This window comes from Melanostigma gelatinosum (genome assembly GCF_949748355.1).
Source record: "Melanostigma gelatinosum genome assembly, chromosome: 7".
Lineage (NCBI taxonomy): Eukaryota > Metazoa > Chordata > Actinopteri > Perciformes > Zoarcidae > Melanostigma > Melanostigma gelatinosum.
This window is the reverse complement of record NC_136640.1, coordinates 4,297,061-4,425,633: the sequence shown is the minus strand read 5'-3', so window position 1 is coordinate 4,425,633 and position 128,573 is coordinate 4,297,061. Positions and strand designations below refer to the sequence as shown.

At 43.9% G+C, this 128,573-nt stretch overlaps 10 protein-coding genes across 12 annotated transcripts; 6 read left to right on the top strand and 4 right to left on the bottom strand.

Annotated features, from left to right (window-relative positions):
* Positions 1-6,770: 6,770 nt before the first annotated feature.
* gjd1b (gap junction protein delta 1b) lies at positions 6,771-14,356 on the top strand (the record flags this gene model as incomplete). The annotated part of the gene is made up of 2 exons (XM_079271545.1): positions 6,771-6,790; positions 13,507-14,356. 2 exons carry the CDS (start codon positions 6,771-6,773, stop codon positions 14,354-14,356), a joined length of 870 nt encoding a protein of 289 aa, XP_079127671.1.
* A 20,321-nt stretch (positions 14,357-34,677) lies between these two features.
* On the top strand, positions 34,678-37,918 carry dmac2 (distal membrane arm assembly component 2). Its single transcript, XM_079272077.1, has 6 exons — positions 34,678-34,705; positions 34,963-35,153; positions 35,756-35,836; positions 36,602-36,741; positions 36,915-37,077; positions 37,155-37,918. Exons 1-6 carry the CDS (start codon positions 34,688-34,690, stop codon positions 37,324-37,326), a joined length of 765 nt encoding a protein of 254 aa, XP_079128203.1. The 5' UTR covers positions 34,678-34,687; the 3' UTR covers positions 37,327-37,918.
* Positions 37,919-38,411: 493 nt separating this feature from the next.
* sirt2 (sirtuin 2 (silent mating type information regulation 2, homolog) 2) lies at positions 38,412-44,677 on the top strand. Its single transcript, XM_079271355.1, has 16 exons — positions 38,412-38,549; positions 38,694-38,746; positions 38,959-39,007; positions 39,265-39,375; positions 39,500-39,541; positions 39,634-39,740; positions 40,118-40,174; positions 40,295-40,363; positions 40,447-40,576; positions 40,658-40,717; positions 40,842-40,897; positions 40,996-41,072; positions 41,300-41,351; positions 41,468-41,535; positions 42,082-42,148; positions 43,515-44,677. The coding sequence occupies exons 1-16, from the start codon at positions 38,534-38,536 to the stop codon at positions 43,641-43,643; spliced, it is 1,143 nt and encodes a 380-aa protein (XP_079127481.1). The 5' UTR covers positions 38,412-38,533; the 3' UTR covers positions 43,644-44,677.
* Positions 44,678-45,567: 890 nt separating this feature from the next.
* rinl (Ras and Rab interactor-like) lies at positions 45,568-54,532 on the top strand. Of its 2 annotated transcripts, none has more exons than XM_079271689.1 (10): positions 45,568-45,780; positions 48,718-48,829; positions 49,387-49,459; positions 49,653-49,741; positions 49,841-49,923; positions 50,288-50,501; positions 50,933-51,637; positions 51,748-52,065; positions 52,150-52,281; positions 52,512-54,532. In XM_079271689.1, the coding sequence occupies exons 1-10, from the start codon at positions 45,601-45,603 to the stop codon at positions 52,961-52,963; spliced, it is 2,358 nt and encodes a 785-aa protein (XP_079127815.1). In that variant the 5' UTR covers positions 45,568-45,600; the 3' UTR covers positions 52,964-54,532. The 2 variants fall into 2 exon arrangements, with proteins under 2 accessions (XP_079127815.1, XP_079127816.1); XM_079271690.1 differs by having other exon boundaries at positions 52,558-52,732.
* A 6,637-nt stretch (positions 54,533-61,169) lies between these two features.
* meis3 (myeloid ecotropic viral integration site 3) lies at positions 61,170-78,467 on the bottom strand (the record flags this gene model as incomplete). Its single annotated transcript, XM_079271342.1, has 13 exons — positions 78,428-78,467; positions 77,906-77,999; positions 66,407-66,546; positions 65,858-66,032; positions 65,714-65,764; positions 65,577-65,627; positions 65,241-65,390; positions 64,969-65,077; positions 64,574-64,719; positions 63,894-63,970; positions 62,918-62,976; positions 62,719-62,802; positions 61,170-61,369 (listed from the first exon to the last, which is right to left on the bottom strand). Exons 2-13 carry the CDS (start codon positions 77,915-77,917, stop codon positions 61,170-61,172), a joined length of 1,254 nt encoding a protein of 417 aa, XP_079127468.1. The 5' UTR covers positions 77,918-77,999; positions 78,428-78,467.
* Positions 78,468-86,125: 7,658 nt separating this feature from the next.
* Positions 86,126-92,835, bottom strand: prss16 (serine protease 16; the record flags this gene model as incomplete). Its single annotated transcript, XM_079271544.1, has 13 exons — positions 86,126-86,255; positions 86,348-86,502; positions 87,319-87,498; positions 87,673-87,814; positions 88,024-88,188; positions 89,266-89,382; positions 89,473-89,520; positions 89,958-90,035; positions 90,134-90,257; positions 90,484-90,613; positions 90,969-91,068; positions 91,945-92,087; positions 92,775-92,835. 13 exons carry the CDS (start codon positions 92,833-92,835, stop codon positions 86,184-86,186), a joined length of 1,515 nt encoding a protein of 504 aa, XP_079127670.1. The 3' UTR covers positions 86,126-86,183.
* Positions 92,836-95,740: 2,905 nt separating this feature from the next.
* Positions 95,741-100,813, bottom strand: itm2ca (integral membrane protein 2Ca). Its single transcript, XM_079272501.1, has 6 exons — positions 100,423-100,813; positions 98,738-98,881; positions 98,300-98,488; positions 97,154-97,264; positions 96,731-96,881; positions 95,741-96,563 (listed from the first exon to the last, which is right to left on the bottom strand). Exons 1-6 carry the CDS (start codon positions 100,513-100,515, stop codon positions 96,472-96,474), a joined length of 780 nt encoding a protein of 259 aa, XP_079128627.1. The 5' UTR covers positions 100,516-100,813; the 3' UTR covers positions 95,741-96,471.
* Positions 100,814-103,008: 2,195 nt separating this feature from the next.
* On the bottom strand, positions 103,009-110,088 carry cab39 (calcium binding protein 39). 2 transcript variants are annotated; one of them, XM_079271489.1, is made up of 9 exons: positions 109,895-110,088; positions 107,267-107,422; positions 106,986-107,150; positions 106,297-106,415; positions 105,958-106,126; positions 105,543-105,602; positions 104,950-105,015; positions 104,279-104,422; positions 103,009-103,823 (listed from the first exon to the last, which is right to left on the bottom strand). In XM_079271489.1, the coding sequence occupies exons 2-9, from the start codon at positions 107,378-107,380 to the stop codon at positions 103,635-103,637; spliced, it is 1,026 nt and encodes a 341-aa protein (XP_079127615.1). In that variant the 5' UTR covers positions 107,381-107,422; positions 109,895-110,088; the 3' UTR covers positions 103,009-103,634. The 2 variants fall into 2 exon arrangements, with proteins under 2 accessions (XP_079127615.1, XP_079127616.1); XM_079271490.1 differs by lacking the exon at positions 109,895-110,088 and adding an exon at positions 108,912-108,985.
* Positions 110,089-112,534: 2,446 nt separating this feature from the next.
* On the top strand, positions 112,535-113,981 carry her8.2 (hairy-related 8.2; the record flags this gene model as incomplete). Its single annotated transcript, XM_079271297.1, has 4 exons — positions 112,535-112,657; positions 112,803-112,898; positions 113,006-113,084; positions 113,653-113,981. The coding sequence occupies exons 1-4, from the start codon at positions 112,595-112,597 to the stop codon at positions 113,979-113,981; spliced, it is 567 nt and encodes a 188-aa protein (XP_079127423.1). The 5' UTR covers positions 112,535-112,594.
* A 3,675-nt stretch (positions 113,982-117,656) lies between these two features.
* On the top strand, positions 117,657-120,877 carry her13 (hairy-related 13). Its single transcript, XM_079272008.1, has 4 exons — positions 117,657-118,029; positions 118,311-118,397; positions 118,539-118,620; positions 119,299-120,877. Exons 1-4 carry the CDS (start codon positions 117,943-117,945, stop codon positions 119,751-119,753), a joined length of 711 nt encoding a protein of 236 aa, XP_079128134.1. The 5' UTR covers positions 117,657-117,942; the 3' UTR covers positions 119,754-120,877.
* The last annotated feature ends 7,696 nt before the right edge of the window (positions 120,878-128,573 follow it).

The window sequence follows — 128,573 nt, the reverse complement described above, 5'->3', positions numbered from 1 at the left end:
ATACATGAGTCACACACACATTAGGGGGGGGTATTACACTTGTTGTTTGTGTGTAAGATTACAAGCGGCTGTGGAGATCCCCTTCTACGGTCAGGGTTTGTGCGTGCGTGTGCATAAATACTCCTCTGTGTGCTTTGTGGGGGCTTTCCGTCCCGTCTGTGTGTTCACCTGCTACCTGTGATTAATTCCTGCCATTACGGGTAGTGTGGCGGGTGCAAATTGACTTCGGCCAATCTGATGGACTGCCGTTCTCCGGCGCCTTGATGGACCGTGATGAAGCGCTCTCTACCTAACTACTGTCAACACAGCACCGTGGTCCCGCTCCCGTAGGCTACAGCCCCACACGTGAGCTGCCATTGGTCAGGGTGGGACCGCTAAACATGCAGGTGCATCCCCTCCCACCGCCACGTTGGACATTGATCTCCAATAATGGATTAGGAAGTGGAGCTGGTAGAAGACAGACAGGGCTTTAGGCTTTGAATCATGACGACAGACTGGATGTAGTCACAGTGACGTCACCTATTGGTTTGTAGACTGCCGGTTTGGAGCCTTGAGTTTGGCATTTTTTGCCGTCGCCATCTTGTTTTGTTTTGCAACCAGAAATGACACGAGACGGGGGAGCTGAGTACAACTGAATGCTGAGTAAGACTTTTATGCAACCAAAAATGTTACAATTCACTTTATGAACTGAAGACACACTGTGAAAGATTTCAAATTCTAAGATGAAAACTCAGACAACTCCCAGACGGGACAAGGCCGTGTTAGCGACCTGTCAATCAAAGGCAGCCACACATACCCTGTTTTATGGTCTGTGTGACTCTAAATGGACCATAATGTACTAAATGAACATCATGCTGTATTGAAGAAGACTTGAAACTAGAGATTGAGACATAAACTCATGTTTACAATGTTTACTGAGGGACTAAATCAAGAGAGAAGTAGAGTCATTTTCTCATAGACTTCTATACAATCTGGGTCAGTCAAGAGAATCCAAGTCTGGCTTCAGACAACTGAGTTGTAAGCACAAAAAAGTGTTAGAAGACATACAGAGTCAACTTCCTGACCTGTTTCAAGTGGCTGTGATTGTTGGAATGTCTGTTTTGGATCTGGCAGTTGTTACAAAAATTGTCGGATGTCACCCCCTCTCCAATTCCACTGTGGGAAAGGCGGTTTCAGACGCCGTCAGAATCCCCAGAGAGGGTGTTAAAAAAGGACTTACAGAAGGCCAAGCGAGACCTCCGACATCTATTCACTCCGTTGCTCCTCGTCTCTGCTTTCACGCTTCCTCTTCCATATGTAATGACCCGGGATGCTGGCGGCTGTAATGTCAGCGCCTTCTCCGTGCTGCCATAAGAAACCAGAGATTAAAATGACCATGTATTCCATAGGGAGATTGTGACTGGGAGGAAGATGCATGGAATTCCTGCTGCATCTTGGAATTTTTCTTTGTGCAAATATACAGCATCGTCCCGCTGATGAAACCTCGGTACATGGACGTTTATCTCGTGAAATAATCATAATGTCAAAGATGAGATCGTAATTGAAGATGATTCCTCAAGTGAGCATTAGAGTTCATGTCAGCGCTGATAGTGGGATTGATTTACTCCAGCTGTGCTGCTGGAGATATACACACATCCTGGAAAGGAGCCCGGCAGCAGGGAAGAGCTTCTCGCAGCCTTTTCATGACTGGAGTACTACAACCAGCCTCCGCAGGGACCGCCGGAGATGCACAGTTGTAGCTGCGGGAGCAAAAGAGGGAGCAACTGCGCGTAATTATGCAGCTTGTGTTCTCATTTCTTTCTGCTTACACTTCATACACACTTCCCCCCCCCCCATCTTCTCTCAGCTGCTTATACTCTTTTCTCCTGATCCTCACAGTCCGCACAGGTCAGGGGTGACGAGGTGTAATCGACTCATTGCGTGTGTATGCGTGCGTTCATCAGCCACTACGTCGGAAGATAAAACTCCATCATCATCCCGGGTTAGCGGAACTGGAAGACAATAACACGGATGACGATAGAGAAGAGAGAGGGATGAATGGATAAAGATAGAGCGATTAGGGCAGGCGAGGGGGTCCGAATTCAGGCGGGTTTCACCTTGAAGGGCCTCTGGGAGAAACCGTCTGTGGCAGGGTGACTCAGGAAGGCTTACAGGTTTAGCGTTAGCGCCTCGCTGGAGGACAGAGACAGTCAGCGTAAGAACTGGTGGGGTAGGTTAACCCGGACATTACCTCACACGCACAAACACACGAGAGCAAACCTGCAGAATATTTAGCCACCTGCATGAGTCATCTACTCTCGTGTTCCTTTGTGATGCATGTTTAAATTGTCATCAATATAGAATTGGAACAGACACCTTGGAATGATTGTTCTGTTGCCTTTACTTTTTTTAGTTTTCGTCAAGTGGAAATGGAGTTGAAAGCAGTGAATCCAGTTTGAAAGCTCGCCGGTGCATTCGCAGACCTGTGATCAGTTGTGACATCCAAGGGAGGGAAAATCTCCCGCCAAGATCTACAGCACGCTGTCAGAAAATCAATACTTGAATACTCTTCAAATGAAAAGCATGTCCGCGTTCGCGTCTGCATTACCACACGATGACAAGCGATGCGATGAATTATTTATCTTAAGTTTTACATTTCTGCAAGATGATTCTCTCTAGTCACTCTCTGGTAATACAGTTTGTCTTCGGATACATCTTCTTTGATCAACATCAACATGACAGGACGGTAAAACACCCAACTTCACATTAGACTCTGGACTTGTAACTGTCACCCTAAAATAACAACAGAACCAAAAGCACTTTGAGGCAAGCGGACATGAATAAGTAACCCACGCATGAACAGTAACGATCGTCTCTGAATCGTCTGTACAGAGCGGAGCAAAAACTGGTTTAATGACAAACAAATGTAAAGCGAAAGCGGCTGCGCTCACTCGTATGTTCTGTAACGTCGGACTCTCTTATGCAGTCAGATGCAAACAAAACTACATAAAATATGAGGGATACAATGAAGACAAATAGCCAACTTTGATCTTTGTTTAGTACGAAGCTGCGCTGCGGCGTTTGACGTCTTTCTCCGCCGGGTCTATATTTGTGTGAGCTGTGAGATCATTGTCTTATTTATAAAACCTGCTTTCATCACTCATGACTAACAGCATTTCAATGTCGGCATCATAAAGTTGACATTCTCGTTTTGCTGTGATTGTCTGCTGACGTTCTGATAAAATCTTCTTTGTGGATAAAACCTTCTCACTTTCTCTCACTCAATCTCTCTGTTTGAAGATGAAAAGGACTTCTTACATTGATTTATCCTCCTTATCCTCCCCCGCCTCAACTCCCATCATCGGTCCCAACCACACACTTTTCTGTGTTCTCCAACAAGTTGAGACTGCGGTACATTCATCTCTTTTGTGTGTGTGTGTGTGTGTGTGTGTGTGAGACGACTTCCTCAGCGGCAGTATCAGCCTGTGCACAGTGTGATTGACTCAACATGAGTAAAAGAAAATCGTGAGTGCACAGAGTCGCACCTTGCTGAAGCACACACCGTCTCCGCCAACACCAACATGCTAAAAGGAGACATCTGATTCACTGCCTCCTCACAGGGGTCTACACACCCACACACACACATACGCACACACGCACACACCCTCACACTCACACACACACACACACACACACACACACACACACACACACACACACACACACACACACACAGTCTTAACCAGATGGTCATCCAAACATGTGCGTAAGCAGTCATTACTCAGGGGCAGAAACATAAACATATAGATGAGCTTTCTCACACACACACACACACACACACATTCTGCCAGCGCTGTCACAGTACTCGTCTTTGCATATGAGCACCAGATAGAGTGTGACAATGCATTCACACCTCACCACACACACACACACACACATGATCCCATTCACAGATTGTCCAATTAAGCAGTGAGTTCAAGCTGCGGTGAGTGCGTTTGACTCTCGGCAATATGCTGCATTCACACAGCCCTCTGAGCCAATTATGAACAAGCTAGTTGGTGGACAGACGCATACATGAACGACCTGTAGAGTGACAGCAGCACGCAGGACTAGCACTGGTGTTTACTGGAGGAAGCTGTACCTCCCATCACACATCACCAGTGTCACATTATGATGGCTTCTTGTCATATTAGATGATGGCGCCTCACATAAAAATACTAAACATCTACTGTATTTAGTCCAGAATATACAAATGAGATGTAATGTGATGATAGTACAATAGTGGACAGTTATTATTATGAGTGAACGTTAGAGGTGCTGGTAGGTGGATCTCGAAACCCATCGGCTGTCTTTCTATCAACAATTTAGACTCTGGGTGCAAGGGCCAATATTTCAGGGGTTCTGATGTGATATCCGGGCCAAGACTTCCTCTTCTGAGCGCATGGTCATTGTTAACAGTCAATAAACAATAAACCGTCCTCCACAATGCCGGCCGTGATTCACGAGTATGAACGAAGCTTTAAGCCTTTGTTGCTGCCCTCACGGACTGTTTACCTGTGTGCAACCAAAGCCTGCTCAAACGTGATCAAACTCATAATAAGCAGGAAACGAGATGTTCAGACGTGGAAAATAAGAATTAAGATGTGTCATTTAAATGGTCACTTCTTCTGTGCAGTTATTTCCCATTGGAGCCGAATGATGCATTATAAGTCTGATTTTAAACAGGCCGGTCAGGACTTGGTGTGCTCATTAATTCATGGGTTGGGATACTTACCCTCACTGTACTTATAAACCCAATTTCATCAAACATCTAATCAGAAAACACATTAAATCCACACGTCAATGCACCTCAGAAGATCCAATCATCCATCACGGCAACACAAGAATCTTCTACCAACCCTAAAGCAGAAATGAAAGAAAATGAGATGTGATGTTTACTGTCATCTAAAGCTCTAAATAGAAAAGCAAGAAATGAATACTTCCAGCTGCAAATTGAATGTCTGATACCCACTCTCGGATCAGAAATACTCAGATCTTTTACTGAATACCACAGTGTACAAATATACAGTTACAAGTCCCCCATTCACAACCTTACCTAAAAGTACATCAGTAGTCGCGTCAAAACAAACTAAAAAGTAAAAGTACTCGTTGTGCAGAATGGCCCCTTTCAGAATATTATAATTAGTGATAAATTAACGTGTGAATGACTGATGTACTTTATATTCTGCCGGCTAGCTTAATCCCTAATAATACACCATCATTTATCAGTTTATTCATATTTTGTATTAATAATCTCAATCTGCAAAGTAACTCAAGAAAAGTACGAGTACCTCAAAATTGTACTGAAGTACTTGAGTGACATTCCCCCGCGGCCCACTCTGGATACTAGGTGCAGAAATGTAATTTGAGTATTTTTCAGTCATATTTCTTAGCGGTTTCTGCTGGAGGCAGCATTGTACATCAAAAACACAGTAATGATATGTATACGAGTGTGTTTTGTCGATGGAGTGTGTGTTTGGGATGTTCCCTGCTCAGCCATGTGCTGTCTGTCTGCTTGTGTGTCATGGAGGCTCCCTGCATGTGCCAGAGCTGCTGGTTGGAGTTGGAGTTTTGGCACGGGAGAGTCGCGGTGGGCGGGGAGTTGGCATCGACGCGGCGGCCCTAGCTCGGGATTGTCCAACACCCACCGTTTTAATCCGGATTACGCCCATCATTTCTCTCCCTTTCTCTCTTTCTGTATTTCCATCCATTGACCCCCCCCCCCTCTCCCACCCACGCATTCGCTCCCTTCCTCTCCCCCTGCTGCTCTTTCTCCCGCTCACGCCTCACCCCTCCATCACAACCTGCCCAAAAAAAAACAACCCCCCAATGCTCACTGGCTCTTCTGTTGCCATGGTGAACACTCGTGTCGCTTCTTTTTTTTTTCTCGCTTCTGCCGATGATCTGTCCTCAACGATCACTCAGAGTGGGGTTCTTTTTTCTTTCAGCAAGTCTATTTTTAATGCCAGGGCTCCAATTTTAAACTCTTACTTTTATCGCCTTGTCCGTTGCCAAGGTAACTGCCACAGCTGGTATCGCCATGGAGACCCTTTGCGTACACGCCACACTTTGTGTACCGGTGCTCCAGAAACACTCAACCTCCCCGGGGATCAATCAAAAATGTCCTTTTATAGTCATGAGCCAGGGTAGATTGGTATTACTGTGTGTGTGTGTGTGTGTGTGTGTGTGTGTGTGTGTGTGTGTGTGTGTGTGTGCACATGCATGTTTGAGACCATGTGTTAAATTTGAATTATTGTCGGCCTCTGTAGGACAATGATCGTCATCAATTTATCTCCAGAGCCCGTCAGTTCACATTCATCACCACGCTACTTAAATGTGTGTGTGTGTGTGTGTGTGTGTGTGTGTGTGTGTGTGTGTGTGTGTGTGTGTGTGTGTGTGTGTGTGTGTGTGTGAGTGAGACATGCATGGAGGGACACAAAGAGATGGATAGATAAGTGTACAGTATTAAAATATGCTATTATTAGATTTCTATTTTAGGAGTTTACAGAACCAGGATGACACACAGAGACGATAGAAGAGTAGTCTGTCACCAACTACTTGTCATTGGAACAGAAGTACACAGTACATACAGGCTGTTTATCTGTGTACTTCTATTCAGTATGTAAGGAAACATTCTATTTACAAGGCAATTAATAGATGAATAATCCTAAAAGGTAACAACTAATATCTAGCTGAGGCTTAGTCCAGTGTTTTCCAACCTCTGGGTCAGGCCCCTTCCAGAGGGTCACAAGATGAATCTGAGGGGTCGAAGGTGATTAAAGGGTGAAACTGCTTTCAACACACAGCCATCAGGAACCAAACAACTACACATCTAGGCTTATCCTGTTATTTTATCAAAAAACACTAACCAGTGACCAAAGCATAAAAGGCATAAAAAACTGAATTTGAGGAGTAGAAATATTAAGTAGCATGAAATGTATATACTCAAATAAAGTACTCGAGTAAACGGACTTAGTGTCGCAACGTATTCTCATACAATGGTTCATAGGAAATCTTATGAAGTGTGTGTGTGTCTGATTAAAATGTGTGTGTGCACATGTGCATGGAGAGGTGTCCTTAGTGATTTCCTTCTCTGATTCTCTGTATTCCTGGTAAATCTGTGCATATTTGTTGTTTTATTGGTCTGAGTGCATCAGTCACTGCCTCTAAATGTTTGTTCGGTGGGATGAAGGTCTGTCATCAGCCCCCTCTCTCTCCTTCTGTCATTGGCCTGAAGCACTGCAACCCTCTGAGTGTGTGTGTGTGTGTGTGTGTGTGTGTGTGTGTGTGTGTGTGTGTGTGTGTGTGTGTGTGTGTGTGTGTGTGTGTGTGTGTGTGTGTGTGTGTGTGTGTGTGTGTGTGTGTGTGTGTGTGGGTGTCTCCTGTGTGAGGTCGGATACAGCTCGGTGCCAAACGACCCGCCGTGAACCACGAGCTATTGATAAACCGCGGCAAATGAACACAGAGACAGAGGGACGGAGCGAGAGAGCATGACATGTCCGTCCGCATTTGATGTGACAGGATGAGATTTGTCACAGCTGCTGGCGCGCTGTGTTTGGGTTACCACCTGGCATCCTCAAGACACACAAGAGAGACACAATGCCAAAAACATTGTGAGGTGGAAGTAAACAAAGATGGAGGGACTCAGGGGGGATTTTCCCAAACCGCTGCTGACACTGATGATCAAAAACATCGCTGCAAATCCCAAATCTCAACTTCACGTTGTGTGGGCAGCAGTACTGAGCATCAAGCAAGCTGATTGGTTGATTCAACTCCCGTCAGGAGGCGGGTTCAAAACAAAGATTAAAAAAGAAAAACTGATTTAAACGTATTGCATGCAGGTATAGAAGAAACACATTCGCCGGTTTTATAGTTCAGGAAATAGGCTCATTTATTTCTTATCAGGAGTTTGATGAGAAGCTCAATCTCATATCTTGAACCTGGAGCCAGGGGACCGTTAGCTTAGCTTAGCACAAAGATTGGAAGCAAGGGGAAACTGTGAGCTACATAACTTAGCGGTTTCCCCATGCTTCCTGTCTTTATGCTAAGCTAATCCATCTCCTGACTCCAGCTTCATATTTAACAGTCTGAACCAAAAGACAGCAAACTTGTTTTTGTCCTTTCAACCAAGTCTCTTTTCAGAATAAAAGCCCAAGGCCAGTATTTCGTATTTTTGTGTCGGTTAGCGTCACGTCCTCAGTGTTTAAAGGCCTTTTCCATTTGACATTTTCTAAGTTTTATATCTCATCATGTTCTGCTCTTGCATGCTAACTAACTATAAGTTTACAGTTATTGTTTGATTATACGAGTATGACCAAAGTCAGGAGCTACAAAAATGTACTTCAAATATCAATCACTTGGGAGACCAACAGTCAGTTTAACACAAATTTGAGCTAGAAATCAATTTTGAGACCATGCATCCATGCTTTAAGAAAATTCTTAACATTGTTTCTTCTTCACGGCTTTTGAACAACAGTTGTTTTTTTTGTTTTTTTTCTCTTGAAATGGGGCCAATATGTTCTGGTTTTCCTCTCGGCCTCTTCTAAAAGCGTCTCCTTCGCTGCATCCTCGTTTCCTTCCCCCTTGCTGGCGTCATTTGTTGTGAACCCTTAAAGCAGGGCTCTCAAACTCATTTTCACTCCGGGCCACATCAGCATCACGGTCGCCCACAAAGGGCCGGTTGTAAATGTCACCACTCGTAACATATTGTAAAATAACTGTCTGCATTCACAGTTTAAAGTAGTCTTCAATGTACTCACAATACATTTCCATGTTAAATGTACAGCAACCAGCCAAAGAGCTGCTTCTATGAATGTTTAAGTATCTCATAATTTTGACTTTCAATCTCAGAATTTTGACTTTCTATCTAGAATTATGACTTTCTATCATAGCTATGACTTTCTATCTCATAACTTCGACTTTCTATCTCATAATTTCGACTATGGGGATATTTTTATTATCAAGTCTAATTAAAAAAAAAGAAAAGGTTTTAACTTTTTTTTTTTTTTTTGCTGGCGGATTCCCGGGCCACATAAAATGACCTAGCGGGCCGAAGTCGGCCCGCGGGCCGGGAGTTTGAGACCCCTGCCTTAAAGTAAACAAGTAACCGAGCTCCTCGCGGCACCTATAAGCCGTGCTCTGACTGGTCAGAAACATGCTGTTCTGTAGTTGACTTAGCTTCTACTCGGCACACTTCATCTCCTTTCGGGTTTTTTTTCTGCCTCTCGCCTGTTGCCGTGGTAACCAGCAGAGGGGATATTGAAGGGAGGGAGGAGAGAGGAGAGCAAAGAAAAAGAAAAAAGGGGGGGGGGGGTTGTGTCGGGGTTTCTGGGTAAAAGAACCTCGGCTGCTCTTCCTCCATCCTTCTCTTCCCCCCCCCCTCTTATCTTTTCATCTCCGCCGAACTCTCCAAAAACCTCGCGCTCCTTATCGATCCCCTGGCCAATGATTTTCCGCCTCCTCTTCCTCATTATCCTCCAACAGTTTTGCCTCCTTTGTCCACAATTTCCTGAATGTTGTGCTTCTCTACTCAACCGTTGTCCCTGCTTACGATCACGTCCCAGTGAAGAGCAACACACTGTGTTCTTTGCAGTGGACACCACACTAAAAAGTGCCTCACAACAAGTGTGTACATTTTTCATTCGCCTTTGCCTCACTAAGCCCTAAAACTTCAGCTCTACTGAGCAACACGCAAACTCCCGCCTCACCACTACTTCTATTTATATGCAGCTCACCCTCTCCACTCGCCGTGTAAATAGCGTTGAAGGTTTCATTAGAAGAGGCTGACATTAAACATAAAGGAAGATCTTCAATAATATCGAGGGAGCCGCACTGTGAATGGCAATTCAGTTTCTCTGGAAGTTGAATAATGCAGACCGCTGGAGCAGCAACACTATTTCTGTGTGTGCGCATGCACACGTGGAGGAGGGGTGGTGGTGGTGGCGGCACTATTTCTCCTGTCAGATGCGCAAAATGATTATTTTTCACACCACTGCACACGTTTAATTTTTGACAATTAACCCTTACGTCGGCAATAAGAGCTTTGAAAATGGAAAAGCGCCCCCTCAGTGCAAGATATCGGCGTCAGACAATGAGGAGAGAAAGAGAAAGACAGGACAGCAATTGCTGGAGGAGAAGAGGCGTTTTTTGGACTTGTGTTGGCACAATGTTTCTGCATAATCACCAGCGCCTGTGTGATAACACAGGCAACATATTAGTCGAAGGCAACAACAAACACTGTCTGCCGCCAGTGTGCCGAGATGTGTGACATGTGCATGTTTGATGCAAATGTTGATTTGTTGTTTATTTTTAGATGAATCGATGAAACTGAGGACACATTTTTAATGATCCCATAAAAAATTGGAGAGTCCTCAAATTGCCTGTTTTGTTCAAACAGTCCAAAGTATTCAATTTTCAATGACATAAAACACACCTTTACAGGACTTTGTTTTGAAAGGCGTCATCTGACTGTTTGTAGAGAATGGAGGCTCTTCATATAAAAACAACTACAGACACAATCTGGAGATTATTCCTGAGAGAGAGATTATTCCTGAGAGAGAGAGAGAGAGAGAGAGAGAGAGAGAGAGAGAGAGAGAGAGAGAGAGAGAGAGAGAGAGAGAGAGAGAGAGAGAGAGGCCACAACAGGAGCCCTGGGACTACAAATGAAAGAAAGAAAAAACAGAAGGCTGCTTTAGCGAGGAGAGAAAAGCAGGTGGGGGTTGCTGTGTTGCGTACGATAATCTAAAGCTATTCGATGGCATTAACATGAAAAAAAACCAACGAATGCAAGAATCCTCCCTTGGCCCAGCCACAGATTACAGCTGTGGGTTCGCGTGTGGAAGCTATTATATAATTCATTCTCTATGATGAGATTTTCCTCCATTGCTGGTTCTCCTTTCTCGCGTTCTGTCCCGGCACTGGCAGGTTTCTCTTTTAATTTAAGGCGGAGATGTCCGAGCCACACGGGGTCTTTATTTTTTATTTTTTGGGTGACTTTATAATCTTTTTATCCCTGCCTGGATCTAATTCATCTCAAACAGCGATTTGAAGTCTTCTTTCAGTACTTCAGTTTCAAACAGCCTCTCCACTCTGCTGTTTTGTTGTATGCATGCGAGTGTGCACGTGTGTGGCCATACAGAATTAAATACAGATTTAAAGTGATGCATCAGCCCCTTCTATCTGTTATTTATCTGTTACACTGATGGTTTTCTGTCTTTTACGTATTCTGCATCTGTTGCACTCACACAAATGCAGCCTGGTCACACAAAGAATCTACGCAAATGATACAAATTACTCTTCCAGGGAAACGTATTTTCTCCCCCGATTACGTTTGCTTTTGCCGTATCACAAATACATTTGCAAACACCGTCATAGTCTGCATAAGTGAACACAGGGATGTCAGGAAGGATGGATGGGTCAAATAAACAGGACTTTCACCCAGGAAACCGCTGTTTGTGTCCCCGTGTGAAACCAAAAGTCTCACGTGCATAACTTAATAATGTAACTGACATACGTATTTTAACCCAAACCCTGATGTATACTGACTAAACCTAACCAAGTGGTTTTGTTACCTAAATATAACAGTCATTTTCCTGCTTTGTTGTTAAGTTATGGGGCAAATCACAACGTTAAACACGTGTTTAAAGCTGCGACCGTAATCTGGGTTCCCTCGAAACGTAGTTGTGTAGTTTAGTTGAATGGGAATGTCATTTTGTAGGAGGAGGGTTGAAAAATGTCTTTTTTCGACAGCAACATGTAAAATCGGTGGGGCAACGATGGTGGGAAATTGATGTCTGAAAGGCGCTTATAGTAAGTTTGCTGTGAAGCTTTATCTCTTTCAATTTAAACGCTTTGTTCTGCACATTGACATTTACTCAGGAATTAGTGGCTCTTCAGGCAGCATGTTGTACTGCCCATCAGCACTGCCTCCAAAGCCATTTTTATATGCCACCATCTATTGACCTGTATGCACGTATATAATGATATATATAAATGGTAGTGATTAGCGAGAGTTGATCTTGCTGCAGGCAGAACTCATATCTGAGGGATTGAACTACAATGCAGCGATCAATCAACGGATTAGAAACGATGTCCGGGGCTTTTCTTCAGTCTGCGGCCTTGGTCCGGACTTTAGTCACAGATTACAAACAGCCAACTGCCTCCTGTCTAAAGTGCTTGCTTGGTCTCAGATCTGAAAACTAAATGAGGGGCTGAGTTGAGTAAGAGAAGAACAAAGACAGAGGGACGTCTGCAAGAAAGCTAGGGAACAGAACAAGAGTGCAGGAAGGAATAGAAACCTGTAGTCCGCCCACTGTCAGTGTCCAACATCATGAAGCACACACACACACACACACACACACACACACACACACACACACACACACGCACACACGTGAAGTCGACAGGATATGCCAAGTCAGCGCATCTAAACACACGGTAGAATAGACACGCGTTAAAGTGCACACACGCACACGGAGAGAATTGAAGTGAAACCAACTTCGGCAACAGTTCTCTCAATGTCTCACCACACTGAAATATCACCTAATCTGCAAACAAGGTTCACCTCGGTGTCACCTGCTGCAGAGAGAGAGAGAAGGCTACCTGTGCTGTTATAACGTCAACAGCTGTGAGATCACTCCGCATAATCGCGTGTGTGTGTGCGTGTGTGTGTGTGTGTGTGTGTGGAAACTGTAACAGCTCCAATTTAAGTGAGTCTACGTCAAGGTTGCCACAGTAACTTTGCCGAACTACGCAAATAGACACTAACATTATACAATATCCCACATATTTTTTACCTGTATACACCCTCACATAACACACACGCACACACACACACACACACACACACACACACACACACTGTTCTTCTTCTGGAGTATTTACTCTGGTTCTCATCAGGAGAAACAGTGACTTAACACTAAGACAATGTCCTTCCCCATCATCAGCACATTATTTTGTCCTTCCTCTGCCTCTGCGCCTCCTCTCCCATGTCTCTTTTCTAATTAAGGAGTTCAACGTCGTTCATGAAGCTCACTGCTGTGATTTCATTCTCTAATCCCCTCCTCTCAACCTCCAGTCTGACTTGAGCATGAAACACGCATGCTTTATGTCACAACAGCTCTCTGATGTGCTCTCTATTTTCTCTGTACTGTAACTCTTCTTTTAAAAAAGGTGTCACCGGGCCTTCAGGGTTTTGCTTTTAAAAACTAATAATAGAGCAGAATATTTTTACACACAGACAGTTTTAACGCTGCACTTTGTTTTATTGTCTATTTGTACTCTTTTCAAAGCTGATTATGCAAACTTTCTTCTGTTCATTTAAACTCCTCTTTTACCGGCTCACTTCTCTGTTATTCGTCCTTCTTGCTTTCTCACTCTTTGGTACTCGGTATCTGTAGAGGTCTGAGGACATCTCGTCCTTCCTGACACAGTAAATCGCTGTGCGTCTCTGGCTATTAACCCCATTTGATCTCTCTCTTTCTCCTCTAGGATCCTGCTAACAGTAGTGGTGATCTTCCGTATCCTGATCGTGGCCATCGTTGGTGAGACCGTTTACGAGGACGAGCAGACCATGTTCGTCTGCAACACCCTGCAGCCCGGCTGCAACCAGGCCTGCTACGACAAGGCCTTCCCCATTTCCCACATCCGCTACTGGGTCTTCCAGATCATACTGGTGTGCACACCCAGCCTCTGCTTCATCACCTACTCCGTCCACCAGTCGGCCAAGCAGAAAGACCGGCGCTACTCCTTCCTCTATCCCATCATGGAGCGGGACTACGGGGGAAGGGACGGGGCACGAAAGATCCGCAACATCAATGGAATCCTGGTTCAGCACGGCGGCGATGGCGGCAGAGGGAAGGAAGAACCGGACTGCCTGGAGGTGAAGGAGATCCCCAACGCCCCACGGGGCCTCACCCATGGGAAGAGCTCCAAGGTTCGCCGGCAAGAAGGGATCTCCCGCTTTTACATCATTCAGGTGGTGTTCAGGAACGCACTGGAGATTGGCTTCCTGGCGGGCCAATACTTCCTGTACGGCTTTAGTGTGCCTGGGATTGTCGAGTGTGACCGCTACCCATGTCTGAAGGAGGTGGAGTGCTACGTGTCCCGCCCCACGGAAAAAACGGTGTTCCTGGTGTTCATGTTCGCGGTGAGCGGCATCTGCGTGGTGCTCAACCTGGCGGAGCTCAACCATCTGGGCTGGCGCAAGATCAAGGCCGCCATCAGAGGCGTGCAGGCCCGCAGGAAGTCCATCTGCGAGATCAGGAAGAAGGATGTGGCGCATCTGTCCCAGCCGCCCAACCTGGGACGCACGCAGTCCAGCGAATCGGCCTACGTCTGATGACGAGGAGAAGAAAAAAAGGAGGCGGAGTGGGGTGAATTTGCAAGAGAGACAATGACTTGATTATGATTTTAATAGAATGAAGATGGTGTGGAGATGACCCCTCCTCTGCGATGAGATGAATGAAACAGAATGTAAAAAGACAAAACCTCCGGCTCTTCGGCTTAGAGAGTCAAGAAGGAGGAGGGGAAGAGGAAAACTAAAAAGCCTAGAGAGGACAAAAAGTTCTGTTCTGCAAATGAACATGATGAACACATTTTAGAGACACTCCAACTGCCATTTTATACTTTTCTTTTCTCTTTTTGTAAACTAATTACCTTCTCCTCTGCCCCTCATTTCTTTCAAAGCGGGGAATTAAATCCTCAAGGGGCTGGAGAGGGATTGAGAGGATGAGACGACGGGAGAGGAGAACGGATGAGAGGCTGTTTTATATTCTTTGGGGATATTGGGAGATGACGGCAGCGTTTGATGCATCCCATGGTGCTTTTATTCTGGACTTTGTCAGCCTCGGTGAAAAAGGGAGGACTAGTTATAGGGGATGGGAGAAGGACGATGAGTAACAACGTCATTAAAAGAGGAAGGGAAGAACTGTCAAAGCCACGTCGGACGCTCGAGAACGAAGGCGAGTTTATGAGAGAGAGAGAGAGGTGTGAAAACATGGGATGTACCCAAAGAGGGAGAGAAGAGAGTTCTTATTTCGCTTCCTTTCCTCGCCGGAGACTCGTGGTAGAAGGAGCTGCTCCTGATCAGTGTCAGCCTCGCCTCTGCTGGAACATCGTCACGAGCCAAAACCAAGAGAAAGAGACTGACGATGTTTATGTTTTGTCTCTTGGCAAAAGATGATTTTAACACAAACACAGCGAGTACCATAAACACTTTTTTCTTCTTCTCTCCTCTCTGTGCTCCGCGGTTGGCAGCTATATAGACCCCGGGCGCTTTTGACGACAGTAATGACTCTCGCTTTGGAGAGGAACTAATGAACAAAATGGACAAGCAGCGTGTAAAAGTCTCTCCTGAGGCACAAACCAAACTTCCCTCCTCTCCGGCATTCCAGTGTGCTGAGAGGTCGAAGGAGTGACAGAAAGAGAGGAGAGAAGGGGAAGAAGGAGCTCGTAGAGGAGTGGAACACATCACTTTATTACAACTTGAAACTAATTTTATAAAAATATATCACCATGAGTTATTGTTGTTATTTTCAGATGGTGCCATTCTTGAGATATTTAATTATTGTTGAAAAGTTACATAGAGTATATCATGGTAATATTATTTATCCATTTAGAATATATCCAAATTGATTTATTTATCTTTGCTTTCTTTTGGGTTGGTTGGAACATCATGTTGATGTTTTTTTTCCAAATGTGTCAACGGTCTGTCTTTTTTTCCATTTCTGTTTCGTTTAAAGCATTCCTCAGCGATGGAATTGATTAACGGCACGTGCGGGGGAGGGGGGGGGGGGTCACGTTTGTGAGCTTTGTTTTGAAACGTACGGTATTGAGGCTGTGCAGCTGATTTTTTAATTTTTTTTTAACGTGCAAATATTTAGGAAATCTTCATTGCAATTGTTACTGTCTTGCATTCAACCCTAACACAATGCATCGTTGTACGTTTTCCACAGAGAGCCTCCTTCAAAATCAGCTGCACAGCTTCAGGCGATGACGGCCTGTGAGCCATTTGAAAAAGGCATGTTTACATGACGCAATGTTTCTTGACTGATCAAGCTGTGTAGCCGATGAGTAGTAACTCCCTAGGGACAGTTGTGTTTTTGTATCTCAGTGGTTTTTCATTTCCTTCCCGACGGGATTTCAGCATGCATGCCTTGTAAGAGAAAAGAAAGTCATAAAAGCAAAAGATAAAGATGACAGAGTGTTGCACCTTGATTAATGCAGAGGAGTGGGAGAGTGGCAGACTGAAGGAGCTCATGTCGGCAGCATGTAGGCCGCCCTGTCGTACGCGAGCGCATCATTTAAAACAGGGAGCTTTCCCGTGAAACCAGACATAGGGACCGATTCAATACACAACATGTGGTGGTTTTTAAAAGAAAATTCACACATACACAGTCACGTTCCTCATAGCAGTTCATGCCTCTATGTCGTCTGAGGAAAAATCCACAAATGCGTCTTACACCAGGTCTAAACTCACTGTAGCAGGTCAGTGGCCTGAGCTTCAGCATCGTATCTACCGCTGCAAACTGAATGGCCTTAAGTAGCTCAACACAGTAGCTTAACACTGCCACGTTTGAGAGTTTGACTCTTTTCCCTCAGTCCTGTGTTCCCTCAACCCTATGTTCCCTTAGTCCTATGTTCCCTAAACTCTATGTTCCCTTAGTCCTATGTTCCCTAAACTCTATGTTCCCTAAACTCTATGTTCCCCTAGTCCTATGTTCCCTAAACTCTATGTTCCCTTAGTCCTATGTTCCCTAAACTCTATGTTCCCTTAGTCCTATGTTCCCTAAACTCTATGTTCCCTTAGTCCTATGTTCCCTAAACTCTGTGTTCCCTATACTCTGTGTTCCCTCAGTCCTATGTTCCCTAAACTATGGTCCCTTAGTCCTATGTTCCCTAAACTCTATGTTCCCTTAGTACTATGTTCCCTAAACTCTATGTTCCCTTTGTCCTATGTTCCCTAAACTCTATGTTCCCTTTCTCCTATGTTCCCTAAACTCTATGTCCCCTCAGTCTTATGTTCTCTCAGCTTTACATTCCTTCAACCCGATGTTCCCTCAGTCCTATGATCCCTGAGACCTATGTTCCCTTAACCTTATGTTCCTTCAGTCCTATGTTCCCTATGTTGATTACGGATTTTGCAACATTTCCCACAATGCCTTTGCTCACCTCCTTGGGCATTATGCTGAGGGTAAAAAAAGGAAAATGAGTTGCATCAGCATCGTTCAAAACCCCTTATGTCTATCTTTAGTCAACTAGATTACTTTACATTCTGTTAACAAAAGATTACGCAAAATCAAATGCACCACATTGCAAATGTATTGTCAACATTTTGAGTGCAGCTTTCAACAAACAAAGCTCGACAGTAGATGAAGAATGTTTACATTCGATATTTTCTGTCTTTTGTAGCTTTTAAAAAAAGAAAAAACGTGCATGTCATCAAATGGCATTGCAGCTGCTCTGGAAATACCTTGACATGACAATAAGACAATAAGGACTTCTGTGTAAGCAGCATAAACACACGTCAGCCGAATCTACAGTGGGACTTGGAGCAACAGCGACAGCTGACGTAGCAGAAGAAATCCCCCCCCCCCCCCCCCCCCCCCCAAAATCTCTGTTTCCCCAGGCTGTCATAATCTCCGTAATTCTTACAGGTGATAATCCCCAGATTTAGACTCCTCTGAGCAACTCTGCGGGGATCGGTGCAGTCTACTGTATGCGCTAGGAGGGACGAATATGCTGAAGGGGCACGCCTGGAAGCCTAATAATAGAGGTTTAGTCATGGCTTCCCTCAGTAGCTGGTGCTTCTAGCGAAGGCTTACACGCTGTCCTTGAGCTTAAAGGCCAAGCAAATGTCCTACGCAGCTCCTGCTAGACGGTCACTGCGCAGCGCTGATCTGATCGCCACAGAGCACAGGTCAACGCTGGTGTGAGGCCTATTTTTACGCATGCATTCATTCTCGGAAAAAAAACACAGCACATCTGGACGTGAGAACGTCAGTTTGGATTCGGTTATGTCTGGTTTCATTCAGGTCAGAAACACGTATACACACACACACACACACACACACACACAGCGTGACATAAATATGTCCTGGTTTTCGTCGGTTTACATTTGTCGAGCGTTCATTAGCGACTCGCGACTCCTGCAGTTATACAGTCGGTGGGTTCACCGCGTTCCAAAGGAAAAAGCAGGCTCCAGTTCTTCCAACAGTCCACGGCTCTCCACAGTCTACTTTTCTATTTGTCAATGTGAAATTAATTATGCAACTTTTTTGTTTTTCTCATTTGCTTATCTTTTTGACTTGTGGATTCATTTGTTGTCTGTTGCTCTTTTTGTGCAGTGACATGTCCAAAAAAAGAAAGATGTTTGTTTTGTATGTAAAGGAACAAAAAGTTTTTTTGTTTTTTCAATGTGTAAAATCAAGGGTAGAATGTTGAAATATAAGACTAGCAGAAAAAATACATTATATTTCCTCCCTTGCCAAAGTGATATGCAAAATCGAATTCATTTTCAAAGGTTTTTTAACTGCATGTGTCATGGCTAGAATAAGCATGTTTCTATGTTTTTTTTCAGCAGAATCTTCAATGAGAGATTTTTTTTGTCTGAACTATGAAGCGAAGCTGTTACGTCTCGATGCCAAGTGTGTATATTAGCTACCCAGTTCTTCAGACGGTACAGAGCCAGGCAGACAACACCCACTCAGTGATGTTAAAACTTCCTATTACAGTTCATCAGTCTCAGTTTCTACTCCCAAAAGATTTTGAAATCAACTACATACAGTAAATCTTCTACTTTGAGAAATTTGCACATGAATATATACCTTTATAATCTGCTGTAGAAGAGGATTTATAAGCCAATCAGTCAAATGATCTGTAAAACACAGGGTACACCGGAATATAAGCATACAGGTTGAAGGCTGGCACCACGAGATGTCAGACGCCAGAACATTCCAGGGTTTAGTCCCCAGCACAATGTGTAGTTACCCTCCAATTCACAGCCTGTCTATGTGTTAAATGTGATGAAATCCTCAGTGGAGCTCCTCACAGGACGCATTGTTGGGGACACTGACGGCAGACTCAGGAAAGAAAACAATGCTGATCTTTTACACCAATCTTTTCCAAGTCAAAAATGCTGTTTCTGCATTAGAACACGCTTTCAGAGAAACACGGCGGCACACTTTCCCTCGACCATCTTTCGACCATCTTTCGACCATGCTGTCGAGGTTGGACTCTTAACCAAAAAAACATGAATTCAGATACATTCCCTTGTCTTCAGCACACTACTGCCCCACAGACCACAGGTCATGTAGCAAAGCAGGTCTCCTTAAAAACATCACGCTGTTACTCTTGACTGTTACTAACGAATCCACAAAAACTAACAAACTTTGTTCTGCGGAACATGGAGCGAAGGATTTGATTCCTCAGGAATGCAGCACGTAATTGAGCTGCTTCATCCATTAATGCAGATGCGCACTGAACGACCACTGTACCCTTCACACTGCCAAAAAGACGTTTGATTAATTTAGGAATCGCATTATGGAGCCAATTGGTGGCCCTTGAGCAAGATATGGAAGCGCCCCTCTTATACAGTCACGGGCTTCTTACTTATTGCAAACTAAAAGCCATAGTTTTTAAGAAAATAAACTTGACTCGGCACATTATTTTCAAAGACACAATGTGCAAAGATTGATCACATTCATATGTAGTCAATTAAGCGATGATGTTTTCGCATTTGAATTGAAAATTAGACACCTTGTTACAAATGAGTTGTTGAATGAGAGAAAAAAAGAGTCAGTTATGAAGCTCCTTTTATCCAGATGTCCATCTTAAATTTATGAGAAATAAAATGCTCCTTCCTCCTCCTCCTCCTCCTCCTCCTCCTCCCCCCCCCCTCCAGCCCAGTCTGACACTGGTGCTGCTGCACCGCGGGCTAGATTATAACCATTTCAACGGGTTCAGAGAAGGACCTCTCACTAATCTGTCATGATATCAATCGTGATTACTTCGTCTAATTACGCTGAGTGGCAGATACAGGCAGAGTGGGATTTAAAAACCACCATCCGGATTGGACCAACTAGCCGCCGGTGCATCTCTCTCTCTCTCTCTCTCTCTCTCTCTCTCTCTCTCTCTCTCTCTCTCTCTCTCTCTCTCTCGCCGGCTCTCTGCAACCACCTAACTGGCAGCGGGTCGTGGATGTGAGATTATGTGACCTGAGTTAGCTGCAGTTTGTGGCTCTAAAATGCATTGTTGATTCATTGTTTTAAGTGGAAAAAGAAGATGAAAATACCTCTTGTCTTCCCACTTCCTGATATTGCACCAGGTCACCTCTATGTCTGCTGTGTGAGAAGATGTTACGATGAGAGAGATAAACAAAACCTGAATGGGGAGTGGTGGGGGAGCAGGGTCAAGTTTAGCCAATATTTGGCATCCTATATATAATGGTAAATTAATTTTAAGGGATCCGAAAGGGAAAATAGTTCAATATCTTAGCCCTAGAAATTTGTCTTTCTTCAGCATAGCTTCTACTGTGACATCTGTACGGATGCAAAGGCACGGACTGAAAGCAGAAACAGTGAAACACTCGAACACACACACGCTTTGTAATCTTCATCTGCTGCACCCGACTGCAGATTTCTATGGTGTACCTGACGGACCTTCGCTGAAGGTTCACTGTGTATTTCTGACTGGTGTACTGTATGTAAAGACTGAATAAAACCTTGAATGTTACATAAAGCCTGAACCGGCCTCTCGCCTGCTGATTTACGACCAGTAAAGCGTGTGTTCGTGCATTATGTGTGTGCATTGTTTCCTGTACAACGTGATATTTATGTGTGTGTATATAAAAAAAAGAAGAAAAAAAAACGTGACTGGGAGGATGTTCGAGCACGTGGGAGTGATGCGGATTTAGGAAATAAAAAAGCCTTGTTAGGTGTGAGGGTAAGAGAACAAAGGTGGCTACGATTCATATTGATACAGATCTATATTTAGCTGCCTGAAAACAATATTTGCAGAGGACCACAGCTGGTTGGCGTGATGACATCTTTGAACTCAATAGGTGACACTGAAACCTTTCAGCAGGATTAAAACCTTTAGACCGTGGCAGTGATGAGAGGAAGAATGAGTGTGTGTGAGAGCGTGAGCGTGAGCACAGTCATATTTTCTCTTCAACTCCCCTCTCATTGAATGCACAGTTTATGTGCATGCAGCGGTGTGTGTGTGTGCGTGCTAACAAATTACTGTAAATGCATGTATGCTTCATATCATCGAATTATGGAGCATGCATGTTATGTGTGTGTGTCTGTGTGTGTGTGTGTGTGTCCACCAACCCCCCTTCCTCAGCAAGCTCACATGGTGGCTGCGCTGGACTGAGATTGAAGGCTCGTTGCCACGGCGATAACCCAGCCGGTAATATCTCTAAGCACAGCCAGGATTAATCTGCCGACAGATGGCTGGCTGCTCAGCGTCACTTCCTGAAACACACACAAGTCTCAAGTTTCCACATCACACTTGGCTCCTAAATTGATGTCACAAATCCAGCAGGTGCGTACTCAGCGTTAAACAGAGATATATGGTGAGCACAGAATAACTTGGAATGTTAAAAACAGTCTTCCAGTGTCAAACTCTGCACAGGGAAGCTCAGCAAAGCACATTTTAGAGTGAAGGGAGACTTTGAGTAGGTGATTTACTCAGCAGTTATAATTAGTTTAGCCTGAAACTAAGATACTGTGACCGTCAGCATGATCTTAATGAGTTCCCCTAATCCGTTAGTCACCGAAGAGCAAACTGCATGCAGCTGTGTTTGTGTGTTTGATGATGTGGTCAGCATTTTGTATTTGTTAGGGCGCGTCACAAAGGCACTTGTGAAGACAAAGTTCTAACCAAAATGAATTGATAGATGAGGTAATATACAAAGCCAATTGAAACCAAGTCAGATACTACAACGGTATGCTTCAGATCAGGGATGGCCGATACCAAACCTTTTATATTTCAATATGAAACCAATACTTTTTGCTACAATTTGAATAATACCGATACTGATAATTCCTTAAATGTGATTTTTTCAAAATAATGGCCATTTTTTAGAAAAGAAGAAGATCATTACGGCAAATCAAACAAGAGTACAATTTAGTACAAATGTTTATATGTGTAAAAAATAGTGCAATATTTTATTTAGAAACTATGATTAGATAAATAATAATAATTATTATATATTAAATGTTCGAAGAGGTTGCTCATGTTGGTGTAGTGTGGACCGATTCTTTAATCTACAGGTGAACAGTAGCGCCACACAAGTCTACGTTTCCTTCCCTTCATGATTGATGAGGAAGTGCGTCTGCACGCTGCGTTCTGTTGTCACACATGTTCCCACAGTCATGTGACACAGGCCAGCACCATGTGTCAGGGCAGTTTTGGCACAAACATTATAAATAAGTGGGGAATACTTGTGGGTGAAGAGCCAACCACGTTTTACCAACTGCAAACTCTCCTGTCAACAGAGGCAGAGGGACGAAGAGCTGAGAAGAGGCTGCTTTCAAATCAGCAGCCAACCTATTATGAACTCATGACGGAAATAACTCGCTGCCGTTTCCTACACACTTACTTAACTAAAGTGTTTTTGTCGCTGTATCTTTTATGCAAATGAACGTACTTTCATTCTTTCTTTCTTTTCAACTCACACTGACTTTCGAAAGTGCTGCTGTACGTGATGTGAAAGGGCTGTAGGCAAAGTAAGGAGGCAAATAAGTCATTACCATAAACATGAACCCATATGTGACACTGGTAGAAAAGAAAAGAACTGCACAGGCAAGAAGGGAGTAGATGATGAGAATCAGGGAGTAAATAAAAACTGAGCAGAGCAAAGAGGGAGATTGGTGGAGAGTTGTTTTGATGCTGAGCAAAGAGGAAGCAAAGCAAAGAAAGAGGGAGGAGGCAAAGAAGCCAGTCCGTTTGTGGTAGAAACACAGGGAGGAAATGAGAGAAGGGAAGAGGGCTCAGGGAAGAAAGAAACAAGAATGGCCTCGATCAATGTTTAGCAGGGAAGGGAGATAGAGAGAGAGAGAGAGAGAGAGAGAGAGAGAGAGAGAGGCAAAGACCAAGGATGAAGCCTTGGGCGAGGGAAGGGTGAGGAGGCAGAGGAGAGGCACAGTGGAAGGAAGCGAGGAAGGAAGGAAGGAGAAGATGAAAATGAGGACATTGAGAGGTCGAGAAATTAAAAAGTAAGAAAGAGAATAAGGATGCCAACAAGCATAACGTGTCCTGAGGAAAATTAAGCATCGGGAAGTAGAGGTTTGAGAGGGCTGCTGCAGCCGCAGAGAGAACATGGGAACATGCTGGCTGTTCTGCCTGGCTGCATCTGCTCTGTCTTCGGGGAGAGCAGCTGAGGAGGGGGAGAGGAACAGGGTGAGGAAGAGGTTAGAGGAAGAGAAGTAAGGGGGGGGGGTGTGCTTAAGAATGGAATACAGAGCAGATATGGAAAGAGAAAGAGGTTAGGGAGGGTGAGGGAGGGAGACATTCTGGGGGTTGAAGGGGGAGCGACAGGGAGCGAGAGGCGACGAACTGCTTCATTGAGGATGATGAAGTGACCGTCAAGTTGTTAAAACAAAAGTGGCCGTCTGAGAGTTAAGAGGGAGAGCAGAGAGAGACAAATGGACAAATACTGGGGGGGAAAGGAGCACTATGAGAGTGGAACTAAGATGGAAAGAAAAAGGAAGAGCGGTGAAAAAGAAAATGAGTTTAATGGAAGCGGAGATGCGGGGAGGCATTTAAAGAAAGGCCGAGTCGTATAAGACAGAGTAATTGTGAGACGGCGAGGCAGTAGCTCTGGGCAGGGTGAGAGGAAGTGATGCGTACGCTAACAGGAAGGAGCAGATCTCGGCAGCACGCGCCAATCAAACACCAGTCCTCCCAGGCGCCCTCCTTGACCGCCAGCACAAACACACATTCATTACCAGCACACACACACACACACACACACACACACACACACACACACACACACACACACACACACACACACACACACACACACACACACACACAGGTCAGTTGGCAGGCCCTCAGTGGCATGCCACGATGTCCAGGCGATGTCTGGCTAGCTCCTCAAGCACCACTGAGCCACAGTCTCTTCACACACGCATTGTATGTAACATACAACTATTGCATGAGCTGAAGGATCACGCAGTTAAGAGCTTAAAGTAAAGTGTAAATCACACACCAAGGCTGACTGATATGTACCTCACACTCACAGTTAACACCATGTTCATAGTCGTAGGGTAAAGGTCGGAAATGTTACAGTATCTCTTTTAATAAATGTTTTGTATTCTTAAATTGTTCACTTAAGTTTGTTTCCACTGCTGTTGGTCCAACCCCGTCGCCAGAAGATAAATGTGTTTCTTATCAGCTTTGTATCGTGTCTGCAGAAATGCTCAATGCCACGTGGTTGACGGTGTGAAACGATTGGTTAGATTCAGGCAGCAAAACTACTTGGTTATGGTTAATAAAAAGATCATAGTTTGTGTTAAAATAATGTATGTAAAAAAACGTAATGTACCAACACAATATAACAACATAATGTAACATCGTAACATAACAACATGACAGTCGGATCAACATAACGTAATAAAATAACAACGTAATGTAACATTGCAACATAACAGTCGTAATAATATAACGTAACAAAGTAATGTAGCATCATAACATAACAACATAACAACACAACGTAACATAACAACGTAACATAACAACATAACAACACAACGTAACATAACAACGTAACATAACAACGTAACATAACAACATAACAACACAACGTAACATAACAACGTAACATAACAACGAAACATAACAACGTAACATAACAACATAACAACACAACGTAACATAACAACGTAACATAACAACGTAACATAACAACGTAACATAACAACATAACAACACAACGTAACATAACAACGTAACATAACAACATAACAACACAACATAACAACACAACGTAACATAACAACGAAACATTACACAGTCATTATTGTAAGCGTCAATAAACAACAACTGCTCTTAGCGGACTATGTATATATATAAAATATTTGAACTACTATGTTCCATTATTTTTTAGTGATATTAATTATTAAACACTGATTGTGTGAATTGTCAGCTACCTGTGACTTAAGCCTATATTATTTGTGTCACTATAGATTTTCACTCACACCCACAATATGTAGCTTGAAACTCAGTCATGTAAAGTGAATTTCCGTCTATATTTAATGTGGTTTATGATGTATTATACACGTTGCAGCCCTGTAGCAGTCAGCATTAGTCAGCTCATTTTCCCAGATTCATTCCTTGAATCAGTGGTTTAGAAATAAAGAGATCATATAAGTATTACTGTGAGACACAGACTTACACCACAGCATGTGAAAGGTCAACAAAGGCATGCGCACTAACCCTAACCCTATCATGTAGCCTACATGAGAATATGCATAACAATGTTGAGATCATGTCATGCACAGGTAAATGTGTAAGGCAGTTACTGACATTTAACCATGTACATAAGATGTGACAGCAAAGAATAAACTAAATGAATAATTTGTGGTGAAATAACGAGAAATTCCAATTCCACAAACAGTCGTAAAGATCAGTCAGCAATACACGACCCGCTCACCAGGAACCACAATGTAAACAGAAGAGCCTTCCAGGGCCCATGACACTTTATAAACAGTCCAAGGCACCAGAGTTACTGCACCTCCTGCACATGGAAGCCTCGTAATATTTAATATTTTCATTTATTTTTGATTTGTAGATGAACTTTAAGTGTATCGCAACATTTGCATTTCATACGAAAGTGGGCATTTGGCTTGCTTAACTCATTTAAATCCTCTTATGTGACCTTTGTGGTGTCTTCCAATGGCCGGTTGTGAAGCATTGCACAAATATGGCATATTCAACCTGACATGCCCTTTAAAGCAGCCGGACTCTAAAGGCCTCCAGCAGGCACTTGCACTGCATACTGTTAAAGTCATGAATATGAATAACGTCCTGTGATTTATGAGTGTTTTTCTAAACTTATTCAGAGAATTTATTCAGCTTCTGAACAATGGATTTTGACTAATTATCACTGTTCAACTTGTTTAAACAAGTGTTTTCTGTGCAATCATGCTTATTTGCTCACAAGGCTCCATCTGAGAAAGCGTTTTAATTCATTGTTGACCATCTCTGAGGGAGCCTGTCTATTCTTCTGGGCTGCGATGCCGCTGCAATAGGCTTCACATCTCTCCCTTGCAGTTGCTTCAACACAATGGGCCTCATTGACAAAACTTTCTCATTCAAGTTTACAATCTAAATCCGTCCCAAGGTAAATGTCACTTACTGTCTTTGGGATTGAAACAGCAGAGCTGACTTAAAAACACAGCCATGATTTCCAAATTAAGAAAAGGCTTTTTAATATACTTTCGCAGTGCCTTTGATGTATTTTTCTCCCCACGGGAGCCTTTGTGTTATTTTCAAAGAGCTGACACGCTGTAATCGTCCTCGGCTATGTTTAGGATTTCCAAATTTAGTCACCAATCAAAAGCTAAAATAACAAATTCCAGCCTCGCCCTAGGTACAGCACAGCACGTCTGCAACTGATATCTTTTTTTTCATGTCATCGCAGTTGTTGGAATGATTGCGCGATGAAATCCAGGATAAAGTCAAAGAGCTTGTTTTTAAAAATGAGGCCCCAGTGTTTTCTTACAGAATGGAACAGAGGGATAGTGGACATTAGACAGCAGCTCTTACCGGGACGCTGGACTGTGTCTGCTAAGTGCTTTCAGAGAGAGAGACAGTGGCAGGGTGACTTACACTGACAAGTACACATATACAAGCGCAGACATACATCTGTACACAAAAACAAGTGCACGCACCCATCCCCTGTCCCCTATGAAACCACGCTCCTCTTCCTCCTCCACACAAACTGCGGAGATACACCGTTCATCTACATGACACGGCCTCGTACTCCTCACCACTACACATCATTACAGAGGCTTTAAAGCCCCGATCTGTCACTTTAACAGCGTCTCGAGCCCCTGCCACATTGTTTAGGGTAAGCTGAGGGATGTGGCCCTGCGCGGCAAAGCAAAGAAAAGTGTGCCAGGAAAGTTGCTCTCAGGATGTTAATCACACAGTGCACACATTACAACCCAGAGGAAGAACAAAGGTAATCCGTCACAGCTGGACCTTTTAGAAGTGCAGCGTCCCATCAGACCAATCAGGGTCAGAGGGGGCAGTGGTGGACGATGTACACAGACCTTTTACTGAAGTAAAAGTACCAATACAACAATGTAAAAGTACTCAATAAAACGAATATTCAAGTACTTCAGTACAGACGTGTTATCAGTAAAAAGTATCAAAAGTAAGAATACGCATATTCCCTTCCTTGCTGAGAGTTAGATGCGAAGGTGCAGCCTGCTAGCCAGGCTCCGTCCAGAGGTAACAGAAGCAGCCTACCTGCACCTGTTAACAATATCTCATTTGTTGAAGCCGTACAAAACCAGACTTAAGCTTTATGTGGCGGACAATTTCATGGCTAGATGCATCGAGTTTCTTCTGTCTCTGCCATCTGCTACAACTGACTGTTGTGATGTTTGTTTGTGATGGATTCAAACGCTGTGTTTGTCTCCTGAAAAGAGGAGTTTTCTTCTGAACATTTCAAAATGCAGGGACGCTATCTATCCCCGCTCCCAGTTCGTCCGGCTGCGTCAGCAGTTAGTCATCTGACTTTGGATGTTTCTTTAAGCCAAAGCACCATCAATAATTCTTCCCCTTCGGGATGATGGAAGTGAGATCGGCAGGCAGATGGACAGATGAGTCAGCAACGGGAGAAAGCTGAATGTCAGGAAGAACATCTGTGGTGAGGTTTGTGTGGGGTTAAACAGAACTTTATAATAAAGGTGAGTCCACATAGATGACTCAGGCAACACTCAATCTGTCTGTACACACGCATTATGCATTTTCATTTCCAAGTGTTTGTCTAATATGAGGAGAAACGGGGCGTCGCTTGATTAAAACCACACTGTAAACATACTGAAAGCATTGCATGGCTTCGGATCAGTGCATACGGGACATAATTATGTTTAATATGTGACACATAATGCAACATGTGGCAGGAATAAATGATTGACTTTCCCAGTCTGAATTCTGCTCCAGCATGGCCTTCCAGCCTCTTCTGAATCACCGGGACACTCGACAGGCCATCAGCAAGGACGACGCAGCATCACGGTCTGACTCCACTGTCAGTCACAAGTGTACACCTTTAGCCTGCATCCACTGCAGCAGATGGTGTGTGTGTGTGTGTGTGTGTGTGTAGAGGATGTGCTATTTTATGCATGGGTGCATACACGAACATGTGCCGTCATCTGTCTGTATGTGTGCTACTATTGCCGCATGATTACTGCATTCTATCATGTATATTTTATGCATTTAAATTACACACACTGTAAGGAGAGTGAATATTAGCCTACATTTATCAGGATGCAAATGCTAATGTGCAGTAAAATGCTAATGTCTGCTGGACAGTCAACCGCCAATGCTTTTATCAACTTTATAAGGTCATAGTAGGCCAGTTAAAAGATTCATTTATGAAGCTTTAACAAGTAATCAAACAAACAGAAATGGTTTATTTGTCGCTGAATTAATTGTGTCACTTTGGTATTTTATTGATCTGTACTGTGACTTCCCGAGATGGTGGCTTTAAAAAAAATGGAAATAATTAACTGTCAAACTATTCATATTTGTTGCTGTAGAGCTACATTCGTTTCTCAAGGAACCCTTCACAGAGCCGTCATGGCATAGAAAACACAGCTGCAGCCAATAAACGTAATCACTTAAATACGTTGATTTAGCAAAGTTAATGAGCGACAGCAATTTACAGTAGTCAGTATTAATGTCAGGGTTCGTTAATTGGCACATCCCAGTCAAACTTACCCTTCATTAATCCTGTCAGCTGCAGCTGTGTTCACCCTGCTCTGACACTGTGAAAAGCCTCTGTGAGTGTGGAGCAGAGTGTGCTGACAAGTGCTGCCAGTGTGATTCATCATAAAGCCTCAAATCACAAGTTCCTCTCAGAGGGCTTTTACTGACGTCACTTCCAGTCGGGGAGAAAAGATCTCGACGCTTTTTACAGTCTGTGCTGGGAATTTTCTAGGGAGCCGACGCTCCAGTCACATTATGAGAGATGGGCGGTCGTGATGAGACACATCCAAGCATGGTTCAAATATTCTGACAGCTCCAGATGGTGACTGCCAAACTAACTGAAACATTTAGAGGAATCGTTATTGAGCTACACTCAAAAAACTGCTGGCTTGACAAAATAACCCAATTTTAACCCGACCGCTGGGTAAATATGGGACAGAACATTTGACCATTTAACCAAGCATCATGTTCTGTTCATGACCCAAACTACTGAGTGAAATGAGCTCTAATGCTGTGTTTAATAGTATCCATATCCTGGGTTACAACCTGTCTCACTGCCTTGCTACTTAATAATAATAATACAAATAATAATATTAATAATTATAACAACACTTGTTATTTTATAATTATAAAATACAATAATCATATATTGGTATACTATGACCTTTGACCCCTTTGACCAAGCATGAGTCACCAAACAATGTGTTTACAAAAGCAAACAAGCCAGGATTATCACCATTTACAGAAACAAACGAGTGTATGATTGTTCAATTGTCGACGGAGGTCATTAAATAAATAATATGCATCATCAAATCTGCATCAAGTTAGACTGCGTCGCCTCAAATGATGGCGGTTGTCGTCAAATGTCCAATCATTTGGAGAGAAAAAGGGTCGTAATGAATATGTTATGTTACTGCATGCAACAAGTCTTTGGTGAAACAAATCCCTGCTGAGATTTGGGGTTGCTGCCAGTTTAATCGATAAAAACATGTGCTTCCTAAAAAACAACAACTGGTCATCTCCGAGAATGATTTTTGATCTCAGCGTTAAACCCGCAGTAGGATAATCTTCAAACAAATACTCAGACTTATTCGGGCCAGACGGCAAAAAACCAATCGGTGTTTTGGACACGGGTTTGGCTCGGCTTCATCATCGGACCTCCTGCTGTGCGTCTGGAGGTCTTCATCCCATTAATCAGCTTAACATCTGAGAGGGCAAAGGGTCACGATTTCAGTCATGGGAGGGGAGGAGGCAGACTGATTTTGTAACATATTATAGTGAAGTCATGCCTGAGAAAGCTGTAGCCTAGTGGTGCTCAGTAAACCCACTAGTAGCACTGAAAGCCATTTATCAGTTCGATTATGTGGCGGCAAACACACTTCAGAAGGAGTTTGGCTGCTCAGAGAGGTTATTTAATCATAGTTTGATTAGAAGCAGATATTGCCTGGTTGACATGCAGCCCAGACTCCATTATCAGCTTAATGAAGCTACAGCGGAGCAGAAAGACAGGGCCGTGATTGATGACACCGCCAACGAACAGCCGGAATACCAACTTGTTATTAGTTATTCATGATTTGCAGCTCGATCTCGGGAGTCGTTTTCAATCTTCTGTCTCCTTTTTTCTCTCTTTGCTCTCTTCTTCTCTTCTTCTGACACGTAGGCCTGTTTTTCTGTGTGTGTGTGTGTGTGTGTGTGTGTGTGTGTGTAGGTGTGTGTGTGTGTATGTGTGTGTGTGGGCGCCGCCGCATGTGTGCTTATTACGCACCACAGGCTGAACTCAATATTCTGCTGACAAAGACGGAGAGAGGGAGAGATTAGGGAGGAACGTGAATGGAAATGAGAAGGCATGAGCTGAATGACAGCCTGACTTGCATGTTACGGGAAAAAAGGAGGTTGTAGAGGACAGAAAACCCGGACGGATGTGAGACGAACAAAGGAAGAGAGGAAGTTAAAGAAGAAAAAGGGTGGAGAAAGAACTGGAATAGAAAATTGTGACAGGATATAAAATGACTGAGATGTATAATATATTAACCCTAACTACATCTATTCATATTCTTAATGTAAAACACATTAACTGTGAGAGTGTATCAAGCATATACTTTATCCTGAGGTAAATAAAAGCTCATGACTCATCAAAACAACCTACGCAAGTGTTGAATGCAAGGAGTCATTCAAAAGTCACACAGCAGAGATGGCAAGCCGAGCAGGCGTTTGGAGGTCAGCATCAGTTCACGACTTACATCTGATGTATCATAGCCGGCGTAGCCGGCGTGCAGAAAACAGCCCTTTATCTCCTCTGCATTATTCATCTGCTGCTATGTAGCTGAGGCTTTTGAGAACTCTCGTCAACCTGGCGGGAATACTCATACAGTGTGTACAGTCACTGTCTCAGAGAGCGAGAGAGATGACAGATGACAGAGTTATAGACCTTTGCAAACTTGACAAAATAAACATTATAAATGACCCCTTTTGTATTTCCTGTTGCAATGTTTGCTGATGCAGAAACATGGCAGGAAGTAAACTTGGACCAAAGCTGTTGCAGTAGCAACAGGATGGCAATGAGAAGGTCTACATATAGAAATCAATTCACATTGATTCAATGCTGTTTATTTCTGTTGTGAAGTCTCAGAGGAAAACCCAACCCTAACCCCGCTCTGCTCGAGCTGCTCATTCACACACGGGAGAGTATTGATCTCCAAAGGGACGCCGCTTGCGTCCTTCATCTTCATCTTCATCTCCATCTGCATGTGCATGACCCCGATTTCTGTGTCAGTGCAGTATGCAAACGCCACATGAAGATCTTGAGTGAAGAGCGGGGATTTGAGGTGCATCAGAAATTACCGGTCGCCGCGGTCTGTATCCCATGACATGCTCCGCCAGCTTATGCTATTTTTGGCTGACGTGCTATTTTAAGCGACGTCTCCCTACAAGATAACGGTGCTGTGTAACTCAAGGCGTGTGTGACCATTGGGGTTTGGTCGCCGGGCTGTTCGTCACCTCTGCAATTAATTCTGTCAATGGAAATTAGTACAGATGTGTGGAAGAGAGAGATAACAAGACGATGATTATGTGCTCTTGTTCAGGCACACGCACACACACACCAGCAGTACCCAAAGGTGTCTGAATAATGAGCGAATGTACAAAAGATAAGAGGACACACATCACATTAATAGTGCAGCAGAGGAATGCACACTTAATGAAGGAAGGTGTGTGTGTTTGTTTGTGTGTGTGTGTAAGTCAATTAGGGTATATTGTGAGAAAATTGGTTAATTCATGACAGCTCTGTACGTATATTAAATCATATTTGATATCACATTTTCCATTTAGGTGATTTACATGTATATTTGCACGCATAGAAACACACACACACACACACAGACACACACACACAGACACACAGACACACACACACACACACAGACAAACATTCTCTATCTGTCAGTGCTGTGAGAGCATTAGAATTCTGGTCCAGTGGGCGATCCATCTATTCCAGCATGTATCGATTCATTCATTCCCTCTGCCAGCCACTCTTAACTTCAGTGGTCCATGTGTTCATAACCAACCCTTCGGTAATGTGATTTGCTCGGGCTCCGACACAGACCACACGGACTTTGAATCTCCCGCCTTTTCCTCCATCTTGTTAACCCTTTTGTCATTCTCTCTAAAACCAAGCAGCTCATGACTTGCAAACAGTTTTCCTGACTTTTAATTTAGCATGTCGCGACCCTCCTTTTAGATACGTGTGTACAAATGTTCATGGTTTTACAGTAAAACATTTACATTTTTTTTTGACAGTATGTTGTGCAGTTTGAACCAACTGACCATAACCGATCACGACATCAATGAATCCCTCTGTTTGTCTCACCATCCACTGCTGCTTCTTTTCTCTGCCGGTCCTCTACAAACACACCAAAGCCGAGATCTCATTCATTCATTGTTTTCACCAGCAGGTGTGAGCCGTCTGTCATATCACACTCACTGTGAGTGGGAGGTGTATGCGCGCGCGTGCGTGTGTGTGTGTGTGTGTGTGAGATGGCGACAGTAGAATGCTTGTTTTTCAGTGACACATCTGTCATGCGAGCAGAGTTTCAAGCCGTCTTCTCTCCCTGTGGTATTAAAGAGGAGAACCAGACAGTGCTTGGAGGGAAATTGAATGAAAATTGGCCCGGAGATGTAATACAACACACACTTACAGCAGACTGCAACGGTTGGCTGCCACCATGAGGTGATTGATTTGGTTAGTGCATGATTTATTCTGCACCAATCAAGAGTGAGCTGAGGTATCTATTCTAGGGGAACATGTTTCAGCAGTGATGCAGTGTTTTTATCTTCTTCTGGCAAACTATAGTCGATTCCTATTCATAAATTCAAGGTTTTATTGTCACGACCTGATTGCTATCATAGACAAGACACGGGTTTAACAGGAGAATGTGTTTGGAAAAAGCTAAGATGAAGTTTGATTGCATAGCTGCTGAGCTGTTGTTTCACAATTATTCTATTGTTGTTGATTTTTTGTTCTTTCTATCTGTTTTGGTTTATTGTTTTTTTTATATATATATATTGTCAACAAAAAAAGTGTCTCTTTAACCTGCAGTACGTCGTAATTGTTTCTAAAAAGCATGAAAAAGGTGTATTGTGCTGTACCTACGGGCCGATACTAAATATGTTCAGTGTACAACTAAACATCTTGTAACTTTGCAGATACTTCCAATAAACAAGTTCTTTCATCATGTTGATTTAAAAAAACGTGTAATCTGGGTTGCATTTAGTCCACGCAAAATGTCTTTGCATTAGAAATCAGGAGTGTATGAACATGATTCGTAGGAGTCACAGCCGCTGACCAAACAGGCAGCAGAAATGTTCAACTCAAGCATTCAAACGTAGATCTTATTTTTGTTTGTTTCAACCACAAAAACTCACAATGATGCTGAGATTAAATAAACACGGAATCATTTCTATTGGAGCCAGCGCTCACCTGGGATGTCCAGCTCCTGGTCCGGGTGCACGCCGTTGCTGATGTAGTGTCCTAACAGGAAGGCAATCCCTGTTACATTCAGGGTCTTAACATGACGTTTGAAATGTGATCAATTTGAATTAGAGTTTTGATAGTGATGCAAATGAACCTTCAGCAACACCAGAAAAATGTAAAAACGTATGGTTATAAATGCAAAGTTATTATTCAATGTTACTTCCTGCAGTCAGTTAGACAGTTTGAGAGTGTTGCAGGGTCTTATCATGTGTTTTCAGTTTTAATACTGGGGATGTTTTTTGTATAATTTAAGGCATTGTGCTTTTAAATGTCTGAAGTTTAATTTTACTACCTCCACGTTGACTTGTTGGACACTAATTCACCTTAATTCTGCCAAACATGATTCCAATGAACTCTATTTTGCTCTTTGATCATGTGAACAAGTAAAATGACCACCTGGTCTCATGCCCGGTAATTACAGTACGATCTGAAAAGATTGCACAGACTTTCTGAATTGTTTTTTATACAAGTTATTACCGACGACCATAATAACCAGAGATGTTTGTGTGCTCCTCCACCGGTGTGGGAGACTGCTTCTCATTCGTGTCTCTTGGGTCAGGTCAGGTTACTCTGCTCGGCGTCAAAGACGTGCGTACAGCGACACTTAGCGGCTGACATGGTGAACAGCAACTGCATTTGAAATGCGAAACTGCGACGTTTGTCCTTTACGACTTTCCGTTGAACGCCGCTGTCATGTCGGCCCCCTTCATGGTGAGTTACCCTTCAAATTTTGGCTTATTATTACAGTTTAGAGCAGATTCAACAATATTTCACTTGCTCGTTTTAAACGCCAGAGTACACGCTCATTATAACGTTTAGCTGAATGTGTGTGCTGTTGTTGGTAATCTGCTAGAGGACTTTAACACGCTGCATGTAGCTGTTAGCTCAAGTTTAACGGTGTAACGCTGTATTATTCGTCCTATTAAAGCTTTATTTTGGGTTTTTATTGAATGTGTCTCTCTGTACAGGCTCTACGCAGATGTTGCCAACGGTCGACTCTCCTTATGGTTGCAAGGCGCCCGTGGAGCTCGAGCTCGGTGTCCTCCCCTCCTCTGCACACGAGATTCCTCCTCTTCCTCACCCATCGTTTCTATGACGTAGAGATGCTCGTCAGCTGGAGGTCTCAGCAGAGGAGGAATGGGATCCAGAGGAGGAACGCGTGAGAAACCTTTATTTTTCGTGTAGTATCGTGAAGCTTTCTTTCTATGGGGCTGAAAAAAAGTTCAAAGTTTTGTGCAACACCTTCCTGGTTTTAAATGTTCTTAGTCTCGTGTGTTTGCAATAAAAGGTAAACAGGCCTGCATTATATTATGAAATATGCAATATTTACATCAGCTGCACTACGTCGTATATAGATGGTATTGTGCAACATGTTGCAGTAAAATAATTAATAATGATTTGTCAAAACAATATTTTGCACGGGTTTTTAAGCACATGATGTATGATGATTTATTTGTAGCCTACATCACCACGTCTCAATTTTTCTCTGGCTAATGTGCCGATCATAAAGTTAAACTTTAAAACTGAATGAAGTGCTTTCTGAAGCAACCAGTGCCGTTTTACAGCTTTGTGCGCCATCAGTCACGTGTTCCTCATTTGACACAAGCTCTCGCTCAGTGTATTGAGTTTATGCAAGCTTTGGTATCATTCGCCCATCTCATAGGAACAGTACAATTCTCAGAAATAATGGGTGTGACGAGGTGCTTTAAGTCCATTTACTGTAGATATTTAACCATCACTGATTTATTTCTTGTCTCACAGATACTTCGGCTACACTCAGGGTTTATATGGCGCAGACATAGCAGCAGCGTATTATATCTTGAGTCTGAGGGGAGGATTTAGGTAAGTGCCCTGCTACCTTGTCTCTCTACTGTTTGTCTTATATATATATATATATATATATATATATATATATATATATATATATATATATATATATATATACTGATCACACATTATATTACACATTTTATTACAACTCTTAAAAATATCCTGACAGCTGACCCTGTTTAGGAGTTTGATTTGTTTTCCTGTTTGAGCTAATTCCATGTAAGAACGCTGCAGTGAAGCTTTCACGTAAGGCTGCAAGTAACTATTATTTGCATCACTGATTGATTTGCCAATTCAGATAATTCAATCTATTAATGGTTTGGTTTATAACATGTCCAAAACTTGTGGAAAATACCCATCAAAGGTTCCCAGGGTGGCGTCCTGAAATGCTCGGTTTTGTACGAACGGTCCAAAGCCGTAACATTTTGAATGCACCTGATGTGAAACAGAGAAAAGCAGAAAACTCACATTATAAAGACTTTATTGGGGTGGGGGGGGGGAAGGCAAATAAGCAATTATTAGATTAGTTTATTAATTTTCTGTTGACTGACTAATTGATGGGGTGTTTATTGTTTACTTCTTGGAACTCAGACCACAACAGTTTGGTCCCTCACTTTTCCTGGCGTTTATTATCATATTAAGTTGTTTTCTTTTGCATCGTTGGGGTCTAGTTGTGACATGTTATTGCATATAATCTGTAATAATGCAGCAGAGATGACAATTGAATAGCCGTGTCTGAAATGTGCCGCTGTGATCTGGTTGTCATGTGATCGTCAGGTATGCTGGCCAGTCAGACTGGTTCCGTGCGGACCGGAGAGGCAAATTCAACTGGGACTTCTTGACTCACAAAGACACACCGCTAGAGGAAGTGAACATGAGCTACACGGTCATCAACTACATCGGACTGGGGAACCTGAGTAATGAGCTCCAAATCAGCCTTGTTTTTTGTTTTTCTGATTATTTTTTTCCTTTTTAAAAATCACTTTTGCTTTACTGTAACCGACCTTTCTATCTGTCAGACACATGCACTGTTTTTTACTATATTTAGCAGGCGTGTCCAGTGTTTTTGATCTGCTTTGTCTTCTCTCAGAGGGGCAGAAATCTTTGCGGACTCTGTCAGTACGAGGATGTCCTGAAGTGGACGACTGGTTCCTGGCCAGGCTCCATGTGTTCCAGGACTCTCTGGAGGAACTGGACATCTCTCACTGCCCTCACATCACTACAGGCGGCCTGTCCGCACTCAAGAATCTCAAGTTAGTATCCAAACACTTACAACAAGTTGGTGTCTAACAGTATATTTGTATTAAGTTCCTCTCTTTGTGTGTGGCAGGGGACTGCGGCGTCTGGACGTGTCGTCCCTCCCTCGGATCTCGAGTCCTGGGTTAGTCGTTATCCTGCTGGAGGAGATGTTACCGCACTGCCAGATCATCGCTACCGGCTACGACCACAGCCTGAGGCAGGAGGGAGGAGAGGAGATGGAAGAGCAAGGGCAGAGGAGGTAGGGGCAGGGACGGGACGGGAGTCGGAGGAGTCAAGAGACTGTGTTCGGAAAGAGAGAGTCCTCTGAGAGAGAACCTGAAAGACATGTAGAGAAAACATCTTGCAGCAATTCAACCATCGCAGCAGGTTCGGATCAATTTGGTTGATCTATGGGCCCCGTAGAGCAAGTGGACTAACTTTGCCTTTTACCTCGTCTCAGCCTTGTTCTTGGACTCATTCACATGAACGGCCGAAGGAACTATCTCTGGATTTTGGCTATTGGAGCATTTTTACAACTTTTAGGACCTTATGATTTAAATGTGTTCTCACTGGGAAGTGTATTTACGTTTAAAAAAATAAATAGCCACTGAGCTACAGATGTCTATGGGGGAAAAGTATTTTTGGGCCAAAAGGACATCACATGACTGACCTGGAATAAAATATAATCCATGTCATCACAGTCTGCTTGTGTTGTTTCCACCCCAGAATCAAGTTGTTGTCTCGAGTGTACACATTTATGACGTAAATGTAAAATCAGCTCTTTTTCAAGCAAATTAAGTTTTGTCTGCAAATGTGGTTTTATTTGCTTAAATGTAAATGTGCAGAATAAAGATGTACTACCTTTACCTAGGAATTCACAAGTCTTGTTTGACAATGACAACCATGTGGCGACACGTCTTTGTGCGTCTGCATGGATGTTCTAATCGTCACAGTGGAGGCTTATGTGAGGAAACTAAAGCCCGTAATCCAGTATGAGCCTTGTTCTGCTGCAGTGTCGGACTCTACAGTGGGATGAAGACGCACCAGTAAGACTGGGAGACGAAGAGTGGATGTGGATGAAGAAAACACTGATACTTTTGTATGTGAATATGTCCTCTGCAATGATTTGGTTGCCAGTTTTGATGTGAACAGAACTCGCTATATGAGCTAATTTTACTTCACACCTCATGTTGGGTACTAGTGCCTACGATAAAGTTATCAATTCTCATGTCATCCGTGTTTATTCGCTGTGAGTTCAGAGTTTTAGGATGACATTATCAGCGGTAGGAACCTATTGTGTCATAGGAACTGGGTCACAAGGAACACGGACAGTGTTTCTGACGGACAACAACAAGAAGATCCAGCCCAGTGCTCGCGACAGTAGATACCTGTCGTAACTTCGTAATATCTGGGATTTAAAATAATTGCCATCCTTACCCTTGTGGTTGAAGGGACTCAGTAGAAGGATAAATGTCTGATGCATCAGGTAGGAAGTCTGATTTGTTAAATTAAATCACAACTTCGTCAGTCAGACGGTGCTAGCTAGTTTAGCTAGCTGGTTTTAATGTGAACTCGTCACACTGAGACGCATTTGTTGAGTTTGACGTGGTATTTCATTTTGCATTTTTAGCACTTCCTAAAGAAGAAGAAGAAGAGGAGGAGGAGGCTACGCCTGAACTAGAGGTGAGAAACTATTTCTATCTGCTGTTGTGATACCAACATTAGCTGGTGAGTGTTAGCAGAGAGAGTGACGTTCGATGAGGTCGCCTTTCCAAACAAAGCCATCGTCTGACTAACTCAGATCTGTTAAAGAGAGCAGCCGGTCACAACAGGCTCATCCCGTAGAGTCGCTGCTTTGAATGTCATATACACGTCATGTGTTGTGTCTTTTGTAGGACAAATCCGACGACAGCAGTGGGGAAGAGGCTGCAGGACACACAGAGAGTATGTGGCAATGACATCTGAAACTTTAATAGAAATGTATGCTCTTTTACAGTTAAATTAATCTGTCTTATTATTACACTGTTATTTAATGTGATGTGTCTCATACACCAGTCATTCTGTGGATATACTGCGCACATTAATTTATTATTCATGAATACATTTTATTTTAAAGTTGATTCTCATGTTATTGATTTCTACCTGCATACACAGTGCTGTGTTTACTCTTGAATGCGTCGTCATCTTCGTGTTTCCCTCAGTGGACTTCCTGCGTAACCTCTTCTCCAGCACCCTGGGTCTCGGCTCGGCAGACAAAGTTCTGGACGAGCTGACTCTGGACGGAGTGGCGCAGTACATAAAGAGCGGCAAATGTGAGTCTTTGCCTGCTTTCAGATCAGCTCGTCCATAATGGCTGACCATAGTGGATTTATTCACTGCATTACACGCCTGTTGTCATAAAGCACTTATTATTTATTGATCTCTGCGTCCTCACAGGTAAAAACATCATCTGCATGGTTGGAGCAGGAATATCCACATGTGAGTATCACAGTTTGAAATATCACAAAACGATTGTTTTTAAAGTATCGACTAGTTTAATCTGTAACTGTCCACATCATTTCCTCCCTCAGCGGCTGGGATCCCTGATTTCCGCTCACCAGGAACCGGCCTGTACGCAAACCTGCTGAAATATAACCTGCCTTACCCGGAGGCCATCTTCCAGATAGATTACTTTAAGGTGAGCGAACGACTGCTTCGTTTGAAGAATGACACCAGTGAAGGACACTTTACAACAGCTTTCACAGGAAACCTTGACAGTTTTGACAAATTGTTAGACATAATAATGGAACCTTTATATCTTTATTTAAGATCAAAGATTTAGCTAAGAAGTCAGCCTCTTGGTCCTTTGTTTTCATGTGGTGTAATACCATGAATATGCCACTTTTAGGTTGTCACTTTTAAGAAAAGGAACTCATAACCTCAACTCGGAAACAAAAACACTGCACAGGATGCACTTGTACAGTCGTCTGAAGACCATCCTGCTCTTTATGATTTGAGACACTCTTCACTGTTGCTTCAATAACATGTAAGATGTTGCTGCATCTTCATTCTCAGAAACATCCAGAGCCTTTCTTTGCCTTGGCCAAGGAGCTGTACCCCGGACAGTTTAAGGTACTAAACCCTTGTTGCTGCCTTGTAGGTCTCATATTCAGGCATATTTATGTTACTAAAGAAAACTATCAGCTGCCTTATATGTGATTGTCCTCACTTCTTTTCTTTTTTGGTGTGTAGCCGACAATCTGTCACTACTTCATGAAGCTGCTGAAGGACAAGGGGCACCTGAGACGCTGCTACACACAGGTCAGAAAGAGTCTCCTCTTCCCTTACTGTATATTTAATCTGTCTGTTTCTGTATCGACGTTTATATGTGCATGTTCATTCAGAACATCGACACTCTGGAGCGTGTGGCCGGGCTGGAGGGAGATGATCTGATTGAAGCTCATGGAACGTTCTACACGTCCCACTGCGTGAGCTTCTCATGCCGCAAGGAGTACGACCTGGACTGGATGAGAGGTGCCTTTCACTTTCGTTGGTCTTTAGAGAGCCTGGGAATGTTGAGTTGTTTGACTTCAACATCGTCCTCTTGCTTTGCAGATCAAATCTTTTCTGAAGACGTTCCTCGATGTGACAAGTGCAGCAGTTTGGTGAAGCCAGGTCAGTGGATCTTTGTCTCCGCCGACCTTTCTGAACCTTTTTCTTACTTTACAAACATGACTGCTAGATAATTGTGTCACCAATCATCTCGGTATCTCTGCGTCCCTTTCTCCTCTTCCCCCAGATATCGTCTTCTTCGGAGAGAGTCTACCCGTCCGTTTCTTCACGTCAATGAAGATGGTGAGCACGCGGTGGCGGTTTGCGTGCATGTTTGAAGAGAATGTGATGTAACCCCTCTGCAGAAATAAACCCGCTCCTCGTCTTCCTTTACCTCTCAGGACTTCCCTCGCTGTGATCTCCTCCTCATCATGGGGACGTCTCTGCAGGTGCAACCGTTTGCGGGTCTCGTCGGCAGGTAATGCAGATCATGTTCCTGACATCTACTGCTGACCACAGACACTGCTGCAGTCAGAACGTGGCAGCTGCCAGAGAAACTCTCCTGCATTATGAACCGTTCAGGCTTGATTCCAGATATAATCTTTGTTGCAGTTTCTTTTGAGCGTGACGCTGAGACGCCCTCTCACCCACATTGTGGAACTTACTTTGGATTTGTTTTCTCTGCTGTGTTTCTTTGTCATTTAGGGTTTCAAAAAGTTGCCCCCGCCTGCTCATTAACATGGAGAAGGCCGGGCAGGTGAGCCTTCATCCCTCCACCAACAGTTTCCTGACCTTTTTATCCAAACTCTTTCCTTTCTGTCATCGATGTGTTTCTTGGATTGTCTGTGCAGCGTCGTTTGTTTCTCTGTGCAGGCCGATCCTCTGTTTGGGTTGCTGGGTTTTGGAGGAGGGATGGACTTTGACTCAGACAAGGCGTACAGGTGATACAGAGATGCTGCTGCTTCTTCTTCTCTGCAACCGTTTTACCATCTTTGTCTTTCTGTTGCAACTTACATCAGAAATACACATCTGATCTGAATCTGATCAAATACACTGGAACAGATACATATGAGAAAGAATAGTTTTTAAATGTTGATCAACTGAGCCAAAATGATCAGTAATAGATGATATATTAACAATGTGTGTGTATTGTGTGTAAAACATGCAGTTCATCTTTGTACCACCAGAGGATGCAAACGCTTCGTCCATGACGATCATTTAGTAAAATACTTAGTTTGTGCTTTACTACAGTTTTTCTGCTGTACTTAATATTTGTGAATCACTCAACGGTCATCATGAAATACAAACATTGTTGCTCATTCACGATACCAATGACAAACTGTTGAGTCATCTCTGGTGATGCCGGTTTGTGAAAACCAGGAGGAGAGTGTTGTCACATTGGAATGTGCATCAGTGCTGGAAACGAAGAAGCTGCATGGAGCTCTGTCCAGGTGTCAACATGGTGTCCTTTTCTTTCTTCTCTCCAGAGACGTAGCTCACATCAGTACGTGTGATGACGGCTGTTTGGCTCTCGCTGAGCTGTTGGGATGGAAGGTGAGTTACACGATCGTCTCTCGTAGATCCTCCGCTCATTCTAGGTTGTGTACAAGCTATTTATCACCGACCAATCACGTGATTCTGAGGACAAATGGCTTTGGAGCGTATGGTGATCACTTCAGTCAGGAGGTAATGAGGCCAATATTAAAATGGAGGCTCGTTAATGTTTAGTGATCTAATTTCTGAGGGTATGTTTTAGGTTGTTGTGCCTCTCATTTCCTCTCTGATTGCATTCCTCTCATGTAATTGACTTTAAGCTCCCACCATATCCTGCAACACAAACTACAGATGCACAGTATCATTAAAGCTTCAGTCCATATTTTCTGATTTGACTCCTCCCACGCTGTATAAAGTGCACATGAGAAGGTCCTGCTGCGTCAAATGATCGCACTGACGGAACACTTTGAGAATTGATCGTCGATGTAAACCACATCGAACTGTATGTGTTGATAAAATAACTTAAAATAAGATTAAATGAATAGTGAAGTAAGTTCCAGCTACCAGCATGTTGTATCTAGTTAGTTTAATCTTCAACAACAGAATAGTAAAAACCTCACTTCATTGTTTTAGCGGACTGAGCGCAATGACTTCACGGAGTCGAGATGCTGTGCCACGTGACCACAAAATGTTTTCACATTCTCGTGTACACAGCAGCACAATAAGGAAACGACTTGTCACATTAAGGGCAATAAAAAGAGACTTCCTGTTGGTCCAATCCTCCCGTTTCCTTGTTGAACCGGTTTCTTGAGAGAGATTCCGCATCCTTGTGAAACTCATCTGGGTCGAGTCTGTCCCGTAACTTTCTTTGAGGAACTGATTATTATTTTGTTCAATCCATCTCAAACAAAACAGTTAAACGTCCTCAAGTCTATGTTTAAAGTTTACGCTGGATTACATTTTAAATTGGAATTTAAAGGGTTTTTTTTGTGCAACCAAAATTGAATCTAAATTTGGAGTAAAAATTAAACTGACGTTTACTTTATATTTACATTTGAACCAGGATTTAATCGGGTTTAAATTAATCCTTGTTGCCTCGAGGTTCATTGAACACGAATGATTTTAGTTTGGTTAGTATACAGTCTGTTTATCAAGACACAGAATATCTAGTGATTGGACTTCAGTAGCTCTTATCGAGACACATCTGTTTGGATCCACACTCGTGTGCCTCAATATACAATGTAGTGCAAAGTGCACCTGTGGTGTTCTTGTAGAACTGCAGCAGAAGCAACAAAGGTGAGATCCTTTGAACTGTGAAGGTAGCCGACAGATGATGTTCCTGTGTGAAGTCACCGTGGACGGACTTCTTCTCCAAAGCATGAGCTTAAAATCACTTCCCCCCCCCCCCCCCCCCCCCCCTCTCCAGGAGGAGCTGGAGGAGCTGGTGAAGCAGGAGCACGCAAAGATCGACAGCCAGGACAAGAAGAAGGCCGGCGAGAGCAAAGCAGAGTCCGCCGAGGTGAGCTCTGCACCGGAGCCCACGAAGGAGGAGTAACTTATTAACAAGCTGCCGTCGGTGTGGAGTGGGCCCTTTAAAGGGAGATGATAATTCCAGGGTTTATGTTTGGGTGTCACGCTCTCATTTTCCATTTAATTCTTCTGAACAATCCCACTCTTGGCGTCCCTGAGTTGTATGCTTCTGTTTATCATTTATTTGCACCTTACTGACGTTCTTCTACTTCCCTTCTGTTGCACCAGCTTTCATCTGTTTCAGCTGTGTATTTCTTTCTGAGGCCGGTAGCTCTATGCATGGCCATATTTTACTGCAAGAGAGGGCGGTGTCGTTGAAGTAATGCTGATATTGACAGATGTCAGAGCGTGAAAGGTAATTAATATCTTCTAAAAGCCCGGCTGTGTGATCAAGACTCGCTATATTGTCTCCAAACCATCAACTGTGTCACAGAATGAACTTCCTGCTCGGAGAGCTGAGGTAGTTGTAAATATAATAGCAGGTTAAGTGGAACCTTTAAAATGTTTGAAATTGTTTTTCATGTTAACCGCCTTCTCCGGTTGGAATTGATTTCTGTCATTTCTTCTCACACAATGTTTATGAGGCAACGTTTGTCTTCTTAATCTTATGGAGCAACAGACTGAACATGCACAACGTAACAGGGCTGCTGTTGGTTCTCAACCTTTGGTGATAGTTTCAGTGCTGCAGGAACACGAGACGGATTAAAAGACAAGAATCGGTGTGATTAAGTAGTTTCATAGGAAACTATTTGGGTTATCTGGAAAAAAAAGCGTGACTTAAATAAATGAAATAAAAAAGTACGTTACCATCTGTTTAACATACTGGAAACCAATGCAAAGATCGTGCAATAAAGTTGACCAGTGTAAAGCTGAAAATGTTCTTTTTTTTTAAAGCCGATTGAACTCTAGCAAAGACGGAAGAATCTCATTGGACCCTGGATTTTAATAAACTAAAACTAAAGACTAAATGATGATCTTATCTGAAGAGATAGGTCTTCAGGCTCACACCGTTGAGGTTATCAGTTGGTGTTGGGCTCCCGTTCAGCTTCATCTGATGCCGTGTTGGTCATTGCCACCGTGCCGACTGCGGCGCGTTGGCAGGAAACAGAAAGAGTGGCGCCGCTGCATGTAAAAGGAAGGTGATGAGTTGCTATGGAAACGCTGACCAATAAACAACACCTCCATCTGCGGCCGCCAAACCAACCTGCATGTACACGAGATACGCCAGACAGTGAAACCCCCTCGGTCTCTCGCATTTATATGTTCTGCACGTTACCATCGCTGACTGATGGAGTGTTTGCATTTCTTCCTGAGCTGTGAGATTAAAATGTGTAACATGGATGATATAGAGTGATGGTGAAGCATTTTCAACACTTTATTAGAGTTCATGCAGTGTGTTCTCACTGCTCACAGGGCTGGGTTAACCGCAGGCCTGAAGGGGAAGGGGAGGGGAGGGCGCAGATCAAACATGAGCTCAACAGTTTCACATGAAAATTGAAAGTTTATTAAAAGCCTGCAGGAGACAGAAGAGCGCGGCAGCCGTACGACAGTTGGCTGAGTTTTGAGAAACATGCACGTTACGCCGGTAAACGTCTTGAGGATGTATGTCTGAGGAGCATGCGAGCTTCCTATTTTGAGCTCTTGAGCAACATCTTGCAGAAAGGAAGAGCACAAGAAGATTGCAACATGCGGAGAAATGTGCTAACAGCGTAGAGGAGAGAAGATACACGAGGCAGTCCGACACATGTAAGTAACAACCATTTTCATACACAATAAGCTTGTGTATGAGTGTTTAAATGAATGTTCAAAAAGGCAAATCTTACATCAAATACCACCAGAAAACTAATGTTAAACCTTCATTTTGTGTCTATCTCTAGGCATGAAGGCATCAGCAGATCCATCCATCTAGAGACGAGTTGTGTGAATGTGACCGGTCTGTTGTGGATGCAGACTGCTTGTACGTGCACACAAACGTGTCCCGTATGTCTGCGTCCAGGGCGGTTCACAGTTCAGTCAACGGGACGACGGCCATCCCGTGGAGGGGCAGCAGGAGGAGGCTGTCGCTGCTGGAGCAGCTGAGGGGCTGCCGGGAGGCCTGGTGCCCCGGGGCCCCCTGGGATAGAGAGGGGGCCCACGCCGCTATCTGTGGAACACCTGCCGGGGTGAGCTGTCCTCCTCGAGTCGTTATTGTTTCATGTGACATCAAGTCTTCAGTGTGATGGTGAATTACATGTAAAGCTGAGAGTAAGTCAGATCACTGATCCACACAATCAAAGAAGCTATTTTTCTTTGCTTCTTGAAGTGTTTTATACTTTAAAATTCATAAAATGATTTCACTAGTGAATTGAATATATGTCTTGTCCTCCAACAATAATGAATCATTCTCCTTTTTTTTCTGGGAAAAAAGCCTCCAAGCTGGTTATGCTTTCATCACAATGCAATAAATCCCAGATTTTCGGATTTTGCCTGAAGCACACAGTATTATTATTATGACAAAAACGCAAATCTATATCGTCACCAAAATTCAATCAGCTGACTTAAAATGTGCTGCCGGACTTTGTTCCCGATGTCCAGTCGTTACAATCTGACTCATCTTGCAACACAAGAGATGAAAGAACATATTCGTTGGACATTTACTGATATTCTTCTCGTCTTTCCCAACTTTCCGTTCATGTTTTTGAGAGGAACTTTATTTTTTTGTGTCCATCTAGCTCTATTTCGTCTCAGTCGTTCTACGTCCTCTTTGCATGTCCTCTGTTCCCATCATGTGCACGTATCCTAACTCACATCATCTCATGAGATCTTGCTTGGTTTGCTGCTCGTCAAGTGTTTTATGAAACTGTGTAGCGTCACTAAAAAAACCATTCAGTCACAACAGAAGTATTCTGAGCCGGTCTGAACACTGACATGCACATCTCTGTGACACGAAAGTATAGTTCCTTTTTCTGTGCGGCATCTCATAACACAATGAACGCTCAGTTTTTTTGGGGCTGAATGCAGAAGTGTCGCTGAATAAAACGGTTGCGCATCTCAGGGAAATTACATGACAAAATGGATAATACATCTGCAGCGAACGGAGAACGCGAGGAGGTCAGAACATCGTATGGAGAACGGCACGTTTGAAGGAGTGACATTCAAATAAACAGCCAGAAATGCAAAACCTCTAACTGGAAGCAACACGTCATTGAGCCGTGAGTATAAGTGGTCATGGGGAACGATGGGATGTCAGTTTGTTTTACTGCAGAACAAATTTACATCATTACGCCTCATGTTGGTTGTAGGCCGGCTGATTTTGTCGTAAAGCTGAACGGAAAAAGTTCATCTTGAACGGGTTCCCATTGTTCTTCCTATCAATCAGATGCGTGAATGACTGAATGTTACCGTTATGATTTAACAGAGGAATTGCTCATATCTCATCTCTGCTGCCAGTATGTGTTTGTGCTCAAAGTGTGGTGACTTGCAGTGAACTTATCTCTATTTCTGTGCTCACTGACAGCCACTTCCTGTGTGTGTGTGTGTGTGTGTGTGTGTGTGTGTGTGTTTGACAACACCTCTGAATTCAGTTGTGGTGTGACTGACATTGGTGTGCTGTACATGGGATTGCATGTGCTTGGTTTTACGCAAAGTTATTTTGGGGTCAACAAACTGCGTATTCTGTTTGAGTTCAGTCCTCAAAGACGCCGACGTGATCAGACCCGTCTCTACAAAAAGAACGTCTACGCAGTTAAAGCCAAGTTTAATGTCTTAAGTAGAATAGAAAATCATATATTAGGAATAAAAACGCTTTTTTTTTTATCATAAGCTGCAAAGAAAAACCCATCCTAAACTCAGCTGCTCTTTCATCGGGGTTAAGTCAGGTCGGATTGTCAACTCACTGTGTCATCTTGATTCAAATGTTGCTCAACTCCGATTGGTGCATGAACATAACTGTCATCCCCTTTTTTTCTAACTGTGCTCTGCTTACTTCAAGCCAGTGACAAGACCACAGAAAAACAAGAAAGAATTTGAAATATTTTGTGTGAAATGACCAAAACTTTTCTAACTAGTAAAACCTGTTTGTTCACAAAGATGATTGGGGGAAACAGTATTTATAAGACCTTTAAATTCAAAATATTCCCTATTTTTCAATCTACATCAGAAGCCCTTAATGAGTGAGGAATCGTTGCAAATGAATTCTGAATAGAAATATGGACTGACTACTATCTCCACAGCGCTGCATTCGTCAGTCAGTTAGTCTTTAGGAGAGAAGCATTCTTGAAGCAACTTGAAGCAACTTGAGTAACATTCAGAGAAAGTTTGGCAACCGTCCGTGACAGATTCTGTAATGTGTAATGACTACGTTGCTGGTATGCTAATATGCTCACAATGCTAGCACGCTGATGTTTAGCAGGTATAACGTTTACCGTGCTCACCATGGTAGTTTAGCGTGTTAGCATGCTATCCTTCGCTAATTAGGTCCAAACAACGGCTCAAGCTGAGGAAACGATATTAGTTTTGCAGGTATTTGGTCATAAACACGTGTAAATACTTTTTGTTTTTAGCGTGGCTAAAAGGGTAGTTACTGCACTGCTCATCCCGCTAAATAAACAACCATGGCAGTTATATAATGCTATAAAGATGCATTTCAGTAATGGTGGGTAATGCTGGACAGAGTGGGGGTGAACCAGAAAGAGCTTCAGTTTCAGTTTTAGTCAAAGCTCTACTTACTGGCAAGCTCTTTCCACAGCTTTCAATTGTAACTCACAGTTTTTAGTAGCAGCTTAATGCGTGAGCGAACAGCTCTGCATCACTTAGCCACTAATGAAGCCTGGGGAATTTACTGTTAGTTTGGTCACAACCTGTCATCATCACGGATTTTCAAGAGGAAAAATCGATCCAGTCATAGAAACACTGACGCAGTGTTGAGTCTTTACCGCTCACTTCTTTCTTTTTTCCTTTCCTGAAATGCATCCATTTCTCTCTCTGTCTCTTGCATAAGCATTTAAAATAAAAACCTGCCCAGCGAGCTTCCACCACGTTTCAGATACATAAATGACTCACTGTGTGTGTGTGTGTGTGTGTGTGTGTGTGTGTGTGTGTGTGTGTTTGTCTCCCTCCAGAGTTTCCTGGTTGTGCAGAACTCTGAGACGTCTCAGCCCGGCCTGCTCTGTGTGTCTGCTGGAGGAGAGAATGGAGCAGTTGTTGATTATAATATCAAAAGCACAGGCACAGGTATGGACTAACCGCATGTACCACCTTCTCTCTGTTTGTGTGTGTGTCTGTGTGTGTGATGCAGTCAGATGCATGTGTGACTCTTTGTGGTTATTTTGTGAATCATTACATCTGCTGCAACTGACAGATTAGACTGATAAACAGTTGCAGTGACCCGATAACGTCACAAGTTGTGCAGTTCTGCTTTTCCGCTGTTGAACTGAAGTATTCAAACCTGACATTACAGGACAGAAGGTGAGAGCAGGTGAGCGGTTACCTCGTCAAACTCTCAACATGCAAATTCTGTAACCTGAAACTGAGCTCTTTACTGATGAGATCAGCACCCGTTAGTGCTGCTTTTACTCCGTGAGCTTAAAATCACAGGCTGAAGAGACTAACGTGACCGCTCAGCATTGGGAACCGCACACGGTATCAGAACATAGGACTCAACGGCTGATGTGAAAGATAAAATTGATGAAATGTTGTCTTTGGCTTATCTTTAGAAACCTCCCCCCCCCCCCCCCCCGGTGTGTTTCCAGGAATGCAATGACTAACTGCCTCCTCTTTCCTTCTTTCAGTCTTCCAGCTGTCTGAGTCTCGTCTGTCGTTCTCTGACTTGGCTCAGCTCGTGCTCTTCTACTCTCTGACCAGGTAAGAACCTGCTCTGTCACCGGTGCCTTTTTGTTTGTCGTGTGCGATTGAACTTCCATTTGAACTCGGGCTTCTCGAACGTTTTATTTGCAATTGCATAAATGCGGCACCATAACTTTTTTGGTATTTTCGATTCGGTTGAAAAGTATTGTCATGCTTCATCTTCTCCCCGTCATCTCTTCCTGTGCGTCAGGGATGTGTTGTCTGTCTGTCTTTCCATTCCTCGCTGGATCGACAGTGTCACCGAGCAGACCAGAGATCGTTTCTCTGAACTTGAACCCAGTGAGTCCTTCCATCTCTCTGACTTTCCGTCTCATATCAGAAACACAAAACCAGAAAGATCTTTTTTTAAGAACTGTCTATAATACTTCCCTACTGCAGATACTTGGCTCTGCACGTCGACTGACCAGCACACTGATGAAATGACCCAGCGGGAGCCAAGCGAAGTAATGTGCTCCATACAGGTATATACTGTGTGTGTAAAAGAACAAGCGATTGTAACAACTTCCTTATTTACAAGACAGCATGTTTATTAATGCCTTAAAACTGCATTAAGCAATGTTTTTAAATTAACAATGAACATAATCAAATATTTATGGGTAATATGAAGTCGCTCGTAGCGACGAACCCACAGAAATTCACCAGCTCTGCAGTCACCACCGAGCTGCCTCCTGTCTACATAGTGCAGCATTCAGCAGCCAAAGAGACAGATTACTCTGAATTGGTGGACACCCAAAACATTGTGGTGAGCAGTGTGTTACAGGAAGCATCTTATTTCTTCACTATTTGTGTGCGTGTGTGTGTGTGTGTGTGTGTGTGTTCCCCTAGCTGACTTCCACCAACGGGGCCCTGTGCATCATCAATCCCCTCTACCTTCATGAACACGGAGATGATTGGCTGACCCGCCGAGCCACGCAGCCATCAAACTACAGGCGAGAGCGACGCCTCAGCTCCACCAGAACATGGGCGGGGTCCGGGATACAGAGCCAACGAGCCATCTCGCTGGATCAGGAGTCCTCCGCTGCCGGACTGCAGAGTTCTGGTGAGGACTCGTTACTTGCTGCTCCGGACTATTTGTTACCACGACTTGTTGTTTTTACATTTTAGTTTGAACACGAATTATTCATACACGCTATAACCTGTTAATTAGCAAGGTGTTAGCTGGTAGGTGGACTTTGTTGCTTTCGGACAGAGCCAGGCTTTCCCCGCTCTTCCAATGTTTATGCTAAGCTAGTCGGGTCCTGCACACCGCCCTATCAGGAGGCAGCACCTTCATAATTTAGCATGCAAACTTGATATGTTATGATCTAACTATCTCGATAATTATTTCTTAATTTAGGAACTATTTATCCAGGAAGATTCTCTTAAAACTGTCTGTATGGCAAAATCGACTGTTGTTAAGTGGAATAATCCATCTGAACTGACCCTTTCAACACAAAGGCCAACATGGTGTTCATCATCTATGTTTTCCAGGTCTTATCAGAGCCATGTCTGCTGATTCACCAAATTGCCCACCAACCCCGTCAACCCCAGCTGTTCCAGAAGGGGTGATTCTCAGGAGGCCCAGCAGAGATTTGGCCTCCAGCCCTCTCCACAGAGCGAGCACGGGGAGCCTTCCTCCGTCTACTCCCTCCACCCCTGGAAGTTCAAATACACTGTTTGAGTTGCCGGACCATGGCAGCCCGGTGCCTCAGTCTCCTTACAGGGTGTCCTGGATTGAGGATGGATTTTGGCTGCCTCCGCCCAGGCCTTCCTCTTTGCTCCACCCCCCGTCGCTGGAGCTCGACTCGCTGTCGGTCAGCAGCATTGAGGAGGAGCAGGAGTCCCAAACGTCAAGCCCCCCCCTGCACCACCCGTCCGCGCATCGGTTGGCCGAGAAGGTCATCCATCGTCTGTCGGCGGTGGGCCAGGCTCTCGGCGGGCTGGTGAGTCAGAAGAAGAGACTAACCAATCGCGTGCAGGAGCTGAGCGAGCGGAAAGGTGCGGCGTTTGCGGAGGCGGTGAAAGGGTTCGTGGAGATGACGCTGAAGAGAGGGGCCGATACTGGCGGGGTCACGGGGTCAGAATTCTTACAGGAAGTGAGGTCATCGCTCTCGTCCCTGAAGGAGACACTGTTGGACTGCCACGAAATCCAGGCGTTGTTGGATAGCATCACCGACATGAATGACTTAGAGACCGGTGAGCGAGCTGAAAATGTACATTTCAATTAAGTGTTTCCATCATTGACAGAACTGTTTTTGTTTTACAACTCCAATTTCTCCTCACGTACCTTTTCGACCCTCCTGCAGACTCTCTGCTCGAGCTCTCCCTCCACAGGGTGGCTCTGAAGCCCGTCTCCGAACACCTCTACTCCTGCATTCATATCTCCCGGACTGATGACGGCAGCTTCGAGCGTCTCCGCAGCAACATGCTCGTGCTGGAGAAGAACAGCGTGGAGGATCTCGGGGGGTCGGCGGGAGTTGGAGTTCCCGACGCTGTCAGCCTGGAGCGGATCCAGCAGAGGTGGACTAGTATGCATGACGCCTACTCCCCAAACAAGAAGGTCCACATCCTTCTCAAAGTCTGCAAGAGCATCTATCACAGCATGAGTGCTAATGCTAGCTCAGGTAGTTTGTTTGTTTTTTAAATCATAATTTTCACTTTCTTCGTCTGTTAGTTACCCTTTAAATTCACACTCTCCTCTCCTGCAGGCACAGCGTTCGGAGCGGATGACTTCCTGCCCTGCCTCACATGGGTGCTGCTCCATAGTGACGTGGTCACCTTACACCTGGACACAGACTACATGATGGAGCTGCTGGACCCCACGCAGCTGCAGGGAGAAGGTAAGACACACATTTCCTCAAAAGCACTCCTGGACTCGGTTGTGGCAGCACTTCTTACGTTGAAACTTAGCCTCGTTAGATTAGTTTTATCTCAATAATCTTCTTCTAGTAGCTGTTGTGACTGAACCAGCCAATCGATGTTTTTTTTCCCACTGATTATAAGGATTCAGATGCTGTTTAACTTTACAAGTCACAGACCGTCTCCCTTTCTGCGTTCCCCATATCAACAGGTGGCTACTACCTTACAACCCTATACGCCTCTCTTTACTACATCAGCAGCTTCCGGCCGCGGCTGGCCGCCCGTCAGCTGAGTGTCGAAGCCCAACACTCTCTGAACCAATGGCATCGCAGGCGAACGCTGCACTGCAACCAGTCGCGACGCAGCCGGAACCGACGGACCATTCGCAGGCAGGCGGGCCGGGACAAGCCGGCGCAGAACTCCGAGACAGACGCCCGGAGTAAAGAAAAGGAAAGTGGAGAAGAAAATGATTCTGTTAACAGTGAGGAGTCACAGCAGCAGACGGAAAGCACCGCTGAGGCTCTGCAGCCGCTGAAGGAGGAGACGAGCAGAGGGCGAGGAGCTGAGGACGAACCACAGGACTGTAATCAGCGAGACGTGATGAGGAGCAAACAGGAAGACAGACTGACTCTATGTACAGAAGGAGAAGAGGAACACAGATGATCGTGATGGAGAGAAGAAGAAGAAGAGTTTCCCTTCATGCAAAGAATGGCATTAATCATTTTAAGATCGTGTCTCAGTGGGTCAAACACTCCTAAAAGCTGCAACGCAAACCACCTGCATGTCTCGTGCTGCTGAGATTCCTCTTCTCTGGAGACCAAAGAGAGCTTTTTAATAATGTCATTAACACTCTGGTGTCAGTTGATTTTGAAATTATGGTCGGGAATCCTTCTGGGATCCTTCTAAAGATAAATCTAAAGGATTAGTTTAAAGGGAAAAGGAGATTTTACAGAGTTAACTTGAGCTTCCTTTTTCTTACAAAGTACTGAATATATTTGACCTCTTCAGGAGTCTGACAATCTTTCAGATGGAGAATTCAGAGGAGCAAAAGTCCCTGTCACACTGCCCATAACTTGGGACAAAGGGGTCACGAGGGCACACTGCTTCATCAGGTTAGGAAGCACCGGCCTCGAAGTCATAGTTTTATTGTGAAGAAGAGAAGAGTTCATATAAAAGTATTATTAATATATTCATTTGGGAATGAAAATATTTTTTGAATATGCTTTACTGAAACTAATGTCATTTTTGATTTGTAAATATTAATATGAAAGCAACAAATGTGCAAAGAAGAGTACATTAATGAAACCGATCAACAGTGTTGGTTTTCTCTTAATACCATTTACAGCAGCAACTCTTCATGTGTTGTTATTATTACTGCAGGTCATTTAACAGCACTTATATGTGCAATATAGTGGCGAGTGGTTGTTAAATGAGCAAATAAAGCAAACAGGTTCCCTTTAACCTCTCGTCAACCCTGAAGTTACCGTCCATAGCTGGTGAACGTAGCTTAGCATTTAGCAGCTAAAGATCCAGATGTTTCCCTCGCAAAACAGCTAAAAGAGAGTGAATATGGGAGAAACATTTATGTGATGAGTGTGTCATTGTGCTTGATGTGGAGTTCTCCTGAATATAATGCTGTTGTGCCCCTTTGAGCTTTTGCCTTTCATTTATACTGTTTCTTCTTTGTACGTTTGTCAGGACTCGACAAAGACTAGCTCACTGTTTGGACCACTAGAGGGCAGCGTTACGCCTCCTGTGAGATGTACAGTTTGTGTCCTCCAATGTTTGCATTCACAGTTGGCAGAATAATCACAGGTTTGATTTTTGATTCATGGAATAAGGTTTCTGTGTACTGTATTTGTACTGTAAATACTTTACCCATACATTGCTTAAAGAACACTCGCATTTGCTGTGGGTTTAAGGATGTCAAAATTGAGTTGAAGTGACAAGTGTAGGAGCTGAAGTAGGTGCTGAAGTCAAAACACCAAAAGGATTGAACGTGGGAGACGAAGCTCGAGAGAAGCTGAAATGTTTTTGAAAGGACTTCAGCAGCTGAGAGGAGCTGAGACACTTAAAAGTTCCTCAAGTTAGCGCTGATAAAATCTGAAGTGACAGTCGAAGCGTAAAGAATTTAAGGCGGTGAAGTGGTCAGAAGTGAAGTTCTTGAAGGCGTTGCAGTGAAACAGTCGACGCAGTGAAGTTGACTCAATTTAAAACTTAAAGTATTTCAAGTTCAAGCACTTAAAGTAACACCATTTACTGTAAAGGAGTGGAATATTATGATTTTTGCTTTACTTGCCTCTTTTTAAATATATTTAAATATTTTGTCGACTGTTAAATTGACTGCTCTTTTCTTTGTTCCTTTTTTTTTTTACTTTAAGCAGATTTCTTTTCTTTACAGATGTTGTACAGACACAGCACGGTGGGGAGACAAACTGACAGTTGGGGTTTAATGTCTTCAAATAATTGAAGTGGCAGTGAAAGCAACGGAAGGTGTTTAACAAACACGATGTTGCCACCGAATCCTGAACACACGGGCCCAAAAATAACAAACACCTGAAGGAGTTTGAGCTTGAAGTGACGGCAGAAGTTCAAACGCTGGAGGAGTTGACTTAAACAATAATAACAAACAATAAAAGTAGTGACTTCAGTGGAAGCACTCGTAGTGATTGAGTGACGGGTGTTAGCTCTTAAAAAGGAACTGAAGTTGAAGGAGGAAAAGTGAAAGCTGAGGTTTAAAGCGCTGAGGAGCTGCTCACAGTAAAACACAAATAGGTGTTGAAGCGTTTTGTAGGAAGTGAAGTAGCAACATTTTAGTGCAACTTTCCATTTCATCTATTTTACTGGAGTATTACTTTATTGTTTTCTTGTAATTTCCTGTAAAATCTCCTGTTATAACGATTTTACGTAAACAAGAGCCTGTACATTGAAATATTAACAAAATAGCTAATGAATGCACATACATCAGGCATGAACACATGTAAATAGTTATACAGGGGGCCCTCTTATGTAAATGAACACACACACACACACACACACATACATATGGAACTGTATCATCGCTGCATTCTAAATGACCGAGCCAATCAAATTTGCCTAATGAGACATCTTGCATTCTGCCTGCATGTGGATGTCAAACCTAGAAACAGCTGGGCCTTTATACACACACACACACACACACACACACACACACACACACACACACACACACTTCCCCTTTCTCCTCTCACACTTTATCAGATCTGGTGGAAGAATTAGATGGAAACACATTTATTGGACACACACACACACACACGTGCAGAGCAGAACTCAGGGACTCGTTGAGGATGGAGTTGTGGTCAAGACTTTACTGGCCAGTGCACAGTGTCGCACACTCGTTCTCCCACACGCAGTTCTTTTACACATGTGATATATTATGCATACATGAGTGTGAGTAACGCACTCACCGCGGTCATAAATTAGATATATGGCGGTGGTGGTGGCGGCAGTGGAGGAGGGGGTGCTCAGAGAGGAGTGTGTGTATTTGTGTGCATGCAAAATGAGCAGGGGAGGAAGGATGGATGGGGGTGGGGGGGGGGCACAGATGGCTGTGGCCTGAGGCATTCGAGGTACTGCAGCTAAACATGGAGACTGCAGCACACACACTCACACACACACACACACACACACAGGAGATTAAGTGTTGGGGGGCTGCTCACATATACAAACACGTCAACATATACTGTATAGAAGCAGAAGTAGGAGACGCAGACAGTCACACTATTTCCTCAGTGTCCATATCAGAAATAATATCAACCTCTAAAGAAGAGAAACATATCAGTAAAAACTGTTCGATTAAATATTGATTTTGTTCAACTTTTACGACTGTACTGAAGTACACATTTGAGGTACTTGCCATATCATGCTTTATACTTCAATTAAAGGACAAATATTGTACTTTTTGCTCCACTGCATTTATTTGACAGCTGTAGTTACTGATTACTTTACAGATGAACACACACACACACACACACACATATATTATGTACAACACTTTATTTGGATAGTCGGCCCACAAATAGTTTGTTTATTTGTAACATTTCAACAGCCTGTTAGTCGCGGTGTCCAACAGATCGTCTTGAACTAACAGATTGTTTTTATCATTGCAAACACATTATTCTTTTTATTGTTATTATTTCTACACCTGACAAACTACATTTTCTCGTATGTCATGTGAAATATCAACTTTTTGACCCTATTCTTTTGCCTGTTCTATTCTTTTGCCTGTTTTTAAATATGTTTCACATTGTGCTCAACTTGCCCTCCAGATGCATTTCGCTGCTTCACTTTCAGCTCAGTAATCGTCTTCAATCAGGATGAAGGAGAGGAGTCGGACTGCCAGCCTCGGCCTCATCTGTCACTCGTCCCCCGATGATTCATGTAAGTGTCTTTTGTCTTTGCTGCGGCCTCTCGGATTCTGTCACCGTCCAACAGCTTGCCTCTGTCACGTCTCGTTCACACACTACGACACAATACAACTTTCTCCCATTCTCTTTCTCTTTTTAACCCCCTGGTCCTTCATTCCTTCTCTCTCTCAATCAGTTCCTCTCCTGCTCTTCCCGCTGCATTCCCCCATTCCTTTCTCTCCCCCTCCCTCTCTTTTACTCCCTCCCCACCCTCTCTCCCACACTTGTCTGAACCCTGACAGGTGTGTAATTGAATGATTAATGACCACCACACAGTACCCCCCCCCCCCCCCCTCCCTAAAACACACTTTATGTTAAAATGGAATTGTACATATGTATGCAACACACATATTCATGCGCCGGCACACGCAGACGTGCACATTTTCACATTACACATGTGTATTCATTTTGCTTCAACAGCCCAAATGGTCAAATTCAAACCAGTGGGAGTCTTGAAATGATGGAGACATTAGAAGGAGTGCAGCAATGCACCGAGTGCAACATATATTACCCCGCACTGTGCAAGAGCTGCCCATTTAAAAAAAAAAGACACTGTTGTCATTTACACAAAGTGTTTTCAACTTGTGGGAATTTCCCACAAAGATGTTATTCGTTTATCGTCATTTTCTAAAGAATTCTGCCAAAACGCTGCAGCTCTGACTTGTGCAGTTGTCTTCTCTTCTCACAGCGCACAAACGATCAAACACGATGCAGATAAATACACCCAGGCTCCTTCTCCCCCTCTGTTTCACCCACCTCCTCTTCATTTGTCAACATAAAGGCAGATTGTATGCGGTGTAATTCCCACCGTCGAATGGAGTCCGTGTTGGCGAGAGGAAAGGCTGTCGATCCATCTGAACCAATAACACGCCGAGAGGCTGTATGACTGTGAATGATGGTGTGCGAGAGAGGGCTGAACATATGAATAAAGTATGTGCTTTTCTGCCGTGATCCATGCCTGGGATCATACGTTTCAGGATCGTTGTTTCCAAATAGCTGGAGAGAAAGAAGAAAAAAACAATTCATACGTTATGAACGCCGTGCACCGTTATGCAGCAGATCGACAGGTTCATACGTGGCGGGATACAGATTGTGTGTGAAGTAGAGAACGACTGATTGGTGTTTTCTGAAGGCCGATGCTGAGAACTGCCGACTAGTGGTTCAAGTCACTGTTTACGTTTTCTGTATTGAACATAAACCATAAAAACGGTTTCATAACATACGTTCATGAATGGATGTTGTTGGAAAACCAATTTCATACTTTGTCAGTGAACATTTTACTGAAACTTTGAGGATCAGCGTCTTTAGACTTCAGACAAGAGATAAAAACGGTTTCATTCAGACATCAAATGTATTACATGTGCCCAAAAAACAAGAATTAAATAATTCAAACTTCCATTTTGTCGATGTCCCCACAGTGATCCACGACTGGGGAGAATACTGCTGGATCTTGGTTTTAGAATTTGTTCGCTTTAATTTAAATCAATCTATTCAATTCGGTTCCTGATTAAATCTGCACGGATGTTGCTAAGCTTCCAGTCTCTGTTACCGATGACCGGTGTTTTCTTGTAATCTTATTCAACTGTTGCTCGGCGAGATATTCAGACTGGTTGAACATTGTACGGCGTCTTGTAGAGTATCCTCTCAGACATCGACCTGTACGCCTTTATCTCAGGCGACTACCGTTGAACGGCAGCGTTTAGTGCTGAGCTATTTTGTTCAGACATTCATAGTCCCCAGTGGATGCATCTTCATGACTTTGATTATCCTTTGACTTTCTATCAAACGCCAACATGAGGTTGACATTTGTAAAATTGAATGAAATATCTCGATACATTGCTGTGAGATGCAGTGAGCACGTTCACGGTCCCTTCAGGATGAACTTTAACAGGCTCTGTTAGCTCGGCTCGGCACTTTCTTCGTAGTTTGCGTCGTCGGTGCTGTTAGCACCGTTAGCTGTGAGCCGCTATCTGACGGAGGTGGAGTGTGAGGAGGGACACGGAGAAAGGAAAAGTGGAGGGATGCCGAGGTCAGGACCCGGGTGCCAGGGAGAACGGCCATTTCCTGTTGACCTCTTTATGAACTCTGGCCCCTAACCCCGCCCTCCCGCTCCGGGCCGAATGGGGGCAGGGTGAGGCGGGGGGGGGGGGGGGGGGTCAGTGTTTGTTGTGTGTTTGGGGTGCTGCGGATGACTGCAGGGTGAAATCAGGGATGGATGTTTGATGTCCAAAAGGATGTACATCAGAGGAGGTGAAGGTTGTGGAGGGAAAAGTTAGGAGGGTTGTTTTGGCTTTGAGTGTTTGTACATGTTGACAGATGATATTCTCCTTACTTTAAGTTTAGGTGATGAATAAGGAGAAGGAACTGGAAATGTGATCATCCTGCCTGTGTGACAGATCACTGCAGCTGCAGCCTGAGGCCTCTGTCAGAGTCTCTCAGAGGAGGGGAAGCAGTGACGTGACTTATGGTTGGGAAAAAAAGGAAGGAGATTACACTATTTGTCAAGGAAAGGCCATGTAGAGGTGAGTGGCTTTTATTGTGGTTTATTTAATGTGTTTAAACTTCTCATGGAGGAGTCTAAATCTTCCTCAGTGGTATGGAACGTCGTCAAGCAAGATCACCAGACGCTTTTGATCATTTCTGCCGACTGTTTTTTGACTTTTGATGTGTTTGGGAAGTCGTGCTTGAGGGGAGGACGGCACTTGAAATGTGTTTTGTTTCTCACATTGACCCTCTAGAAATCGAGATGGTGCATCTCAAGTGGTCTGTCCTCCATCCTTCCATTAAAATGTGAAAAATGTATTTTTATTGTTGATTGCACATCAAAGTAGAAGGTATAGAAGAGTGAAAGAAGGCACCTGAGACCTTCAGACAGAGCATATGAATTGTGGAAAAATAATTAAATGAAATGATTGAGGGTTTTTGGATCAAACTGACTTTCAGAGATCCTAGACATTGGCTGTGTCCAAAATCCACACTAAATACTCTATAAACAGTATAAACTTCACACCAATCTTCCTTCAAAGAAATTCAATCCCATATGGGAGTTCATAGGTATTCATAAGTTAGTAGTACTTGTACATGCAAGACACAATAAATGGCTTGACTAGCTGTAACTAAATAGCCAACAATGCTAAATGCTAAAGTGCATCCTATTTTGCTCACGAGTTGCTAATCAAAAGTAACTTTTTTACTTCTTATTTAATTCTTTAACTCACAAGATTTTCCTGGAGCCGTCTAACCAAAATCTGCAATTTTTCTTTTTCAATCAACTGCACTCATTAATAAAGTAAATGTCTGCACAGCGCGGACTTCTTTGATTACAATTAATTTAACAATAAAACCTGCATTTTCAGTCAGAAAATGTCCGCGGGTAGAATCAGACAACACACACAAACAGACAGCCAGTGACGAGTTTTTACAAAAAAAAACATTTTAATACTTTAGCTGTATATTTCCCATCATCATTCAGAAAGGTTTCAGCAGTCCGAGCAGAGCGGAGAGGGAGCCGAATGTTCAGAGAGTCCTTTGGCTGCAGCTCCTCTCACACACACCGCTGTGACACGCACACAAAATGGACTAGAAATGCTTACAGAAAATTGTGTGTGTGTGTGTGTGAGAGTGTGTATGTGTGTGGAAATGGCTTTCAGTGTAGTGTGTTGTGTATGTTGGTGTGTGTGCGTGTAGGAAAGATCTTAAGGTAACGGACACCTGCTGGTGTCTTAAGGAGGTCAGTGGTACGAGAGCGAGGCAGACTGGAAGTCATTCATAGTGTTTAGTTCATGCTGAGGAAGACCACTAATATTTAAATCGGCCTGCAGTGGCACACATAAATATAAAAATAGAATAAGAAAAAAATCAGCTTTAAGTAAAGTGTGTGTGTGAAAGTGTGTGTTTCTTTGACAGTTGGCGTGTGCAGGAAGACAGGGAGTAGTGAAGAAGGCGTGTTCACAGGATCAAAGTCCCATCCAGTAACGTCCATGTGCTGTCTTCCTGTGGTTCAGCAGGCATGATGGGAAGTGTAGTTTAAAGCATGTGTCTCACCCACAGGACACAGGGGAGACATTTGGAGAGGAGGAAGCACTTCTACTCTGAAAGAGGTATGGCTTAAACCTGTGGGTCTAGACAGTGTGTGTAATGTTTATGTCTAGGTGTGTGTGAGTGTGTGTGAGTGTGTGTTTGAGTGGAACAGCTACATATTGAGGTCAGTGTCTTTCAGTGGGGAATGTAAACTTTCGGGGCGATGTGTCTTTTTTTTCCTTTTTCTTTAAAAAGTGTTCAGTATGCGTCATTACACATACACAGCAGCACACACACATACATATCTCACCGCGCACTCACACACACACATTCATACAGTCATTTTCCCTCACACTCACACACACACAGTCCGACTCCCCCCTTCGTCCCCCGTCCCCCCACAACTAGTGTGCGTGTATGTCCAGTCCCTGGGCGAGGAGCGGCTCTGCGGGGTGTGCGTGTGGCGGCGGGTGGAGCAGCATGGCGGGGTGGGGGTGTGGGCCCGGGTAGGGGTGGAGGGAGGGACCCGGGTGGGGAGGGTAGCCCGGTTGGGACAGTAGAGCGCCGGGGTAGTCGCCCTGCAGGGAAGACATCCCCTGGAGACCTGGGGGGGAAACACACAGAGGACAAGTTTACATTTTGAGTGTAACGTGGGACATTTGTTAAATCCATTGAAGTGAATAAACAATGCACAGCATTTAAAATACTAAATCCTGCTACTTTAACCAGTTTTCTGCCTTTGTTTCTCCCTCAGTAACTTTCACTTTGTTAAAATCATCTTATTCCGACATACTGACACATTCAGCTTGTTCCAGATCAACATTTAAAATCTACACAGATGTATTTGGTACTTTCACAATAAAGCTTTGTGGGTTTTGAACAATGTTTGGCTGCACAGCATGAATTTGTAATGACTGACCCACATGTACACCAGAAAACATGAATATCCTTCGATTAGATTCATTTATTGTCCAGTGTTTTGTGTAAGTGAAACACTTGTCTGAGAGCTTCCAGGCTTTTCTTGTGATTTTTTCCGTTGGAACCTTTTTTTTCACATGTAAAGCACAGATTGTTCTTTTAAAGGTTCAGTCCACAACTTTCCACACAACGCTGCCTTCTCCAGCATCAGGACGTAAACACGGTTTAAATCAGTCGCATTCATGTTCATATTACAGCAAACATTGATAGGGGAGAAACGCATGACTAAATAATGACATCACCCTTCACTTGTGCCTATAAATGTTTATATTCTCAGTATTTAATGAAAAGGCACAGTGAGGATTAGACAGAGAGTATAAACATATATATTTGATTTTAAATGACTCTGTCTACTTAAGGCCTTATTCATTTTTATTTTGTTTTGGTGATGTACTCTTTACTTCCTAAAGTGGACTTAAAGATTAGGCAGCTGATATTCAGTATTTTTCTTATTATCAGCAAATCCGATGAGACCAAAGACCAAAGCTAGCAGTGTGATAGTCTCCTGCCCATGTGTTCCTACTGCTGAGGTCAATCTCTCATAAATAAATATATAGTTTAATATTCTTTTAAAAACTCACTCAAACAGGAAGAAACGGTGTGTTTGTTGGGGGACTATTTTCAGCGGCGGATTAATCCACATTTGACGCTCTAGTGAGTTTTTCCAGCAGCAGGACGGTGTGTGTGGGATTGAGTCAAAATGAATTAGTGTGTGTGTTCATGGTGACGAGGGAACATGTGATCGAGTGCAACAGTGTGGCTCATCGATGAGCTCTTATTAGTTTATAGAACGTAATAAGAGCTCAGAGGATAATATCAGGCTTTTGATACACACTACTTGTTAGTAGCATGCATTTATTTTGTTTTTCAGTGAATTTGTTGACAGTAAAAAAATATTATGTTCAGCCTAATTTATTTTGCACTCTGCTGTCAGTATGTGAGAGCGAGCAGTATTTCCCCTCCAGACTACTGTACCTGCTCGGAGCCCGAGGTGGGCCTGTCCGTCAAGGCCGTAGCCCCCGAGAGCTGCTCCCTCTGGGCTGTAAGGACCACCCTGACCTGTGAGACAACACACACCGTCAGACACAAAATATACAACACAACACACACACTCGTATATGCACAGAGTTGTTTACTGAGCAACCGACCAGATGACTGACTTATAAACACCGACCTGAGCGATTCGACTGGTCAATCATCGGCTGAACTATTCTCCTCCTGGCGTTGATGAACCTGCATGAGGGAGAGAGACATAAAAACAGGGGGAGAGCGGGAGAGAGAGAGAGAGAGAGAGAGAGAGACGGAGGAGGCCACCCATTAATGAAGAAAAAAGCTGACCGGGAGGCTATTAACCTTTTCCATTTTACAACCACTTCACCCTTTCAGAGGGCTGAGTAAATCAACGTTATGGCAGAGCAGGTATTGATCGCCCTGTGATAATTGATTGATCTGCATCGAACGGGTCACCCTCTGTGTGTGTGTGTGTGTGTGTGCGCGTGCATGCTGCAGCAGGGGTGCAAATAAAAACAAGTACGTTATCAAATTACAATATCTATTATTTAACATGTAACGCATGCTTCATCATTTGGTTTCGTATGTGTTTCCGTGTCAATATCTGGGGTAACGAAATTGAACATTACGAAAGAAGAAGAACCGATCAGCTGCATGGAAATGTGCCGTGTATGTGCGTGTGTTTTGCCAGCGCAGATACATGTGCGCCTGGGGGCAGTAAACCATCTGATTATTGGATATTGACTTTACTGTTCTGTTTTATGAACATACAGCAAGTGGATTTTACTCTGCTGCAGTTTCGAGGGGAAAAAATGCTGAGCAGGACATTCCTTCCTCGGTCACGAGCCTTTCTCTGATAAAGTGAATTACAGTCTTCTCTAGAAGTCTCGTAAAAGCACAACCTTTCGTTTAACTGACATTTATTTGCATAAGTCACGATGACGAGTTACTAAGCAGAAAAATATGACTTGTAAAATACAGACAACGTTGGTTTCTTCGCCACACTATCGCACCGCTTCGTTATCGATGCACAGCCAGTTCAATTGAAAGTTGACGCTATACATTCAAACATGACAGCTTAACTGATTATTGATAAGCCACGGGGCTGGAATTAGTGTATTGATTGAGAGTGCACTGACCAGTTGTTGACCTGTAAGATGGTCAGTCCCGTGTCCAGAGACAGCTGCTTCTTCTGCTCCTCGGACGGGTACGGGTGCTGGGAGAGGACACGCAGAGCGAGGGTCAGGAGAAATCGCAACACGCCACACAAGCTTTTTTCATCAACGAGAGAAGAACATCGAGGCTACGAGAGACGTAACGTTTGAATCTACAACAGAACAATGCGCGTGAGAGAAATCCGACAACCTTCCATCCGAATTCCACATCTGCACTCACAGTTTCAACCCCAGTAAGCCCTCAATCTCTCTCTGTATGTATCTCTCACACACACACAGACTGGAATAATTGGCGTGAAGCAACATTTGACCTGCCTCATTTAGTAGATAATTGCCTCGCCAACAATTACTCACTCCATTTCTATGTCTTGCACAGCTATTCAACAGCGAGCATATTCACATAATCACTTAATCCCTTGATTTTTTCATTTCATTTAATTGACCTCCATTAGGCACTCGGTTCAGCTCTCCGTCTGTTCTCGTCAGCGATGTTTCGCCTCGCACTAAATCTTCTCTTTCAGTAATTAGTCTCTCATGCAGCGCTGGACACCAGCTTTCTTTGTTCATGACGGGCTCTCCGGGATGGTTTTAATTATTGTGCAAATTGAATATTTCCCCGTGTAATAATTTCACTTTCATCTCACCGACAGGTGCTGGAAGAGCCACGCCCTCATGATGTTTGTGGCCACTTTGGGGAAGATGCCCCTCTTCTTGTTGTTCCTCCTGTCTCTGTCGGAGTCGTCGTCGTCCCCCGTGCTGGGGGAGGCCCCTCCTCCGTCCAGACCGTCGCCTGCAGGGATGAACACATCATGTCTCAGGGTACGAATGATACAAGGTCATATTTATCAGCAGATATGTTCTATTTATATTTTTGCAAAAAAGTGTTTTTTTGTAGAATTTCTTATATTCTTTCTTATGCAAACTCACTCTAATAGTAATAATAATAACTTTAATGATTTCTTATGTGTAAACTGAACAAAAAGTTGCATTAAAATGAATGAATGTGCGTGTGTGTGTGTGTGTGTGTGTGTGTGTGTACCTGGGTCGCTACAGTTGTCTAATGTGCTGTGTGAAGGCAGGCCGCAGGTGCCCGGCGTTCCCAGGGGAGTAGTGGCACATTCATCTGGCTCCCGTAACCATGATGCATTCTGCAGGAAGAGAAGCGATGGAGAGGAGGTTGGAGGCGGAGTCATGGGAAGATGGAGAATGCAGCGCGGTCACGCAACGCTATTCAGGCCTGCAGAGGAAGCAGCAGGACGGGTGAACGTTGGCGTCTCTCCTGTTAACTTCCTGCTGTCCGACATGTCTCACCTGCTCTGACAGACTGGTGCAGGATCCGGTGAAGTCCTCCATGTCAGACTTGGAGCCGCCCTCCCGGTCATCCAGGATGAGGTCTGTGGGCATTTTGCCCTTCAGACAGGTGATGTAGCGATGGCAGAAGTTATCGCACAGGTCGTGCACCTTCGGAATCAGATTTACACTCATCAGTGCACCACCACTACTTAATCATCGCCTAAACAATGTATAGTAGTGCGGTTAACATTGAACATTAAAGAGCAGGTTCACATATTTTTCAAGTCTCTTCTAAAACAACATACACATGCCCACAAAAGTGTTCAAATAAAAACATGCTTCTCTCCCACCAACCTTCTCTAGCTCCAGTAAATGAAAGCGAAGAACCTGTATGGCCTGGATCATCTGTGGAGAGGAGAATGTGGATTACTTAACGCATTTCCCACAATGCATGTGTGGTTAAAAGCGGGTTCATATTTTCATTATCATACCAAGTTGTCGAGCTCGGGATTGGAAGAAAATATGGGCTTCTCTGATCGGATCTGCGGCACAAAATGAACGAATGATTACAAATCTGTAAAAACGCCCTTTCGTCGGCGTCTGCTCTGCGATTGGCTCGCGCTGCCGTCACTCACCTGCTTGGCAAACGCGGCGATGTCGTCGTTGAAGGACTCAGAGGAGCAGACGTCGCTGTGGTTGGTCATGCCGGGGAGGTGGGAGGTGGCTGAGAGGGAGGCGGGGTCTCGAGGGGAGCAGGTGGCGAGCTCGCACTTTTCAAACACTAAGGCCAGCAGTGGAAACAGTGGGTGACTGCACACACACACACACACACACACACACACACACACACACACACACACACACACACACACACACACACACACACACACACACACACACACACACACACACACACACACACACACAGTTAACATACTATACATAAACACAGTAACAGTTGACACAGTGTACACACGATACATTGACAGAAGGTGAAACTTTATAGCACAGTATTTATGAAGCAGACAGCTGTAAACACTTCACATGTATTTTGATATTCAGTCCTCAGATATAGACTGTATGTTAATCTGCTAAAAGTGCAAATGTAATACAAACAACTATGTCACTAACAGGCTGCATAAATCATTGTCTCCACCTCATCTGGGCTTCAATCACACGCTTACCCGTAGATCTGGTCTTTGTGGTGTTTGAGGGAGTCGGGGATGGTGGGTCCGTAGTGTGGGGGAGGAAGCGACCTGCCGTCGTCCCCGTACCCCCCCAACGACATGCCCTCCGACCCCGAGTAGTGCACCAGCTCTTCATACTGAAACACAATTAGACGCAAAGACAGAAAACATGAGACGCGTTCGACATCTGTGCCTGACATCAAATCTCGTTGTGATTTTATTAAGCTGTCGGGGCGCTTCAGTGCCGCGGCTTACTGGACCAACACACTCAGATATCGGCTGCATGCGCTTTTACATCTGCAGCAGTGTTTGTGTCCCAACTGCTGAACACATTTTGTTCTGCCGTTCAATGTTAGAACTTAGTGTTGCATGTTAGTGTGTGTGTGTGTGTGTGTGTGTGTCTGTGTGTGTCTGTGTGTGTGTGTGTGTGTGTGTGTGTGCGCGTGTGTATTCGGGCTGCAACTGACATTTATTCTCACTGATTAATCTGACTATTATATTCTTAATTAATCGTTTAGTCTGTAGCTCCAAAACCCACGTTGACATATTTGATTTGCTTGTTTTGTCTGACCAACCTTCCAAAACCCCAAAATACTCAATTTTCTATCATAGAAAACGAAGAAAATAAGCAAATATTCACACTCAAGAAGAAGGAACCAGAGAAGTTTGGCCATTTTTGCTTTAAAAAAAAAAAATGCCTTAAACGATTATTAAAATAGTTTCTGATTAATTGTATTAATTATTCTATCCACTGATCTGTAATTGTTTCAGCTCGTATACACTACATGGTTACGTGTCGGTCAGTTGTAGTTACAGTAGAGTTGTAATGGGAATACGCTGCAAGCACAACAAACACGGATATCAAAAGAAAAAAAAGGATGGACTTCTTTTTATCGTTCTGTCAATGTTTACAACGGTGTAATGTAGCTATTGTGGCGGCCCAGGGCCTCGGCCGGGCGGTGTTTACCTTTCACTGCTCCTGGATCGTCAGAGCGACATCGGAGGGATGAGATGTTTTTCTCATATTTTGTGTTTATGGTTAATGCCGTCGGTTTAATTTGGTCTGTTCTGCAAAAAAGTCACGGGACAAAGGAAGGTAAGTTTTGACCTCTTTGTGGCACAAATGTAATATTGACTCCCCTGTAGGAATATCGCGTTTTCCATTTGGGATTCGTTTGCGGCTAAATGTAGTGTGTAGTGTGTAGTGTGGTGAAAGCGGTTGCGAGCAGTTGTCTCTGGAGCGTCCGTAGTGTTGGCATTGTTGCCCGCTTGCCGGTTGCTTTGTCATAATACCGGGTGTTGGTGCATAAATACCCGCCGTCAGTAGCCCTTGAAGACTAGGGTTGAGTTTAGGTAGATCTGGATGGGCAGTTAGAGGGGATGCTCAATTTACTAGGTTGCTCCTATACTTTCTTTATGCACGGGTAAGGTCAATACTTTACGTTCTTTTGATCGCCGGGGATTTGTTTTGTGCATTGTTCATTTGTGCGTCATGGCGGGGGTGGATAACTTCATTGAAGCTCCGTCCGAGGCATTGTTGGATCATTGCACAAAGGATCAGTTAATAAAGATAGCTGACTACTATAGAATAGATTTGGGGGCTAAAAGATTAAGGGAAAATATTCGGGCTATTTTGAGTGCCAATTTGCGGGGATCCACGCGCTTATGGCTTTGCTGGTCGGGAAAATGTTCCTGCCAGGTATTTCTCTGGCCGCTCTGGTGGAAATTGGAAGCTGACCATGGTGTCCGTACATCTGACGAAATGTGTCATTTCTGCCATAAGGTAGGTCACTGGAAAAGAGACTGCGCTGTGCGCAAGTCTCAGAACAGGTATAATGGCGTGCGGGTGAAACCAGCCGCTCTGGCTGTGCCAGTTTCCAGGCAGGTTATTTCGGACAAGTTGAGTAATCTGACATCTGTCATAACGAAGCCCGATTTAACTTCATATTTGCCTTTTATCACAAAAGGACATGTTTCTCTGGTGCTCATCCCAGGTGAGAACTGATGGCGCTGCAATCTGTTGTTGGACTTCCTCTCTCTGTTGGTCATTCTCCTGTTGGGTTTTAGCCAGTAGGTCTTGCTTGAGTTCAATTTCCTGCTCAGCCTGTTTGAGAGACGAGCTAAGGTCTTCCACCTGGACGGTTAGGGTCTGGATTTTATTACAAAAGATGTCTTGCTCATCAGACTTCTCCAGAAGTAATTTGACAAGCATTTCCTCTTTAGTTTGAATTTCATTTTGGTTGTTTTGAGTTTTATCTGTAAGAATGGACACTTCTCTTCTGAGACTATTCATTTCTTGGTCTTTATCAACCAAGAGAGATCTGGCAGCAGATAACTTCGTCTCAAGATTGTTCACGTTTTCTTCGGTCTGGAGCAAAAGGCCTTCCTTCTCTTTCTTAATTTCCTTGAGTTTTTCAATTTCTTGTTCACAAGCAGCAATGTGCTGTTGTAGTCTGGTCATCTGCTCAGTTTTCTGCTGCTCAACATGCTCAAGTTGAATCTTGAGATCCTGGATCTCTTGCTGAATGACAGCTCTCTGCTCAGCGATCTCCCTCTTCAATTGGTCTATCATTTCATCCTTGGCTTGAATAATTGCCTCGGTTTGGGCCTCCTGTTGCGTCAGGAGCTCTTTTTGTTGATTAATTTCTTGTTGATACTCCGCCAGCTGCTGTGTTTTGGCCTCAATCTCCACCTCCGCCTTTTTCAGGGAGCAAAATGTGCTCTCCAGCTCCTTCTTCAAACCATTGATTTCAGTGTCCAACATTTCTCTCTCCATTACAGGTCCCATGTTCTCTCCTACTTCTTCCTCAGAGGCCCGGGTTATTTCATCCTCCAAACAGGAAATCTTTCCCTGCAGGATCTGAATTTGTTCAGTCAGTAGCTCCTTTTGAGTGGTACTCGTCATCGGTAAATGAGGAGACCGTCGACACATTCGAGGTCGTGGTGGTTGCTGAGCGCTCAAATATTTCACGGGAGACGGGCAAATGTCTCCTCGCCAAATGGGCATCACGTCCTCTGCTCAAGTAAACGCGGCCGTCGTTCTCCATCACAAAGGAACCAGTTAGGTTCGCTATCTCTCGCTCCACATCGCAGTCCAACCTGTTCAGAGTCAGGCGGTCATTCCTTATGCCGTGATATACGAGCAACAAAATCACCTTTGCAATTTCTACTGGAAGGTCGATGCCATCTCTGATGTTGTCCCAAAATGATGAGGTTCCTTCGGTTGGACTAAATCGGCAGTCCCGTTCCACAAAGTCTGCAATGATCTTGAATCGCTCCTCGATGGAATTACTGAAACAGGAGTTGGGTTCCTTTTTCAGCATACAAACAACTTTCAGAAGGACTGCCCCATCTTTTAAATCCTCGACAGCTACTTCTCGGTCGGACCGTTTAAGGCTGTTGACGCAGCCGAGAAGAGCCTTGACACCCAAGTTAATAGTCATGCTGGCTGAACCTTCGACTCAAAAGGGATTTCAACCTTTGAAGACTTTGTCCTTTCGTCTGTAAAGTATTTAATCGTCCTCTGAAAAGAGATGCGGTCTCTACGTCTTTCTAAACGAACCTACAGCTACGAAATAAATAGTCGCACGAGGGGCCGGACACAATTCAAAAAAGGTTAGAGTGACATCAGGAAGATTGGAGGCAGCTGGCCACGGCCTGCGCCCTACAAGACCCGCCCCATCCGGAGGATGTGCTGGCTTCTTCCCCTGACACCTGGTGTGCTACACGGAGAGTCTAGCAGCAGCAGTTACACCGGCTGGCGCTCACGACCAGAATGCTCACTATTTGTTGCACATTTGAAATGTCCTGTCATTTGATCATTAAAAGGATTTGTTCGTTTAGCTCCGTGCCTGTTAATTGAAGCAACTGATTGTGCTCCCAATTATTGCCAATGCATTTCAGGTGTGAGTGTGTCATGTGACTGTCTATTTAAGCTGATGCACCTGCGCAGAATAAAATACGTGTTTTCTCAGAACTTGACCCAGTGGCTGCAGATTGTTTGTTCTCCCAGGTTTAAATGTGTTGAGTCGGTATATCTCTAGTCAAGCTCTGCAGAACAGGTTATGGGCCCAGATGCGTTAGACGTTTGTGCAAAGAGATATCCGGCGTGAGTAGCCACTGAGAGACATTTGCTTGTGTGCGTATCTCACGGATTGGAGTGCCAGCACCATGAGCGGACATACGAGTTCACGTTGGTCTCGTCTTGTTTTTAATGGGGACGAAAAGAACTATGAACTGTGGGAGACAAAGTTTTTGGGACATCTGCGGTTGCAGAAACTGAAGGACACCATTTTGAATCAGCCCGCCGATGGCGCAGAAGAAAACGCACTGGCTGAGGATGCGGCGAAGAACGCGGAAGCGTACGCGGAACTGATCCAATTCCTTGATGACAAAAGTTTGTCTCTGGTCATGCGAGAGGCAGCGGATGACGGGCGTGGAGCGCTCAGGATTTTGCGTGACTATTATGCAGGCAAGGGTAAGCCCCGCATTGTATGCCTGTATACAGAACTGACTTCTTTGCAAAAGATGAGTAGTGAGAGTGTGACTGACTATGTCATACGTGCTGAGATTTCGATCACAGCGCTGCGTAATGCTGGAGAGGTTTTAAGCGATGGACTATTGGTTGCAATGATTTTGAAGGGGCTGCCAGACTCATTTAAGCCTTTTTCCATTTTTATCACTCAAAGTTATGAGACTCTCTCTTTTGCGGAGTTCAAGACTAAGTTGCGCAGTTATGAGAGCACTGAAGGTATGCGCACAGCTGCGGCCGACGACAATGTCATGAGGGCCCAGGCGCATCCAAGGAGGGCTGCCCCAGCAGGCGCAGGTGCACGCAGCACCGAGAGCGGGGACATTGTGTGTTTCCGTTGTGGCCAGAGAGGTCACAAGGTAAGAGACTGTCAGCGTGGTCAACAGTGGTATGGCCAGGGCGAGAGTACCGGACGGCGAGGAGGATGGCGACAGTGGCAGCGGGACAACGCGCGTGGAGTGTCCGAGGAGATGGATGACAACACCTTCGTGTTCAAGCTGGTGACCAGCGAGCCAGGAAGCGGTGTCACCAGAAAGGGCTTGATGGTGGACACCGGTGCGACGGCGCATATCATCACTGACCTGGCGAAGTTCAAGAACTTCGATGACCGATTCCAGTCCGAGACGCACTGCGTGGAGCTGGCCGATGGCACAAGCTGCACGGGGGTCGCGGAGCGCAGAGGAGACGCCGAGGTGTGTCTGATCGACAGCAGGGGGCGGCACCTCAGTACCACACTGAAGCAGGCGCTGTACATCCCCTCGTATCCCCAAGACATCTTCTCCGTGAGAGCTGCAACTTATCGTGGGGCAACGGTGATCTTCAAGGAAGGAGAAAACGTCTTGCAGTATAGAGACGGTACGCGCTTCCTCATTTATGAGCATAACAGACTGTTCTATTTGCCTACTGTGTCAGTAAACAATGACTGTGATGATCAATGTATGAGCTGTCATGATATTCAGACGTGGCACGAGATTTTGGGGCACTGTAATTTTGATGATGTCATGAAGTTAGAGAATGTTGTGGATGGAATGTCAATCAGGGGTAAAGCGTCCAAACCCATGATATGTGAAGTGTGTACTCAGGGCAAGTTCACTCAGAGCAGAAACAGGAAGCCTGATGTGAGGGCCAAATCAGCCTTAGAGCTGGTTCACACTGACTTGTCAGGCCCCATTGACCCAGAGTCCAAGGAAGGGTATAGGTATGCACTTTCCTTTACTGACGACTATTCAAGTGCAGTGTTTGTGTACTATCTAAAGTACAAGAGGGACACTGTAGAAGCCACAGAGAGGTTTCTAGCCGACACAGCCCCATATGGGAAAGTGAAGTGTATCAGGTCTGACAATGGTACAGAGTTCACAGGGCAGGGTTACCAAGCTCTACTGCGTAGGAATAGAATCAGACATGAAAGATCAGCACCATACTCACCACACCAGAATGGCACTGCTGAGCGTAACTGGAGAACCCTGTTTGACATGGCGAGATGTATGCTCTTGGAGAGCCAGTTAGCCAAGGAGCTATGGCCGTATGCGGTCCAGACAGCAGCAGTGGTGAGGAATAGATGTTTCAACAACCGCACTAGAGAGACACCTTACTTTATGCTGACAGGAAGGAGACCTAATGTCTCCAGGATGCAGAAGTTTGGTACTGTATGTTACGCCTACAGGCAGGACAGGAAGAAGCTAGAGTCAAGGTCTGACAAGGGCATCTTCGTTGGTTATGACAAGAACAGTCCAGCCTATATGGTCTACTACCCTGACAGCAGGAAGGTGATGAAGCACCGACTGGTGAGGTTCATGTCCTGTGTTGAGGGACAGCAGACTGATGACATGTCCGACGATGACACTGGTGTGCAGTCTAACGCAACCAGACCTGACCCTGACCAACCCGAGCAGAACGACATCCCAGAAGCTAGGCCAGGTCCAAGCCAGATAGGCCTACAGACAGGTGGAGTCAAGCCCGAATCCCAGTCTCCACGGAGATACCCTGCTAGAGAGAGGAGGAGGCCAGACTTCTATGGGATAGAGAGTGATCAGGCTCAGATCAACATTGATTATTGCTACAGGATGGTTTGTAATGTACCACAGACGTTCAGAGATGCTGTGTCTTCATCCAACTCAAGTAAGTGGATAGATGCAATGGATGAGGAGATGAAGGCACTGAGGGATAACAACACATTTACTCTGACCACCTTACCTGAGGGCAAGAAAGCAGTGGGGGGTAGATGGGTGTATACTCTCAAAACCAATGTTGATGGATCTGACAAGTACAAGGCCCGCTATGTAGCCAAGGGATACAGTCAACGGATGGGTGTAGATTATGGAGAAACGTTTTCTCCTACTGCCGACCTGACTAGTGTGAGAGTGTTGATGCAGAAAGCTGCCCAGGAGGATCTGATCCTGCATCAGATGGATGTTAAAACCGCCTACTTACATGCACCAATTGATTGTGAGATTTACATGGAACAGCCAGAGGGTTATGATGTAAAATCTCAGACAAATGGGAAGATGGTGTGTAGACTAAAGAAGTCACTATATGGGCTTAAACAATCAGGTAGAAACTGGAACATAATGTTGCATGACTATCTATGTGAAAATATGTTTGTACAGAATCCAGCCGATCACTGTGTTTATGAGAGAGAAACGGAACATGACAAGGTGATCCTACTGATCTGGGTTGATGACCTGGTTATTGCAGCCAGTGATGAGAGTGCTTTAAAAGCAGTAAAAAAGATGCTTGCTGTGAAGTTCCAGATGAAAGATTTGGGCAGACTGAAGAATTTTCTTGGTATCACTTTTGACCAGTGTAATGGATGTGTGACCATGTCACAGCAGAGCTATGTTGACAAGCTGCTTGACAGGTTTAATATGCAGGATTGTAAGCCCAGGTCAACACCTTGTGAACCAAAGCTGCATTACACTGATGAGAAGCTAGGTGACCCCAGAAAATACAGAGAGGCAGTGGGTAGCCTAATCTACCTAACCTCATGCACCAGACCTGATCTGAGCTTTGTTGTAAGCAGACTGTCACAGCATTTCAGTGAGCCGACAGAAGAGCAGTGGACAACTGTTAAGCATGTACTGAAATATTTGAAGGGCACAAATGACAAAATGTTGTGTTACAGAAAATGTGATGAGCTGAGGTTGTTTGCTTACAGTGATGCAGATTGGGCAGGTGATGCAACTGACAGACGCAGTACAACTGGTTATTGTGTTAGTCTAAGTGAGAATGGTCCTCTGATTTCCTGGAAGACCAAAAAGCAGCCAACGGTAGCACTGTCAACTTGTGAGGCAGAGTATATGGCGTTGGCCGCAACCACACAAGAGTGTCTTTACTTATCTCAACTGCTTGAACATCTTGATGACTGTCTGTATGATGTACCTAAGATTTTTGAAGATAACCAAGGTACAATTGCATTAGCCAAGAATCCAGTGAGCAGACAGCGATGTAAGCACATTGATATAAAATACCATTTTGTGAGATCAACTGTTAATGACTGTAAAGTATGTTTGGAGTATTGCCCAACAGACCGGATGGTAGCTGACCTGATGACAAAACCAGCTACTAAAGCAAAGCTACTTACTTTTTCCATGTTCTTGTTTGGGGCATAGCCAGTTAAGTGCAGTTAAGTGCAGTTGGTTTCCATGTTTTTCCCCTTGTATGATTTATGGTTGTCAATAATGTGTGATCAAGTGGGGGTGTTAATTGAAGCAACTGATTGTGCTCCCAATTATTGCCAATGCATTTCAGGTGTGAGTGTGTCATGTGACTGTCTATTTAAGCTGATGCACCTGCGCAGAATAAAATACGTGTTTTCTCAGAACTTGACCCAGTGGCTGCAGATTGTTTGTTCTCCCAGGTTTAAATGTGTTGAGTCGGTATATCTCTAGTCAAGCTCTGCAGAACAGTGCCTGAGTCTTCGTGGCGTTTTGTTGTGGTTTAAGAGCCGAACCATAACACTATATACTACCCCGTGTGTGTGTGCGTGTGTGTGTGTGTGTACATTGATAGATGTCACTGCAGTTTTGTGTACTGTACAATCCATTTGTGTGAGTGTGTGCTTGAATATCCTCATTCCCTCATGAAGGGAAAGCGCTCTTGCTTAGAAGGCGAAGCGTGGAGGAGACGGGAAGAGAAAGACAGCGAGCCTGTAGCTGCTAATATCGTCTCCTCCCTCCTCGACTCTGACTAGACAGGAGCCGTGCTGAGACGTCCCTCATAACCTGCTGTGGGGGCCTCACCGGGGGCCCGCTAACACACACACTCTAACACAGTGAGTCAGACACACACACACACACACACACACACACACACGCAGAGATACAGCATCTTGTACACATAGCATCATGAATATACATGTCTCCCTCCCTGGTTTATCCCCCCCCTCTCTTTCTCTGTGTTACGGAGCTAATTTGTGCTTCGCTGCAGCTACATGTCTCTGAGGCGAAGGCGCTCAGGTCAGCAGATCTGCTTCTGTTCTCTTTCTGCTGGATTAAAGGGCCGCGGCCCCAAAGGGCCACTGGGATCACACAGACAGGCAGCACCTGCTGCGTGACCTGGACACCTCTCACTTCTGTGTTATTTTAACCGAGCTATAAAAGTTATCATCTGCTTACTTTTTCTGTGGACACCGTTCCCCAAAGAGGCTTCGACAAGAGGTTGTGATTTACTACAGATGTGTGTAACTGCAGGAAAAAACAGGGACAGTGACTCCTTTTATTTTTGTTCTTTCAGATTTGCAGTAATTAAACTCAGCAAGTAAACTATATTTCTATTTTTTAAATACGTATTCGCACTTTTAGTGCTCAAAATGGCTAATGAACAGGATGTGTGTCCAAAAGTGTCCATATAAATTGGACACTCCAACATAAGGTCTGTTATTCTCACATATTCTCTCAATGTTGACCTCTGTGAATGTAATGAAATGTAAATAAATCAATCCTCCTCATGTGCAAGCACTGTCGTCATGCAAACCCCTCTGCAAGACCCCTGCAGGTCTCTGCACTCCACTTTGGGAACCATAAATGGCTCATCAAATTGTTGTATTCCAGAGTCCCATATGGCCACCGGGATCACAGAAAGCACCTGCTCTGAGGCCCTGGTCCGGGACACCTTCTAGTTTTTATGGACGCTGGCTATTAACACAATCACCGCTATCGGATTGCGCGTCTCTCTTTACGCACGGCTCCTATCGGGTTTCTGTGCGTCAAGCGGATCAAAGCGCACGTCGAGATGACAAATTCCGCGAATTTCCCCTCTTTTTAAAAAAAAGTCACGGAGCTGGTAAACAGGCATCAGGTGGCAGGACAACAAGTTTGAATTGTTTATTTCAACCGACGCAGAAAAGTTGTTGAAGGCCTCGAGGCGTCTTTGGGCTTATCGGCACATTCAAGTAACATCATTTAGCTTCACTGGATTTACGTTGGACTAAAACGTTATATTCTGTCAAATGAAAAGTGAAAAATTAAGACTGAGTTTGGTGCAGAGATTCCTCTCATATTTCAGACTAAAAGTCGAACTGAATTAATAAATCTTCACAGTTAATTAGGACGGGTCAATTTAACTTTGTTGATACATTTTATTCTATAATAATGAATGTTATAAAACTAAAGCCTCTTTAAAAAGAGTCCTGTAGAAAACAAACAAGTCCAAGTCATTTTCTCACTGCGCAGATTCAGGAAAACTAAAATGTGAATTAAATTGACTGTCGTAGTTCTCCTTCTGCACTTTAATGAACAAGACTGAGAACAACAAACTAACGGAACTAAGCTGATATAAACACAATGCGTATACAAAGTAATCACGCACATTGAATATGTCTGTAGTTGTGATACATTGTTTAAAGTGAATGATTCCTGCATTTAAAGCAAATTAAACGAAACTAAATCAAACTTACACGGTGTCAAACAAAATACAACTGTTTAACCTCCCAACATGTTTCCAAACATGCGTCAAACCGATCTCCATTTGGTTTACTCACAATTTCATCCTGTTCGACTTTTGCTTATCATACAGCGTTATTACTGTACAAAATCAATTTCATCCAAAATCCACTGCATAACATTTGGCTGCAAAAATGACCCAGTAAAGTACATTTATATTACTAAAAACAGCAGAAAGTTACTTGATTCTTTATTTAATTTTTGATGGAAAGCAGAGTTATCTGTGTGTGTGTGTTTTACAGTACGTGTGTGCTGTACAGGAGTGTGTGTGTGTGTGTGTGTGTGTGTGTGTGTGTGCGTGTGCTCCTCTCCTTCTGTTTTCATACAGCAGTGGTTTTCTATCTCTAATTGCTCTCCTCCACTCAGCCACTGTCTGTCTGTTTCTCCAGCACCACGATGCATTTGAATCACGACAGCAAAAAAAACACACCGCCACCACCTATATACTTACCGAGCTGCAGAGCTGCATCTCCTCTCCTCTGCATGACCTGCACCACTCTAACCCGTAATGTGCCATTATAACGCCTGACTGACATTGCACAATACAATTATTTTTTAAGGGAGGATGACATATTAGATCCGAATCAACAGTTCCTCGTGAATCGCTTTATGAGATTACTGATGTACATTACAACTCACACAGGACTTTCATTGAAGTGCATTTCACCTCATGAACTCGGGTTTATGACTGTTTAAAGTTATTTATTTGCAGCACGATAAAAAAAGCTCATGAAGACATTTGAAGAACATTTCGAAGTAGTTTTTACTTGATAACAAAAGCACGCTTTCCTGTTGTTTTCCCCGAAACATGAAGTCCATGCTAACAGCCTACAGTAGTCTGTTTCCACTGGGCCTTGTGTTTCGACTGCTACACCCAACCAGCAGTGCAAAGAGGATTCCTAACCATATGCTCCCATTAATATGCGGTTTCTAATTACCTCGTCTCCATGCCAGGTATGAAATCTGGTATCTCATTCGGCTCTGGTCTAAACCATTCTCATATTTAAAAAAAAAAAGCAGACCTACCCTCTTCTCCATGCGACTCGACAGCCAGTCCTACACCGGAGATGGTGATGCGCTGCTCGGTTAGTCCAGCGAGCTTTGCTCCCTTCCTCTGTCCCTGGAAATAAAAGTAAAAATGTTTTTTTTTTTTTTTTTTTTTGTATTTCAATCGATAACACTAATATTGTAAACACGATTAACACCATGCAAAACCCTCCTATATGGAATCAACAAAAACATGAGGCTGTGGGTAGAAAACAGTGAAGACCTGCTCCGTGTGAGTGTGCGCGTGTGTGCGTGTGTGTGTGTGTTTACTCCGAGCCCATCGCGTTTTAAATTACAACATTATGATGTGACTGGAGAGATTTTATGGACGTTAATATCCTTATACGCTTTTGTCGATATGAGCTTAATGGTTTATAATACACTCGGCGCCAATAAACGCTATAATAATAAAGCTCGCAGCCTATTAACCGCTACTGGCTGATGGTGCTGAGCAGGCTGATACACACACAAGGCTCCAGTAAATGGTGTAAAATGTCCCACCGAGACGTAAATATCCAGTCCTGCTCGGGCCGTGTCCGGTGTAGTCCAGAGCCCCGGTGAGAAAAGAAGCAGCGGTTTCCTGCAGCGCCTCGCCTTCCGCCTGGTGCGCCTCTCGCTCCGGCTCGCAGGCACGTCGGGGGGGATGCTCGGTGCTGTGGAGGGCAGACGGAAAGCGTCCCTTCCTTTTTTTGGCTCCTTGTGCTCGCTGTCCGCGCAGCATACGGCGACGCGCTGCAAAATGTCACGGCTGGGAGAGAGCGATGGTGTTTTCTGTCTCAAGAGGAGAGGAGAAGAAGGAGGAGGAGGAGTGGTGATGGTGGTGATGGTGGTAGTGGTGGCGGTGGTGTGCGGGGAGGTTTCGGAGGGTCAAAACGCGACGGGGTCTCTTGCCCCCCCCTCCCTCCCCTTCCCCCTTTACTCCTCCTCCTTATCACACACACAAACGCCAGACAAGAAGAAGAAGAAGACCCCCTCGATCGTTTTATCTCGGCTCTCCTCCGAGCTGATATCACTCCTCCATCATCCTTCGCCGCTCTCTCCATATCCCTGCTGCCGCCGCTGCGCTATCATCTCCGGGATAACTCGGGAGAATAATCGTGCTAACTGTCATTCTAGCGGTTTGGAGCATGTTAAACAGTCTATTAAACTCCTCACAGCCAATTAAGGTGAGGCGCAACGCAGATATTTAATCCCCTACACATATTTAACAGATTATATTTCTACATCTATATGTATTTATTTCAAAAGATGGCAGGTAATTTGCCTCAAAATTTCAAATCTAATTACAAATACATTTGAAACACGCACAAAATCATCTACATGTTTTTTTTTTTACCTGCAGGAGAGTTCATTTTAAGGGCATTTGCAGTAAAACAAAGAGTTTTAATCAAGTCGCTCCTCATAAATGAGTCATAAATAAGTTTTAAGCGTGCTAGATGACATGAAATGTACGATCTGATAATAGCTTTCAAAGTGTTTCATTGGTTTTCTCAGTCAGTTGTCGCTCAGCCTTTTGACAGAGCCCAAATGTCACCCTTTGTCTCTCTTTTTGTTGATTGGGAGAAGTGAGAAAACAAAGCTTTCGTCGTGAGACAGTTTAATTCTGACCACAGAGAGAAAAAAGACCCCTTTCACATGTTGGTGGAATAGCTAAACCCCGAGTCTTGTGTTGTAAATGTCACCGAAGTAACATAATAATTATTCAAAACGCTCTCCTTTCCCCGGTCCCGCTGTGAGGGGCCAACAGGCGGCTGCACTTCAATCAGCAGCGGCTTGGCGGGGAACAGCGGGCCGGGGCAGGCGTGGAGTTTGACCGTGAGCCGGCCTGTGAGGGGCCCCGCACAGTCCGTACAGCCAGGGGTCTTTGCCTCTGCAGGGTGCTGGTTTCCTGCAGGGGTGATCACAGCGCCCACCCCCCTCCTACACTGAGCCCGCAATACAGCCATGAAGCGGCGTCAATGGGCTGGAAAAGACGATCCGAGGCTTGTTTTCACTCCGTTAACAGGTTGAACGAGAAGGATTAACACGGACGTGTGCGTCATCTGAAGAATTCATGTCACAGCGCTTTAGATTTCCTCATCTCTCTTCATGCAAAACCTTTACAATCCACAAATGACTGGCTCATTAAATGTTATTGAGAGTGACTTCTTTCAGTGTTTGTCTCCAGGCCACTTTAACTTGGACCATAAATCTCAACTCTCTGTAACATTTATCTAACTGACTATTATCTAAACATGCAGATTACGCTCATTTACATCACAACGCACGAAAGGATCTGCCATTTTCTTCACATCTCCTTGTGTCCTGTGGGAAGACGCCATACTTGTATGCACTGCATATGTTAATGAGAAAACATTTTGACACAACATATGTTGTTAAACATGCTGAAAGGTAACACAACTGTCCCAAAGAAGACACACAGGTGTCCTGTGATATCTAACCCGAATTAAAATAAAACAAGATTTAATTCAGATGTCGCCATCACATACAAAGCACCAAGGTGGATTTGAAATAAGACATATGAGGTGGAATGAGTTGACGAGTAAAACATTCAAATAAAACAAAAAATGTAAATCATTTTTGTCTTGTTTTTATTCAAACATGAACATTTCATCAGTTTGATTTTTCACTATTTTTGAGTTTTGCTTTTCGTCTGTTCTGTGATTAATGTCGCTGCCTTCCCAAATCCCAAAGAAGTTCCCGCAGTTCAGTTTGTTCAGAAGACATCAGAGAGTCTCTGGGGTCAAACGTAAGTAACATCACCGATACACACACACATAACATATTTATGTGTGAATGCCTTTTTGGATAACACATGGAATATAGATACATAAATACATACATAAATATAATTTTTGTTATTTAGCAATCGTTTGTCCTGATCAACAAATTGTTTGTTGCAAGGATCATCACTTCAATACCTTTCCATACACTGAGATCAGAGGAAAGAAAGAGTGAACAGAAACCTTTGGTTGATCTTATTATTATTAATAATAACAGTTTTGCACATACAGTGGTGCAGTGGGAGCTATGGGACCCCAAACAAAACACAAAGTTTCAACCATCTGCTCCAACATTAAATAGATTTCCCTTTTAATGCCTTTGGAAGATTTTTCTTATCGCCATCCGAACATGATGTCAAACCTAATTATCGTACATGCGTCACGTTGCATGTTTTCAGCAGCATTTCCACTTGTTCACTACTTCCTCCCGTTGTGGAGCTCCCCTGTCAGCAACAGGCTCCTTTCCTGCACCACACAGTTGAAGATCAGTGGGGCACGTTCCTGCTGCATGTCAAGGCTGCTGCAGTTATTTGTCACTCCCTGTCGAGGCTCAAGCGCTCGCTCCTCTGCACCCACCGAGGCCTTTTGACTTTGTGCGCTCGGACTAGCAATGCAAGTGTGTTCACGACGGGTGTGTGTGTGTGTGTGTGTGTGTGTGTGTGTGTGTGTCCGTTGCTTTGTGTGCTTGCCTGCTGTAGGGTCAGTGTCACGGTGCTCCCATTCTAAGTTGGGCCTCACTGCAGGCGATGCCCTGGGCTATTTAACAGGGAACAACAAGCAGAGTGTGTGTGCATAACTGTGGATGTTTGCCTGCAATGACTGCATGTGTTTCTGTAGCTCCTTTTGTGAGATTATAATGGAATTCACCGCTGTAATATCATAAAGTTCTGACTCAATTGCGAAGGAAAGATGGCAGACTTTCGGCTTTTACAAACTGCTCTTGTCCCGCCTGTAGTTTTATGCCCAACGTGATGGTGTTTGGTGCAAATGGTTCACATGGAAGTGCATCATCTGCAAGGTGAAAAAAACAGCCACCTCCACAAACTGGTGTTGTTTTTACTTTGCCAAAAAAGTCGAGTTTACTTGATTCCACCAGAGAGAGAGAGAGAGAGAGAGAGAGAGAGATGGAGGTAGAAGGCCACCCGGCCTTGTTGACTTCAGTGACTCCGCCATTAAGAAAATATGGCTGCCGTGACCTCTGACACAACCGCCCAATACATCAGAGAACTGTGACCCTCCACTGCCTGCATGAGAGAGAGAGAGAGAGAGAGAGAGGAAGGCAAGTGATGGAAGTAAAGGGAGAAAGGGTAAAAGTGAGGGTAGTCGAGGGGGTGCAGAGTGCATTTTTATGAGCCGGTGCCGCTCCAGTTTCTGGGTCGTCTGGCTGCGTAGACATACATTTCCCCCCTTCCTCCCTTCCCTCCATACATCTCTCCTGCTTTCTTCTGGCACGCTCGCCAAGCAAAATCCAGCCTCATCTGCTCTTGAAGCCGTTTGCAAACTTTTTCCTTCAGTTTCTCTCAGTTCCTCCCGGGTCATTCCTCTTCCTTTACTTACCTGTTTGGGCAAGGCCTCTCGCCATTCCTTCCCTCCTCCCTTCTGCCTCCCCGTCTCCATCTCGTTTTGTTGATAGTAAGTCAACGCTCCCTTTTCCCCCTTCTGTTATTTTCTTCCTCTCCTTCCCCAGCCCTCCTCCCCCACCCCCTTCTTATAGATGGAGATTAACTGGGGGAGCGCAGCGCCATCCGTCCTCCTGACTGTTTGTTGTTAAGGAGATGGATGGAGGCTCCCTCTGCCAGCCCCACGCAGCCGCAATTACACCAGCCGCCATGATGGATGGACGGGAGGGAAAGGGGTGGTGGTGGGGAGTTGTGGGGGTGCAGCAAGGGAGATACAGAGAGGGGCATCTATCACGCCCCTTAATCTACCTGTCACTGCTAGGGCTTGGGTAGAGAGGGGGGTGGGGGTGGGGCGGGGGGGCCTGCTTCATCCTGACTGCTGGTCAAAGGTTTAATTCTTTTCTTTACTCTGAATTTGTTTCTTTCTGGAGAATTAGGCCTCCAAGTACTGGACTCATTAAATGTCCTGCTCACTCCAATTGATTCCCAGCAGCTTATTGGATTCTGTTGAAAATACTGTGTGTGTGTACGTGTGCGTGTGCGTGTGCGTGTGTGTGTGTGCCATCCCTTATGTTGTAATGTTAACAGTTTCCTTCTCAGTGCTTGTGGTGGATGCATTCTGTTGTAGTCAATACAAACAAATATGGTAAAGGAAAGAATAAACGTATGTTTTTCTACCTCAGTAATACTGTATGTGTCTTCACCTCAGATAAAACTGAATACATCCCACCAAAAACAATATTTCTGTGCTTATGGGCGTCAACAGGTGATGCGCTGCCGTTTCTGTTACACTTTTGCAGAGATGCACGTTTCGCATGTAGACACATTTTTGCATAGACGTCATTATGGCACATACACTTATACACACAACCCCGCACTGCATAAACATGCAAACAACTGGATAGCACACACACACACACACACACCTCCACACTAAGTTGTTTTTCATCCCATCTGTAGCTATTGCCTCTGCACTGCGCCCACACACACTCCCTCTGCAGCATCTTCTCATCCTCGTACCTGTTGGAGGTACCAAAGCAGTGACCTATTATCTTGTAAATCTGCATATTGCCTGTAATGCCTCTCCATTTGTCCCACAATGCTACGGAAATATTATGAAAAGTAATCTGAGGTCTCCCATCTTCTACCCCTCCTCCTCCTCCCATTTCCATCCCCATCTCCCTCCTCCACCTCCTCATCTGTCCAGAGGAGTGAGAGATGGGATGGAGGGATTAATACTCTTCCGCCCAAGCCAACCCTGGGAATGATAGATGGACAGATGCAGGAAGGGAGAGGAGGAGGAGAGGGAGATTAAAGGAGAGAAGACTTGAGGGTTCATAAATCCAAAGTGAGACCTGGTCCGCATCACACACTAATAAGATCTGCAAGAAATCCATGATGGGGGGGGGGAGGTGGAGAGGTAGAGAGATGGGAGCGGTGTAATAGCATTAGATGTAATCTAATCATGGCAATAAGATGTGAATGGATGAGTGTGAGCATGGTGATTATGCAGAGGAGGGATGGCGGTGTGTTGATGAAGCTCTGAGGCGCGAGGACAGGCCGCGTTATTGAACAACAGATCAGCGGCGTTGTGGTCCTCACTGGACTTTCTCTGCTGCAAACACGAGTTCATTTTAATTTGGTCTGATTCCGTCGCTCTAACCGCTCCCCACGAGGAAGCAGTGCGAACACAGTGGGTGCCATGGCGGCAGAAAAAGGCCTCAGTTTGATGTAAATGTGAATCAGGGATAAAAAATGTGTCTGTTGAAGTGGGATAGCCCGTGTGTGTGTGTGTGTGTGTGTGTGTGTGTGTGTGTGTGTGTGTGTGTGTGTGTGTGTGTGTGTGTGTGTGTGTGTGTGTGTGTGTGTGTGTGTGTGTGTGTCATCGTTATGGTAAGAATCAGCTGTAAGTGCACAAAGTGCAGTCGTGCAGCCGTGACCTGACTCGGATCAGATAGAGTGCTCCCTCACCTCCCTCTTCTCCTCCACAACCCCGCTGCCGCCCTCCACCCTAAACTACCCCCCCCCCCCCCCCCCACCACCACCACCACCACCACAACCTCCCCTCCATCCACCCGGGCAACATTTTTCACGGCCCAGCTGTCAGAGGGCCGTGATTGGTTGGCTCTGCAGACAGATAGCCGATAGGGCTCTGATTAATAGTTGAGGCCCAAGAAGTTCCTCATTGATCAACAGGACAGGCTGGAGGAGGAGGAGGAGGAGGAGGAGGAGGAGGAGGAGGAGGAGGAGGAGGAGGAGGAGGAGGAGAGAGAAAAAGCATGCCCTGTCGCACTGCAAGTGCTGGCTGATAACCCTGATAGTGGCTCTTGGAGTGTGTGTAACTGTGTGTGTGTGTGTGTGTGTGTGTGTGTCTATTTGTGTGCTTGTTTACAATAGCAAAGAGATGAGCGGATGAAATGGAGGCACTGCAGTGAGAGAAAAAAAGGTTTCAGGTTTATTCGCTTTCCTTCCAGCTTTAAAGCTTTGTCTCGCGGCTGAAGCGCGTGATAGCATCTGTGAGCCATGAATAAGAAAGCACGTATGTTATCAAACAAAACACACACTGTTTGGCTGGCAGCTAATGTCTGAGGGGCCTTTATGCATCCAATTGTGTGTGTGTGTGTTTGAGATCTATTCTATTCATTATACTTGTTTGATCCAAATGTGCTTTTGGTGTATTTATTTTATTGCCCATGGTACATCTGCAGAGTGTATGTGTTACAGTATCTATGTGTGTGTATGTGTGTGTATGTGTGTGTTTGTGTGTTTGTGTGTTTGCGTTGTGTCCCCTGCTGCTGCTCTGTCCAGCCCCTAGTTGATTGATGATCTCCACTCCCACGGGGTCAGCGGGGTCATGACCTCCCACTTTTGACCCCCTACAGGGAGGGTCACGCACACACACAAACGCAAGCAGACACACACCAACACACACACACACACACACGGAGCAGCCCAGAGCAAACAGATGGCCTTAAGGACAACTGGTGCTTCCTCACCTTTTCTTCCCTGGCACAAACACTGTTACAACACAACAACACAACAACACAACACCGTGACATGACACATTCACACACCAACCAATGCTGCATAGTGCTTGGAATAAAGCTGCAAGTGTTCTAAATGTGCTGCCTTTTATTGCGAATAACAGAGAGCAACCGGCATGGCAAACTACTCTGAGTTTTAATTTGTTATGTTTGTGTTTTACAATGAACAAGGATCAAGAAATGGGTTTGACACACATGTAGCAATATCGCACCCTAGAGGTTATACAGGGTTATGACAAGTGATGAATCTTTAAAAAAGAAGAAGAAAGAAGCTAATATGGGAAACAGAGATTATCAGATTATAACATTAACACTCAGTAGATATAAACCTCAAGATCCTTTATAAATCTAAGACAACTAAGATAGCAAGGAAAAATGAGCATTAAAGAAAATCATTCTGCATCTGTAAATTGATATTAGTATTAAAAACAGGGAAAACATTTGTAAAGATGCATAAAAACAAACCTTAAAAGATAAAAACCAAACCACACAAACACACAGATCAGCGCTGAGATGATTATAGATGGAGGAGAACAGGAGGGGCAGAGAGGGAATAGAGGATGGTGATGAAGAAGAAGAAGAAGAAGAAGAAGAAGAAGAAGAAGAAGAAGAAGAAGAAGAAGAAGAAGAAGAAGAAGAAGAAGAAGAAGAAGAAGAAGAAGAAGAAGAAGAAGAAGAAGAAGAAGAAGAAGAAGAAGAAGAAGAAGAAGAAGAAGAAGAAGAAGAAGAAGAAGAAGAAGAAGAAGAAGAGCAGCCAGGCACACCATGCTGATGAATCTGTTTCAGGGAACAGTGATAAGAGCTGATCAGGTTATAATGTGTTTGGATGTGTTTTCTCCAGGGCAGCCATCTTCAGCCAACTGTCCACATGTTTCTCGATCTCCTGGGAGGGAGAAGGAATGTTTTTGAGGATTTCAACATTCTATGTGTTTGTTGTGCAGATTACACAACAACATATCAGTGAGGCACACATACCTGTCTGGCTTTCTGGAGCGAGCGGCGGTCTGTGACTCTTCTACTCATCATATCAGCACAGTGAGCAGTGTCCTTAATGAAGATGGTCTGGGCTTCTTCTCCTTCCTCAGCCCTGTCCTGAACCACCGACAGCTCCTTCCACGGGTCAACTCCACCTGTGGCAACGATGAGGAAATAGATTTATTTGCACCACTGTTTGGCTGCTCCCTCGCCTCCTTAGGTTCAGTTATTATCTCCGCCAGGCACAGGCCACGGGAGAGGTTATGCGTTTGACCGTGTGTGTGTGTGTGTGTGTGACGATGTGAGTCCGTGACTGAGTGAGAGACTGTGCACCTCTGTGTCTGTCCACGGCTAATCTCACATTCTGCTGCAGCAAACTGCACAATATTTTGGGTGGCCAGTTATCACTGCATGCTTAATTACCTCTTGTGTTCGTGGTGACTCACACCTTCTCAAAACACCTTTTGTTACCTGTTTTATTAGCATTGACTGGCTGCTGACTCCTCTCTCACCAGTCCACCCAGCTGGTAGTACGCTGGTGATAACACAGCTAAGTGCATCTACAATCTTGCTACTCTGTGTCCAGAGACACAGTGGGGGGGAAGCTGTTGTTGTTTTGGATGGTGTGTTCGACAAGCAGCTAACGGTACTACCAGTGCACACTCTGCTGTACCTCGCTGCAGTTGTTGCTAAACGGGTACACAGCGTGGTGACTTTACCTTTGTGTTTTGGCACGATTGTATGAAGCGTGTTGTTTAACAACTTCAAGCCCACTGCTTGTACAACGTTACGTCGCTGCTGGTTTTCGAGTTTGAAAGAAGTCCGTTTGATGACGCTTTGCAGCACTGGTTGTATTCGTTCACTCACACAATACAACAGTAGTCGTTGCAGACACATCCAGGCGGAGATGTGCACTCTACTAAGTCCATCTTTCTTTGTTGTGATTTTGCCTCGAGTAAACCAAGTCTCACCATTGACATAGAGGATCCTGTGTGTGTGTGGGTTGTCTCCTCCATAGTAAGTGTTCGTAAAGGCAACGCGTCCAGGCAGGGAATGCTGGGAAATGCCAAACAGCTTCAGACAGAGTTCAGTCTGGGTTCGCAGGGTCACCATCCCAGAGAACGGACAAGTAGCATCCTCACAAGTCTGGTCTACACACACACAAAGACACAACGAAAGGGTTTCAGATGATAGAAAGAATGATGGTTGACTATATCTGTTGTATAGTGTGTGTGTGTGTGTGTGTGTGTGTGTGTGTGTGTGTGTGTGTGTGTGTGTGTGTGTGTGTGTGTGTGTGTGTGTGTGTGTGTGTGTGTGTGTAGTACAGAAGCCAAACTCGGTGCAGGTCTGGTAGGTCCACTGTCTCTCTGCTCTCCTGCCTGAGTGGACGGTCGTGTCCATCAGATCCTTCACTGTTTTCTCATGGGAGATGTCCAGACATGGTTCCTCACTGGAGGAATGGTAGATCTGCATAACACACAACACAGATAAAACACCACACTGTGGGTCCCTGGCTGCATAATTCTATTAAGGAGAGAAATCCTAAAAGGTTGCACCTTTGCTTCAAGCCTGTCTCATCGACAAAATGGCTCAATGGTGACACCTGGTGGTTATACTGTGCATGAAAAGGGAAAACTGCAAGCTGGACATTTGTGACATCCTTGTGTTTTCCTTACCTGTGCAAGTTTAACAAGGCGGTTGTAAGCCTCCGTCTCCTCCACGTAAGCACCGCTCTTGTTGGTCATCACACCACAGAGCTCATGGATGGGCATGAGCACCCCTTCTTCATTGTATTGCACCGTCCCCATGACTATGCCGGCCAGGTTTTGCATCAGCTCAATCTGAGAGGTGCAGAGGGAAATATTTATTTTCCACACAGATGCATTTGTTCTGTGTTAGAACTGAAAAAACAAAACAAAAACAAAGATGACGGATGAAAAACAGAGTAAAATGTGATGAAATGATAATTATTCAAACTAGGGGTTAGGCATATTAATTGTGAAGTAACTCAATTCATTTCAATTGATTCGAAATTAAGATTTGATTACAAATATGTAGAGGCCCACACATATTAAGTGGCTGCAACAACTGAACATGTGACAGTTAGTTTGCAAGCGAGCAGAGAAGTCTGACACTTGAAGTCATTGATGTGGTTGAAATAGCTCAAAGTAGAGGCCTACAGTTCAAATAGTACTAAAGGACTATTTATTAATGGTGGAAATTGCAATAGTTAAACAACAAACACCGAAATGTGATGGATAAACGGTTGCATGTCATTAAAAAGTCATAAAAAGTCAAAGTCTATTGTGATTACCATTTCAAAAAAGATAATAGTTAGCCAGAAGTAACGTAAACGGATTAAAAGTTCAAATAGAAGTAATGGGTAGATGGTAAAAATAGTAAGATTTTGTGTATATGTTTTGGGTGTTTGTGTGTGGAGTTTAAAACAAGAGAGCCCTAGTTTCAGAAATGGTGTTTTAGCAACTGTAACTATCTGGTATGATGTTTAATGATGATAATTGTAACATGATGGTTGGTGCTGCTGCCGGTGTAGCCTGTTCAAATGCATCTGATAGGGCTGTGGGGTATCTGAAGACAAAGGTTGTTTACCAGTGATTTAGAGTCGGCCTACAGGTTTGTCCAACATGTAAGAACTCCTTAACACTCTGATAGTGCTGTTCAAAGTCATGTCGAGTGGTCGCATGTTGACCATCAAAGTATTGAGAGTTCACTACACCAGCATGTGTTGAAAAAGTCTCTAAAACCCTCAAAACATAAAAGCATAAAAGCATAAAAGCATAAAAGGTACTAAAATGCCCAAAAAATACCACAGAGAGGGATCTTTGTTCCCCTTTCTTATGCCTAACAACCTCTAATTCCTTCCCCCTAAAGCGTCTCATACAGACCAAAGCCGTCACCTGATCATCGAGATCCTTGGGGATCTGACAGCATCCGAAGTCCACGGCCACCCGGCTGGCGTTCCCGCCCATCACTGCTTCCACGGCAGCGAAGGCTTCTCGCACACCAGCCAGACACTGCAGGAAGAGGATGAGATTCAACACGTGTGACGGACAGAAATGTAATGGCAGTCATGCGATGCACAGACATGGTGGCTGCCTTCACACCTTTTCTGAGCCACCAACCGCTTCGTTCGTGAGACTCAAGCCGACAACCTGAAACAGGAAATCACAGAGGTGAGAGCAGGCGTGCGTCACATGGCTAATTAGTGAGGAATGTAGCAGTTCTGCATGTGTAGTAACTTCTGGGCCGTACAGGTGAAAATGAAGCGTACGAAGGTCACGTCTATGGTAATATCTCTGGGAACTGTGGGGGGTTTGATGATGTTCTGTGATTACAGGGAGGTTGAATGATTACACACATAAATAATGGGTTTCAAACTACGTATGTGAGGGAGGCTTTTCGTCCCATAATGTATTTGTGACTAATTTACTCACTTCTTTTTCCTGAAGCGTGTCAAAAAAGATGTATGTGCAAGATTGAGTTGCACAGGGACTCATGACCCCATTATCTAAAAATGAAATCCTGTCTACATCTCTGATAATATGCTAATATTGAATATTAATCGTGACCATGGTTTGTGCCAGTTTACATTGCTGTAGGCAGAGAAGTCCAACGTCGCCTTGACAGGAGCAGAGGAGGCCACGGCGCCGTACACCAGGTGAGGAAACTGCAGTCGGACGAAAGAGGAACACAGAAGAATGTGTAACAATTGCTAAAAGGGAAATAATATGTAAATTGTGTGAGATGTAAAAATTGAGTTAGCACCTTTCCTCTGAACCAGGCGGACAGAGCTCCGGCGTACGAGCCTCCGAAGCTGATCCAGCTGTTCCTGTGGCTCAGATTGAAGCTTTGGCTGATGTGCTGGTGGAATACAGCCAAGTCAGCAAGCCTGGACAAAAAAACAACAACACGCAAAACAACTCTTCAGTCTTTCACCTGACACACACACACACACACACACACGCACACACACACACGCACACTAGACAGAAAGTAGAGGGGAAGCTGAAAACAAACCAAGAAGACACAGATGCACATACATTATGTATTGAGGGAGTGAGGTGAAGGACACACATTTACAAGCATACACACACAAGCTGGTAGCCAACACTCACGCCTGCTGGCTGCTCAGGTCTGACAGGTTCTCCGTTTTGAGGCCGTCTGGGTTGATGCTGTCGCCATAGAAGCGATGCTCCAGAGCCAACAGCAGCGCCCCGTGTTCCTCAGCCATGTCAACATGGTGACCTGGGAAAGCAGATAGGATTCAGAGAGGTTGAATGCTTCTTTCTGTTTTTTTAAATAAGAAATACACAGACAGTTTGAGGGAATTAAACGTTTTAAAGGTACGTGTGATGATGCACAATCAACCAGATGCAGGTGTGTAAAAAAAGACAGACAGAACACAGGACAGGACAGGGCAGATGAAGCAAAGAAAAGAAGTGTCATCTTACTGACACACAACATGATGCCGCACTCAATGTTCCCACTTTCATTTCCAAATCTGCGAGGGAGTGTCAGACATTTTCTGTATTTGAATCCGTTTGATCTGCCGTTTGAATGCGTGTGACAGACAGGCGAGGACATGTTCATCCTACTGTACCTGCCACAACATCAAACTCATAGATGGGCCCTTCTCCTCCGATGAAGAGGAACACCGGACCATCAGGCCGCCGCCAGTACGCCTCGTTCACAAAGAACCTCTGGGGAGAAAGACAGGAAGAGAGAAGGAGAGAAAGAAAGAAGTGTTTTATTCAGGTTCACCCAAACCAGCAGCACATTTCTTTGTGTAAGTAATCCCTTATTTCATGCTCCAAAGGACACATTTGCACATTGGCAGCCACAAATGAAAGTGAGAGCTCAACAGAGCTCAATGCACGCTGTTGGGAGGCGTCGTCTCGTCGGTGGCTGTGCTGGAGTTGAGGTGATGAAAAGGTTCAACCAGTCTAGATTTATCCAGACGGAGAGCTCACTCACTGCTGCTTCAGAGCAGGTTGAGCTCTAAGTTTAGCTCTTTTCTGTAGAGCAAAATGACAGCAGCACGGTTTTCTCAGCTTTCCTGCATTGGAAAAACATTGAAAAAATCCTCATCAATAGTGTGAGATGGAATCATCTTTGATGCTTTAAATTAAATACTGCCTTCATCTAGGTATGAGATCAGAGAAACTTGTGCAAGTGCTCTTTTATCAAGTGTTTGTATGTCTGAAATGTCAGGGCTATATATGAATATACCCTTAACATTGAGATTAAAACCTCTTTTACAAGTGCGATCAAGCCAATAACTGGTCAAATAGCAGCATTCAGCACATGACAGGACAACAACATCAGATCCCAGCAGCAACAATAGATACGACTGAATAAATGACATCATCCAGTGCATTAACAAGGCGGCATTGTGACCATGAGTCCGTTAGTTAGTTGAAGCACCTGCAGCTAGCAGCGACCACTTCCTTCTCATTTTAAAATCATTGAAACCTTGGCCTGCAGATCGTTCCAGGACCAAGGACCTTAGTGGACCAAGCTGGTTTCCCGAGCCTCCAGAGGGCCCCACACCGGATAGACCACTGAGCCGTCTCTACCTGAGGGAAGGTGCTGAAGTCTAGGCGGTTGAAGTGGTCCAGCTGCTGGTGGATCCTGCCCTCCTTCACGTGTTGAAGAGGCTGCTTGGCTTTCTGCAGCAGGAGATTACGCACACGCTCCTTGATCTTCCCCAGGATCCGTCCTGGCAATAAAGAAGAGACCAAGAGGTAGGGCATATGAGAGGAGGGCACTTGTGCAAAGTCATTGAAATAATACAGACCTCAATGGCCTGTTTGAGAGCAATTGCTCCGGCTCAGTCCTGTGTGATGGGGTCAGTCCAGCAGTCCTCCTTGTGTTGCTTCTTTGCTCAATGTTGTATAGCTTTTACACTATTTTAAATTGTTACTGTCATTGCTTGTCTGCCATTTCTGTGTCGTAAAGCACTTTGTAACCTTTGTTTTGGAAAGTGCTATATAAATATAGTGTATTATTGCTGACCTGCTGGCCTCCAGAGCTGAGAACTTCCTCTAGAAAGGCTCCTATATGTGGCTCTGTCATCCATTTGATTGATATAAATAGTTTATGTTCATGTCACTGATGTGATGCTTGGCAAAAATACTTTAATCGCCACCGAGAAAACCTCTGATCTATTTCAGTAACAGTCAACACCCAACGTCAGCCTCCCAAAGGATTGTCTGTCACCACCAGCGTCTTTTTTCCTTCGTCTTCCAGCTCAAAATATTTCCACTTTTCAAACACCTTACAGCAAATCCTCACATCTGTGAAGTGCTTTGATTTTCCTTTTTTTTTTGTATATCATGAAGCTGTCAAGTTATTAAATCCATGAGTAAACATATTATCAGATTCAGTGGAGCATTCATCAGCTCACCAGCATCAGTTGAGTTGAAGAGGAGTAGAAGGATGAGACAGCGGGCCAGTGAGAAAAGCATCTTGACCACCGAATCAGGATACTTTAAGATAAACGTAATGCATGTCCAGTCTGCAGGACTCAGGAGGATCTCCACCGCTCATCAGCTCCCTATATAGTCCTTTGAAGGGTGGGAACTGTGATATGACCTGTGTATTATTATGGTCTATGGCATTTCATGAGAACAGAAAGAGAGTGAGAGTGTGTGTGCATGTGTGTGTGTGCGTGTGTGTGTGTGTATGCCATGTATAAACTGCTCAGCAAAATCGAGCATCAGCTTGGTGATGTAACGAGATCTTTCTGCCTTGTAATGGCTTTCTTTTCCCTCTTTCAAACACTCAGTGCGTCTCTCACTGTTTTATGTCCCTCAATAGCAAAAGCAGCTCAGTGAGTTGCTCTGATATGGGAGTTGACTAAATACTTAAAATGTTGGCTAATTATAGTCCTAATACATTAGTATTAGTATGGCATGTTCTAAACATTTCATAAAACATAGTATGCCATGAAATTGTCATAACAAATGTCATAGTATAGTTTGACATTGAATTGTCATTAAAATGTAAAATATGTAGAAAAAAAGTCATAGCTCAGTGTGTTGAAAAAAATTGAAAAAGTAAAAAAAAAAAGCCATAGTATAGTATGTTGAAAAAAGTTTTTAAAAGTCTGTATCGTATGTCACATTTCAAAGTCATAATTTGGTTTATCGTAAAATAGTCTTATTTACCTCTGTCAAAAAAAAGTGATATATGTATAATATGTCGTAAAAAGTAAAAAAGGTAATAGTTTAAAATGTCGAAAAAATGTCATAAATTGTCATAAATAGTATAGTATGTTGAAAAGATAAAAAGTCCTCGTTTAGAATTGTGAAAAAAAGTAGTAGTATAGTATGTCGAAAAAAAATAAGAAAAGTAGTAGTTTAAAAAAACAAACACATCATAGACATGCAATCACTCAAACGGGTCATGTCATTTGACTGTTGCAGTTTCCAGCTGTGTACAGATGTCAGTGTTGTTCAGGTCCACCTCTCCACACCTTGATGTCCTCGTCGCTGTCTAATCTGCTGCTCCACCTCCAACACCTCGTGTCTCTGAGAACCAACAAAGAAGACAAACAAGCTCCTTAAATGGGCTGCAATTTCATCTTCAGGGAGTCTGACGTTCTGGACATCAGAGACAATGATATTCTCAAGTGTAAAGTGTAAAGCACGCTGAGATGTCTGAAAGTCCATTTCTATTACAGACCATGTCCTATTATTTCATATCGTCAACAACATCAACACATAACACAGCTGGTAATGAGAACAAATATTGTACCTCAGAGCTTCAGCACAGAGATGTTCTCAGTCGGTCTGTAAAATGTTTTGATTTTATCGATGAGCCATGCTAGCTGTGTCCCCCTGCTTCCAGTCTTTATGCTAAGCTAAGCTAAGCGCTTCCTATAGCATACAGACATGTCTGAGAGTGTATTGATCTTCTCATCCGACTCTCCGCATTAGGGCGAATAAGTGGATTTATTTATTAACGTTTTCAACTGTTTCTTGAAACTGGCAAGTACATGTCTGCTCTTTAGGTCATCAGAACTAAACTCTGATGAGTAAGAAACACAGCTATTTAGTGAAAAATAGGACATACAATCTCATTTTTAGCAACATGGTATAGTTTGTCGTGTGTAATTGTTTGATGTAATAACAGTTTGACTCTCCTATGTGTGCTGTATGTGATAAATAATTTGAGCTCAGGCTTTTGTCTTCTTTAAAAGCATCTCAGTCACAGAGCCAGCAGCTCTCGAGGCCTGAGCCTCGCCAGATGGAAGGGCAGCGGCATAAGCCTCCAGCAGGCTGCAAGGATCTCGATTACCTCATGTGCAGATCTGAAATGATCCAAAAGTAATCGTTGCAAAAGCAATTAGTCATTAAGGATTGGCAAAGTAGTCTGTGCTGGATATCCTCTCTGACATTAACCTAATATTACACACTAGCCTGTCGAATGAGGCCACTGATGGAGCATCATGAGCATTTTTGTTATCCGGTTAAAATCCAAGCGCATATATATCAAAAATGGTCTGAACCGTCTCACTTTGGACGTGTAGCAGATGGTTGTGATGCAAGAGCGAGATAAGGATGATGACATTAGAAAACACAAATTAGCTACTTAATGCAATGCTGGAGGAAAACCATTTGACAGCACAATGACAGTAAAAGCTATAATCAACATCAGAATGAGCAAATAAGTAGCGGGTTCAGATGGAGGCGTGCTGTGTTGTCTGAATACAAGAGCAGGCTGTGAAATTCAGCTACATTTCTCAATCTTGGCTCGATCATTTGTTGTAGCGTGCTGAGAACGGGGGAAACGTTTGTGTCCATCTCAACATCTGGCCAATTAAACCATCTGCACGGTTCAATACTATTTGAAGAAAATACACTGTTTTAATAATTTGGGTAAAAACACATGAGTTGTTCGAATTCAGTGACAGACACATTTACAAGGTTGAGCATGAAAAGTTCATTCTTGACCAAAATAATCTTTTTTATGGCGCTTTCAACTGCATCTCGTCTTCATCAGCGGCCAATAAAGCTGATTCCGATGTTGACAGGGAAGAGATCAAAGTCATCTGCCAGGAGGTAATCCTGGCAGATGACAGTTTCATCACAGTTTCATCACATCAAACTCACTCCTCTAAGGTATATACAGAACATAAACAATGAATCTCACATCTGAAAACAAACAAATGGCACCAACTTGGATTGTTGCTACAAAACATAAATGATACAAAGAACTGAAATAATTTCATTTTGGCTGCAGCATTACGATGTTGCTCGGTCATTCTACCAAACCTTTGGGGGTCTGGAAACTAACGAAGCACCAACGGACACCGAGTTCATGTCACTACTTTATTCACAGACAGATATTATGATTTAATCAGCAGACAAAATATACAGATCAAAGTTGATTTTGTTTGACTAACACACCATATAATATGTTCTCTTTCAGCAGTAATGACTTTAGCCCAGTCTCTGACTCTGGACTAAGGCTTTAATCGTTGGTTTACAAAACATTCTAACAGAGCGGTTTCTCTCTTACAGATGAACACATGCAAGTGAAAACAAAGAAGAAAAAGATTCACAAAAGGCATTAAAGGAAGAGTGCGCAAAAAAAAAAGAAAAGAGAAAAGCTGATGACGAATGAGAGCACCCAAAATAGAGATGTTCAATTCTGGAATTCTTTACCAAGAAAAGGTGAATACAGACCGAATGCAAGCTTCTAGGAAATGAAAAGCACAAAGGGGAGCGAGGAGGCAACAGGCAGGCAAGAGATGCAACAAGAGATGCAAGCAAGCGACTAGTCATCGGCAGATCCGTGTTAACATTGCAGAGAACAGGAGATGTTCAGGGGGGGTGTTGAAATCATAAGTCATTATTGGCTGTGGGGGTTTGCTACATGGAAAATCCTGTGATAGAACCAGCGGTTTAGTATTGCGTCACACTTCAGAGTAAATATAACCGAAGGGAATTAGAAAAAACAATGAGAAATAATTGGAACAGGCAGGGGAAATCTTTTACAACATCAAACCGAAATCACAAGCTCAGAGTAACTCAGATGAACAGGAGGATGCTACAGTGGCTGATGACTGGAGATGTGGGTTGGATGACCGCCGTGTTTCACGCGTCATCGCAGATAACAGTCTCCACCACAAATGTGTTCTCGAAGTGACGGATGTGGTGGCAGTCCTTTGCGTCGCGCTTGTTGATGCCTGAGAGGGTGAGAAGGGGACCAGTGATGCGTCTTGATCTGATCACAACGTTTTATGAAAACAACAAAAGTCACTTCCATCCATTCAAATAAAAACACAGACCCTACCGTCGTCCATCGTCGCACTTAAAACGTTTCTATTGATCCCTCCAATGACCCCCAACTTACGTCGGCGGGTGACACGGCGGTTCAGGCGGTACGTGTCCTTCCCGTTGCACAGGCGATAAATGAAGGGCCCCAGCTCACGCATGTTGTGCACCCTGTCGGTCACCACCATCTCTTCATGGATGATGTAGGTCTGAGGCAAGTATGTTCCCTTCTGCAAGCGACAGAGGTAGAATAAAAACAAGCTCACGGGGATAACAGACGCACTCAGGGGCTGGACAGTCCCACCATTGGTTGCCTGCACACACTCAGACGGTCTGTTTTGTTACATTTATACAACTGTATTTAATAAGTAAAATGTGAACATTTTGACCAATTAGCAGCACTTGGGAATGGCGAAGGCAAAAAGTAAAGCCATTTCTTTCTAGACATTCAAGAGAAGAGCAGCGTGCAGACGTTAAGTTGTCTGAGATGTATTTGCGTTACCTTCACGTTGATAAGGAGCTCCAGAAGGTTGCGTGGAGGCATCACAATTGTGGTGTTGAGCTCAATAACGTAGCACTTGTCCAGAGCAATGTCATGGTAGGCTGTAAGTCCCTGGAAAATAAAACAGTTTATTAAAAGACAACATTTTAAATGCTTAGGCGATTCTTTTTTTTCTTTTTTTTTCTAATGTGAAATTTGAATAATTTGACCAATGTTAGCAGTGGGGCTCTGGAGATGTTGCCATCTTGGTCCAAACTGAAACACTGATTGCCATTAGAGTTTTGTATTGTATGGACATTCATGGTCCCCAGAGGATGAATCTGACTTTGTGTAGCCACTGTGTTCTCATCTAGCGCCATCATCAGGTCAAAGTATGAATTTGTGAGCATGTTAGCGTGCCGATGTTAGCAAAAGCATTGCTGTGCCTTAGTATGGTCTCCAAGAGCCGTTAGCATGGTTGTAGATTGGTCTTTGTTTACATTTGATTATCTATTCATAGTACTTTTCTTTTTCTGCATTTGTTTTTTAAAAAAACAGCTTTTAGTTTCTTGTAGTAAAGATTTAACAGTGTACTTAGTTTGTTCTCTATTCAAGTTGTCGTATGTATGTATGTATGTATGCATGTATGCATGTATGCGTGCATGTATGCATGCATGTATGCATGTATGCATGTATGCATGTATGCATGCATGTATGCATGTATGCATGCATGTATGCATGTATGCATGCATGCATACATACATACATACATACATACATACGACAACTTGAATAGAGAACAAACTAAGTACACTGTTAAATCTTTACTACAAGAAACTAAAAGCTGTTGCATACATGCATGTATGCATGTATGCATGTATGTATGTATGTATGTATGTATGTATGTATGTATGTATGTATGTGTGTGTGTATGTATGTATGTATGTGTGTGTGTATGTATGCAAGTATGTATGTATGCATGTATGTATGTATGTATGTATGTATGTATGTATGTATGTATGTATGCATGCATGTGTGTGTGTATGTATGTATGTATGTATGTGTGTGTGTGTATGTATGTATGTATGTGTGTATGTATGTATGTATGTATGTATGTATGTATGTATGTGTGTGTGTGTGTATGTGTGTGTGTGTGTGTGCGCTCACTCTGTGGAAATCATGGATGATATCAGCGGGGTCGCTTTCTCCAAAGTGAGGCACGGGCACACTGATCTTCTCATAGTTGTCGCCCAAGTAGATGCCGACATTTTCCTCCAGCTCCTGACGCCGACTCAGCGGAGCAGACTCCGAGTCATCGTAAAGAATCATGCAGCGGAACATTTTCTCCTCTGGCATCTGCACACAACACACAATGTAGCATCTGAATCAACACACCGGCTGGAACACTCGGAAAGTCTGTGGCAAGAATATCCTTCTTTTCCAGCAGTGACTTAAATAAACTACAATTACCGCCTTGCGGCTGGACGCCTGTTGCAGTTTACATCCATGCATGTCCAAAAATGTCACATTTATGATTACAGTATTTGGTGCAAGGGCCAATCTGAGACACATGCAACACACAGAAGAGCATAATCGGGGTCTCACGTGAGGTATGAAGTAGTAGCGGTAGACATAAATGGAGGCTAGGACCAGACCGGCCATGAACACAACCAGGCCGAATGTCAGGCAGCACAGGCCGTTGAGGGGAGACTTTTTGGGCCTCAGCGGCAGGACCAGCTCATCGTCATCCTGGAAAAGACACGCAACACAGATTTTAATACTTCAAATGACGACAGAAAAAGCATTTCCAGGGAGTGTCAATCCAGCATGCAGCTTACTCATCTGACGAGCAGCTGAAAATGACTCGAATTAACTGAGTGCTAAAATAGAAGCTCACATTACCGCCGCATTTTAAAGCAGGAATTAGTAGCACTGAGCCCGGCCAGAGGAAGGGATGACGGAGCTCACGGTAATAAAAACTTGACTGAGAGATGGTGAGTAATCTTCCCAGACGCCTCCAGTCTCGCAGCCCATCTGTTGGCAGCGTGGCACTACACACAGATAGTAGCCACTCACCGTGGGCTTACAAAACAAAGACTAAACAGAGAAGTGCTATACTGCAGAACGCTTGTGGCAGGTTTAGAAACAACAATGGTGGCTATTCTTGGAGCTGTGAAGGGGGGGGGGGGGGGGAATCATTGTGTGCATGGGAAATCGGACTGTAACTTCAAAGAAAAGTAATGACAATCCCGTGCGAACATGTTCCATCATTAAAAACAACAAAAAAAAGGAGACGACACATGAAAGATGGAAATCAGTGCTTTTGTTTCACAGCGTCTTGCAGAACACGGTGTTCGTGTTACTCGTTTCAGTTCGGCACGCTGTTCTTTGTGGAAGCGTTTGGGAGCAGAGGGTGCATGAGGACAAGGCGACAACTGTGCATGTGCGAACACACACTTCTGTGAGACTCGGTTCTTTGTGTTCTCCCACCCCACCGGGGGAGAAGATGGAGGCTCTTTTCACACCAGCTGAGAGCGTGACACACCACGAGGACGCTCCGTCTCGATACATGTGAACAGATTTCAAAAGTCACATACAGCCACTCCGGCTCTGTGCTTATACAAATATGCATGTCATGTGCACGCATGAGGTCCCATCTATATCAATCTACATTACAATCACGGCTCATCGTCTTCTGGGCTCCTTCGTGCGTCTTTGATAAGGGAGTCGAGGTCGATGCTGGGATGCTGATGCTGCTGCACTCGACTGCTCTGCCTCATTTGGGAGCTGTGCAAAATAGTCTTGCATGCGCTGCAACCCATCTGCCATTTTGTCAGCCAAAAAATCTCATGCATTTCTTGCATTCTTCCTTAGCTGGGGGAGTTATTCATTTAAATCTGCACAGGAGGAAATAAATCAGAGGCTGTGGCTGCTATAAAAGCAAAACAAATCCTGAATATTGTTCAATTGCTTAATTTTGCTTGCATTCATCTGTGCAGCCCCGAAACAAACAGCATGCATTTGCACATTATAAGAACTTGCTTCAAGGCTGCTTCTAAGTGGCGCAGAGGGAAACCAACGCAGCGATGCACGTTTTGTTTCCAAACCGAATGGCGATGAATGCTGTGAAGAAACAGGAGGAGAAGCCCCTGCTGGTCGTGCACCTGTTCACAACACAACCATGCAGTAGAGTCAGCGGGCACCTCGTTACATAAGCACCAAGGCAAAGACGACGATGACGAACAATATTAATAAAGAAAATAAATAACAACAGGCGGCGCGTTACTCACCATCGGATGAGGAATGAGAATCTCGGTCTTGTCGCCATCATTCTCCTTCTCCACTTTCTGTCCCGCGACAGCCTGGAAGCTGATCTTCACCATGTCTCTCTGTGTGTCACCGTGTGTGTGTGTGTGTGTCTGTCTGTCTGTCTGTCTGTCTGCAGGTGTCCTCGCGCTTCGTCTGTCTTATGGATAGCTGGCCACCGTCCTGAAACAAAAGCCCCTCAGCTCGTCGAAGGGAACATCCTCTTCTCACCGTTGCGTCTCTGTGTGTTTTGGCTCGTTCTCCCGGAAGTGTGCTGTTTTTTTAAATATTTGCACTTAAAGGACTAGTGCAATGCTCTCCGTTTCCATTCACAAATAAACGCACTATCGTATCAGCTCCGTCGCTGTTTTAAATGTGACAGGGTCTCCGTCCCCTCGGCTTCACAGTCGCACCCACTGCTTGACTGTTGTGGTTCACTCTCACCGCTCTCATGGGTGGTGTCCGGCCAGCAGGCAGCTGTTTTCAGTAAATAAATAAATAAACATCTGCCCAGCAACAAACAGCAGAATAGCTGCTGCTGGCGTCCATGGGTGATGAACACGGTGGAACATTGAGAGCCAGATATGAGGAGTCTGTGGAGACCAAACGCAGAGCTCGGAGGAGAGTGAATATTGGGACTTATTCTCCAGGTGGACAGAAAACGATTCCGAATGAATAAGGAGATGCTCCGTAACTGCTGCTACACACAACACACAGAAAAGATGTTGCAGTAATTGCGGATCTCATTTTTTTGTTTTTTTATGATAAAAGTCAGAAAGTAGTGGAAGAGGGAGGAGTTGAAAATGAAACACTTAATCGATGAAATAGCTTAATTGATTTATTGAATGGCCAAATTTGTTGCAAATACGAATTGGTTTGTTTGACAGTTTACAAGAAAACGTAATTTCAATATAAGTGTATGATAAACAGCAGGATTCTTTTAGGTCAGTCACTGATCAATTGTTTGTACTGTAGGCCTATTTATGTTACAAGTGGTTGTTAAAAAAAATATAATTTTTAATTATAATATAGTAGCTCACAATTATGAGACTAATACATGTCATAATTATGAGGAAAACTATCTGAATCAGAGTTTTTATCTTTAATATGAAAGTCAGTTGTGTTGTATTTTTAATGTTTGAAACATGTTTCAATACTTCTTCCACCAATTTGAAAAAAGTCCCACTTCAATATGTCATGCAGATGTACATATCCTAATGTCAACACACACAACAAGTGACCACAGCATCATTTTATTCCAAATGTTTTTTTTCTTTATTTCGATTGTAGGGCCCAGGCCTTTGACACTTCTGAAAGCACCCACGCGCTCTATGCTGAACCTAGAGTCAAAGTCAGCACACAGCCAGTGGATCAATTTGGCATTTCAATGTTGCTAAATACTTGGAAACAAAAGAAACAATTCCAGTACAACATCTTTAGTACAGCATCATGCACAGCCAGTGAGGAGCATGCATGTTCGATGCGAATGGAAGAACCGTCGGCTATCCGCACCGAGATGGTTTCTAATTTTAAATTAATTCATGTCTCGTTACATGGACCATGTCGGTCACATGCACATGAACAGATCTGTGGTTTCATCAGTTTAGCTCCGCACCACGAGGACAATCCAACATGCCCAGAGTACTCTGCTACCCACAATGCTCTACACTCACAATTGTACTGGAATTATAAACCCTCTGAAGAGGAGGGAGGAGGGGTAAGAATGGCGGCTGAGTTGCCAATGTCCTGATGAGCTCACCCCTGAATCACACTCACTGTGGGGCCACACAGCACTCCCAGGCCACCAGCAGAGTGGTGAGGATGAGGAAATAAAACAAGTTAATGAAATTGGGGGGGGGGGGGGGCCCACTATCCTCGACTCCAGTTAGTTGATGATCGCTCAGCACCTCACAAAGTGCACAAACACACAGGCTTTAATGTCTCACTTAATACACACAGGCTTTAATGTCTCACTTAATACACACAGGCTTTAATGTCTCACTTAATGCCCTCCCAATCCCCTCCTGCACGTCTCCAGCCGTCTGAGAGACGCTCACAATGTAGATGAGAGTAAGAAGAAGAAGAAGCGATCCAGAGCCAACACCGCGACATTCCTCCGCTGTACAAATCGTTAATATCCTAACGAGGTTAGCTAAATGTGAGCCGGCCCTTTAAGTTATATACAAAGAAACCCAACAGCAACCATTTTATCAGCAGTAAAATGAAATGCAAAAAAACAACGTCACTTAACTTGTTTCTTTTATAGTTTAGAAAGTAATTTGATTACAATTAACCAAAAATGTGATGTTTAAAGTAATATATATATAATATATATTCATATGTTAAGGTTAAACAAAAACAAATCTACAAAGCAAAAACAAAAAGGCATATGTACATGTTCACCCTGTCCCAAAACAAACAATAAAAGAGACCCGACTCTCATCCCCTTCACCCCCCCCCCCCCCCCCATTTCCTCGTGTGCTTCAAGTGCCGTGTCGTAAAACGAAGCACACGGGAGGTAAATGGTTCTCAGTGATGACATCCGAGAGCTCGTCCCCCCCCCCCCACGAAAACCGCTAAAATGAGCCACCGCTGTTTTATTGGATGAAGGCGTTGATACGAGAACTGTAGCGGTTGATGCGATGCGCGTGCAAATTTCAGAGTCTGTGGCACTGAACATGGGAGCCGTCGCATTTCAAGGCATGCAACCAACACACCAATGTTCAACTTGCTCGTACCATTTCCACCACACGGTTCCAGCTGATATTGTTGCAGTATGTGTGTATGCATGTTTTTATGTAATACATATGTGTGTGTGTGTAAACTTGTCTACGTTTGTTCCTTGGTGTGCGTTTGTGTGCGTGTCTATCAGGAAGTCGGCCGTACTGTGTTTTCTGTCCCTATGTTTGATGGACTGTCATTAGAACATACCTAACATGTCTCAATGTGCAAGAAAGCAGCAGCATCTATTATTTTCTCGTATTTCTTTTTGAAGGAAAAAAGACCAAAACAAAAAAAGAAGTAATCAAATGTTCACTGAGACGCGAAGGAGCTGGCGACTTCCTGATGAGTTGATATGGGTACGTTGTTGTTTTCCATTTGTTTGTTCAGAAACCAGAAGAGCAGCTGCTGTTAGGCAGACGTTGTCGTCCTGGTGGCTGCTCCCCCCCCCCCACCCCACCTCTGCACACCTTCCTCAGGCCTCCTGGGGGGCGGGCCTCTTGAGGTCCCTGATCTGTTTGACCAGGTAAGTCTTTTCATCGTTGAACTGTTCGTCCTCCATTCTGTCATTCTGGAACTTGCTGAGGAACTCGATGAGTTTGGTTTGGTTCTTCAGCAGGATGTCCAGGATGGGCTGCATCTTGTTGGGGTTGGCCACAAACACCTGGTCATTCAGGAAGAGGATGTTAATACAGTGCATATATATATATATATGTATATATGTATATATATATATATATATATATATATATATATATATATATATATATATATATATACACATATATGTATGTACATATATATATACACATATATGTATGTACATATATATATATATATATAAACACATATATGTATGTGTGTGTATATATATATATGTGTGTATATGTGTATGTGTATATATATATATATATATATATATATATATATATATATATAAACACACATACATATATACATATATATATACATATATATATATACATATATACATATATACATACATACATATATACATATATACATACATACATACATACATACATACATACACACACACACACACACATACATACATACATATATAGTATACATATCTTTGATGTGGTCAACTGTTACCTTAAAAACATGGAAAGCCTCAAACTGGATGTTGCGGCTCTTGTCCCGCAGCAGGTTCATCATTAGTTTGAGGTTCTCCGGCTTGCTGATGTATTTCGTCATTATGGTGAAATTGTGCCGGTCGAGAAGCAACTCCCCCAGCAACTAGATCATTTCAGAGCAAGACACAGACATTAACATTCATTTGAATTCATATATTCAGTTGCAAATTTGCCAAATTGAGTCTGAAACTTTCTTTGCCTGCCTAAATGTTTATAACTTTAATTAAACATTGGCTAGTTTCACTCCCTCGTGTACAAACACTTCTCGTGTTAACAAACTTTAAACTGTATCACAAATCAATAATAAACGTTATAACTTGAGAGAGATAGCAGGTTTACTTTGTCAGTGGGGGACAGATTATGGCTTCAGAACTTCATGATAACATGAATGTTATTCAGGTTAAGGTGACAGTAATGTAGCACTAAATGTAGTCAAAAACACATAAAGTGTAGAAAACAGCATATATTAAAAGAGGACATGTAAAACATGCAAAGTGGTCACACCACTAGATGGCAGTCAAGACAAGGCGATGGAGGAGCGGGTTCAGAGAAACCAAACACTGTGACCAGACCCGGTCTTTAAATAGCTCTCTTACACCACGACATGGGACCTGTTTACGGGCTGCTTACCTTGAGGGACTGCCTCTTAGTCACGTAGTTTTCTGAGTGGAGTAACTTCTCATATTCACTGAAGAACTGCAGAGAAAGGGAAGAGGTCGAGAGAGAGTCATCGAAATGCGTCAAGTAGCGGTTTACACAATCTCATCTTTGTCTTGTACCCAAACACAATGACAGGACTGGAACAGATTTGCCCTCACAGACTGACAGATACTTTGTGTTCACAGCCTGCATATTATCTCCCAAATGTCTGGTTTCATGTTTGTTGAGGAAAGAGACTCTGCCAGCATGCCAAACACCCAGACTACCGCAGTTTAAATTGACATAAAAATGGTGAAGAGAAAGCGGTGAAGTTCCTCTAAAGCGAGGAGTCGCAGGCCAGACAACAACAAATGTGCAGGTTTAAAACCAGGTACAACGCAGGACAATCTGTTCTCCTGACCAGCAAACCCAATGTGGAATAGAAAATGTATTGATCAAAATAACTATGCAACACAATTTCGATGAATTCAACACAGTACATGGCCTTTAACCCTTTCTATCCCACTTCGGGTGAATGTACTTGCCTTTTAAAAACACTAGTTTTGGGTTGAGTGGGCACTTACTCTGTCATAATGCTGCTCCAGGAACTCTGCACTCAGTAGTTTGTGTCTTGTGAGGAGGTCCTGAAAGTAGACAATGCAGACAGTGAGAAACACTTTCAGCCTGAATGGTCATCAGTTAGCCGGGTCCAGTTTGTCTCCTCTCTGAAGCACACGCACGAATAATCCTTAAAATAAAAAATCGGAAAACCCTCATCAAAATTAGAGAAGAAAGTAATTTTTGGGTTATAGCGTTGGTGATATTTCTGTACATAATCCTCATGTGACGACTGGTTTATCTGCTGCAATTATGTTGGCAAATAAATCCTCTATTGGATCCTCTACCACCATCAACAAAGTAGCAGCAAGTAGGACACGGGGTTGCTGAAGAGAGATAAAAACAATATCTCAGAACAGCTGACCGAATGAGCCACCTTACTTTGAAAGAGGCGAACGCGTCTGAGGCGATGTCGAAGGTGGACATCTCCACGTATCTGAAGAAGTCGTAGAACTGCTCCGACCACAGCGTGATTTTGGCCAGCGGCTCATGTCTGATGCACTCTCTCAACATGATGCCGCAGTTTAGGGCGATCTCTGGAGACTCATACCTGCACAGAACAACATGAGACAAGGACGTATCATCATATAGGAGCATGCAATCATTCTACTTAACTGGGCTTTATTGTCAAAAACATTTGTTCCTTTATTCATTCTTCTTCTTAAGGCAGCAGTCAGACCATTTGAAACAGTTGCTGTGTGTGTGTGTGTGTCTTCTTACCCTTTCAGCAGCATGAAGAGGATATTCTGCTGGGTGCAGAGGTACTCCACCGTGGGCGTCCGGGTGCCAATCTGACGCCTCAGGATGTTGTTGAAGATTTGAGCCACATCCTTCTTACCCTGGAGGCAACAGATGAAGCACACATGAAACATAATAGAGAAAATGATACACACACAGGTTTATATAGCGCACTTCTAAACGGACAATGCAGTCAGGAGGTGAAGAACAATGGAAAGCCAAGACGCAGCTCTAAACATAAGGTAAATTGTTTAAAAAAATAAAATCGGACTGATATGTCAAAACTAACCGATAAATAAATGATGAATGGAGACGGATGTCCTCTTATGGCAAAACCAAGGACCCTTCTATTTACAAAAAGGACAACAATTCAGCACAAACCAAATGTGTGCAGAACTAAGATGTTGAATCACTTTCAGATTTCTATGCGATTTGCAAATTCTTCCCCGGTTTCTATTTTCTGTCCAGGCAGTGAGGACGAGAGAGGGTGAAAGAGGAAGAGCGCGATCACACAACACAATGAGTCACGCTGTGATCGGGTGAGTCAGAGAAGCCTGCAGCAGCAGTTATTACACCAGTCTGACATATTGCAGGGAGACGCGAGTTTGCCCACGTATCACCATTAGGCAGATGTGTGCGTTTTTAAAAACACGCATCCCTCGACGTCTCACCTCGAAGTCGATGAGCTGCAGGTCTGCTATTAGGGTGCTGAGCAAGCCACTGTTGTACAGCTCCTGGGCAAGCTGGGCCACTGCTTCTGTTTGGGGCTCCTTCTCATTGGTCCCATACAGGATCTCCTTCATGGCCACCAGGCTTTTTGACACCTCCTCTGTGGCCTGAAACACACACACATTACATCATTTCAAGCATCAGAAAAGCTCCTTCCAACTCATTGTTACCCCACAAAAAGAGTGATGAACCCCCAAAGTAAGAGGAGCTAGAGTCACCCTACCTTCTCTGCCTTTTTGTCAGAAATGTCATGCTTCTCGAGCACCGTCATGCTGTCCTTAAGGTTCTTGACGATGTCCGCCGGCGACTTGTGGGACTTGCCAAAGGGGAACGGCATGGCGGAGAGTTACCACGAGCTACCAGGCAGTGGACTGTCCACCTACATGTATGAAACATAAAACTGGATCAGAGCTGGACGGCTGAGCTGAGAACTAAGAGCATGTAAAATGTAAAAAAGGGGTCAGAGACAATGTTGTACTGTAAAGAAAACAACCTAAATGAACGGAGGAACTACACAAACAAAAGCTACCTTTGTGGTGTAGTAGGTGGAGACGGTGATAACAGGGATATATCCAGTGACTCGCTAAGGAATCACAAGTCGTGCTCATGCAAACATAGCAATGATAGCATGCAAGTCTGGGCAAAGGCTGACGAAACAGATCCTAAGAATGACAACAGTCGATACGACACAAATCACTGAAGTGTCAAGCTTCACCTCTACAAAACACTTCAAACTTCATATTGACAGCTTGTATGGTTGGTTGGTGCATCAGTTACAGGATGTATTATTTTTATAAGTATTAGGACATGTTGTGTGTTAAACAACGTATAATTTACCACACTTATCTATTAAAATTACATGTTCTTTTCTCACCTAACTCTCACTAACACTACCAGTAAGTCACTGCTCATGGGTTAAACAATAGACAAGTAGTTAATATTGCATTATACTGTCTCAATAACATATCTATACTTTGGCATCAGTGTTGTGAATCACCAAGGTCAAAGGTAGCATACAGCCTGTGATAGTTCTGACCTTTAATGCGCCGATGAGAAGTACGATCTATGGAATCTTCTGGTGATTGTCAGTAAATGATAAATTAACCACGCAATGTTTACTATTGTAGGTCTACTTGCACCATGACATAGCCTTGGCCCTTTGTTTGAAGACTCCCTTAACATCAACTAACAAGTCCAAATAAACACGGTCATATTCAACATATAACACATTCTCAGGGAAGTCATTTCGGGAAATAAAACACACCCATCGAGTGTTCTCACTGTACAAAAACACATCTAACCCAAGATAAAACTGAACCATATCTCACTGCTGCTCTTATTTAACTGGGTTACAAGAACCCTTATCTCCACGACTCCCCGACCCACCTGACGTGAACTACAGGGCAAACATGAAGCCAACAAAGCCGAGACTATGAAGGCAAAATGTGCTCCTTTCTTCAGATATTGGGTCACAAATCCAGCGTCATTGTTCTTTATGTTCATATATATTCTTCGATACATATTTATACTGTACATAGTAGTTACATGTTTATGCTTAGTTTCTCTGTTCTACTTTGTTGTCTTTAATGTCCTTGTTTTTGTCTTGTTTATCTGTATATTCTATGTATGTACGTTGAGAGCAATGTGTAAACCGAAGTCAAATTCCTTGTATGCGTATAAAGCTGAGTCAGATTCTGACGTAGGATGACTACCTTTCCCAAGAACTCAAGACAGAGACATATCAATAAAGATAATCCCAGTATCGTGATCGTCTCCATTAAAACATGATGAACCAGTATGATACTGAGGTTTGCCAAAATATCAACGCGAGTCACTTAGAGCTGCTGATCTATCAGTCTGTCACCAACCTGTTGTCCTGCACCAGATCCTCTAGACTCTGAACCCAAACCCTGGAGTAGTCACACTGGTCCTCTTATAGTCCTGACAGGGAGTCCACATTTAGAAAGCAACGCTGGGGCCAGGAATATAAACCCAAGCCGCAAAAGTGGGAGGTGCAGTCCCACTATAGGTATGTGATGTGTCATGTGTGACTGGGCTGAAGTTTGCACTTGCTTAACTTACGTCTTTATTAATCTGGACACACCTCGATTTCGCAAGGTGGCCCAAATCAGTCTGCCTGCACAGACTAATGCGCGTTAGTGATGACCAGCAGGCTGCAAGAACCGCCTTCAGTGTCAGTCAGTGACGCAAATAGGAGTGAAACATATGGCAGGTTCAAAATCAGCTGGTGGCCGCTAACCACAACAATGAATCCCGTTAGTAATCCGGTATCGTGTGCATGAGTAATGTTAAGGCCAACGAATAAATGGCAAGATGTGCTGCGGATGCATTAATACCTTTCTAGATACTGAACTATAGTCATGTGAACCAGAGCATGCTTTTATACAGCCACAGTTAGTAGGGCCTGAAGTAGTTACCCACCAGAAAAACACACAAACAAAAGTACTATAATCACTGTGCACCAAACAACTGCTACCACTGGCTGGCTTCTGGAAGTGTGTGTGTGTCGACACACAGAAGGCCTCTGCAGGCCGAAAGCTTACAAACCCTTTTCCTACCTGCTTTGAATTAACGTTAGCTTCATGTAAAATAGCTTAGATAGAGTAAGTAACTTACGCCATAAAAGCCAGATTTGCAACGTAACGCGTTATATCGGTTTCGTCAGTTAGCTTAGCCCTGCTAGCATAACGTTAGCCAGGCCTGGCAGTCAGGTTAGCAAATGTAGCTAACAAGCTACATTCAAGGCAGCCGTGGCTAGCAACAATAGCCTCACACCACAATGCTTGCAGATAGCAGTAACGTTAGCTCGCACCAGTATATATAACGTTACCTTGTATTGGCTCTATTTTCCCCCGATCTGACAAGACAGCAAAGGTCAACTCGGATGCTTCCTTGTTCGTATATCTTACTGTAAGCTAATTGTGCAGCCCCTTGTTGATCTCTTAGTTCTTTCTCTGAGATCGACTGGTAACGTTTTGCAGCGGAGCGGTTGTCACAGCAGCAGCAGCGTCCTCTACCGCCCCCCTGTGGCCGTCTCGTGTCATGGCAACAAGCCCGCGAGGAAGGCAGGTGACCGCACGAGGGCGCGCTGAGCCCATGGACAGAATGTGTTCTTCTTCTTCTTCTTTGAGTTTAATTGCGGACTACAAAACCAATGTTTAAGGTGCATGCCGCCACCTACTGTACCGGAGTGTGTAACATCATGACTTTATGATAGTTATTTAAACACAATAATAATGTTATTTATAAAACAAAAAAAATACAACAAACAAACAATATTGTGTAATATTATTTATAAATTAAAAAAAATAAAATAAAAAAGATTGTGTAAATATAAATTTAAAAAATATCAAACAATTAATGTGGAAGTTATATTCTGGAGGACAGAAGTGTTGTTGCTGGAGTAACCTTCTGAACATGATGCAAAGAATATGGAGAGCAAAAGAGGCACCATATCAGTGTCCGACTGAAACAAAAAGGAGGACAAGTTTACGGTCGTGGAAAGTATCTTAACTTACTATAATGAATGAATTGGTGGTAATGGTAATTGATTCAGGCAACTATGCCACAAAATACACCTGAGTTAATAGTGTACACTAGGGGTTGTCATAATAGTGTGCACTAGGGCCTGTTGGAATAGTGTGCACTGGGCCTGTCGTAATAGTCATAATAATGATAAAAGAATAGTTGTTTGAATAACTGATCTATTAACTGATTATTATGAGAATTTAATTGCAGTAAAACTCAAAAATGTTAATGTCGTTTTTCCATGGCAACCACTACAAAAAGGAAGTTGCCATTGAAAAAAAAAGACACTACCTTTTAAAACCGGGGTTAATGATGTATTTACCTAACTGATGCGTTGACACTCCGATCTAATTCATTGATCTGTCTTCATCTTTGCAGTAATGGATTACACCTGGCTACAACACTGGCCATCCATTGGTCACAAGCCAAAGCCTCCTCCCCCTCCTCTTCCTCCTCCTCCTCCTCGGCCTGACTGCCCACCAACTCTGGAGGTTATTACGCTCTTCATGCTGATTAGGTTTGAATGAAAAGCGGCCTTTGTTCGGCTCCGGTTCCCACGACCCGGCATTCGCCTGGCAGTCGCGTGGCTCCTAAAACAGGGGCCCGCGCTTGAAGGGACCTAAAGGTGGATTGTGAAGGGGGGGGGGGACATCTGGTCACTCTGACATCTGCTCGCTAACAGTTAAGAGCAGATGTCTGACGTTAGAAAACACGGAGAGTGATCAAAGCCGTTTGCGAGTGTTGTCCTTCTATTTCTCAAAGAGCAGAGAGGCGTGTGTGTCTTTGCTTGGTCTGACTCTGCTGCAGCCAGCATGAAACCAGCTCTACTTGTATATGCATCATGAAATCGCTCCATATTTAAACGGTACTGCATTTCAATCGTCGTATACGGGAACCTTAGCATATGATAAGATAAGATAAGCTCAACCTTTTTCGTTTGATCAAAGACTGAAGAATATGACAAAACAATAGAATAAACATATAAACATATATGAACAATATACTGATACGTTATAAATTACGTTTATAACAAGTAAGAGTGATGTAAATATAGTAAATTCAACTAAAATAGACACATTCAATTGCAACATAAGATTAAAAACAAGAGTAATTATAATAACCTGTGCCTCATAGAAACTAAAACAGAAAAGCAATAATATGCATGATATTGAGAGGGATATCGTCAATGAAGTAATAAAAGGTTTTAGAGCACAAAGTATACCGAACCTAATATTGCACGAGTTCGAAAAGATTGCACACGATATGGTTATTATTGTTCTCACAGGTCTGAAATTACCTTTTATGGATGGGATCAATGTGGTCGCATATTAAGTGTGATCTGATCACATAAATAAAGTCATAGTGAGTTATTGCATTAACTCATCAGTCATGCATCAAATCCAGCCTGTGGTTTGTACCACAATTGTATCATCAGAGTTGATCTTCCATACAGGCAAACTGCTTACGGGCAGATATATGCTCTCCAGTGATTTGTCAGTCTATTGTGTCTTCCTGTGAGCGTTTGAGGGAACAGGTTGGGCCCTTTTGCAGGTACAGTGTAATGTTGCTCCTGCGAAGAATAAACGAGGGGCTCCCCGGAGTACAGCACGGTAACTGCACACTCTTGTTCATCCCTGGGAGAAGAGGAAACTGCAGTTTTTTTGTTGGGTGGAAAGCGAAAGGGAGGAGGGGATGGGAGGGTTTGGAGAGCAGTGCATGGTTTCAGGCTGGACATCTGTCGCTTGTGAGTATTTTTTTCATTTTTTTCTAGGCCGGGTCTCTCGGTTATTGAATGGAGCCAGTGACCTGTCAGTCTTGACTGATGGGACCCCATGTGTGGGAAAATCCCGCAGCCAAAGAGTTGGGAGCATTCACATGCTAATTGCGCTCCGATAAAAAGAGGGCCGTGCCGCGCGGAGGACCCTAGAGAGACGCGCTGAGATTCAGAGTAGAGAGGAGGCACAAGCGCACAGACACTCGAGGAAAAAAAAGAAAAGAAAGCATGACTGCTTCATCCATGGCGCACAACGTGGGGAAACATCCCAGTGCCAAGGAGGAGAGAAAGGTAGTTTACACTTGGATATACTGTAGATCGATTTTCTCTTTTAGGATGCGCACAGCGTGGACCACTTCGTCCTCGTGCGCTCCCGCATGGGTGCCCTCTCCATCCTGGCTGCCTCTAACCCGACGTTGCTTTTCCACCCTTACAGATGAGGAAGCCGCTCATTGAGAGGAAACGACGGGAGAGGATAAACAGTTGTTTGGATCAGCTGAAAGAGACTGTGATCGGAGCGTTCAGACTCGATGTGAGTATGTTTCCCCCTCACGTGTCTCGTCCCCTCTGTAGGCTAATAAGTAAACAAATAGAAGGCTGACTCGAGTTAACTTCAAAGGGCTGTTCGTCTCTCAACAGCAATCCAAACTGGAAAAAGCCGACATTCTGGAGATGACAGTGAAGCATCTGCAAAACATCCAGAGCATTAAACTCAACGGTAAGGAACATGTGCGTTTGTCTTTGTGAGTTAAATATGTTTGGATTGTGTACTGTGGATATGGATTGTATAATACTGGCTGTTCTATTTATCATTTATGTCATTCATTGGGTAAAAGGATTGGGTAATACAAAGTTAAATATGCCATAAAAGAGCTTGAGATCATTCAGCTGTAAAGTTGCTATCTGGTACTGTCTGGCATATATCTGGAATATACCTATGTATATATATACACACACACATATATATATATATATATATATATATATATATATATATATATATATATATATATATATATATATATATATATATATATATATATATATATATATGTATATATATATATATATACATAGATATATATATGTATATATATATATATACATAGATATATATTGTTACTTTAAATTGTGTTGTATAAGATAAAGTATCAATGAGCAGCTTCCTGGGGAAAGAAGCAACATCAGTTGAAGCTGTTTTTCTGGATGCATGTTATGCTCTCACCACCACCACCAGGGGCTGCTATAACTTCACACCTCCCCCCCCATCCTTTTTTCTCACACAGACCCCACATTAGGCCTGGAAGCCCAGCAGAAATACAGCACAGGGTACATCCAGTGCATGCACGAAGTCCACAACATGCTCCTCACCTGTGACTGGATGGACAAGACCCTGGGCTCCCGCCTGCTCAACCACCTGCTCAAGTCCCTGCCCATGTCCACCGACGAGCGCCCCCTCCAGGCCTCACCCAGGCGTGACGTCCCTTACCCCGGCACACGCCTCAAAGGGGACCCCTTCGCTGGGAGACAGCTCCAGAGAGAAGGCCCAGGACGCCAAGAGAGGCCAGAGCTCCACAGCTCCCACCTGATGCTGGAGATGTGGAGGCCCTGGTGAACTTGTGGATCTTGGTTCTCCATTCATTCATTGTAGGCCATCCTCTGTTATGTATCTTATAGATATGCTGCTCAGAAGACAAACGTGGGGCAGTGTTGCTCCAGTGATTATGATTGTAGGTGTGCTATAATGATTCTATACAGACCTTTTCTCAGTACTTCCCTTTTAGAAGTCGACTTCTCGTAGCCTGCATTGTAGAAGGCTCTTATTAATCTTTCTTGTATTTATTGTATTAACAGCTTTATTTATTTGATGTCATAAGGCATGACTTTTGCTACTTAGACCTGCACTTGCTTGGCATTGCATTGATTTTACATGTCTTCCTCCTTTGCTGTATGATTAACCCAGACATTAATAACAATAAAACTGATTGTACACTTGAGATTTGACTCATCTTTGTGAACAGTCTGGTTCATGCACAGCTGTTGTGGTCAATTCTGTTTGGAAATTCTTGCTATAATGGCCGTGCAGTGCAGAAGGACCATCAGAAGTCCCTCACATTTAACAACTTCATCAAGGAGACGCAAACTGCTTCAGATTATTTACCAATATAATCCTACAAATATCGGCTTTTTATTGTTGAAGCACACTCAACAGTACAGTTTCTGAAAATAAAGATTTTAGCCTACAGAGTAACCTTATACACTTAAAAAGGTTGCATTTGTATTTGTTACATACCATTTAAATCAAATGTCATATAATGACTGTGGTGTGAGTCACAGCTAATTGTGACCCAATCCTGCAGCTCGATGCATCTCTGTCGTCTCCTTTAGCTCGTTGTCTTCAGGGCCGCAACTGCAAATACAGAGCAGTGCCATCTCATCTGTGTTTTCAGTAAATAAACTCAGGTGAAATCACCACCTGCCCAGCAAGGAATGTCAGACAAACAATGTTCGTAAGTGTAGTCTTAAAATATTTGTGTTAGGTATTTAGTCTCTGTTTGATGGAGACCAAGCCGAGCTAAAGGGAATGTCGGCCTTTTTCCCATTTTGATGTGTCATAGTAAGTACGCAGGTAACAATGGCTCTGTTCTATTCAACTCCAGTGTGACAGTGAGTCAGCACGCACAATATACCAGGACCCTGAACCTGAAGCAGCTAAATGGAAGTCAGCTATTATTCCTTGATTCTATAACTAATAAAAATATGCTGCAGTTTAATGTCTGTTTGGCAAAAACCTCACTATGTTGTGTCAGGTTTTAAGGATTTTTTTCTGCCCCCAGCTACCAAAAAACTGCAGCTTTTATTAAAAGGGTTGTCGACCCAAATCATAAAGCAACATATTTTCTGGCTCAAGTGGTGTCTGTAGTTTCACTTCATGTGCTGAGGTTGTTAGATGTCCAGTCAAAACAATAGAGGCCAATATAATTGTTGTGGTAATTATTTACGCCATGTGCTTTTTCCTGAAGTGCTGACATGAAATAAAAGAAATTGATGGCATTGATTCCACTGATGTGGCTCACAGAAACACTTAATTAAAGAGACATCCTTAATTATATTCACACTGTTGTATTTGTTTGGTAGAACGTAGAAATATAGAAAGTGCAGGTAATGCGGTATAGAGAGCTTTGCATGTATACAGTAACTCATTTGACTGTTAAAACAAATTGTTGGGAATATATATATATACACACACACACACACATAATGGTGTGTGAGCTTCATACATAACTAGCATACTGGGGCCCATTATATGCCACTGGTTCCAATGAAAACAGTTCGCAGTGTTGCTGCTGGAGAGACATTCACATCTTGACACGAGCACCACGAATATAATTCCAATCCCCTCTATTATATTTGGGGTTGTGACAGAATTAACAGAGAATGCATCTCAGAACCTGCACTCTGTATCTGTACCACAAGGGAAATCAGACTTTTCTTTTCTATTTGGGGGAACTGATCCTTTAATCATGCGGCTGAGAAACCAGTATTTGCATAGAGGTTTTACTTGTGAATAAATGAATCATAAATTGTGTTAAATACATAAGGAATGTCTGTGACAGCAGGACTGGATTGTGTGTATAGTTGTTTTATGGTGGAGACACTGACACTCAGCGTGATCTGTTTCATTTGGCCTCTGGTGGACTAATTAAAATTGAGTGCTCAGATAAGGAACCCAGTGGGGTTTGAAAGTTCATAGCATCACAGCCGTTTCCATCCAGGTGCAGAAAAACGTCAGCATGTAGCACTAACTATGTGGTCAAAGGTGCTCGAATGTTCTGGCACGTTTACGTACTAATAAAGATGTAATTCATCATTGGGGTTTGAAAAGGAGAAACGTGCATATGGCCCATTCTCCCGCTATTATTGCCGTTATGATTGACCGCCACACGGAGCTGCAGGCGGCAGGTCTGAAGAGAGAGAGAGAGGGGGGGGGGGGGGGGGGGGCGCCAGGGTCCCTCAGCGGAGCTCACCAACAAAAGCGAGCCGAGACAGCTGCTCCCTCCACAGTCCACTCCATTAAATATCTGGAACAGGGATCTGAGGGTGGCGAGGTGCCAAAAACCCCTCCACTTGAAAAGGTCTGAAACTCTTCCTTCGTTTGGGGCACTAGAGTTTAGTGGTGCTTTTTTGTGGCGCAATTGTTGGACTACCGTGCGTAAAATAGCACCTGAAACAAACACCATTGCATTTACCTGGAAGGTGGCACAGATGCCGGTGTGGTCCTTATTATGAGCAGACATAACTGCTCTATTGTGAGGGGGATCATTTGCATGATAATACCGTGTACAATAACGAGGGCAGAGGGTTGAGCGCGCTTATTAGACATAAACAAATAATCTTTGCGCGCAAAGGACTCAAGCAACATGTCCAAACTGTCCAAAACACTGACACCAGAATCAATTCATTCACAACAGTCCAAATGGTATTTCAAAGATGAGAGCTTCATATTCTGAATGTTTATATATACACACACACACACACACACACACACAGCACATTACTGTAACATAACAAATGTGGTTATTAGCCAAAAATAGCCAGATATTATAACCTGTCGCGTGCAGCAGAGCACGCAACGTGAGAATGCAGTCGCGCACAAATCAGAAGTCACCAAACAAACGGAGAACAAACGAGGCGCAGGCCAACACCTGTCGCTTTCTTTGGAGAAGGGCCCTTAATTCCCCCGGCTGATTCAGTTTGGGGCCGAGGGGCCGCCGGCAGCAGCAGCAGCTGCCAACTGAAGGCATCGCGTTACATCCGCCAAAAAAAATAAAAAGCCGGGTAAATCTGCTGAGGCTCGGACACGAAAGCGCAGCAGAAGGAAGAATTGGTCGGGCAGAGAAAAAACAGAGAGACAGAGAAGAAACATAATGGTTGTAAGATGCGTCAAAGTGGTCCAAAGCACTATTGAATCATTTCGACGAATTATAATTGTTTATACACCATGAACGTTTATCATAACTCACTCTTCAATAGAATAATAGCCCCGGCTATAATAAACAGTTGTTAAAAATATTCATCAAAGAGTGTAGATATCATTCTAACATGACATTATTCTGCGCCATAATGAATTGTGTGCAGCTGAATGGAAGCACACAGTTGATTCACTGGGATTTTAAACAAAAAAAAACAGTGCGGTCGGTCCCCTAACACAACAAACTGTCTGATTAAAGCCCCTCCAGCTCCTCGGGGCGCAGACCGGGGCTGACCGGAGACAAAGGGAGTGGGCGCTCATTGGCTCCGGCCGTGTGCGCTCCGTTGTCCCCCCCAGCGAGAGCAGCTCAGCCCCTATTCACATGTTAATAAGCCCCTATAAATACTAACAACAGCCACTCAGCGCCGGCAGCACGTCTCACTAGGATTGCACAATAAACACAGGGCGCCTCGCCTTTGAGTTTGGTCGATTTTCTGTTTTTTTCCCTTTTCCTCTTGTAACCGGTTCCGTTTGCCAGCTGCCTTTCGCTGACGGGAGAGAGCGAGCAGAAGGAGAAGCCACAGAAGCGGCGATCCAAACCAACATGGCCCCCTCGGCTCGGCCCAGCGACACCGGACTCGATATGGAGGAAGAGGAGTCGTACTACGGGATTCAGAAAGGGGACAGAAAGGTACCTGCTGCGGGACTGTTGACGGAGTCACCGGCGCTCTTTGGACGCATCGGGCCCTGACGCACTTGTCACGCCGGTGACATTCTGTAGGCTAATGCATTTTTAGCGTCGCTGCAAACTGTGGAGTTTTAATGCTTAGAGCGTTTATGTATTTATTTTTGACAGTTAATTATCACACACATGGATGCGACTTCCACCACAGAGCGAGGAATAAACAGTGTTGTATCCACAGCTGCGTGTTTTCTGTCACTGACTGGAGTGTGATTTGTGTGTCCCTGCAGACCAGGAAACCGCTGGTGGAGAAGAAGAGGCGAGCTCGCATCAACGAGAGTCTGCACGAGCTGCGGACTTTGCTGGCGGACACGGACGTGAGTATACGGCTCCGCGCGTGCGCACACACTGTAGCCTGTATACCTATTGCACCCTCAGCTCACCTGTGCCTCCGATGCAGCTGTATAGGTTTAAGATGATGGGGTTCTGATCGGAGCTGCGCTGTGTTGTTCCTACAGTTTCATTCCAAGATGGAGAACGCAGAGGTGCTGGAGATGACGGTGAAGAAGGTGGAGGATGTTCTGAAGAACCGAACCCAAGGTCTGCACCACTCGTGATCTTAATCTCAATATCCTGACACTGTACTTTGGTGTTTGCATCCTCTTGTGTATTCAGATAAAGGTTTCACAGACCCTTTTTGTCTGTGAAACCTGGCCTTCTCAAAAACAAAAAACAAATGTCAACTAAAAGCTTGGCTCAAGGGCTGACTTTCAATAGATCGCAGCGAGGGAGCTGCTCTGCTATACGTACGAAACCCTGACCCAGAATCAGGTCGTCTGCAAGTGATTTAGCACCAGGTTCTCCATGGTTCTCCAAACATAGGAAGTTCAACCTGAGGTTTAGAGCACTGGGACACCCACAAGGGGTCACGAGATACATTTCAGGGGTCACAAAGACCTTTAACAGATGAGGAATGTAGAAAAAAAACCATTTCAGTTTTCTTAAATCTTTTGAGCTTTTGTTTTGTTATTCATTTCGCTACTTCAGTGGTAGGCAACCCATGACAAGGGGTCACAGGTAGACATGTCTTTGAATTAAAGGAGCACAAGACAACAATCAATCACTGATTTAGAGGGAATACAAGTCATTTTGTCGTATTTAATCAATAGGTTTGATCTGATTGCTCATGTAAAGCACCCAACTGACGGTGACCTGGCTTCGACCGAAAGCAGTCCAACAGGAACGCAGTCACTTCACAGTCTTCCTCTCTCCTTACAGAAACAGACGCACTCAGCCGAGAAGCCAGCGAGCGGTTCGCGGCCGGCTACATCCAGTGCATGCACGAGGTCCACACGTTTGTGTCCAGCTGTCCCGGGATAGACGCCACGGTGGCGGCAGAGCTCCTCAACCACCTCCTGGAGTGCATGCCCCTGAACGAGGACCACCTCCAGGACGTGCTGATGGATCTAATCACTGACACTCCCGGGAGCAACGGCAGCACTTGGCACGGCGGCGACGAGTCGCCGTGCTCGACCCCGGCGTCGCCCGGAGGAAGGAGTCTGTCCGGCGGCTCGTCCCCGGCCCCCTCCACCTCGTCCAGCGAGGACCTGGGCTCCGACCTGGACGAGACCGACAGCGAGCACAACCAGAGCTCCTCCGAGGGCCCGGAGAACAGGGAGGCCCTGAGCATGCCCACCGTGACCTACCCCCGGTCTATGTGGAGACCCTGGTAGGGGTCTGGGCGTTTGGATGGAATGCAGTCGGGATGTGTTGCAGCAGCTTCCTCATACGATGTGACACCGGGACCTCTTACTGAAAGGGAAAAGTCCACTCTACAACACGTTCAAAGACAATTTTCGGTGGTGTAACCTGCATTTCTCTGCTCATTTACGCCTGCAGATAACCGGCCACATGCATGGATTTTCTTCTGGATTCCTCACATTGATGTTCAACAATCAAACCTGCTCTCTGAGACACAGAGACCCGTTTGTCCACTGACAACAGCGGACTAATAATTGATCCCAATGCAGTGCATCCGCGGAGCGCGTGGCGTTGTGTGGAGGGACCCTGGCTTTTCTCTTCACCCACAACCCGATGCGGCAAGTTTAAATCCTGTCCTCGGCATTCTGGGAAAATGTAGGACATCACTCAGTGAAACAGCAGTAGAAATTCACTCCTCAAGTGTTCACGGTTGGAGTTTTCCTTTATCTCATCACAGGGGCCCTTCCTTTTCAAGGGCCTCCTCCGGCTCTGGGGCCTCCTGAAAGTACAGGGTCCTGTGTTGTGACTTTTCTTTACACCTGGAGAGAGATGAAAAGCCTTCTCTCTCAACATTCACTTATAACCCAACGAAGGACAGACGAGGAACAGCTCATGTTCACACTTTGATTTTGTGTCAATAACTCTGTGTATATATATTTGTATGTGGAGAAAAGCTCTTTTAGAAACCCGAGAAGTTTGGCAATGCCTCTGATTAATATAAATATTTCTATTGTATTTCATGAAGGCCTGTAGTTTATCGGACCAGTAGCCTCATCCAGAATGACCACTTTATGTTGTAATGATGTTTAGAAATGCCCGTAAAAATGTCTGAATTTTGCGAAATAAAATTCTGTAATTGAAAAGCTTTTGTCCGATTGACTCACCGCCGGAGAGGAAACAGGATAAAAAACTTGAAACTTAAATAAAAAAATAATAATAATAAAAAAACTGTGAGATGAAATATTGTCAGTGAAAGTTAAGTTATTGTTGAGAAATGATTTGTGATTGATATCTTGAGGCAGGCTAATTTGTGTTTGGGCTAAAAGCTCTTAAAAGCACTGAGTTTGATTACATTAAATTATGACTAATGTGACAAAAAAAGACCAACATCATTTCTCACAATCCTTTGTCCAAATAAAAGCTTTGATGAAAACCTTTTCTCTGCTGTTCATCACAGAATGCCCTTCGGTCTTTGATCCCACAGGGCTAAAATGCATTCATGTCAGATCATAACCCTGAAGATATATCCCCTCCTTCCTGTCATCACCTCCGACCTGCGCTCCCCCTTCTCACCACGAGGACGCGCGGTGCGCGTACGCACATGAAAGACTCGCGCCTCTCCAACGTGTCTTCGCTCTCACCTCAGATACAATGAGCACCTTCACAAAGAGACGTTAGATCCTGTCTGCACCAGCGACCAGCCTACAGCGAGTAACACGGTCTCTTAAGATATGGAATGAATAACAATAAAAAAAACTTTCCCTCTCGTTTTTCATAACGGACCAAAAGGCTGCATCTGATATTAAAGTGACATATTACAGTGGCGGCTGGTGGAACATGTTCTAGGTAGGGCCATCCTATCAATTTCAGCAAACATCCCAGTATGATTTAATGCAAAAAAAATGTAAGTATCAAACACGCATTGTTACTTGGCAGTTAAATATTTAACATGTATTCCAACATGAAAAAAAATCTGTAAATCACACTTATATAATATAATATAACATGTTTATTTATTGAGATGCCCCTATGGACCTTGTTATAGGAGGTAAAGATCAGGAGAAGTAAACATGAAGTGTAATTATGAATACTGATGTTAAATTAAGCTATGATGAGTTTTCACTGTTAATTTAACATCTCTATTACATGTTGATGCCTCCATGACCAAGTTAAGCAGATGAGACTGAGGACAACTATGTAGAAGAAAAGATGTTCACTTTGTCTAATATGTAGCTTGACAGAGTTCTCATGTGTGTCCTGGTGTTCTCATGTTTCCTTACCTCCTCATCCCTCACTCCCTACCCTGGTGTTCTCATGTTTCCTTACCTCCTCATCCCTCACTCCCTACCCTGGTGTTCTCATGTTTCCTTACCTCCTCATCCTCACTCCCTACCCTGGTGTTCTCATGTTTCCTTACCTCCTCATCCCTCACTCCCTACCCTGGTGTTCTCATGTTTCCTTACCTCCTCATCCCTCACTCCCTACCCTGGTGTTCTCATGTTTCCTTACCTCCTCATCCCTCACTCCCTACCCTGGTGTTCTCATGTTTCCTTACCTCCTCATCCCTCACTCCCTACCCTGGTGTTCTCATGTTTCCTTACCTCCTCATCCTCACTCCCTACCCTGGTGTTCTCATGTTTCCTTACCTCCTCATCCCTCACTCCTGTAACTGTCCGTGCTGGATCCGTCCCCGTTGTTTTAAAAAGCTAAATAAATGATTAGCATGACGTCATCCAGCTAGCCAAACCTGTCTGGTGTTCAGCTAGTACAGAAGCTTCATGTACTGCTTCCCTTTCCCGCGAGTCTGCTGTCTGATTGTGAGGTCAGGCTGATCTGATATCAGCTCTTTGGCTGCAGAATCTCCTCAAAGTTCTCCTCTCAAACGGGTCTTGAGGAGGAGTGCTCGCCTGTAGAGACTTCTCCTGACGAGAACGCGCAGCGAGGGGGGCCTGATCGTTCTGCCCCAAGCTGAATCTATTTGTGGGCTAAATTGTATGTCACTCATTTATATCTTGAATCAGCAATTGGCTAAACTGCTTCATAGCCCCGCCTCTTTTGGGCCAAAACGATCAGGCCCCCCAAGCTGCGCGTTCTCAGAGTGTCGTGCACACAGACAGAGAGCACGAGCAGAGAGCACACAGGCGGAGAGCACGACCAGGAAAAGTATATATTTTGCGCAGATATCATACTTTACACACATTACTGGGTACATTCCATAGTTCAAAAACACAAATATTGACAATTTGTATAATTTATGATCATTTTATTTATTTTTTTCCTTTTTGTGTGGCTCATGGTGGGGCCATGCCCCATGGCCCTCTATTGACCAGCCGCCACTGCATCCACACGTTGGTCATTGTCTGCTTTCAGATGATCCTGGAGTCCAGAAGGAATAATTAAGGTGGAGGTGGAGGGGTCGGGGGGTTCACATGCTGGACCTGGGTGTGAACGTCGGAGGAAACGCATTGAAATGGGAGCGGACGAGACACGCTGATCAAAGCTGCGGCCGTTTGACAGAGGAGCGTCAAAGCCCGCACAGCTGAACGAGACACTACAAAGGAGACAAGCAGGCTCAGATTCTTCAAAGGGACACACACACACACGCACGCGCTCACACACACACACACACACACTGCTGCCTGTCTTCTGACTGTCACTTGATCATCAAGAGACTCATAAAGAGACACATGGACTATCAGGGTCAGTCTTGTTGGAGGAAGAAGTGGAGGGGGGGGGGGGGGGGGAGTATTCATAATGTTTTATTTTTCATAAAAGTATTTAAATGTGCAATACTCCAAGTCGTGTCCTAAATTGGTGGTAGTATACATCTAATTACTGTTTCAACCAAATAATAACTACCGTAAGTTTTGATTATGTAAATGCGGGAGAGATCAAGGCCAAGTGCTTTATGTTTACTTCAGCTAGATCCACCACTTACACACACGCCGACACATTTACGAGTTTTAAGTATTAAGTTCTCACCAACATGCCCCATGAAATCTCTCCAGCAGGTCCCTAGTTTAACATCCACACGCAGCTGTCTTTCACTGAAACGTTCACTTGTTCAGTCGTTCTATTTTTAGACTCTTGCTAGATTTCAGCTAAACCAAATGAAATGACGGTGTACAATGTCCATGAGCATACGCCGAGCCGCCAAACACACCGGGCAGTGTGACTGTGGGCCGCTGTGTAGTTTGTAACCCTATAGTGTGTATGTTTGGGTACATGGAAGGAAGCAGGTGGGTGGACGGGTGTGGATGTTTAGGAACCTTCAGCCGAATTCAATTTCAGTCACACCCCATTGTATATTGTTGAGAAGTAGGCCTATTGTGTAGGGTTTGGTCATTGTTATCCTTGTCTTTTTTTTAAATGTAAGCTGCTGTGACAGTACAATATACAGCTGGGCTTAATATAATTAATCAAATGGATCTGTCCCTCCATCTATCTGGTCAGATTAACGTAATACTTCCCTCCATTGAACCTCCTGCACGTCGCCACAATCTGCTGACTGAAAACGACAGACGACAGGCTGACCAGATTTAGTTTTAAGAGAAAAGAAAAACAGAAAGGAGGGAGGTCCTGAATGCATCAGCTGTGTGTTTTGTGAGCATGCATATGAATTCTAAAAGGTCAGAGGTCAGTGGGATGCAACAGTTGGCACGAGAGGGATTCAACGGCGGAGGCATATGGCGCTGAAACAGAACCCTGACATCCTCGGCTCCTTGAGTTCTAGATCAGCATTTTTAAGTGTTTTTGGAAATTTTTATAAACCAAAGTAATCGACATTAGGATCTGTATTGAAAGTAGATATTTGCAACGTTCTTTATCCACTGGTCTTACAGTCACAAATCCGCTGATATCAATTTACTAAAGAGTTTCATGCCATTGATGAAGTTGTTTTCAGGTTTATCTAATATTTCCCATCAGCGTTTCTTTCTTCTTCCAGCCAACAATGTCAGACCGTCACATGTTGAGCAATGAGCACAAAAGAACAGTCCTCAGAGTCACACCGCTTGTATTTCTGTCATTTTATTACAACGGTGTTGTTCAAACAAAACATCTTTTTTTACCTACAAAATAAATGCCAGTTTAACACGCCACATACTCGGTACGGTGGCGATGAAACTAATTTACAGGACCTACATCACGCGCCAGCACAGATCAGGGTGCTGCTTCCAACGGCCCACCAGTGCGTAACTCATACATGCATACACACACATGTTCTGCTTACAGTAACATGACCTGGTTTGTTTTAAGAGGTAGGGTCCATCCCCAATTACAATCAAAAAGCTCTTTCTTTCACCAACAAAACAAAATAGAAAAACATAGAAAAAGAAAAGTAAGAAAATAAGAATACAATCGTGGACCAAACATAGCCAGCGAGAAGCTTCTGGTCCAGTCTGTGTTACGTTCCCTGACTCAACAGTTCCTCTGTCGTAGCTACACAGTTGTTCCCAGTTCTCCCATTGTTTGCAACTACATGGAGCCACTGCCGACCGGTTTCCTTAATATTTCACGCCGAGCGGGCTTGCATGGTTCCTGATGCATGCATGTCGCCACTTCCTGTGTAACCCAGGCTTCTACAGAAGGTTATTTAGGCAACGTGGTCGGCTTCTGTGCTACAAGTGAAATGCTGTTTTCCCACCGTTGTCCTACGTTTAGGTGTTAAACTCAACAGCTTCGAAATAGTGATCTGTCGTTTTTGCATAATGTATAAAATCCCCGGCGACAGAAATAAAATATCACTCAACACTTTTTGGAGGTGAAATGCCGTTTGAATAAAATAAAAATAAAACATTTCTTTGGCTTTGACGTTGATTTGAAGCCTCGATGCAACGAGGATAACCTCTCATGTTTCAACTGTCTGCTGCTTTTCATACAACAGAAAGTATTTCAGCAGCAGATGTTAAGTTGAATGAACAGCTTGTGCTATCTATCAGATTGTCACTGTTGAGGAAAGTCACCATCAGCCCACGTGTCAGTGTGTTGGCTGTTGAGTCGAGTGCAACCACGGCCCCGTGCCTGGATAAGGCAAGTACCCAGGTCAGAGGGGAGTGGGGGATAAAAACTCTTCAGTGATACTAAAGTGTGGGTCCCTGCCCTTTGACCGGGACTACATCATCCACTGTGCACCACATGCATTGTACATAGTTAAAAAAATGAAAACAAAAGGGGGTTTAAGGGACTTGAATGACACCATGTGGCAAACAAGAAAACACTTTTTTTGTCAAAATTCTTTCACATCACATATATTCATCAGATGTTTGTAAGATACTCATTATCTATTGAATAGAATAATAACGGATCGTGTTGCTGTAAAGTCCTGCCTCTGTCAAAGAGACAATGAAATTCAAAAAATCTGGGAGGCTAAACAGTCACCAACCACTCAGGATGGGCCCAGATCCTTTTGGTGTGTGTGTGTGTGTGTGTGTGTGTGTGTGTGTGTGTGTGTGTGTGTGTGTGTGTGTGTGTGAGCTGGCAAAAGTACCATATGAGGGTCATGCATGCCAAGACCCTCACAAAGTGCTACTGCCCCCTGTAAGGGCAGATTAAGAACTGCACATCAGCATCAGTCCTCTGCACAACTCACACACATCCTCTGTTCTGCTCGACGGTCCATTCCTGGTCGAGTGTGTCCCCCTGCTGGCGCCGTGTGTGTGTGTGTGTGTGTTCAGGAGCCGGTGTCTGGTTGAGGGTGAGACTTCTCCTCTGGGCATTCTGGCCCTCGCGGCTCAGCTCCTCTCCGAGCTCGCCCATGTCCATGTGGGGCAGGTTCTCCTCGTCGGGGTCCGCCGCTGCGTCCTCGCAGTACACGCACTCCCAAACACATACACCAGGCAGATATTAATACTGAAAATCTGACTTGTTTCCAGACATCTCTACGTGAATATGCATGAATTTGTCTTTTTAGATACACAGCATGTGCTTGGTACCGACCTTCACATGGACGGCAGCAGGCAGACCTCCCCTCCTCATCCAGGGGTGTTCCTCCACTAGCTCTCGCCGCTGGTCGGAGGAGAAGTGAGGCTGGCTCTTGTGCATCTGCCTCAGCCTCTCTTTGTCTTCTCGCAGAACCCTCTGAATGTCCCTGAAGGGTCAGGGGGAAAAAACACACACATTTGAAATCAGTCACAAAGAAATATATATAACATCAGACTGAAAGAAGGGCCTAGATGTTTAAAAAATACCTGAATACATCTGTTTTGTTGTATTATAGGCTGTTAGTATTTCTGTCTACCCTTAAAATAATGCGTAATCCCAGTCAGCGACTCACCTGGGTGGCATTTGATACGTCATCATGACCTTCTTGTCAGCATTGGCCATCAGCAGCCAGAGGGGCTCCTGGAGAACGTATCTGATGAAATGGTCTTCGTCGCCTTGGGTTGAAAGCTTGGTCTGCGACGGGCCGCCCTCAGAGTCTCCTTCGCCTCTCATCTTGGCTTTGGCCTTGTGGTCGTGTTCCAGAGAGTCGATGCTGCCAAAGTCTTCGCTGGTGTTGCTGCTCCCTGTACAACGGTTTAGAGAGAAGATAGAAACGGTCAAAAAGAATCCTTTTGTGGATATACTTTCTAAAGGAAATACTTTTTACACTAACCAATCAGAAACATCATGAACGAGGTCAACGTTTGTGATGTTGTCATGAGGTGAAAATACACAATGTGGACAATAATGCATCAGAGCAAACCATAAATGGCAATGCCTTAAAATGAAGAATTTAACCAGCCAAGAACACAGAGATACTGAGCAATGATTGTAGCTTCAAGTAAGAGATTCAAGAAATGACGGTCGCTGAAGGGTAGACACTTTAATGTTCCCCAGAGAGAAAAGAAACACGAGTCTTACATAAAAGCACTTTTGTACAATTCAGGTGGTAGAAAGCCGCTTACGCAGAGGACCTTCATGATGAGGTGGGTGATCCCCCCTTGCATCTTTCAATGAGTGTAGAGATACGAGAGATACGAGAAAAAAAGGAGGCGAAGTCACACATTCTTGTCTACGAAGCTGAAGCGGAGCAAGTAAAGCGTTTTAGGTTCCTGGGAATCAGAATTACAAAACAACCTGCATGGTTATATCTCCATCCTCAAGCTCAGAAACAGCTGTATTTTAAACATGTTAACTTCTACAGAGGCCCAGTAGAGAGCATCCTGACTGGAAACATTATGAACTGGCATGGAACGTGCACGGCCCGGGAGCGAGTGATGAAAACCACCCAGAATGTCATTAATGCAGCGAGATGCAGTGAAACCGGTGAGGTGCCTGCGAAAAGGCCAGTCGATGTTAAAAGATCATCAGGCTTCGACTCAAATCTTCCTACGTGCTGCATTGTAAACTTTTTTTTTTCCCCATTGTGTAAGATGAAGAGACTACAAGTTGCATTTCTTTGTGCAACCCTTTTTCGTAGAATGACAATAAATGAACATTGACAAAAACAATGACTGGATTCCATTTAAGCGGCTTCAGTTTCAGCGTCATGACTGACTGGGACACTTGTTTGGAACAGAGCCATTGTTAATGTTAGTTAGTAACACCTGTGCTTTTCTAAATTCTCCTGTGATGAGTCAATATACATTTACTCAAGTACTGTTAAGTGCAATGTGGAGGAATTGGTACTTTACTCAAGTATTTGCATTTCGTGCTACTTCATACGTTTATTCCATTCTAAATGTTTAGGTTAAATATTGTACTTTCATTATTTTTTAAATGACTAATTTGTTTTTACTTACAGCTTGAATTAGGACTTTACACAGAAACCTTTGGTTTCGTAACAGCGTGTTCCATCTTCAATCGTCCACTCGGTGGAGTGGGCGGGTCCAAAAGGTCTGGAGCCCGGAGATCTGATTAGAAGGTCAGTTAAAGCATCAGATAAAGCGGCATGTGTTGGTTCCTAGTTTCACATCTCGAGATTTACCTCTTGTGAGATTGAAATCATAAATTGCTTCAACATGTTGTCATTTGTGTACGTTATTCATCATCTTAGCCTTCATGCAGAGAATGTCGACTTCACGGCTCGAAGCTATAATTCACACTTGTTTTAGTATGTATGAAAAGTAAAATACATGTACTTTAAAAAG

Bases quoted from the DNA above. Each gene is read 5' to 3' on its own strand.
- dmac2 (XM_079272077.1), top strand. The intron at 35,837-36,601 runs GTAAGTGCCCTG...TGTGATCGTCAG, and splicing joins AGTCTGAGGGGAGGATTTAG to GTATGCTGGCCAGTCAGACT. The intron at 37,078-37,154 runs GTTAGTATCCAA...TGTGTGTGGCAG, and splicing joins TCCGCACTCAAGAATCTCAA to GGGACTGCGGCGTCTGGACG.
- sirt2 (XM_079271355.1), top strand. The intron at 39,741-40,117 runs GTGAGCGAACGA...CTTCATTCTCAG, and splicing joins TCCAGATAGATTACTTTAAG to AAACATCCAGAGCCTTTCTT. The intron at 40,364-40,446 runs GTCAGAAAGAGT...ATGTTCATTCAG, and splicing joins TGAGACGCTGCTACACACAG to AACATCGACACTCTGGAGCG.
- rinl (XM_079271689.1), top strand. From the start codon at position 45,601: ATGTCTGCGTCCAGGGCGGTTCACAGTTCAGTCAACGGGACGACGGCC. The intron at 49,742-49,840 runs GTGAGTCCTTCC...TCCCTACTGCAG, and splicing joins TTTCTCTGAACTTGAACCCA to ATACTTGGCTCTGCACGTCG. The intron at 49,924-50,287 runs GTATATACTGTG...GTGTTCCCCTAG, and splicing joins AAGTAATGTGCTCCATACAG to CTGACTTCCACCAACGGGGC.
- itm2ca (XM_079272501.1), bottom strand. From the start codon at position 100,515: ATGGTGAAGATCAGCTTCCAGGCTGTCGCGGGACAGAAAGTGGAGAAG. The intron at 98,882-100,422 runs GTGAGTAACGCG...TGTCTTTTCCAG, and splicing joins TTCTCATTCCTCATCCGATG to GATGACGATGAGCTGGTCCT. The intron at 96,564-96,730 runs GTAAGTTGGGGG...TCACCCTCTCAG, and splicing joins CCGCCGTGTCACCCGCCGAC to GCATCAACAAGCGCGACGCA.
- cab39 (XM_079271489.1), bottom strand. From the start codon at position 107,380: ATGCCGTTCCCCTTTGGCAAGTCCCACAAGTCGCCGGCGGACATCGTC. The intron at 106,416-106,985 runs GTGAGACGTCGA...TGTTGCCTCCAG, and splicing joins TGCAGCTCATCGACTTCGAG to GGTAAGAAGGATGTGGCTCA. The intron at 105,016-105,542 runs GTAAGTGCCCAC...CTTTCTCTGCAG, and splicing joins TGGAGCAGCATTATGACAGA to TTCTTCAGTGAATATGAGAA.
- her13 (XM_079272008.1), top strand. From the start codon at position 117,943: ATGGCCCCCTCGGCTCGGCCCAGCGACACCGGACTCGATATGGAGGAA. The intron at 118,030-118,310 runs GTACCTGCTGCG...GTGTCCCTGCAG, and splicing joins TTCAGAAAGGGGACAGAAAG to ACCAGGAAACCGCTGGTGGA. The intron at 118,398-118,538 runs GTGAGTATACGG...TTGTTCCTACAG, and splicing joins CTTTGCTGGCGGACACGGAC to TTTCATTCCAAGATGGAGAA.